Here is a 141,214-nt window from a genome sequence, read left to right on the forward strand (position 1 = left end):
ATTGCGTGGTTATTGCGGATGGGCTGAAGTTGAAGGGCTGGCGCGCTTGACAACTTACAGCGCTTATTTGGCACGGGCGAAACGGGTATACTCCATGATTGTTTGCTAGAAGGCTACACCAAATATGCGTAATTCTTCATGTGTCAATGACGTCGTCTCCGGGTTCAATTGTGTCGGTGGTATATGGTTATCCGGGCATGTCGTGAGCTACGTTCCGAACCCTGTTTTTCTAGATAGCCACCATCAGAATGCCAGATTGTTGCGTGTCCAACAAGTGAGACATACATTAATCTAGATAACGACATTTACCTTAAAAAATTACGTAAGCCTTAAGTCCCATTCACTTTTCAAAGGGTTTAAACGAGAACTTGCGTCTAGTTCTTTTTAATGGAGCATGGGTATTTTGAAACTCTTTAAGGTAACATAATAACTAGGCACTTTTGTTTCTCATGAAAAGTCCTATAAAATGATTTATTTCTTGTCACTCAGTTCTCAAGAGTTCTCAATTGGGACTCATGTTCCCAAGAGGAAATGGGATTAAAGTATAGCAGGCTCTTTCTCTTATCCTTGTTTTCTAATATTATTTTTTGGTGACCTTTGGTTTGTTTTTATCAACTGAGCTTGGAACTTTTAAGATAAATAGTCAGGATATTCAACTATCCATCATTCCCATTTTAGAAAGAAAGATTTGTATTCATGTTGTCTCCATGAAACTATACATTCAATATCACTACTGCTTTGCGAAAAGGTTTGCTTAGAATGGAGAAGGACAGAACCATGGACAAAAGCAGATCTTCTGAAGTGAGTGAACAATTGTTGTTTAAGGCAAAAGAAGAGCTTGGTGAAACTGATAGTATTAGAGAAGAATCTGTGAATCTCATTAAGGAATGGATCCAAACCCATCACACTGACTACTCTCATTTAGGTAATTATTTTTGAATTGTTATTTTGTTGTGTTTTAAACAACCATTACTATTGAACTCAATGTAGATGATCAGTCAATACGATGGTTCCTTCGTGGCTGCAAATTTAATGTACAAAGAACAAAACAACGGATAGATAACTTTTTTCTGTTTCGGGCTCAAGTCACAGAATGGTATTCAGGTAGAGATCCACTTTCCCCAGAAATCCTAGATATTCTGAACCTTGGGTAAGTGTCTAACGGACTTCCTTACCACACATGCATTCTTTTAATATTTTGTACTAGGACTGTCTTGCCATTACCAGGACGTGATGATGATGGAAGAAAAGTGGTTATTATTCGTGCAACTATCCATGATGCTTATAAACATAAGCAAGATGATGTATTCAAAGTATGTATAATCAACTTGAATTGAAAAATCCATGAGCTAGTTTATGGATACTTACAAATCTCATAAACATTAGGTAATGAACATGATTATAGAATTAATGTGCCGTGACGATGAAGCTACGTCTATCACAGGAGTAGTTTGTGTCGTGGATTTGAAAGGTATTGGAAATTCAGAAGTTTCAGAAATCTATTTTGTTTACTTTATTTAAGAAAAATAATTGAAATATTTATTAAAGGTGTTGGAATGGGCCACGCAATGCAAATGACGCCTTCTGTGATTCGTAAAGCAGTCAATTCTTGGCAGGTATCGATTATCTGACGGTAAAAAAAATCATAAACTGGAAATAATATGATCATAAAAATTTAGGACGTCAATCCAATCCGTACGAAGGCAATGCACTACATTAACACTCCACTGAATGTTCATGTTGTAATGAATATTTTCAGAACATTCATGAAAGAAAAACTCAAACGCCGAGTAAAAACTTGCTGTAGATCTTTGCTTATTCCCAACAATATTGATGGTTTTTTCTTCTAGCTGCATTTACACAGAGGCGACAGTACGAAAGTGCTCACTTCACTCATTCCTTGCGACAATTTACCAATGGAATACGGAGGAAATGGACCCGCAATCGATTTCTTAATAAGTACGTATTCAGATTTTATTTGCCTGTATTTGGTTCTAATATATTTTAGTTTAATTTTTCAGATAAGTGGAAAGATCGTGCTATAGCAAACAGGGAGTGGTTTATGAACCCAGAAAAACATGGACCATTTTCTCCTTTTTGAGCTTTGGAAAATGTTGGACATTCGTTCTGAAGGAAAATGTATTTTTTCCCATATTTTCGTGAATTTCCATTTTTGTTCCTAAAGTTCATGCTATTGCATTGGACAAATAGTAAGATGCAATTATTGAACTGAGACAAACATATTTCTCCCTTCGTTTTTGTATTTCCAAAATGACTTCAACATTCGGTATATTTTCGTTTACGTTTCCTAATCATTTTTTTTTTACTCGAAATACGATATATACTTACGAAATTGGTTCTGTTGCACTGCATTTTTTTTTCAGGCTCACATTACACCGTTTTTCTGTTGCTGTTGATCGCGGCTCGTGAGAGCCGGACTGTTTTGTCACGGTAGTCTCAAATCTATACCTGTTGTTTAAGACATACAGAACGACCTACTAATCCTAATTGTGAATTAGAAGATTGTCGTACGATTTGGGCTAGAAAAAAGAGTCGTGTGCGTCGAACAATTAATTCAGCTTCGCAATACGCAACCAGGCGCCGTTAATTTAATTTGCTAAGTATAGAACTGGATGGGGTTTAAGCTGATGTAATTTTTAAAATACTTCTCCAAAAATGTACTGGTTGTAAGAGAACGGAATGCTACCAGTTAAAAAATTTTAAGGTATTGTTTGTGATGAATGGAAATAGCTAAAACTAATTGCCAACATAAAAAATGTCGCAAGCGCTTGCCGCTTCAACAGTCTTCACTTCCAATGGGCTACGGGCCCGTTCGAGTTGAATGAGGACCGCCCAAAGAGGGAGGGGTAGGCGATGTACCAACGGGATTGTTTTCACGAGTGCGGCAACGCAGCGAAGAATTTTAGTTAGTAGTGAAGTAAATATGGCGATACGATGGGTGTGTGTAACTCTCCTCTGCCTTGCAACTTGTCAATTGTGTATTAGTTCTTCTCAATTCCTTCCAAATTTGGGTGAGTGCCATACATAATCGTCCAAGGATCACAGTTTGCTCTTGACATCAATTTCTCGTCAATTTCCCTAAAACAATACTGGCTCATATCATCTGACATTCATTCGTTTGGGGAAGACGAAGGGCGATGGCCTAGCCGTTGTTTTTCTTCGGGATTCTTCCGATCCGGGAAATATTTAGTTTACCGCTCGTCGCCGGTGCCCTCCCTTTTCCCCTTTCTCGTACCGTTTGCCTGCTATTCGAAAAATCGTGTTTCGTTGCATTTTCGAGCATTCGGCAGCGGTTGGACTCATTGTTATTGCTCGTTGACGTCCCTCAAAGTCACGAGCTATGAGTCATAATACAAAAGTTACACACACTACACCTTGAGGGGGTTCCGCAATCGCCTTGCCTGGTCATTCAAACATAATTGTTGCCGCAGGAAGCAACTGCCTCACGAGTGGATTTCGTAGCACGACGCTAGCCTTCTATTTCGTTTCACCGTCGACGCTCTTACACACGGCGCCGGTGATATTGATTTCAAAGGCCATCTTTTTTTTGTTGTTTGTGTGTGTGTTGAAGGGGGAAAGTCATAGTTGCAAAATTGTGTATTTCTGCCACAGCAAATGGGATCGTTAACAATTCCCAGGAACGACATTGCGTTTTAAGCCATGACGAGTAAATGGCGCTCCTTGAGGTCATCGTTTTTGGGCTTAAGACCTCCCGCAGATGATTCCACCCGTCTTATGTATCAAGCTTCGGTGCATACATTGCCCAAAAACTCAAACGTCAGCTTGTTTCGCTTTTTATTTATACCTTAATATGAGATGGCAGGCATGCATGTTGGCTGATTCGTCGTAGAGTGGGACACAATGAGTTGTGCGTAGGAGTCGGCGGAGAAGGAAGTTAGAAAACCAACAGCAGGAACATCACAAAAAGCTGTGGAGTACGGGATTTAAAAAAAAAAAAGAGGGGTGGGCGAGGGACGGAGGCACGTCCGTGACGGGCAATTTCAGTCGATTGGGCGCCGCGCCAAGCTGGTTCTTTGCCCTCATTGGAACAAAATGTACACTGATACACTAAGAAATGGAACGAATTCCAGTTCTTCATGGAACGTTCCCAAAACTCGTTTTTCTCATAACAACTCTTCGGATCGTGTGTTTTTCTTTTTTTTTCTTATTTTTTTATTTTTTTTTTTTTGTTTTTATTGTTTTTTTTTAAATATTTATTTATTTATTTTTTTTTTTTTGGTCCTCTTTTCCCATTTTCTGGTTATTCTCTGTGTCAGCTGCTTCGGGTAATGACATTATCCTTGGGTTCAAAACCGGCAAACAGGCTCTTCCGCTTTCGAAACTAGACGAAACGTAGGGGAGGTGAACGAAGAGACGCAGGACGTGTATGGAAGTTGTTTTTATGGTTTTAAAAGATCTAATCTGCTGCGTGCCCGTGAAGAGTTGAAAGTAGTTACGTCGCAGCACAAAAATTTACTTTAGCAAAACAATGCGTCCCCACACTCGCTCATCCCTTTTTTGGTCGAACATCTGCCCAACGCTACCGGCCATTATAGAGAAGTGGGGTAACTAGAAGGTTTCATTTGTTCTATTCCCATAGTTTGTCATTAGTCTAGACAAAGTGTAATACAAAAAATAAATTTAAAAAATAAGGTAACAGTCAGGGTTTTCTTGAATTGTTGCAACGTTTAGCTATTACATGTTGTACTACCTTCAGCTCCTTACGCACAGCCACACGGTTTATGTCTGCAAGGCCTTCGTGAGCAGCTCGACAAGGACACTTTGTGGACACCTCAAACTGTTGCCAGTCTGTTAGAGGCCGAGTAATTCAAAAGCTGTAACGTGCACAGGATAGACATTGTTTCAGGAAACTTAAGCTTCAGGAGCGGGCAAGGGAACAGCTCGAGGGTAAATTGTAAGCTTTTTGTTTGCGTAATTCAAGACGGTGGTGAGTGAAAAGCAAGGACCCGTTTCCTTTCAATAAATTATAATGGTGGGTCGGAGTGTTCTCCCCTTCGCCTCTATTCTTCCTGAAAGAGACAGCCAGCACTCGTTCGAAATTTGTCGAAAGATAAAAGAGCATCAAGCCACACCAACAATCTATTGTGGTTTCCGGTCGTCTGTCGTTTAGAGGACGTTTACATGTGCGTGCCTGCGTGTCTTTTTTTAATGAACTGCACCATTTAGTTAAGCTTTTTTTTTTTTTGTTATTTGGGGGATGTCAATTCATTTCAGTTGTTTGTCGCATGAAAGTTGCAGTTAATCATTCTTTTGGGGGACTTTTTTTTCAGGACGAGCCGAGTCTCAGTTTGCACGGCACCGCACATTTCGGCCGTTCGTTTATCATGGCCGCGAAAAGCGGCAACTACAACACACACGGCGTGAGGTAAACGCCGGCCTATTTAAACTTCTTTTCACTTTTTTTCCCCCTAGATCGCTAACTTCATTTCATTTTTCTCACTTAGAACGGCCACGTCAACGATTTGTCAATCATCTATTCTTTGGATAATGATTCTTATATACTGGATCTTCGATTAAATAGGTCAGATTTCCCGGACGTATCCACAATGCAAGTGGTTTCAGATGTAGATTTGTTCATTTAATTCTTCTTGTCTTTCGTCGTCAACAGAGATCTGCTGCCTGATGGATACTTTGAAAAGTACCATCAGAACGGCGAGGAAATTACTCAACGGGCCAACGGCACGGCCAAAGAAGCCCATCTGTGCCAGTACCAAGGGCAGATTCGCCACGTTCCGCAGTCATGGGCGGCAGTGTCGACGTGTGCCGGATTAAGGTAAATACTCTCCGAACTCAATTTCCGGCCTGTTGATACAAGCTCCAGCACAAACAGTCCTCTTATTTGTTTACGTTCATTCGTCCTCCATCGAAAGACTTAAGGTCAATCTGAAGGACAGTTGAATCTGGGCATCTGCTTTTTGTGACCGTCGATGTACAATAATATTATGGATTCTTATAGTTGAATAGTTTGGATTATTTCAAAATTCATGATTTCGTGTCATTTTTCATTAACCACAGAGGTGTGATATTTGATGGCAAGGAGCTTCACTATGTGGAACCGCAGAGTGGTTCGTCGCTGGACGATGAACATATTTGGATGAAGCATTCTGATTTGACCGCCAACTTCTCCTGCGGTGAGTTCCTGTTCACATCTCGCTAATATGCATGTTCAATATATATTTGTCTCTTTCGTTTTAATGTAGGAACGCACTCCGCCTTGCCCCATTCTAGTCACAGCCATCCGAGGGTAAGTGAACAATTGCTAAGGTCATATCAGCGGCAGGACGTATTTTTGACGTTGTACATATCTTCTTAGGCGAGGCGACAAACAGATTTGCCTTCAGGCACACCTGCAGCCAGTGGCCCATTTAAAGCTAATAGCCGTTCCCGTTACGTCGAGCTAGTTCTTGTTGTCGACAATAAAAGCTATGAAAGTCAAGACAAAGATCTCAACCGAGTCTTTAGACGATGCAAAGATATTGCCAACATTGTCAACGCGGTAATTTTCAATTTGTCGAAGCCGATTGAAAGCATGATGCGTTCATATATTTCCTTACAGCTTTACGCGCCTCTCAACATCTTTGTGGCCTTGGTCGGTATCGTTGTCTGGTCGGAGAAGGACGAAATTCAAATTTCCGTTAAAGGAGATGAGACATTGACCAATTTTTTGCATTACCGACGCGTCCGGTTGGCGAAAGAGCACCCCAACGACAATGCCCAGCTGCTGACGTAAAGGCTTTTCCTTTTACTTTTGAGTTGCATTAGATTTCGTCGTTATTAATTTTTTTTTTTATTGGTGCAGTGGAGTACAATTTCAGGGCGGAGTAGTGGGCAAAGCTCTCAAGGGCCCGATGTGTACGTACGAATTCTCCGGTGGAGTGGCGATGGATCACAGTCCAACAGTCGGTCTAGTCGCCACGACGGTGGCTCACGAAATGGGTCACAATTTCGGCATGGAACACGACAACGACTCTCTGTGCCATTGTCCAGATGACAAATGCATCATGGCGGCGTCTTCTAGGTTTGCTTTCTAACAGTCCTAATAATCCTTCCCAAACAGTTTATATGAAACTAAACGATTAATGTTACTTGAATAATGTAGTGCGGTCAGTCCCACTCACTGGAGCTCTTGCAGTTTGGAAAATTTGGCATTGGCGTTTGAGCACGGAATGGATTATTGTTTGCGTAACAAACCAGTGAGGTTGTTCATTTATGCAATGGATAATGCATGAGAATGAAAGTGATACTGAAATTTCTACTTCTCTTTTGCAGCCTATTCAAAAGTCCAGAGTGTGGCAATATGTTTGTTGAAGACGGTGAAGAATGCGATTGCGGGCTTCCGGGACGATGTGACAATCCTTGCTGTAATCCCCATACATGCAAGTTACACGTCAACGCCACTTGTGCCACCGGTGATTGTTGTGACCTTGCTGTACGTAAAGTTTAGGCTGCCTCTTGCAAAGACATTTATTTTATGAGTTGTAATTGTTTCTTTTTTAGACGTGTCGCATGAAAAATGCAGGCTCCCCCTGCCGATCTTCTTTACAAGAATGCGATCTCCCAGAATTTTGCACAGGGAAGAGTGAATATTGCCCAGTGGATCTCCATAAGTTGGACGGCACCTCTTGCGGGCAAGATAAAGTATGCCTTCCGTAAATTGTTTCGATTCCCTTCCCATTTACTAATTTCTAAATTTCTTTTCTTTTCTGGCATAAAGGCTTACTGCTACGAAGGATCCTGTCGGAGCCATTCAGACCAATGTCGGCTTCTCTGGGGACCCTCGGGCAAAGGCTCCGACGCCAAGTGCTACGATCAGAACACGCACGGCAACAAGACGGGTAACTGCGGCTACCTCAAGTTCAACGACACCTTCACAAAATGTCGCGACGAGTACGTTCCTATTTTTAATGTGACATGACGCCATTACGGAAGTTTCTGATTTCTATCCTTTTCCTCCTAAATTTAGAAACATTCACTGCGGTTTGCTGCACTGTTCCCATTTGAACGAAAGGCTGGAATTCGGCATGGAGTCGGTTGCCGTCTTGTCTCATTCGTTTTTCAACGTTGACGGGAAAATTATTCCATGCCGAACGGCCAATGTCGATTTGGGTCTGCAAGATGTTGACCCCGGTCTGGTGCCCAATGGCGCCAAATGTGGGCAAAATAAGGTTTGTTTTTTGTGCCCGTGTGTTTCAAGAGCCATTAGGTATATCAGTTTGTCTGCCGACAGATGTGTGTTGATCAGCGCTGTGTTGCCGTTTCGTCAATCATAAAACCAGGATGCCCACAAAAATGCGGCCAGAACGGCGAGTGCAATAACTTAGGTAAATGCCACTGCAAAGTCGGATTTGATCCACCGTATTGCCAACATTTTGGGGCTGGAGGCAGTGAAGATGGAGGGCCAGCATCCGATCCCAATGGTAAGTGTAAACAAACTTACTTTATTAACATAACAGTAAAAATTTCATGTGTTTTTTATTTTTAATCGTTTAAAAATTCTATATACAGTGCGCAATGGCTTCGTGGTTGCCATGTTTATCATTTTCCTTGGCATCTTTCCCATCATGGCACTCGCATTCTGTTGCTGGTACTGCTGTCGTGAACGACAGCAAAGAACTCAACTTTGGGCCAAAATTATGGGCGGGCCAAAATTATCATTGCCGTACGTATTCATTTCTTCCATCGTGAGAAAAATCTGCGCATTCGTCCTCAATCTGTTTAGAACCAGAACTCCGCAACTGATATTTCGTACCCCGTCCGCATCGGTAGCCAATCGGCAATCAGTTAATGTAATATCAGTCGAAACAAATAACGCACATATTAGTCACGCTAAGCGCGCTGAGGAACAGTTTCAGAACGCTGATGATGCGTCGCACGGTGCCAAAGAAAAGAAAGTTAAAGAAAGGAAAAAAACGGATATCCATCTCGAAGTTATTACCGTCCAATCTTCCCTCAAAATGAAGGTGAAATCCTTTGGCGTCGCCTCCGAAAGGCTCATCACTGAGCACGTCGACATTTCCCCTATTAGTTCGCCTGAAATTCGAAGCGCTTCTTCTTCTCCGAAATTTTCCCGTCGGGCAAACGACTCCAATTCCTCCAAACGAGAACCAAAAAGGGACTTTCGGGATTGGGTTAAAAACCGAGTGCATATGAAATTCCCAAATTTCATGCGTAGTTTCAGTTGGGACGAAACAGTTCCTAAGGCTGACCCCCATTTAGAGGAAATCGCAGTTGCAGGAAGAGCAGATCCAGTTAAAACGACCCTTTCGCCACCCCAATTGTTGATCACACCTGCTAATGCCACACCTAATTCGCCGCCCGTCGTACAGAATCCCGCAGTTTCTGCCTCCTCCACTGAGAAGAGGGCACCACTCCTAGGTTCTCCCAAGCTTAGGCGCCCGCCGCTGCCTCCGCCATTGCCTCCGCCTATGCAGCCAAAACCGGGTTTCAATTGATTTGATGAAGCTCACTGCCAATATTCGTTACCAGTCTCACTATCCAATCGACTTAGCTCTTTATTCATATTCAAAGTGCTTCCTCTTTCTATCTTTATCGCGATCAATTTTCTAGACTGAAGCCTATAGCTAAACCCTCAAACTAGCTTACTATAATTCTAGGGATATATCATTGCAGGTTAGGAATTAAGTTTAGGGATACCCGCATTTGACGGATTGATTTATTTTTATTCGGCTTTTGTGCATATGTTAGCGATGTTGCAATGCTTCCAAAATTGCTTCCGTGACGTGCTTACGCTTTTTGTCGTATCCCGCTTATACAGAACGCGAGGAAGTCCCGATTTCACTCAGCCGCCGAGTAGCTCCAACAGTTCGACCACCTCAACGCCGTCTAGACGGATTCAATACCGAGGACGATTGTTTTGCCCAGTTAGTTGGTGGACGAATAAAATGTCAAGTAGACGGCTGCCTGCAGACGAACCTGCGGCTCGAAATAACACTGTCAAGATTGAAATCTCCCGACCAATGCCCATCCGCCCAAACAAGCTCGGGATTATTGGCAACGGATCAACGCCTTCCGTTACAACTGCGTCAGTTTCACGAGCGCCGCCCAACTCTATCGCCCAAAACCTTGTCGGCCAATACCATGGCGTTACTCTCTCTCCCCTAACTGAGAATGCAGACTCCAGCTTCGATAGTTTCGATAGTGCGGATTCAGCGGATGCCCCTAGTCGCAATCCAGCACCTGTCATCAACGGTGGCGTCCCGAAGAATGAACAAAACAAACCGACGGGGGTTGTTGCCGCCCGCGCCAGCTTCTTCTCCAATGGACCCGTCTCGAGCAGTATTACAACTGCTGCTCCCTCTCTCCCCGTCAGACCAGCTCCTGCTGCGCCCGTTTCGTCAAGCGCATCGCCACCTCCAAAGCCGGCCGTCAGTCTTCCACCCCGCAATCAGACATCTATAGCCCCGACATTGGGTCATACAGAAATCGTCATTTCAAAAACGATAGTTCCAGTCTCGACAAATGAATCTTTGGTTATAACGGTGGGCAAACCGGAACTGCCTCCCAAAGGTCGTCCACTCTCAATTCCAAACACGTCCAATGTCAAAGGCCCTAACCGGGTAGAACCTGTCCCATCTCAACCTGTCCCGGCCCCAGCTGCTGGATCTGCCCAACCAAACAACACATCAGCTTTACAAAAGGTGGCGTCGCTTTTCAAAACGAATCCTGCACAAGCAACTGTCAACAACGCGGAATCAATGCCGGATACCGCCAGCGTCTCCGAAAGTGAAGGCAGCACGTTGCCGCGCAACCAGAGCATAAAAGCAACAAAGATAAATCGTGAGAGTTTACGCGGCTTGGAGATCTCGAACCCAATCTTGCAGAGTACCATTGAAATGCCATCTAAAGTCGTTCCCGTTCGACCTGCTCCAGCTCCTCCGCCGTCATCCGCTCCATCACCTCCGCCACCAGCAGCTGTTCCTATCGTTTCGTCTCCAACTAGCCCAACTTCTAAATTAGGAATCAGTAGCACCTTGCCAAGGCTGCCAAAGTCCACCAAAGTCCATTTTGCCGACGATAATGAAAAGGCAGACAAAACTAATAATGTTAAACCGGTTCCAGTGGTAGAGCGTTCAGAAAGTATGCGTCTTCGAGGCGTTACCAGCCGCCCTAACATACCACAATTCGGCTCGATGAGAGCCAAGAGACCTTTGAGTATGCCTTTCGCTCGGCCGACCTCTCCTCCCCCCAAGCCACCGAATGCGAAATTCGCCACCAGTCCCATCATCGAAAACGACTATCCTTATGATGACTGTTCGGCGGTAAACAAGGCGGAAGAAGATGCTATTTACGCCAGCATTGAGGATATACCCAGAGATGGATCATCAGCGGATCGCGACGAAACAGGTAGCACAACGACCAGTAATTCGGAGGGCTTGTTATCCGAAATTGTTTGCGAATTGAAAAAAAAGAATTTAGACGACGTGTACTCGGTTGCTAAGAAAAACAAAACATCAGCAGCTTCTACTGTTACGGAATCTTCGCCTCCCATCGTTACTACAGCAGCCAAAACAACTGCAGCTCCACTACAAAAAAGTGCCCTTGCAAAATTCACGGCAACCAATAGCAACAGTACACCCTTGATAGCAAAGCCAACCACGGCACCTGTAGCAACAGTTCCAACCGAAGGCTATAAACCATTTTCATCAATAATAGGTGCTCGTGGTCGCTATTTGGGTCCAACTGCTGTGACAAGTACTGCTACTTCTGTCGCCGATACCACCGTTACTCGATCTATTAGCAGTGCTCCTTCACCTGTTACCACCGTTTCGGCAACGAAAACAACGGCGTCTATCCAGCCCGTCACTGCTGCTGTCAATAGCGCGAACTCACAGAAAGCCCCGCCATCGACCGTTAAACCAATAGTTCCCGTGACGACATCGACAGAATCGACTACTCGGAATAGCCACGTTCCTTTGCCACAGCAACCGCCTGTCGGTAAATTGCCATTATCTTCGAAAATTGCGAGCAACGTCGCTGAGCAATCGACCCGTGGGTCCGGCAAAACGGTATTGGAAAAACCAACATCCGTTACGAACGGCGCCGTTACCAGTAAACGACCCATGTCGCCAGATAGGGAGGCAAATGTCATCAAACCTGGAGTTCATCAACTTGCCAATGCTACGGCCAAATCAAAATTTACGAACCCGAAGACAAGTGCCGCGTCAAAGCAATCGGGGGCACCTGTCAAGAGTAGCGCCGGAAGCAGTGTTCCTAAGCCGACGAAGCCTTCTGTTACCGGTTCGACTTTTCGTTCTACCGCGAATAATAACACCGCGACTAACGTGAGCTCCAGCAGAGCAACGACGTCAACTAGCCCCAGTGTCAGTACTTCTAGTCCAGTTGGCGCTAGCATTGCATCCAGTGGAAAACATAACTCTTCAGCGTCTCATGTACAGACCATGCAGCAGAAATTCGATACATCCAATTCTATTACGGGGCCGGTCGTCAGCGCTAGCAGTAATAAAACCACTTCAGCTTTGTCCGCGAAAAGCAAATCTAATCCTAAGCGATGAACAAAAATTGGTCCAATGGTGCCGTAATTCGTTGATGTTTTCTTCTTTACAATTCTCTTTCGTATTTGTAACCATCTGACAGCCATGCCACTCATTATTCCATCAATCTTCCATTATCCTTTAGGCACTGTGTCACTTCTACAATAGAAGATGAATTAGAAGACATTGATAATGGACAAGATCAGTATTTTAAAAAAGGATATTGTACATATTATGTAAATTCTCTTTTCGGCAATCATGTTCACACTACACAGAAATAAAATACTGTTCGTTTACGTCTTATTCTGATACTGTTAAGTATAAAAATGGAAAAAATTTTCAATTCAATCAAAACCCTGCCAATCGGAAGCCTCGGACTCTTCATCAACCTCTGCCCCAATGCAGTGAATCCCATCTTTGAGCATCGGAGTACCTTGGCCCTTACCTAAACATTTTCAAAAATTATGTCAGCAATAGTATGTACTTTACCAGTTCCAGTTGTCATACTTTATAGAATAACATATTCTGTAACTGTATTAAAATTTGTACATGCTGTTAATATGCTTACCTAAGACTCTAGCCAAAAGTGTGATTTCAAGATGCACGTTGGAATCAGTAGAACATCTCAATTTGATCAGTTCTTTCATCAATTTTGGTTTTCCTGCCCTTAAAATTATGTGTAAATTGATTTTACTGCCTTCAGTTTCACAGCATTTGACACTACTATAGGTCTTTGCAGTGGAATCCTGAGAATTTTCAAAAGAGAAATATGTTTATTCTCAGTATGTTGTGTTCTCTTCTTGGCAAATGACAACAGAAATTTATGAAACAAATACCAACTATTTTTCTTGACAAACGAAAGAAAACAAGAAACGACTAAACCAAGTGTGAACCTACTTAAAAAGAAAAAAAAACTGCAAATTACATTTGAAAGCCATTGTGAGTTATCCTTGGTCAGGGGGTTGTCCAGTGAAATAACAATTTCATATGAATGGTTCAGCTTTAAAAATCCCAGGTGAGCTTGTAAACTCAACTGTGATAATTTCTGGATATTAATGGTGTTTTCTTTACCAAAATTACCAGTTTCCTCAATAAATTTAACATGATGTTGCTCTGAAACGAAGTTATAGTAATACAAACAAATACCTATAGGACACCAATTTACCTTCTTCAGTTCCAGCCATTTTTTATGTATTGTGACTTTGGTTAACAGTCATTAACTGGATAGGGAACTAAACAATGAGAAGAAACCAAAGCGATCCCTTTCTCACTAATACTGAGGGTTTCCGAAGCCAATGCAGCGATGTCAACAAGGTTTCGAAAACGACGTCCTAACATGCAAGTGATTTGTTGTTTACTAGTCTTGTAACCTGTACTTGTAGCCGTGTACCTCAGCCCCGTGTCCAGCGGGTAGGTATTTGTACGGGTAGAGCTTCTTACTTAAAAACTGGATGCCGTGGGTTTTAACGATTCTTCTTTTTTCCGACAGCGATTCTTTCACAACTCTATTCCTTTGAGCCCATGGCCAACCCGATTTCAACCAACTTTTTCGGAGAGTTTTCTCCATAGATGACGAGACTTTCGTGGCGATATCGGCCAAATTTTTTATACATCTTTTTATAATGGATATTGTGTTGTGGAAATGTGTATCATTTTGTAGAGGACATAACGATGATGGAGTACAACGTCAAACTCCCGTAATTATCGGCTGAATGATGACGAATGTGGAGCAATTGAGACGGCCGACTCCACTTTCGGCAGTTATTTTTCTTCATGGTAGATGGCGTTTTCGAGAAAAACTTATTTTAGTGCTCAAGAAATCTAAATCCTAGAAGAAAAACAAGGGTTGCTGGTAATACGCTACTATCAAGAGTTGCGCGGAACAGTATGTCGGCTCAGTTTTTTTTCTTGAACAAAAAATGTGCCAATTCATTGAACATTTTTAAGAAGAGCGCTATTTTTTCTCGTATTTCTGAGCAAAACAAATATGTTATTACTTTTGAATAATGTTTTGATACCTCTGTTTTTTTTCATTTCCATTTGGACGTGATGATATGCGGAATAGTGCGGAATCATTTTTCTACATTTCCATCACAAGCGCCGCAAAATCCTCTTTTCTGGGAAAGACAATTTAAGTTTCGTTATTTAAATTAAAACTAAACATGTTGAAGTGTATGTGTAAATAAGGAATACACCTAATTTTGATCAAAAGTAAAATATGAAATGACGAATTATGGATGAAAGTTTCAAAATCATACGAACGCATTCGTTGGTATGGCACAGAGTTCACGTTATGGTACAAAAGCGATGGCTACAGGAGGAAAATTTATCGTCTTTGCCCACATTGAGAATGGTTAAATACAGCAAAGCAAAATTCTGTCTAGCCGTATCGACGCTTGTCGCTCTTGGATGCCTTGTGGGTGTTGTTGTAATGGCAGTCACAAGGCCGCAATGCCCGTCCCTGATCGATCTTAAGTGTCCTACGACTGCGGATATCACCGGCCAACTACCAAGCTCAAGTGAAACAGTCTTTGAAGATCCAATTACTTCTTTGACCACGCCTGAAATTTACCAGGTTAAAACTAAGACAAAACAAGACATCATTACCGGACAAGCGCCGCATGGTAAAAGTGTACTTTTGCTAGATCCCGATATCGTCAACGTCGATGGCAACGTTCCGTCACTTGTAACTTCTGCCGCCGGCAATCCTGGTATGGCCGACATTTATAATTTGGACATGGAAAAGTATTCTACCGGCACTGGATCAGTTGCGCTTGACGATTCGCTCGACGAAATCAACAGGTTTATTTTGGACTTCATCAGAGCGGTGTCTGGAATCGGTGATGCAAACCTGGACGAATCATATAATCAAACCAAAAGCCTAACGCTGAAAATCGAAAGACAGGTGAGCAACGAAGAACAACCAATTCATGATTCTCTTCACTCTAAGACACTCAAGATTGTAATCGATAAGATTGTGACTGGAGTTGCTTCTTCAGATATCAACGGTTCGCGTAGCACAACTTTTAATGTCAACATCAAAAGGCAAGTCAGTGGACAAGGAGGATATCCAGATTCCACCGATTTGTCTGGCGGAGACGAACTGTCTGAGATATCCATCTTGAAGACTGTAAATGGAATAAGATTTGTGAACACTCCAGACCAAACTATCGATAACGAGGATGTCGTCGAACTGGACATCAACAAGGTAATGGACGAGATTGCATCTTCCGATGTTCTCGACGAACCAGACGACGTAAATTCGACGTACGCTGTCCATGTTGAGAGTCAGCTCGACGGGATTGGAAATTTTAATTCTACTGATTCATCTAGTTACGATCAAATCTCTGCCATAGACATAGAAAAGTCAGTAAACGGAATCGGCTTTGCGAACACTAACAACCAAGCTGGCGATGAGGGGGATGTCTTCTCACTCCACATCAACAATGTAATGGCAGAGCTTGCAGCTTTAGATGTTCTCAATGAATCTGATTCTGTGAATGCAATTTCTAAAATCAACCCCATGGATTTGTCTAATGGCGACGATATCACCGATACTAAAACCGAAAATACGGCGAATGGAATTGGATTTACCAAGAACTACGATCAAAGTATAAACGAGGCACAAGTTTTTGAACTCGACATCAGCAAGGAGGTGAAAGCATCTGCATTTTCGGATCTTACAGATGACCCTGTCAACGTAAAAGAAGCTGTAAAAGTTTACATCGAAAGTCATCTCCATGGACTTGGACTTTCCGATTCGATAAATTCAAATACTGGAAACCAAATTTCTGATGTAGCCAAGGAAAATACGCAGTTAAAACTTCAGAAGCAAACGGAGGGAATTGCATCTGCAAATCTCAGCGACGTCCCTAACCAGCCCAACAACTTTGGTACCATTACCCAAGAAAAAACAGGAATCGGCTTTTCCCACACCAGTAACGAGAACATTAACGACGTCAGCGACGTTAAACTTGACATTGGCAAGGTGATGGAGGGCGTCGCAGCTTCAGATATTTTCGACGACTATCGTTACCCTGTGAGGAAAGAAGTTGTTGGTGTAGCCTCTACCAGCAGCCGTGCCTCAAATGATGGAATGACTAAATACCCGAAGTTAAACATCCAGAAGCAGGCGGTGGCTATTGCGGCTGCAAATATCAAAACGGTTTTGAACAAGTCCAACAACTTTACCAGCGATGGAAAAGAAGTAACCGGAATCGGCTTTTCTAAACGCCAAAATAAACACTAACTTGCTTCTCTTGATCTAAAATACGTCCTTGTACTGGAAATTTCAAATAAAATGGTTTTAAAAAAAGTTGAAAATTTGTTTTGTAATTTCTTAAAATAATTTACGACACTGTAGGCATTGCATAGCTTATTATGATTGAAAACAAAGAAACAAAAAAGATTCGCGTTCGATTAAGAGATCCGTGCACGAGGGTTAGATTCTCCGGTTCAAGTCACGCGTCGCGTTGTCCCTACCGTCAAGTGGGTGCAAATGAAAATGGATTCTAGGCCATTGGCGATCATGTAACACCCTCTCCAACGCCTGAACATGTCATAGTAGAATGAGTAAATCCTAACAGCCAAAGAAAAATTAACACCATGACCATAGCAGCAATCGATTCCATAAGTATCCTATCATTTGTAATTGCACTTACAGACCTAACAGTCCATAGCTTTGTCGCCAATGAGTTTAGGTTGTAATAGTTATTATTCACAGGCTATGGCAAGCCCTACAAAGTTCAGATGAAATTCAGTGATCGGAAACTAGAGGTTTCCGCATACCGTAATCGTGAATGCGCTGTGCCATAATCATTGCTTTGAAACGGCAAGGTATGAGGCAGTGATAATATTATTTGACTGTAAAAGTAGCAAACGACCGGAAGAGTCGAAGACCTGAAACGCGCAAGGTTTCATGAAATAAAAAATCTGCTCTCGCGCAAAAATGAAAAAAAGCTTCTTTGTTTTGTTTGTGTTTTATTTTTTTTTCTTGTCGACCAGTTTTCCTTTTACCTTGTTTACCACTTTAGAATAGGGAAAAAATAAGTTACCGATCGGTTAGGTAGGTTACAATCAAAACTTACCGTTTTCCGCCATTTCACATTTTATTGAAAATTCTACGAATGTGCGCATTAACGACAGGTTTTTCTCAGTATGACTCGTCAGTAGCAATACATTTTCAAAACTGCATTAAGAAATCTGCATATTTGGGCTTATCCCAATGGCGTTAACGAAGGTTAGTTGCCACCAGTTGTTATAGCCAAGATTTCAATGCCATGGAAAGGGCGTCATAATGTAGCTTAGGTGCCACAATGTTGTTTTATTGTTTCTGAATGCATATGCCACAGCATCGTCACCAATGATTGAAAATTTTTAAAAAAATATTTAATATAAAATTTTACAAATTATAACTTAGAATAAAGAAAGCTTTATAAGCTTTAAATTACCAACACTTATTTTTAAATGACTTGAATTGAATTAATGTGAGTTAGAGATTAACGAACGTTCATTACGTTTAGTACGTCAGAATTCAAACCGTTACAGAACGTCAATCGCAGATACCACATGTATCACCTTACCGTCGCTAGATGGGACTATTTTACTTTATACATGACAAATAGGTGGTAATATATTTCCCGTACTTTTAGTCAGGTTAGGAGATATATAAACAAAAAATTACGTCTGCTTGTCTACGGTGGAGGTAACTAATCAGTTATGAGACATATGTAACTGAGAATAGGCGAACTGACATTTTGTTCTTTCCAGTTGCAAATTCGATCAGTTGTATTTTCCAGTATATATTATCTGCGAACTTCGTTGTGAACGTTCCATTTATTTTCGATATGAAAAATCTTCCGATCTGCCTCGTGATAGGAATTGATGGGAAAAAACCGGAAGATATTATTGAAGGTACGGTTAGAAACAACTTCTTTTGTAATTGTAGAAAGTTTGTTCATTATTTTTACTACTGTTCGGTTTTGACAGGCATAGTTGGTTATCTGCCTTCTGTTTGTGAAGATGGTAAAGGATTTTCCTTCTATCAATGGGATATAACCAATAAATATTACAATGCATCAATTCATTTGTGCCGAATGACCACAAAAACAGCTATTGATGAAGACTTTGCCGAAAACATAAATGCTTCAATAATCTTCTTTGACAGTGCTCAGGTATGAGCAAAACATATCACCAGACAATTTACAGATCACCAATAATGATTAAAATTTACTTTTATTTCTAGGAAGATGGATTGAAAAAAGCAGAAGAATGGATTCCATTTCTGAACGAATTTGATACTGGTGTTAACATACTTGTCTGTGAACAATGCTCTATTGAGGGAAATACGAAACATACCCCCAAAATTGTTGGTATGATACTAACAATGATGAATGTAATTTTTGAGTTGTGTTTTTCACACTATTGTGTACAGCTCAACAGTGGTGTATTCGTCATGGGTTTGAACTAGTGGAACTCAACCCTTTTGAAAAGCCTGATCCAGATGATGATTTTCCTGAAACACTAGGAATAGAAAGGATCATACAAGCTCTGCATGCACATTCATGGCCAAACTTGGAATTAAAAAGTGAGCATTTTAACTTCAAAAGATAGTGAGTGCAAATTCGGGATATTTTGAACCTTACAGGTGGCGACAAGAGCCGAATGAATCATTTGAGCCGTTTGTTGCTGAGCGAAGACTCGGAGCAACCGAATGACCACTCGTCATCGGAAAACAATCTGGAAAGAGACCTGATAGTTGATCGTCAAATTAGTGAAGGAATCGATTCCTTTGAGGAACTTTTTCAAGCAATGTCCTTAATGAAAAGTCAAGCCAGTAGTCTTCAAGGGGCTGAAAGGAAAGCATATGCTGAGAAAATGACCATGGCATTTTGGCAAGCGATTGAAGGAAGCCCAGACGAAATCGAAGGACTCGAATCATCGGCAGACGAGGAGTGAAAATGAAAACCCTTTCGTTCTTTTCTTTACTCCTGTTTGTTTGATTTTTCTTCTCGTTCATGTCATTCTTTTCCTAGCTATGCAATCTCAAAGGAAAATGGTAAATCCGAAGCTGCTTTTAAACTACTTGTGTTGGCTGGAGGGAATGTCGCGAGAAGGAATTCTGTGGAACCAATGGTAATTGTATTTAACTTTGTGAATATCATGTTATGGTTGGCGAGCGGTAAACCATTTGTGAGTGAAAAATGGAAAATTTCACGTTTTGAATTTCTTCATTTATCATACATGTTTAAAATAATCGTATAAAGCTCTATTATTCGCCCTCCTCCTTCTTCGTTTGACAAAATATTTACTTTAATGATTGACGAGAAATCAAGATCCATTGTAGGGCGTCACGACTCTCTTATTGTTGACCTGCTTAAATGCGTGTACGGTTGGGCGTAAACAATCAAGTTTACCAATATTTTACGAGTCTTATATGATTCTTGTCGCATGAATTTTTAGTTTTTAGCTTTTTTAGTCGCGGATAAAGCGAACTACATATACGCAAGTAATATGAAGAAAACGAGAGGAGTTTGGCTCAAAGGACCGAATTACACGATAGTAGTTGAGCATTCTTTACATTCCTTCCCATCTCATCTGTTATTCCCGTTTAGAAAGTTTTTTTTCTTTTCATGTTATCATTTTGCCTGCATAATTGTTTTTGCAATAGAAAAGTTTCAGACTTGTGAAATTTTAAACCATGATCAACACACTTTTATTTACGGCGATACTCTTTCGTTGAGCGTAAAAAGTTTCTTTCCTACCAAATGGATTTCATGTTCAAGAAAATTCTGTGGAGTTTTGTATTGTTGGGTATTTACTGGGGAAAATAAAACAATCGAATTCTTTTGACGGGCAGTCACGTTCCATTGGAGCTTGCCGGGTATTCACGGTAGGAGAGTCGCTTGAGTCATGTTGCGAAATACTTCTTAAAATGGAGCTCCGCTGTCTGTGGTGTTCCTATAAGGCCATAAAATTCTACCAGTGGGTATTTATTATAATTTTTGTAATTAATTTAAAACTAGAGTTCTACTGTCGGAGCGTTTCTAATGTCCCGGGAGTTCCACTAACAGGAGAGTTGTAATGGTAACGGAACTTTTGGTCGAATGCATTTTTAAAATTTCTAAATGTAGAGTTGTTGCCAATCCGTTGCTGTTGGCCTGCTCAGGTTGTGGTATTATAGACCTATCTCCGTGTAATTTAAATAACATGATGCGTAAGCTGAAAGAGTTTTATCCATTGTAAAAAGTAGAACAAGATTTTACTTTACTATGTTCAATGTGGAGAAACCAATGCGCACCAGTGAAGTTTAACCTCGTTACTCATATAATGCTTAATTTTGTTTAACCCTGCCCACATTCCTTGAATAATACAAATGAAAACAACGGAATGGTTAGCGTAAATCTAGCTTCAAACGTCTTCGGAAGCCGAATAAGCGAGCCTTGCTTTGATGAAGTTGTGTGTCGTGACTGTGATTGACTCTTTGACTGCTTGTTATCCTCCCTATTCTTGTAACATTTTCGATCAAAGATATAAGCTATAATACCATACCATCGCATGATATTTTAGAGAAGTACCCCAGCTTTCCACAAGAAAACGTTTACTGGAATGCTGATAAAACATCGAGTACAAGGGTATTTATAAAATTATGTTAAAGTTAAAAACGCATCTCTGTTCTAGCCTTATGCGTTATTGTCCATCTGCCTACGTTCTTCTTTGAACATTTCTATCGACATAAAAGGGATTATAATTACTCGGCCGATATAAAGAAACTACGAAGATGTATTTGGTTGAAAGATAGGATTAGCTGATGGAAGTAGAGAAACTCTTACATTCTTTCCGGTCTCATTTGCCATTCCATTCGGTAAGATTAATTTTTTTGTCTTGTTATTATCTTTATTTCTATTGGTAAAAGAAATGAAGATCTTTCAAAACACAAAATTAACGCGTCTTCCGAATCGTGCTAATCTCTTTTGATAGGCATAGTAAGTATCTTTTCTATCAAAAGAAGTTCAGTTTTCCTGGAAAATCTTTTATCGTTAATCCTGGAACAGAATAAACAATTTTAAGCTAGCATAGGTATATTGTGAATATTTTTAAAAAGTAAATTCCAGAAGTCTTTTTCCATCGTCCTAGAATGTGAAATCTCATTTCATTTCATTGCGTTTTGATCAGTTCTTTCTTTTTCCCTTTCTCTTTAAATCTCTTAATTTCGTTTATTTCTCCGTTCCGATTAAGATCAATGCAATAAAATGCTATTGTACAAGGCTCTGGGCTTGTGTACAGTTTTAGCGACCATGATAAGGAAATGCGAAATTAGAAAAAGAACAAACGGTCCTTTTAGCTATATAAATAACTAAGTGAAATGGAAGCGCGTGTTTGACGTGTCTCCTCTATTTGAAACGCGAAAAGGAGAGCAAAGGCAGTCTCAATTTGCACTCAGCTGCAGTTTAACCGGTAGTTTAGCCGACAAACAAGTCACTTGGTATCACTGTTTTGCCTTTTATGTAGCGAAGAGTTGGCAATCAACCATGTGTGACTCATTATTTCTTTTCGCACGAAAAAACAAGAAATTAAGCGTTTTATGCACGAAAATAAACATGAAAAAAATCTGACGTCATGGCCCATCTACGCACCAGCACCAAACGGGGCTACAACTATTTTTTTCATACGATTAACAAATCATGTGCTAACGTAAAAGATCTCTGATGATGAACTGGCATGTGCGAATAGTAGTTTACATATACTGTATTCCCTTTTATAACATTACGACTGAATCGCTCATTCCGGCCTTCTATGGACCCTGTCCGTGTGTTCCAGTTGCTTTACAATAAACTTCGTATCTGTTGTACAGTGAACTTTGTGCATTCGTCTTTTCTACTTCACATTGGCATCAGCTGTAAAACTAGTTTTTGCTTCACTTCGCTTTATTGACATCCTACCGGCTATCGTAATACAATCGAAAGCAATTTCTTAATTATTTTTTTTTTTATATTTCCGCATTTGCATCGTTTGATTAATTTCAACGAAGGAAAAAATAAATCCAATTTGATACTACCGCGGTTTTTTTATTTGCAAATAAAAACCGTGCTCGAGTTGATGCAATTCCGTACATTGAAGTAAACGGTACATGGATGTTTTTCACATCTTAAGGTAATGAAATGTTTCTAACGAACCCATTTGGTGTCTTTTTTTACAAGCTAGACTATAAATGTACTATATCGCCTCATTGAATGCGTTTTAAACTTTCTTTTAATCTCTTATATCCTTTGTCTGCTTCCGGTAGACGCATTGAGCACATATATACACACAACAGACCGATTGCTACTGAGCAGCCTACTTCGACCAGAATTATGCTGGCACGCCGGAATGGTGACGTTTCCATCATCGCACAGCTAAACATGGCGTCTAGTTTACTCAGGATAATGCTGTGCCATTTTTTTAAGATGTATAATTACGCAACACGTCAACATTTCGATGGAAGAGGTCTCGGAAAACCTTTTCATATTTCAAACAGAAGATAATTTCAGCGAGTCTCTCTTTGGGTAATTTAACGACTAAAAACTGATAATTGACAACGAGCTGTTTGATTTGTTTCATCAATACTGGTCCTAAATCCGTTTTGAAAAGTAGCGTAATGAGTCAATCGAAAGAACGGGCACCAGTAGATAGCGCTTGGAAGTAGAACTACCAAAATGAATTGTGCAGAGCGGTACATTCAGCTGCAGCACGTTCGTGCGGCGTTCCTCCTGTCTTCAGGCCGAAAGAACAATACCGCCCTTTCTACTTTCCCTTCATCCCCTTCGTAGCTGTCGCTCTCCCTTTATGTTCATTTGGTTTCTCTTGTTCTATTGTTCGAACTGAAACCCTTCTTCATCCCTATTTTCCTTTTATTGGGCTCGAAGACAACTGGATGCTTTGGTTTCCTCCTTCTCTTTTTTCCCTTTTCAAAGAAGTAAGAACAAATGACTTGCGTCTACTTTTATCGCCACATTTCAGGGATACCAGCTGTTTAAAATAAATTGAAACAATTTCGTATGTTAATAAAAAACGATCGCTCTGTAATGCGAGGACGTTTCGAAAGTGAAGATGATGTAAGGATTTCACTATTTACCAGTGGTCATTTTTTGGCATAATCTAACTCTCTAATTACATGTTACCTGTTTCTACGCAAAAGTTATACGTACACGGGGATACGTATGTGTAGATTCCATTACTTGTTGATTTGTACTTAGTGGCATAAGATAACAAAAAAAAATCGAACTGCATTACGAACATGGAGAATCATCGCATTGGATCATATGGCAAAACTTTTATACTGTGCACCGAAAAATACTAAAAAATTACGAATGTAAATTTCCTTTAATCTGCGAGACTAAGATGATGCCAAAATCAATATCGAGCGAAAAGGAAACAAAGAAACCAGTTTAAAAACAAGACTATATAGTAGCTATAGAATATAAAAGAATAAAATCAATGCATCGCGAAGCTAGACTAAATAAAAAACCAGAGCTCTACTTTTCGCAAAAAGCAATATTTCGCGTAGAAGTATACTTGTTCGCTGCTTCGAAAAAAACAACAACAATGTTTCCATACTGCGTTTCGTAGACTACATATTGCAGCTCTCACCTTTGTATTCGTCCCTATGGATACGTTCATTGAATATCATCATTCCAAACGGTTTCTTTTGGGCAACGTATGGGTGGGAATGTAAATCCAGCAATTTTATTATCGTCTGATTTGCATAAAATAGATGATCGTCTCAAATATCGATATGTTTTTGCGGGTTAAGGCACGCAAACCACGCGCTATTTCTTCTAAATTCATTATAAAAGAATTCGAAAAGCAATAAGCGTCGAGCGAAGGGACAATGGGCTTAATCTTCGAATATAAATACCGAGTGGGTGGCTGTATCACAGAACGAGCAAGCTGATAAAAAAAGGGATTCAGCTTTTCGCAACGTCATTAACATTTTACAAATTTCACGTAAAGTAATACTTCAAAAGATATACTCGTTTACTAACAAACGTGACTTTATTTGGGAGATTTATCTACACAGTAGTCATAACTCTAATCGTCGTTCTATTATTGGCCACCGTTTGTTCTAGCTTATTTATCTACGTCAACGCGGAAGTTGTGGCAGAGCAAACATATTAAGTGTTCCTTGTAGGAGTTCATGACAATTTAAGAAGCCATTTCGCAAAAGTGGGTAAATGCGGATGAAACATTGCAATGTTTTCCGGTTATTCTTTTATTTATGTACTTATATTTTTTTTTGTCTGCGCTGAGCCAGGTACTGTCTAATGTTTTATGTAATAGCTGACCCGTCCAACTGTTTTTTTTTGTCTATACTTCCATTTCGAGTCCTTACGTTATGTACTCAAAGCGTTGCTTTCTGTGTCGCGTTTGACTCATTATAGCGTAGAAAATGAGGAGGATGTATCAATGCATCAGCCTCGTCTGTTAACATGCCGTTCTTCTATAGCAACACAAGTTTTTTCCCCTATTTGTTGGGAATAAAGGCTTTTGATGTGAGGGTCACAGTTTCTTATACATACTTAGTGCTTCGGAGAGCTCGTTAGTAGGTAAGGAAGTATCTGCACGCTATACACGCAGAAGCTCATATTTTCTTCGTGTTCGTAGAAACACATCGAAGGCTGCAGTAGAGTTTGCAAAAAAAGAAAAATATATATATATAACTGAATGCTTGTGTTTTGCGTCAGTTGCACGCTGCAGTCTCAAGTGAAACATGCCATACATTAGAATATATAGAAGGCTACCAGCTTATTGATTATTGTGTGTTATATGCCGTGCACTACGCCATACTATCACTTTTTGTATCCTTTCGACATTTTCACTCACACTGCTAATGACGAAGATTTTTCCGTTGAAACAAAAAAAACTAGTAAGAAAAAACAAAACCAAACGAAACAATTTTTATTTTTTGTTGAAAATGCGGATCGTACCAAAGCTGAAATGCGATGAAAACTGTCTGCTTCGTGTCTGGTAAACATCATTTACGTGGGCCGTAGCTTTAGGGCCCGCTCTAGAACATACTTCCAATTAAATGTTTCCGATTGCTTCCTCGATCAACAGAAAATACGTATTTGCCAACCTCAAAAGTCTTTGTCATAATAATTCTAATTGGAACGTCATGCAAAATCATGATACGTTAGGTGAAGGACAAAAACAAAAGCTTCCAGTCAATCAAGAAAAATTCTGTCTACGTATCATCAAGTCACGCTATTATATTCAACATTGTTTTGAATTTGATAACAAATGATTAGACTCTTGCGTCATTCCAATTCCATACACTTCAAATCACAAGAAAAAGAGGACGTCATATGACGAAGAACATGGAAGCCTGTAATCCTGATTATCGGTAGAGGCAGTTCAACCAAACCTAATTGTCTTTTCTCGTGCTCAAGCAGTCTGTGATGAACTTCAATTAAAAACGACATCACATGAAGAGAAAATTCTCGAGAAAACCAATGTCTCGACATCCTTGCAGAAATCTTTCATGAAAATGTGTAGCCCTATCTACCATATATACAAGTTTTACACGTAGATGAACTGCAAATGAAAATGATTATACTCCTTCTATTATGACATTCATAAATACATAAGAAAGGTTCCTCCGAATAGCCGCTGAAGGAGAAATCAAAGAGTTGAAGGGCTGCGTGCACAAACTGATATCGTATGCATTATACGTATACTGTATGATTGCAAATATGGTGGAAAACGAGTGGACGCATGCAGGGAAGGTTTCCTACAGGAGCGTGCGGCGGAAATGTTGGCAGACGTGGTGAAGGGTGCCCGGCCGGGTAGAAAAGACCTATCCCCTATGTTGCAGCTGTCAGTATGGTTCAGACCATCGCCCTTAGTGCTGTGTGTGTTCGTCTGTGTCGTGCGCCCTCTTTGCTGAACGTCCTAGTGCAATGTCTCTGTAACAAGTTACCACTATATCAAAATCAACACTTTGACTTCAATTTGTTTGTCTAACCTGAAAACGGATGCGCGTAGTTCGTTATATGTGAATAATTCTTTTAAATCGCGACTACGTAATTGTTCTATAGTCTTCACGAACAAAAAAAAAAACAAACGTCTGTTTTTGGATTTAAATTGGTGGCAATTGAAAGTGTCGTTTTGAAACCTACAACCATACCTTTACCCTTTTTTTTTCTTTAAACGAAGTGAGTTGATACGCCGACCTAGGCTTAATTGATTACTACATTTTCATCGTTTCACATAAAACTAGAGTGTGTGTACAACTACTGTAGGTTCTCAAAGTTTTCATATTAGTTGCATCAGATTAATTGCCTAGGCAACGGATCCACTCTTTTCGTATCGTTTGAAAGGAGAGGGCACCTAGATAAAGTGGTGTCAACGAGTTGAAAACATTTTGAATCTGAATTTTTCAAACCACTCGAGAACACTCGTAACACGTAATGTGTAACACTTAATATTAAATGTATGGAAGAAAAAAAAACACTAAGGGTTTTATTCCAAACGTTTTTACAACAACAAAGGTTAGATAAATTAACAGTTGTATTGCGCAGTCCTCAGAAACTTCTCACTCCTGTGATTTTCCTAATGAATATTTATTCGAATGGATTCAGACATTCGAATGAAAGACTTTAGTCCAGTTTGTCTTATATCACCTTATTATTATTATGATTATTCTACTGTATCAGCTAGCGGTGCCAACAGTGTCACGATAGGGCTAATGGATAGATACTTCAACTAGGCCCACGAGATTCCGATATGGTCACATGCCTAAGGAATCATAAATATTCAATTCCATTGATTTTCTCCCAAACACTACGTACTAAATGTATCTCTAACGCTGAATGGAATTTGGAAAACGAGGACCCAGGATATTTCACCGTTTAAAAGCCGATCGCTACCTTGACCTGCTTATTCGTTTTCCTTGTTTCCCCCCCCCCCCCCCCTGTTTTATGGTTTCCACCGTCATTCGGTAATGAAACGAAGAAAAAAGAAAATGTCACTCGAATAAAAATAAAAAGGTACTATTCGATTGACCTTGTTTTAATCGAAAATCAATTGTCACCCAAGCTGATAGTGGCTGGCACCAGATTTGAAGCTAACTGAATTGGCTAGCATTGTCGTGTGTTAGAGTTCCTCAAAGTTCTAAACATTCGCCATTCACCAGCCCATCTAAACGTTGGGGAAAAAGGCTCTCTAAAGTTGACGGTGAAGAGGGCCCGTTGACAAAAGGAAACAACACTGCACACTAGAATGCCCTCTTCGTGGAAATAAAAAATGATCAATACTACTCGTTACTTTCTTCTCCTATAAACGTTAAGAGAAGATTTATATTGTCATCACATTGAACGAAAGTCGTGGAACGATTGAGTATAAGGTTTCGGATTACGAGTCGCGATGTTTTTCTGTTTTTTTTTTCCCCTTTTACCCCACTGCATACAGTTCGCTATACTAGAAATGCGGTTCTTAGCAAGCCTACATATTGCATAGCTGTAGCGGAAGAACACGTCAGCGAAAAATTCCCTTCTTTTTTTTTCTGTCCAAAGAGTAAAGGATCCAATGACAGTAGGGTAGCACTGAGCGGCTTAGTCATCCCTCCCCCTCCATTCGGTAGCACTCGGACAAGCATCACAAGAGACAACTCCGATGAGGGGGGAGCTAGGTATATCCCACACATGATAGTACAGTGTTACTTTGGCTAGGCCTAGTTGGTATTGTCGTATTGCGCTGAACTGTGTATGGCACACAGTCGAGCGTTAATTGTTGCATTAGTTGTACTGTTAAGTTGGAAGTCATCATCCTGGCAGGGGACAAGACAAGCGAATACGGTATTTGAAACTTGACGTGTTTTAGGGACGGATAACCCCAAGTCACTTCATACGTGAGGCGGCAGTACCAGCCGTATACTCTTGGAACTTGATCTCGAAGCCAGGACGTGGGGACCTCATGACAATGTAATACTTGTTGTTGCTTTGCGCTTCGCATGTGAAAACCACAGGGTTATCACGAGGGGGAAACAAATTTTGTAATGACTAGACAATGTTGAAAATAGTGGACTCGACAGGATGTCGTTGACGTTCACGTAAATAGATAGAAACGCTTTTTGTTGACGTTTCGGAAATGAGTGCCTAACACATTGCTTTGGTGTGATCATTCGCAAATATTTGTTAGTCGTTCGTTATAGTTGTTGTCTAAATTATTCAAATGTCAGTTGATTTTTTCAGTCTCTTTAACTAAACAGACAGTTACCTGACAGAAACTAGACAGTATTTTTGTTTCGTTTTTAGCTTCATTGTGTTAGAAGCTTAATGACTGACAATTGGTTTCATTGCAGTGTTACAGACGTTGAGCGGATTCTACAATGTGTCCAAGGGTTAGGTGATTGCACCTGAGTAAAATGAACCTATTCGTCTTCAACTGCAAGCGATCGGACAGCATTCGTCCACAAAAATCCACTGTGTGAATAGCACTTTGTCCTAGCGTCTGCTAACTGTGAACTGGAACTTCAGTGAAAGGAGCCGATGTCGGCTAACATTAAACGCCTGGTTGTACACTATCGGTTGGACCCTCGACCGCCATCCAAAATGATACGACCAGCCACTCCAGTTTTCTTGTTATTTCTGTTGTGCCATTTCACCAGTCAATCATTTGTGAAGGCCTCTTCACAAATGTCAGCAGGTAAGCTTAATAAAGAATGAATTTCTGCTCTTTCGAGATGAATACATGTAAAAAGCGTTCTCGACAGACGCGTTTGTGCCTCCTACGCAAGAGTTGCATATTTAACTAAAGCAAAACAGTTCTAGCCGCACAGGGTGACTTCGTTTTTCAAATACAGCGCTGCACACAATGAATTTTTTAGTGCCCTTGCAATCTAAAGTGATGTGCACGATATTCGTTTACTATTACGTGACGCTCGACTGGAAAAGGCATCAATTCTGTTCTTGGATGAACTATTTTTGGCGCTGTTTTGCACGTCATAACGTCAGAGTCTTCTGTTGGTGCGCGCAGTATTTACAATGAAAAGAACACGAAAAATCGACTTGTATGTGTGCATACTGACTTCTTATTAAACCATGTTGTTTTTTTCTACAAAATTATCGCATTAAAACACGTTACTCGAGCATCGCCATAAAAAAAAAGAAATATGACAATCGTATCCGGTCTTATCACCTGCGTTTCCACGTTTTCACCCATTTTTTCTTGTTAAATTTCTTTCTTGTGCACTTCAAAGTACTAGACAAGGTTATCGTACTGGCAAGCAAAAGCTACTATTTTTTTCAGAAAAAAACAAAATATAATAACGTAACCAATTAAAATGGTGGCCGAGGCGCTCGATGCGTGTTGCAGACCGTTAAATCAAGCTGTCCCTTTGAGTACGTGTCCCACGATTCTAGTCATTCTTCTCCGTCCCTCTGCGACTTGATTCGATACGCTCTTTCTTTGAAAGACTACCGAGTTTTATGAGTTACCGCGTTAGATCACCCTTACGAGTATGAGGAAACAAAAACTTTCTTTCTTTCTTGCTTTTCACTTTACTTTTTTCTCTTTTTAATAATAAAATGGATCCCATAAAGAGAGAAAAAAAAGGGGGTTTACGGAGCGTTTTTCAACGTCACTCGTAATTACACGTATACTACCACGTTGTTATTTCATGTTCTGCATCGATAGTATACAACATTGAAGTTTGGGAACTTTCAGGTCGTATTTTATCTATGAGTATCAGCGTTCGTAGAGTACTACAGTCATTTGGTAAGCAGAGAGAACTTTAGCTTGTTTAGCAGTAAACCTTTATACAACGCTTCAAGTTTTCGTCTCGGGAAGTCACTGTGCCATTGCAGATGTTTAACAAATTAATTGATAATGAAACATTTACAGAATACTATATATACTGGAGTAATATGATTTGCTAACAGTCATCTGACGCTATACTTTGTTCATTATCCAATTAAGTATGTCAGATTGCGCTAAAATTCCAATGGTTTCTTACAAAACAATTGCTCAAATCGTACACATTGCCATTAATAAAAAAATAATAATTCTAAAACAATCCAAGTAGTCATTAACCTCCCCTTCGTTGAGGAAGCAGTTCATTGTTTGTCATCGAGTCATTTTAGTGGCTTGGAAACAACATTCTTTCAACGCAGCCTGAAGGGGTATGACGTAATATAATCCGTCATGTCCGATTGGGACGTTGCCCGTCCAGACTGTATATAAGATCATTACTGTATAGATAGGATGCAGGTTCCTGGCTCCAACATGCCCCATCGTTCGCGTTATTAATCAAGTTATAGTTGGCTTGATGTCTTTATTCAAGAGCTACGGCTATGTACTTTCTGATGAGGAGAGGGTTGGCTCGAACCGCAGAGACCTAATATATGGCCAAACGAAACCCGAGCTGCTGATGTTTTATTGTTTGGTTTGATTACATCACATGACTAAAAAATTGCTTGATAGATTCTATTAGTGCATCACATACGACCTGTCTTCCCATCATGTTCTAGTGTTTCTACATTTAGGTTTCTCCGACATTCTAACACGCAACTCTATTAACGAAACAGGAAAATGTTACGGCATAACAATGCGGCATTGTCTCAGAAAAGAAAGTGGAAGCATCACATGGTTGCCTGCAGATAGACGAACGTTAAAACCCTATGAGGGAGTCACTTGCGTATTAAAATCGATGTAGAATCGATAAACTTATTAGCACAAAGTGAAAACTCGAGCTACGATCAAATTAGTTGGTATATTGTTTTATCAAGCTGCCCTTGCATCGTCCTTTCAACGTATGTGAAAGAGCAATGCAAAATGTACGACATTTTTCATTCGTTCATTATTATATATGTATTTGTTATTATTTCCATCATTACATTATTTCGCCAGTTGGGGATGCGTGCCTAGAATTAATAGTTACAGCAGTCGTTTAAACAATTTACATTTAACTGCTAGAACCGAGTTGCTCAGCAACTTCGCAGAACACGATAAATCATTAATTTAATAGACGACGCATAGTTCAGTATTCTGTCCACTTTGCGATGAAATGGCGTAATTTTGCAGCATTCGTCTTCGCGAGAAATTGGGCCCTAGCATGATGGTATATTTACTTTTTACGTTAGTGGTCCAGCTGAGTTTCATTCTGTGTCAAACGAATAAATCAACGAGAGGGATACTGCCCAACAGACCACATCTAATAGCCCCCCCCCCCCTCCCGCCTTTCCTTCGTCCAGTGCAAGCTGTTCACTTTGCTATTTATGGGCCATGGCGTGGCTGCTGTCTCCTTCACGCAATAAATGCTTCACATTATAAATATCTTTCAACTTAAATACCCGAAGGAAGCCAGCAAACATTCCGTCTTACTATTTCTTTATTTACCACTTGCTAATCACGAATTACGGCCAACTTTATTGCAGTCCATTCTCAACAAAATTCCAATGGATTTAAGCCGAGGCATGGCCGTTATTGTCTTCGCTCCGACTTTTTTGGCTCAGCATTCTAACAACGTAAACGTTTCCCGTTTATTCCGTTTAAACGAACAAATTTTCAATGATTTACTTGTCTACTACAAGAGCGTAGTTCAGGTCATATCTTTAAATCATAAAAAACAGACCAGCTCAATAAAGAGGCGTTTGATTGAAAAGTTCATGTTACTAAAGTGTAAAATTAATTCATAAGACACAGCTGATAATTAATGAGATGGTACTTGTCTGTATCGCAGCTAGCTGTAAACATTCCAGCATTTAGCACATCAGCAGTTCAACGGATAGCATTATGCAAGGACGTCGGTGTCATCACGGGGTATTTTTGTTTTGTTTTTGTTTGTTTTCTGCTTTTACTGGGAAAAGAAGAAACAAAACCTGTAAGGTTTCTAAACCTAAGTAGGAAACACGGGGATGACTGAAAAGTTAAAATAAACAAAGCAAAAAAAAAAAAAATCTGTTGATGACTTTCAAACGACGGCAGAGCAATTAACTCCCCGTAAGTCTCTCCGACAACATAAAAACGCCCTTTGAGGTCTTTTCTTTAATACATTAGCAGAATGACTGAGGTTCCCTATAGAAACGGGAGAAATCTCAACAACGGGGGGAGAAAAGCAAGAGTTGGGTATCATTAGAGAGCTAAGCTAGAAGCATCTACATAAATATAGAAACTCGTCCAAGAAAATGAAAAGTGAGCTCCGCAGTCTGGTGTTCCACTTTTATCACGCCCAGATGATGCCTTTACTTTTAAACTGTTTCCAGAATTTGTATGATGTACTACACATTGTTTCTACTAGGGAAACAACAGATTGACTCGTATGCCTCCAAAGAAAGTGGGAGTCGCTTAGCTGGACATGACGTTCGACTGATTGGCTTTACTAAACTCCCATATTCAATATATTTCTTCTTTTACAAGAATCGAAACTTTTTATATTAGCAAAGAACGAACGATGGGCTCGCAGTGAAATACTGGATCGTCAAAACCATCGGCAGGCAGCATTTTATTTTGTACAAGCAAAACAAAGAGCCCTCCAAAGAAACAATCAAAAACCTATCGGAGAGAAGTCAAGCGAACGAAACACGCACGGACCCGCTCCGCAGAGTTAGTCTCATTCGGATTACCACCCGCTTTCCTTTCTCTCCGACGAGATCAATGAAGCGTATCGCACTGCAAAATCTGTAATTCTCTCTTAAAATCTGCCACTCAACCAACCTGTTGAAAACATACTGCGTATCCATACATCCATTACATTCTACGCTCGTCTTTTCAAATTCATTGCACTACAATAATCATTTGCGTCGTTACACGATTCAAGATATAAGAAAAAGTTAAAAACAAATAAATTATTCATCGTCTTTCGTTCTGAATGACAGTGTTCCTCTTAGGGTTTTTTTTTTGTCCCCGGCTAAATATTCATACAAGAGCGGCTATTAAAGCGTTGCTTGTTAGGGAACACGGACTGAAATAGATACGTGGGATGGTAGCTGCTAATACGTAAGTTCCTAGTTGACTGAATAACGACGACATCGTAGGCAATCCTTTTGAGTACCGTGACCTATAGCCAGCGTACGAAGAATAGAAGAAGGAATGCTGCCGATCGCATTAGTTTGACGTTAAACATTTCTGAGACTTTAAGACCGAGACGAGACTTGCTGCCAGGTTTCTCTCTCCCCCCTGTAAAGTCTTAGTGAAGTTTCATAAATTAGGAGTAGACCCAAATTCTGCCCGAGCTTACACCGCCTCCAACTGAGATGCGCACCTTGTCTCTACACAATAGCAGCCAAACACGCGGCGGCGCATCATAGTTTTAAAGCTTTCGTGCCAGCGTCAAACAACGCGTACCTACTTAATATACAAAAACATCCTTTGTTTTCTCTATTTTCTTGTTTCTTTTTCGTGCCTTTCTGCCCGGAATATTGGAATATTTACAACTCAAATTCCTTGCAAAATATTCCACCTGTCTTGAATGCTTAATGTGGCATTTTTTCGAAATAATATCCTCGTGTCAAAGAAAAAGAGTCAGTGTCGAATAACCCCGACATGTACTCCCTGAAAAGGAAAAAAAAAGTCCTCCCCATTTGGCAATTCGCTTTTTTTATTACCTTTTTTCATGACTCGGATCTAACAAGGACCACGGTCGGGGTCATAATACGATTCACAAAACTATAAAAAAAAAGGACTTCTTCCAGAGAAAAGTGAAGACTATTGCCCCATTTTAATATAATCGTTCTCGACATAGACTAATGCACATTGCAGGACTCGCTACCTCCCGTGGGCCGACTACCAATAGGTCGACAAACGGCCGACAAAAAGGTTCGCTAAATAGTTCTGACGTTCCTTTCGTTTCCGAAAGTCTGTTGTTTTATATTTTGCTTTCCTTTAACTTGCCGAGACAGGCTTTCAGAACTTTTAGAAGCGTAACGACAGTAGGCCGCCCACGTCATCTCACCTCCAGTCCGCAGCTGTAAACGCCAGCGCCGTTCGCCGTTTGAAAGCCTGCTTGCTAACAAATCCTTTGCGAAAAGTTGTGGCCGGTATTGTGTTCGACGGGCACAGCAATCTTTTTTCATTAGACGACCATTGTTTGGTGGAAACGCTGTCGCGTGCGTCCCAAGTCGCTGCTCACAAATAGCAATACACCCGTTTCACAAACCAAATGCTTCTTCGTGTCCGACACATTTCTCGATTTGCTCGGCGTCGTTTTCGAAGACGAATTGACTGGATAAGTCAGAAGTAAAGCATCGTCCGTTTTGCTATTCAACCGATACGAAGAGCACAACTTTCGCGTCTACAAACAGCAGTCGCAGTTCTCCTAAAGCCGGGAATTCGTATTTTATCGATCGTGGAAAACGCTAGGATATATAGCTGGATAACACCGCCAACCGACTGATTTATCCTTGTGGGGCTGAAATTCACTTTAAAATATATATATATATATACAAGCTGCATACCCATTTGCTCGGTGCGCACCGTTTACTTCACGCTAGGCACGATTGCTAAAGGAATTCATTTTGATTACGGAAGCATTTGCCGCCCTATTTCGCGCCGCATACTTGCAATTTATTTGACGCTGTGAGAGCGTCGGTCGAGTATACACACACCCGGAGTCCCGCTTTTCGCCCCAAAACAATCGACAAGCGCAAGAATGAACGTTTCTCTGCTACTCCAAACTTTCGACAGCATTAATTAGAGTGAGAACGAGAGGACTTTGCTGGCTATACTTTGATATAGGCAGCCCGCCGGTCAGAGCCGTTGTGCTAGTCCATGGATTTCCGATAAATCGCCTTCGGTTGTGCGACGGGGTAAAATGAAGGGAGGGAAAAAAAAAACTCAACGAAAATTCGTATTTTGCAGACAACAACGTAGATATACCAACAATACAGGCTATGGCAATATATCTCGCGCATCGATACGACATAGAAAAGACATGGTGTTTTGTACCTTACATGTATATACGACTCTAAGATGTGTATAGAAGCAGTGAAGCGTGAAGGGTAAAAGAAAAAAAAAAAAAAAGATCCCCCCTTCAGTGCGTGATGGTTTTCAACTGCTGAAAAACGAAAGACATGGGACTAGTGGAAAACTTTTAGAAGGAAGTGGGTACGAGAAGCCAGACATGGCGACTAGGGAAAATGAGGTTTACTGTGAATGCTTAATGGATAATCGAAGAGCAACGATTCATTGCGTTTTCCCACACCGACGGCCCTTTCTGGAAATAAGAAAAAAAAAACTCAGCAGGAAGAAAAAAAAAAAAGGAAAATGACGTGACTGACTTCCATCAACGCAGCACGATTGCACGTCGCACTTCCTACCCACTCCAAGCCCGTTATTTTATTTTTTATTTATATATTTATTTTTTCCCCGTTTTGATTTTTACCCTTTGCTCCTGAAGCGCGCGTCCCTCACTTTGATTGCTCTCTTCAAATTGCTTTTGATTAAATTACCGCAAACTGGGGAAGTTGTTCAAGCTCCTCATTTGTTCGGCTTTCTCGACGGCCTGTTTCCTCCATGTTATCTTTCCCGTTCAACCAGGTTAATGCAAGCATAACGAAGGGCCCGGCATTCTAACGATTAAGCACTTGATTCCCGATTGATGTTGATCAACCTTCCTTCTAATATTTGTTCGAGTGCTAAAAAATAGTCACGTTTGATGATTTTCTCCTTTAAAACTGACATTGACGGCACGTCCTTCCCATAAAACGGGTACCGACTCAATTGTTTTTACAGCTGTTGTTTTATTGTCAAGTGTTATATAATTTCGCGCGAATGATCTACTTCAATGCGCCCAATGTTGTTGTTGCAAAAACGTGGCGCAAGGATGGCCCAAGTAAATGAAATCTGTTCAAATGACCGTGTCAGATTGGCGGAATTTCCTAAACACACAGCGAACACAACGGGCCCTCAAATGTTGGCTCGTTCGGAGCACGCATGTCCAAACCCCAAATCAAGTCTCTAGATAGTCGTACTCATTTCACTGTCTGTTTTAACGATGACTCAGCTTTAGGATGAAAAAAAAAAAATAGAGGAGAGAAAGAAAAAACACAGCACGTTATAGTAATAAGGTACACTGAAGAGTCGTTTGGCGTATCAGCAGGGGATTCACGCCGGCCGAGTTGAAACATGTGTAGCCATGTGAAGCACGGTGGGGTCCATGTGTGTGTGTGTGTGAACTGACAGCAAAGATAACAAGCTCGACGTCAATAGCTGAAGAACGACTCTAGAAAAAAACAACAAAAAATTCAAGTCAATACGAGAAGAAAAGAAAAAAAAATCCCAGCCTGTAATGTAAGGAAAATAGTCATTACCGAAGCAGTTGGGAACATTTCGTTATTTTATTCACGTTGAATTCTAGGCCAATTCTCATTTGTAAGTCCTTTGCTTGAAAACAGCAGCTGACGCCAGATCTTGCCAATAATTTTTTGCGTGTATTTTTTGTTTGTTGGGATCGTACGCTGAATCGTTAAGGTGTGAAAGCCGTTGACACATTGACTTGCTTTAACGTTCCTTTTACCCATCGGGATTTGCTACCCGCCAACATAAGATCGCGAGTGGCAAGTACGCGACTGCATACAACTCCCAGTTGTTTTCTTTCCATTTGTTATGTTGCTTTTCCCAAGTATTCCCTTATATCCTCCGTCGACATCATTTGTTTATTTATGTTCGTTGCGTGTTCGTGGAAACTCAACAACACGAACGGCTAATGCACCAGCCATTCCCCAACGGTCTTCCCTGATATTTCAAAAACGAATAAAATATGTAGAATCGAATGGCTTAGCTATTTAACCTCCTTTATTCTCGTCTTTGCTGCAATTATATGGCCGACATGGTGGTTGACTATAATCAATTGATGACGACAAAAAAAAATGTGATTTTTACAAGCATTTTGAAGTGGAGCGAGTAGGCAAAATGCACGCCATGAAATTATAGCGAAAACATAATATCAATTTTTTTTTGTTTTATCACAGCGTAAAGTGGATCAGCGGTTGCCAAGCCTATCGTTCGTCTAATGGTGATTTCGAATTCAATTTATCACATCACGTACTAAAAAAAAAAAATCTAATGCCACAACTCATTGGGATTAAATACGCGACGTCGCTAGTCTGTGGGTTGAAATGTAATCGTTTTATTTTTCCGATAAGTGCAGCGAAAGAAACGTAAAACGATTGCAACTTATTTCGTTTGGAAGAGAGCAGAAGGTGTTCCAACTTTGTCGCTCATTTCAGAATAGTAATGACCTTCTCTTCCGACTTATTTTGCCTGGGCGTAAAGTGAAAATAATTGGAGACAAAAGGGCGACACTTGTTCTCAACTACGTCTAACCTTTTCCTGCGAGTTTACCCCGTTAAGTCGTTGTTAGCGACGTAAACCTCGCGGATCCCGAGCGCGCTCGACCGCATCAGCCGGCAACGCGAAAAGCCCAGTTCAATTCAAAAAATGGCAAATGTTTCATGGAAAAGGAAAGGGTAGGCAGCAACGAACGAGGCGATAACAAAATAAAAGAAATAACATCACACACGACAAAATGGGACGGCGTGTAACCATGTATATTATGTATAACGAGCAGAGGAGATGTAACACAGATCAAAATGCGGTTGTCAGCCGGCGTACAGCCGCCATCTCTTTCTCGCTGCCTTTCAATCCCGCGGGGCGGCAGTAGTCTTCTTTTTCCCCTCTCCGTCTTAAAAATCGTGAAATGACATTAGAGAACGAGGGAGATGAGCGAATAAAGATATTTCCATAGGCGACAAAATTTGAGTCGAGCAATGTCGCCAAAGGGAAATTGGGCATTTTTCACTGCGTTGCTCCTTCTCTCTCTCTCTCTCCTCTCTCTCTTCTTGCATGATGCTACTTTCCAAGCAGACATAACTGCGTTCAGCACACAGAGGTTCGAATAAATGTGCGCAAGGACTGAGCACAAAACTGAGCTCCATATCTGTCTTCTTTTTTTCTTTCCTCCTTTATTCTTCCTTCCCCTTATTTTATTTTTTGTTTGTTTTTGTCTTTTTTTCTTGTTATCGTGTTGGCTTTAATCCCATACTTCGTTATATGGCGGGTGAAATAGACGGGGTCCCCGCCAATGATTCAATGCCGTATATAAACCATCGGACCTATACTGCTTCAACAGCGTTGAACTGGGGCTCTCTGTCACGTTGCCGTATAGTGTGTGGGTCCTGTTGGGAGTGTTTGGCAATTCGAAAAGGGGGGGGGGGAGACGAAGCCAACAGGCCCACATATATATATATATAATGAATGAAAGTGCTGTTGATGACATCCCATTTATATAAATATGCCAGCAAAATGGAGACGAGCGAGAAAGGAAAGAGGAAGATGGACGACGGAATATCGTTGTTGGATTATGTGACTAAAGCGGGCGGGTAGAAGGGTGTGGTTGGCCGCACACACACACACACACACAAAGAGGGTGAAAAAGGAAGGAGGGAGGCTCTATTTGGTCAGCCTGGTTTCATAGTGCGGTTGGGCGATTGTTGTGTTCTAAAAACTCGATGGCATTCTGAGTCATGGGGCTTTATGTATTGGCCTATAAAAACGGACCTTCGGTGGCAACACAGCAGGCCCCCTCTCCTATTACATAAGCGGACAAGCGGCTCCAATTTGCGTCAATCGAATGCCACGCCACTAGTAAATGAAGTGGCGATGAAGCTCTTTACCCAAACGTCTAAGATAAACCCCAGGAAGAACACGCAGGGAGGGGGATATCTCGTTATACGAACGGCATTCCCCCCTTGGTTCTCTGCCCCACACAAATACAGATATCAAAATATGTCGTATACACAATCAGATGGCATTTACGATATTACTGTATCCAAATAGTCAGGGATGATTGGAGCAAAAATTCGTGGGTGCAACACCCACCATATAGTTGATGACTTCAGATATTTATCACCTCTTTTTATCACCACACTGGGCTACTTTAATTTTTGCGTTACTATTATCGATGTCCTGCGATTGGTATGCGTTTATTTACACCCGCAATTTGAAACGATAGGTGCGGTGGACGAGGGTCAAGAGCTCGCCATCGAGTCCGCTGAGAAACCTTATAACCTTGCAGTATTCAAAGCCATACATTTCCGTACGAGCTTAAGTTTGTTTTCCCTTTGATTTATTGGACGTATACAGATACCATAGACGAGAATAAGAGCACGGCTTGTCCCGTGGTTAAGACGTTCAAGGCTAGATTGATGGTCTGCATCTCTTTCATCCTATAGACGAATAGCGAAGCATATCTGTCTGAACCGCGCGCAAAATTTGCCAGCGACGCAATACAACGAAGGTTTTCCTTCCGCGTTTCCCAACGAACTCGGTGAATCGAATTTAACAAAAAAAAAAAAAACGCAATTGCAGTAATGCAGGAATAAATCGCTCTGTCCGGGCCATAAACTTCTGTTTATGTATTTTCGGACCGGAATTGAAAAAAACAGAAAAAAAAAAGACGTCATGTGAGAAAATTGCGAGGTTGCCGCACCTGTCTCTGTTGGAACTGCTAACTCCATTAGGCATTCGCATTCGCCCTTAAAAAAAACAAAAACGAAAATGCTAGGCGAAATGTGCGAAATGACGTCAATAAATTAAAAGCTTTATCATTTGTGCTATGTTTATTTCCTCCACTTCATCCGCCGATGAATTACTGACGCTCGCATAGATTTTCAAGGAGTTAGAAGGGCTCGATCGGACGTGCTGTACGCTCTGGCGGAGCGCTATAGATGTTGGCGCTATTCATTGGCGGTTACTCATGCCAATACGTCATGGTTGGATTTATTTGTAAGCCGCTAGCAAAGAAAGGAAAGAAAAACGCGCAGCATTCAAAGTTCTGGAAAAATGAAATTGGATTTCAAACGCAATGATAATGAAACACCATAGCAACCAATCGACGCGTGAGATCATTTTTAAGGCATTCGTTTCAAATGTCCTGAAAGCGATTTCGGAGTTTGCTCTTTCACGCATTTTAGTTGCGTCATTTCCTGCACAAGTTTCTCACGCACAGGGATTCAAATGGACTTAGTACGTTCATTAAGTCTTCAGGGTTGCAACGATCCTCATCTCTTTCATTTTCCTATTCGCAAAACAAAAACCGTTTGATTTTCGTGGCAGATTAGCGGTGAACGTAACTCGTGCAACATGCTGAAATGGCGCCCTACCCTCAATCATTATGCAGTTCTTGCGATAAGCGTAACACCATTTGTTTAAACAATGCGAGCATTAAACACATGCGGTTCGACATTAAAGAATTCGAACGGCGACGCGCCTGTTGATGCGTGGTAATTTTTCATTGGAGAGAGATGAAAGATTACCGTTTATTCTTTGATTCCACAGTTGGTAATAAGCATTATTTCATGTAAATGTAAAATCATTTGTTTCGCTAGATGATTACCAAAAGTATTTTCTTTTTTTTTTTTTTTTTTTTTTTTGGGGGGGGGGGTTCGATTGCAATCAAGAAACTTATAAGTGTGGATTTGCAAGTTTTAGCCGTTCGTTTTGAAGGTGATTTAAAGTTCGTTTCGAATCACTAAAACCGGAATAGACATATGTATAAGGACGTCTATACATCTTATCTTATCATCTGTTTTTGAAGCTCGCTTTCGCCATTTTTCTCTTGAAACACACAACATTCTGGCCTTTGTGATGCATGCGTTGTCACTCGCACAGACAGCTGATTGAATAACGAACCATCTAGTTCGTTTTGGAACAGACTAAGTCATTCGCTAACTATACTTGTCAATCCCTATTACTAGATTCGCGTCGAATGGATAAATAATGCGCTTTCCATTCTCCCTTTTGTTTTTCCTTTCCTTTCCTTTCCTTTTTTTTTTTTTTTTTAATATGTACACGACAGTTATTTACACACGTATTCTGGTTTACAGCTTGGGTGTAAATGGCAGCAGAGCTTGGGCAATTTTCCTCCGCCAGTCCAGCCCCTTCTCGCGTCTAGACGCGCCTTCTTGCTTTGACAACCAGACTCTATCACTCCTTCGTCCGTCTCCCTCCTTTTTTCTTTATTTTTATTTTATTTTATTTTTTTTGTTTTGTTTTCTTCTTCCCTTTTTTAAACAAAAAAATCGAAGAAAAAAGAAAACCAAGAAGCAAGAAATATATCTACGTATAAAGCAGTAGACGTAATAAGAGGACGAAAAAAAAAAGAGGAATAGTCAAGAACAGAATGGGCCAAAAAGTAAGAAGGAAGAGTGTCAAACCAGCTGGTACTAACTGTGTGTTTGTTGGATGGTGACGGGGCAGGTTGTGGTGACAGTACGGTTTGCATTTCTGTCTGTTTTTGGCTTCTTGTTTGTTTTCTATGCTGCACAGTCCGAAGAGAGAGTGACACATCGTCAACAACAGCCACGTCATTAAAAGTGCGTGTAACTCGGTGCACCACGGACTCTCGCAGGCAGCAAAGGCGAAAAAGGTTTCCAACAATTCACGCCGTTTTACCTCGGCCGTCTGCCGATATATTGCCACTCGGTTTGACATCCATCGATGTAACTTTCGCAAATATGGTGCTGTCTTCGTTTTTTTTTGCTGCCCCTTATTCAACTGCACGTTTACCTTTGGAGCGATAAAAAAAAATATATTATTATACACTAGGCTTTATTGTTATTTACGTGTTGGCCTGAGTCCATCGCAAACGCGTAACGTTGTGAACTACACCAAACTACATCTGGTGAAATCAATAGCCTTACAAAAAAAAAAAAAATAAATAAATAAAAAATGTTTACCGGGTTACCTTCCCGATGGATTGCAAAATGATTGTGGACAGAAAATATGCCAATCAATTCTTAGATTTTGTTGGTATCTGCGACATACGTGAGTCGCGGCATGATTTCACGCATGGCCTTTTTTGTCAATACTTTTACCGCTATTTCCTTGTTTCAGTTCTTTTTTTTTTTTCCCATTTGATTTCAACGTGGATTGAAGCGCCCAAGTCAAAGGCGGCCATAGAAAAGCCCTCTCTCTCTCTCTCTTTCTATAAGTCGTGTGTAATTGAAACGGCGGCATTATGTGTTTTGGTTCCTGCTGTCACACGATGTGTTATGAGAAAAAGCGGATAAAAAATAAAAAAAAAAAAAAAAAAAAAAAAAAAAAAAAAAGAAAGAAGGCTTTCCCTTTTTATTGCGGCTTGGCCTCAGAGGCCTACACACACGCCAACAGAAAATTCAATATAGGGAACGGAACGAATGCGTTGCGAAGAACGCAGAATTTTCTGCGTACGTGTTTCTGAATATACCATCTCCAAAAAAAAACGGAAGCTTATAACCATGGCTGGCGATGATCTTCATTCAGCAAAAACATATATAGACATTTCTGCTTCCCTGTCAACAATAGATTCTCCATTCCACTTAATAATATTTAGAAGCAAAAAAAAAAAAAAAAAAAAACGAAAAAATATAATTCTCGTTTGTTTGATGACAACAGGAACGACGAAGACGAGTGATTAGAAAGAGAAGAGGGCATGTGAAAGAAAAGCGATTGCCTGCTGCTCGTCGGGTAATGATGTGCTAAGATATGCATTCTCATATTTGCATATCACCTAAGCATGAAGCATTGATCGAGTATCGCGAAGGGGTGTGCTCGACTAATTGGCCGGCTTATTCAACGCCTCTCACTTTCCGAAATAGGCATCCCTTTTTTTTTTTTTTTTTTTTTTTTTTCTCAAGAAGAAGAGATGATTTGCACTCATCGTTGGACAAAGTTACGATGATGAGCTCTTCAATCGATTCGAAAGACGACATTTTCCCAAAACTATGGTCGCTGTCAAACGCTCGTCCCCGGCACACGGCCGCATTTCTTGCCTTCGCGCTATTTCTCACTAACGAAATCAAATTTTGCTCCGTGTTACGATCAGGTTGTAGACTGTTGTAAAGAAAGAAAAAAGAACACAGATGTGGGTGTCTGATCATCTGAACGAAATGCTTAGCTCTGCTTCCAGATGCGAATAAGACTGTGAATAAGGTGAATAGATACTTGAAGAGGCATCCTCCAAACGCCTAGTAAAAAGAACGCTCGGTAAAAGTGGGCAGGGAAAAAAAAAAAAAGGGAAAAACTTTTTCGTTCAATGCCCGTAATTACCGGAAGGATGTTGACACCAGGACGAAATAGCATTCCATCTGCAAAAGCAAATAAAAAAAAAAATGAAACAAGATTTTCTTTAGGAATTAAGACGCGCAATATTTTTGTGCATCGATCGTCACGCAGTGGTTCATTCAAATGGAAAGGCACAAAAACTTTTCGTACGAGACTTAAGAAATTTCAAGTCGCCCTGAAAAACGCGGACCAGCCGGATGTAGTACGGTTCAGTTTGTTTTCTTCTTCCTTCTTCCTTCTTTTTTTTTTTTTTTTTTTTTTTTTGCGTGGAAACTTGTGCGGGGAAAACACTCCGTCTTCCTCTCATGCGTTATTCTCACCAAATCTTATGCCGTGAAGCGACGATTCCGGTTCGTTACGAACACCACCGGCTGCAGAAAGAAAGTGAGCTCGTAACCTAATATTTCATGGCGCCCATTCGTATTCCCGACAGCAGTTGCATTTCTCCAGCATAGACTACACGTAGCGAGTTGATGGTCGATGTCTATGTGCTTTCCAGTAGGCCGCTGCGTCATGCGAATGCTATGGCTTGGGCTAGCAACAATTGATTACGTACATCTACTACAACGCTAGTTGGATTCCTCTCTTTCTTTATTCGAAAAATGCCGCATAATGATCGGCACGTTTAAAAAAAAAAAACCATGTATCGGTTAGATGCGGATTTTCTAATGCTCATCAAGTAGACGTTATACATTGCTGATGAAACAGCTTCAATCGAGAAAGACCCGCCGCTGGACGGAGCAAGTCTTAAACCAAAATCCCGATGAGATATTGCCAGCTATTATGAAACTGACTAGGAGATCAAAGGCACGTCTAGCAGATTGGTTTCTCGTTGCAGCCTCGCTCGTGCCTCTCCCATCTAAAAGCAGCTTTCTGATCAACCCGGATTTGCTCGGTGCAAGTGGCCGGGGCTAGTCGACTGATCACCAGATGAAAATGGGCTTATGTTCGTGTATCTACCGCATATTTTTGCGGCGACCCTAAGCCCAGTAATCATCGAAACGACCGACTTCTTTCCCCCGGGGCGGGTGGATGGCATGTTGCAAAAGAAAGCCAAACAGGTTCTAATTCACTGTTCTAATTACGTAAAGACGAGTGACGAGATGGCCCACGTGTACAGGTTGTTGATTGCGCTTGTTGTCCAACAGTTTCATTCCATTGCCGAACGGAACGTGACGCACGTAACCGAACGAACAGAGAGAGAGAGACGTGGATTAGGAAAAAAAAAAAAAAAAAAAAAACAATCTTCTCCGCGATAGCTGGAAAATCTTTATTAGAAATTAATGAATGCCATTCTTCGTCCCTTAGGTCATTGTTCAATCGGTGGTCTCTATTTCAAGGAATTGAAGTATCTGCAATTGCAATATCGCAGATCAAACGAACCGTCTGATAATTACTAATCTTTCGACGTAAGGAGAAATTCTAAAATCGTGGCACTAAGGCGGAACGAAATTCGTATTACTTGGGCGTATATTGCATAAGATTTTGTTTTTATTCTTTTGTTTACCGTATTACGTTGGCTTATGCTTTTGCCCCGCTGTTGAATGCGCGGCGATTCAAAACTGGATGCAAAAAGCCTTCAACGTTATGAGAGTTGTTCCCACAAGGCAAAACGATCCGGCCCTTTTCGACTCACTGGCCGCCATCAAGCCTTTTAGATTTATTTTTCTCCCAGCTGGAATAGCCTCCCATCCCCCCCCCCCCAAAAAAAAAAAAAAAAAAAAAAAAAAAAAAAAAAAAAAAAAATAGGGTCAACCATATAGCGTCGTGCTTGGTTTATTCTTTTATTGCTGAGCTTAGGTATTCACGACCAAGTTACAGGCCTAATATGTGACAAAAGAGTATAGGTACTAGGAACTCGACCGATGTGCTGGAACAAGAAAAAAAAAAAAAAAAAATGCCCGGCTCGATGTGGGGGCATGCACAGTTATACACGTTACTGCAATCTAAGCGTACTCGCTTGCTATTTCGTTTGGCTTCACCCGAGCGCTGAGATGTAAAAGCTGCACACATTCATGTTGGTCGCACATTTCATGGCTGTTTGATGGTCAGCTCTAAAAAAGTGCGTATCGCCACAGTGACTGCTCTTTCCGCGTCCACGTTTTCTCATTAAGGAATGCTTGTTGTAACGAATTTCCACTAATCTGCAAGCAACTCATTACGATACGCCCTGGCAGCTTGCAATTTGATATTCGCTGCTTTCATCTAACAGCCAAATTCTGCTTTATGAATGCTTTGATCTGCAGATCAATAATAGCTGGAAAGATTGAGAATTATTCCTTCATCATGATACTTATGCAGCACGTTCTATATTGTTTCTCGTTTTTCGTTTCTTTCGCCGTTCGCAGATTCCAGTCGCAACAATTTGGAACCGCTTCCCCACCAGCAAAGCAAAGCTTCGCCGGCCTCTGCTAATTTAAAACGTGGTTCGGCCTCTTCTGACCTTGACGACGGCCTGACGTCATCGTCGGCAGTGGGTACCCATTCGGCGCGATTCGTTACGTCTAACGGCACGCTTATCACAGCGCAGCGCGGTTCAACGGCAAGCCTACCGTGTGAAGTTGTCAGCCTCGGTGATGGCGTGGTAAGTTTAGATAATGAAAAAAATTTAATGTTCAACTGCATCTTCGAAGGCGTGCCTAGCAAGTGGGTCGTTGCCAGACTGTTACCCCCTGTACAGTATGCCATACGATGGTTTTTCATTAGTTGTTTCAGCTTATGTTTAAATATTAGCTTTTCATTTGCTTTCATTTGTTTCGTTTCAACTTGATGAAATTGTGCTACCTTATTTAGATACGTTTCGCCATTGCGTACATGTTCGTGACTAAAGTCCAGTTGAGTTTAACAGTATTCATGACTTGCGCAGAATACAGCGTTGGGATTAAAAAATTGAAATCTCTAGATTTAAGTGTTCGTCCGAAGTCCAGCGCTTCTTATAAATAAGACGATGCAATCTTCATGACGAGATATGAAAAATGCAAATGCAACTGTCGACTGAGATCCCGTTCGCTATTTTCGTGGCTACTGAGTTGTAGCAGATAACATTCGTATCACTGAACTTTGATGAATGCAAAATTATTAAAGGAAATTAACGATACATACACTCATCCGCATTTCGAAACTTTCATTTCCCGTCAACGCCATTAAGAAAAAAACAAAAAAACTCAAATTTTAAAAAATGATAACCTGGTGCTTTTTTATATCTATTATGCGCTCTCCTTCTTGTTATTATTTTAGCAAAGTTTCCTGTTTGATACCACTATTTTTTTTTTTTTTTCTCTTCTTATTCGGTGCCTACGTGCCTTACCGACCTGATGAATTTCCTGTCTGAAGATCAGATTGGCCTGACGTCAAAGCCGGCACGAAACGAGTGCTTTCTCTCCCTCTCGCTCTCTCTGTGTCCCACGCTTCTGCGTGTATTTGTATCTGTCGGGGTGGCATCATCAATGCGACTCATCCACTCTTCTGTCTTGTCGGCGTTTCCCGCTCGATGATTTTTTTGCCCTTATTTGAAAACGCCAAATAGATATAGGAGGACGTGTCATAGAAAAACGCTGCGGCGTGCAGCCGTATATACGCTAGACATCCGCCGGAGTTATATCATCTTTCCCGTTGCTTGGTTTTCTGCTGGCAACGTCGACTCGCAACTTCGTGCATCCAGACTTGATAACAAAAACTAGAAAAAAAAAAAAAAAAAAAAAAAGAAATAAATAAAAAATCGCTCTTGAGACGGTTTTTCTTTTTTTTTTTTTTTTGCCATCTTTTATTTAGAGCTAGTGACAAGTGAGGAAATGGGAGAAGAAGAAACGGCAAGAGAGATATCAAAGAGTGAGTGAGAAATGGTGTTCCGGAATGAAACAAAGCTAGGAGCGGGTTTTTTCCTTTTCTTTTTTTAACTACTAGTCTGCCACTTTGTACTACCCTCCGCATCCCCCATGTGGGTGTTTATACATGCCAGTTTAATATAAAAGATAAAAGATAGAAAGAAAAATCGTCGATAGAAACTCGATGAAACTGAGAGATGTCGGAACGTCGTCTTTTTCATTTTATTATTATTTTCGTTTTTTCTTTTTTTTTTGGGGGGGGGCGTTGTCGCTATAGAAACAGAGTAAAAACGGGCATCGGGAATGCATCTCAGATGGGAAGAAAAAAAAAAAAGTCGACTAGACAGGAAAGACCGGCAGTGAATGCGAGTCATCAGAAAATCGACCATAACAGAAAACCAGCTGTACTACTATTCAGCAACAGCCGCAGAACGCGACGCTTTTCGCCAATCGTGACTCACAAAAAAAAAAAAAAAAAAAAAAAAAAATAGATTTCTCTCCCCCTTCCCCCCCCCACCCCCTTCCGATATAGACTCATTAGACATCCTATGTATTTGACAGAACATCTTTCATCGAAGCAGATCGATATGGTTCCACACAATATTAGGCGTCAGCTGTGGCCCTTTCTCTTTTCTTTACGATTCAGTATTGCGTCATAGACGCATCGTCGTACCCTTACGCTACATTTAGTTTTTTCAGGTATCGCCTAATTCAAATTTCTAGCCATTTCAGAGCTAAACAAAACTTGTAACAAGGCAATCGAGCCGCTAACTTGTACCCTTATCAGACACAAGTTGTTGTTTTTTTTTTCAAGGTGATTCTATAAAAAAAAACGCTGTTTTTTTTTTTTTTTTTTTTTTTTAGTTTTCAAATCGGAAAAAAAAGTTATTCACGGACATTTGTATTCATCGTGTCAACTCCATCATTGATCAAAAATCGTGCGATGACGTACGGATCGTGAAAGGAGAAGAGCGCCAACTTTGAAGAGAGAATAGGAGACACGATGCCATTAATAAAGTCAACACTGGGAAAAGAACTAAACTAAAGAAAATCTAACAATAAAAAACAAAACAACAACAAAAAAAAAAAAAAACACTGAAAGAAATCGAAGGTGGAAAGAACAGAGTCTAGTGAATGTGTCCGATTGCCCAGGCTGCTGCAGCGAATTTTGTTTTTGTTTTCTTTTCGCATGTTGTTATGCTTTTTTGGATGCTGCCTCCTCCCGTATTCTAATTCTTGAATTTGTATGGATTTATTCAAGATCAAGTTCAATGCAAAGAAGGAAAGAAAAAGTTTTCACAAGTACCATTATCTTTGTATCTTTTTTTTTATGCATGCTTTATTTCCCTTCTAACGCATACTTGAAAAAGTTCATATTGCTTGCCTGCTGTTGCCTGTCCTATGCATATCGACGTTTTAGTTACACACTGACCGCACCCATCGCAAGCTTTGTTTTTTTTTTTTTGTTTTTTTTACACAACTAGAAGACAAGTTTTAACTTCGTTGAAATATCGATGTCTAGCAGTTGAGGTGTCCGTGCATCGATACTCTACAGCTCTTGGGAGCCTCCTTGAATTGCAGGCCATTTATAGACAATGTCGATCGGCGCACGCTGCGCTGTTGACACACACACACACACACACACTATACACACACACACACTTTTTGTGTGTTTTCATCCTTTTTTTCCGTATGGATCTAGCCGAGATGTTTGACTTTTGATCGCGACTCATTTAACAAAAGCTCGCTCTTTTTTTACTGTTATCGCATGACTTACTGATGTGTATGTAGTTGCAGAACATGATCGAGGTGTCCTATTCTTTTCGAAGACAAGCCGGAAGATTTATGTTTCATTCGCAAAAGGGCAACGAACATTTTTTTTTTTTTTGAATGCTTCGCCAGCCGTTATACGTAGAAAGCTCGCTGGAGCTGACGCTATTCAACTTTTTGTTGACGTCATATAGCTCGTTTTAAACAATTGAATATGTGTCGGAAAGAAGTGCACTATTTAGTTTGCAAAATGTCCCACTCTGTTGCTAGTGCCGAGTGCGCTAAACACAAGTTCGCACGCTCGTTATTCTACATTATGCGACGAGTTATTCTTCCAGTTGGCCTAACGTGTAAACAGCGGGGGGGGGGGGGGGGGTTCATTAAAAACTAAAAAAAAAAAAATAATAATAATAACCCAAAGGGTTGGCAGCAACAGCACAATTTCATTCCTTTTTGTGCATTATGTAATGCTCAGAGATTTGCATTGTTTTTTAAATGGGATTAACAACCCAGCAAAACAACACGATTCGACAGGTTACTCATTATTTAGACCATTGAAAGAAAGTCTTACTCTGTAGCACTTTAAAATGTAGGCAACTTTGAGGCTGGAATAAGTTAGCAAGTCGTTGTAACTACATTGAAACAGAATGCGATCGATATGGGTTCGTAGTAACTCGACTACGGACTAAGGCAAACACGGCTCGCTTAGAGATCAATGTGCGCTATGGGAAGTTGCTGTTTCCGCTTTATCTCAACCTGCTTCTCATCCGATCCTCCTCGGCTACCCCCTCTCTTTTCATACCTCATGCTTTGTCGCGGACTCATCGGCGTGTAAGGAAGCCAAGAGGACGAGCCAAAATGAGAAGACCGAGCCTATAATAGATGGGCTAACTGCGAGTGCGGCAAGTGCAGTGTCTGTAAAGCCTGCGCGTGGGCGGCAGCAAGCAGATTAGTTACGCCGTTCAACCGTTTCCAAAACTCTCTTCTTCTAACAGTTTCAAATGAAATTCAGTCCGCAGCTCAGCCGGCTGATATGGACTACCATTTTTTTTTTTTTTTTTTTTTTTTGCTCTTTACACCCAAGCTGGCTTCCTCTCAGCTACCAACAGCAAGCTATATAGAGAACGTTTTCGAGCTTTGCGAGTCCACGTAACATTAAGTAATGGCAGCCTCCTCGTTGCCCTCTATCTGATGCGCTTCGCCAGCCTGAGCTAAAGCGAAAGGGGGGGGCCTGAACGAACCATTCATTGCGATCCAATCTTCTGGTCTTTTGGGCACATCAACCAACCAACAAAGTGGAGGCTATATACAAACAAACGGCAGTCTTTCTACGGATATATACAATATAAGATTGTACATTCCTATTTTCTTGCTCTATTTTTTATTTATTTATTTATTTATTTATTTTTTTTTGCTGTTCGCGTCGAGTGTGAAGTACGATATTCTCACTGTGTCTTACATGTAGTTTCCCACTATTTCAGTTTGCAAGATTTTTTTTTTTTTTTTCTTCTTCTTCTTCTTTTTATTCGCATGAAAACATTGCTGTGATGACATACTGCGATGACCTGCTGGCGAAAGATGATAGTGAAAAAGAAGGAAACGCCCGCAGCAACACGGGCCGTCTATCAGGTCTGGATGCGTGGTGTTGCACAATAAAGCTGGGCCAGCCGGAATACTGGATAGTAATCCCCACGCGCACGTTCCCGTTCGCGTTCCTTCCCATCCAAATCGATCGGCTAACCGAATTTTTTTTTTTTTTTTTTTTCTTGCATTTATTCTAACGCTGGCCCGTCGTACAGCTGCCGGTTAGACATCGAAACGCACTCCTACATTGTGCCTATATAGACGTAAAAAAAAAAAAAAAAAAAAAAAAAAGGAAAGGGAAAACCTCACGGACAGTCTATCGGTTTCAAAGTATCACAATGAAGCGTGTCGAATATCAACAGTTTATATCCCGAAGCTGCTGGGTGTGTGGTCTGTTGGTCATCACGCCCAAACTGTTTGCTGCTCCAGAGCCTTTTGCTGTCCGGGTGCTAATATATACCAACATACAGAGTTACAGCCCTCCCTCTCGAAAACCATATTGGATTAGAGCAAGCGCCCCCCCATATATTCCACGATGCAACGCCAACACGTCCACCAAGAAAATTGAATAAAGGGCTACGCAATTTTCGTTGACTTTTCAATTTTCACTAAAGCCGCAATGGGTTAAAATTTGTTATTAAATTTTTTATATATTTATTTTTTTTTTTTTCCTTTCCCCGGAAAGCCTTTTTGACTTGCACGATAGATCTAATCTATACAAGAGTGTCATGCAACTCGACTTCACTCTTTCTCGGAGCGCTTCAAGTGTCTTATCTCGTCGTGTGATGAGACATTTGAAGTACTTGACAATGACTTTGAGAATTGCCAAAAGTCCTCCCAAATTTTCGCCGCAGTCAGTTCGATGAGAAAGGCACTAATGTACAAGCGTGTGTCTGTTGTTAGCCCGACGTTGCAATGCACGGCTTTTCAAGACGAAAGGGAACACGACCCGCCGGGCTCATCTGTCGACACGTAACCAGAAGCAAAATGCAGCTATAGAAAAAATATGTTTTGACTCCGAGTTGTATACAATTTTTAGCGCCCCTGATGGATGATGTTCGCAGAAATTCTATATTTTTCACATATACAGTATATTTATAGTTTTTTTTTTTTTTTTTATCCCGACGTATTGTGCTTAGCAGCCAATGCGTGAAGGCCTGCAAGTCAATATATAACGTTGAACTGCACAGTCCACGAGAAAAAAGGTAGATGCACGTACAGTATAGGGAGCTGGTTGGTAGATAGTGGCTCTGCTGCTAGCTTTTTGATGGATAGTCCCGTTACACAAGCGGAAACGGTGCGCCACTTGCGCGCGTCTAGAACGGCCGCCAATAGACGTCAAAACAGGCCGTATAGTGTGCGTCGTATAAGTGACCTTATATACACCTCACGTAGAGTCCCGCGTACCATCCAACAAACCAAACATCTATAATAAAAAGCCGCGCGATAGTGCTTTCGTGAACATTAAGCCACCTCTTCCTGCAGTACATCGGGGGACAGCAGACTGAATGATGAACTCACCAAATGGCAGTAGCGTGACTCACGAAGAAAAAAATATATATATATATATACAGTATATCTGCCATGGGCGTCAAACTGCTGGCGGCTGTCGAAAAAGCTTCAAACGCATGTCTCTTTTTCATTGATAATGGCCTTGTTAGGAATGACACACAGCCCGCCTCTCACCTATTGTCGTCCACTGTGAAAGACCTTGATTGACGACCAAAAATAGTACGCGTTAAAAGCACAGAAATAACTCGGTTAATTTTTTTTTTTAAATTGTCTACTTTTTTTTTTTTTTTTTTTTTGAATAAAAAAAGAGAGAATAATGTGGTGGATAGCAACGGCCTTTTGTTTAATTTCTATGACGTGATTTACATACATAGGGAACGCGTGCGAAGAATAGTGTGACGGCATGCACGGAACGCAAGTCAAGAGTTCCCCGAACTTAATTTGATCGTGTTTTGTTAGAACCTCCGCTTGTTCGCGTATTATCAGAGAAAATGCAATTGCGTTTGGGTTGTGATGACGCCGTGCTTTGCGATTGACGTTGCCAAGGCACCCGAAATGCCACGACCATAGCTGATTTTTTTTTTTTTCTTTTTTTCCGTAATGCGTCAACTTAGCGATGGCTAAACTCATTCAAAACTAATCGACTTTCGGGGATGTTGACATTCACCCGCAAAGTTGCAAAAACAGACACAGTAATACGCGATGAATTGCGTCATAGAAAGAAGACGAAACAGTTCCCCTCTTTGCACGCGGCCCAGCGACCACCACCTCAACATTTTTAAATTTTTCCGCTTTGTTTGGTTTCCAACTTGACGGAGTCCGTTCCTCTGCTGCTATTCCGCATCCGCGGATAATCCCTCGTGTGTGTTGCGGCACAGTTGCATCTTTATTACACGACATATTTTTTCTTTTTTTTTTTCATTGAAATCACGTGTGGTCTACATTCTTATTAAGAAAGGGGCTTCGAGATGTGACCCTTTCAAGTCACGTACATCTACCGTCTCATCCTTTCTGATAAATCACTCACGCGAAATGGCCGCTTTCCCAGGTTTGGACTTAGCTGTCTCTCTCCGTAGTGCATATACTATAGTTTCGTTTGGCATTGAAAAAAGTTATTTTCCGTACGAGGGACGACTCCTCTTTACTTCCTTCTTTTCATTTCGACCGTTTTCCTTTTTCCGGTCTTTCTTACAAAAGACCATAGCTAAACTTGTAAAGTTGAAAACTGGCTATACTGCCCCGCGTTTTACAAGCCCTTTTTTTTTTTTTTTTTTTTTTTTTTTTTTTTTTGTTTTTCGATTTCCTGTTTTCTTTTTCTTTTTTCCCTTCTTCTCTTTTGTAGCAAAAAAAAAAAAAAACAGACTTATACGATACATCTCTAATGAAATTGCCCGCCAATTCTTTTTTGCCATTGTTCCCGTGGACTGGACAGCAAAGGAGCTATCGATCTACATTTAAGTCGGGTTGCACGCGTGCACGTTGCATCACCGGGCCCGGACGCCTCTGTTGTGTGTGCGCTGACCATCGAGAAGTCAATCAATCTGGCCAGGAAAGGAGGGCGGGTTGGCGGGATAGGAGGCTTCTTTTTTTTTTTTTAAATTCTTCTTCATTTGAGCCACTTGGCCTGATCTCTATCTAGTTTATGTCGACCCGGGCTCGCCAAAGATCCACTTCATCTATATATGTCGGCAGAGAGAAAGGGAGAGACAGAGAATTGGCGGATACATGGGCCGGCAGCCCATCGCATCCACCGTAGCCCCCTTGATTGCATTCTTTCGGTTTAACGACGAGTTATCCTTCAACATGGTACGCTGCGTTTTACGCTGCCTACCCAAACGGCCGGCTTCGAAACGGGTTGGTTCGCAAACTCTTCCCAGTTTTACTTAAGCTACGTGAAGATTAGAATGTTGTTGGCATTGTTTCATCCGTTCAACAGTTGTGGAATGAAAATAATTAGGTACATTTTGGTGTCCACGTTAGAAAACGTGATTGCCTTTAGGTATTTAAAAAATCTTCATAAAACATTCCTTGCGAGCTTTTTGCCTTTTTTTTTTTTTTTTTTCTGTGCCCGCTTGTTTTATTTGGTTTTTTCCGATAGGAACGGCGAATTCTTGGAAGCAGATACTTAAAAAAATTCCTTGAAAAAGAGGGAAAAGAAAAATAAATAAATATATTATGGTGACTATAACCCTGTTATTGCCACTGAGAAATGTAAAAAATGGGGAAGTGTATACACGAAATAAAACAGACACACACAAAAAAAAAAAAAAAGGTTTCGGTTCCCCTCGAGTCAATTTCTCTGGCGTCTTGGAAATTGTCTTATCGAATGTAAGTCAGGTGGGGGAGGGTGGGGGGATTCATTTCGATACCCCATTGCCATCTTATTAAATGCCGCCAAATAGATTATTATAATCACATGCCAAGGGGCTGGTACAAGTCAGTGGGTGCTATAGAACGAGCCCGCACGTCTAGTCCCTTACTATGCGTCTAGCTCTTGCTGCCGCCCGGCCCAATACACTTTGGAGGTAGATAAAATATTCCAATATGCCGTTCCGCCAGCATCCCAACTCATGCTAGCATCTGATCTTAGTTGCCATTGAATTACGACCGTCACTTTATAGCACATCAGGAGTCCTAGAGGCGGATCGATAGCGTGACGGATTCCTGCCAGCAGATCGCGCCTCTCCAAGAAAAGACTTGCAGCCGCGTTTTTTTTTTTTTTTTTTGTTTTTTTTTAATATTTTTTTTTATTGATTTGATTTTTCTGTGTGTGTGTATGCGCGCGCGTGTCTCTATGTCTGTTGGCTATTCACTTGTTTTATTTTGTGCAAGATGAAGAAGAAGAAGAAGAAGAGAAAAAAAAAAAAAAAAATGCTTTAGACCATAGGGGACCATAGGGGGAGGTGGGGGGAGAGTGTGGGCTAGAAGGTGGAGGGATGAAACTGCGATACTGTTGGCGTGCGCTCTGATCGATCTGTGGCAAAGTAAATCGAATTCAGTGACCGCTCTCGACGCCCATCGGCCACCGCGCTGAAACCTCCCTCCCTGGAGAGCGTTCTCTGTCCAGCACCACGGGGCGGCTGTATTTCACGCTCTCTTCAGGAAAAAAAAAAAAAAAAAAAAAAAGGGTGGAACAAAAAAAAAAAAAAAAATGTGTACCGTATAGGAATATACTCTCCATATCGTTGAAGCAAACGGAGAGACTGTGCGAGATAGATAGGCGATGCAGTCCCCCACACAACGACGCTAGTTAAGAGTTAAGACCAATATTGAAATTTTTCTTAAGTGCCAGATAGAAATAATAAATTTTTCTATTTCTTCCGTCTCACTCCGTAGCAGCTTACGCATCAGTTCGTTCCGCGTGCATGACTTACTGTTTTCTTTTTTTGTTGTTGTTGTTGTTGTTGGTTGGTTAACGTAACGACCGAAAATACATATAAATATACGTATATACAGTATATATATATGAAACGTTCGAAATGGGTGATGGCGCTATCTGTCATGCAAATTTGTTGTGTTTGTATCTCCCGCAGTGTTGGCAGCACGCGTCCCTTTTTTTTATTTGTTCTATCCGAAACTGAACGGGGCGGAAACATGGAAGAATAAGTTAGAAACAACGGCTTCAATGCTGATGAAGAATCGAGGCACAAGCGAGTGATGCACGTGTCCGCTAAATCAATAGCGCTTCGTTAAAAGATGAACGATGAAGATTTTTTTGTTGCACCGCGGCAAGATGCGACACGATGTATTAGTGAATCTATAATGACTATAGGTCAAAGGGGTTTCTTGCGGTTTACAAAACGAGTAGCGCTTAAAGCTTGTCGAACGCAAACATCAACAACAAAAAAATCATTAAGGACACCTGGTACAAACGCACCTACACGTGCAATTCATTTTTTTTTTTTTTTTTCCTTTCTTTTATTTTTTTTTTTAGCCGTGGAGAAACTGAAACGGCAAAGATTGCCGTGACGATGGTTACATGTTCGTAGTCTTCGAGCTCACTCATGCATAATGTATAGAAAACAAGGAGTGAATAGGGGCCTGCATAGGATAATAAATACAAGGGATTATATGCGTCCTGTCGATTTGAATTTCAAACAGATTTAGCAGGCAAAGAGTAGTCATCGCACACCTCTTGCATTTCATGTCGTACTTTTCGCGTTTCTATACGTCATCCCAACTTGAAAACCATCTGATAAACAGTTAAGGATTTGCACGAGGTATACCAAAGGTCGACGTGACCTATTGCGCTGCATTAAAAAAGACGCGACATTCGCCTTCTTTTCTCCGACTCTTTTCAACGGCGATCTCAATTTGGCCCTTTGCTGTTTTGCGAAAAACAAACCAATGGCATTTTCAAATCTGCGCATCGCTTCGCGGAAAAAAAAAAAAAAAAAAAAAAAACACTTCAAAATTGCTTACCTTTTGTGACTTGTGATTGATTAAAAGACTTTGATCGATCACTTGGGGGCTGTCCTGCTGTATGCAAATGACCATTTTGCTTCGTATGTATTTTCATGTAGCTACACAGGTGTTGTGTGTCTACCTACCTCAGTTAATTTATTTAACGTGTAGCGACAGGTACAACGCCGATGGCGTGAGGGGACTAGAAGTGTATTTAAGAAAGGAAACGTCTATGGTGAAGTGATAAACAGAATATTAATGGTTTTCTTTTTTTTTTTTTCTCTCTCTTTCTTTTTCTTCCTTATTGTCCCTTTTGTGTTGTATTCTTTTATTGTAGGTGACGTGGTTTCGAAGGAAAGACTTCCATCTGCTGACAGTGGGACACGCCGTGTACTCGAGCGACGAACGGTTCCATGTGCAAGGACCAATGCGATCTACTCAGGTGACGAGTTGAAATCATTTCAAAAGTAGAACGTTCTTTTTACCGTGTCTAAAGCGTTGCGACACCTGGCCTCTTCCCTAGCGTCTTTTTGCACCCGGTTATTCTTTCCATTTTCGACGTTCGAATCAATATCTCTCGATTCTATCTTCTTCTTCTTCCTTTTTTTTTTTTTTTTTTTTTTTTTTTTCTTCCCTATTTTCATCTTTTTTCTTTTATATCTAATTCCGCTTTCCTTTTATTCAATTTTTTCATTTTTGTCTTCTCCTGAGTTCTCTATCTATTCAGCCTCTAGTGCCTATATAAAAACAAGATGTCGGCATCCGTAACGAAAGGGCGTTCGGCTAAAAGTTTTTCTTTTTTTTTTTTTAAGCCAATCTCTAAGATTTACATATAGTCGTTCCAAATGAAACGTCGGCTTCTCTCCCCCCCCCCCTCCTTTTTGTGTATGTGTGTTAAACGGGACTTGAAAATGTAGGAGAAGAGCCTAAGGTCGCCAGTTGGAAAACTCGTCTAGAGGACAGTGAATGGGGGCAATCATATTTTTATTGAATGCGATTCAAATAATCGATCGAAGAGGGCGCGATGGAAAAGAGAGGACATTTGTTAACGCACATCTATCGACGCTTTGCCATAAGGTTTCAATATATAACGCGAATGTATTACGCCTGATTTATAATGTCCATTTTGAAAGAATGGAAAAGAGAATTCCTGGAACGCTGGCGAGGAGTGAATGTAAGGTCCATAGCTGCATTTTTCTGTTCCAGCACTCTCCGATCTAGAACCTACTCCTAATGTTTATTTTGTCAAGATGCAATACTCAGGTAATGGTTCAAGTGCATACAACATTCCAGTAAAAATTCCATTTGCCATGTTTCTTACTCTACTCGGACGAGCCATTTTCTTTCAATAAAATATCGATTTCTAAGAAGATAAGTAGATGAAAGCATTCTGCACTTAAACTTGGCATGTGTACAACGCCCCAAACACCCCCCCCCCCCTCCCACCCATACCGATCCCCTGCATATATTTTTTATTTTTCTGGCCGTTAAACTTCATGTCAGATTTCTTAGCCAGCAAGTACCTCCACTTTTATAATTAGAAATCAGAAAGGTGGAGAGGGGAGCATTCCGAGTAGTCACCGATGGCTGTATGAACGACTCAAGATTTTCGTGAAGATGTTCCTCAATAACCGCACGCACTTGCCGTTCGGTTATCGTTTCTATAGTTCGCCCCAGCCTGCATCGTCAAAATAATTAGTTAGGTGGCACGCACCACCGCACAGGTATTTTGATTCGCAATTTCACTTGGCGCACTGCATGGGCACACACACGCACATTGGAAATGGAACGAGGGTTGCATCAGGGCACGGACACACGGGGCAGGGGAGGTCGTCCCCTCGATGTACGCACTTGGAGCACAATCTGCGCGCTGGAAGGACTCCGGAGGAACAGCAGTTTGGGATAGCAAAAAAAAAAAAAATGCCTTCGCGTACACGAATGTACTCGCTAGACAATTTACGTTTGAAGTCTAACGAACCGACGCAAATGTCACTCTCCCCGCCGATGACTTATACCGTACGACCCGTGTATTTGAAAGGACACAGACAGATCGAATATTGAAGAGCCTCTGTGAGTCTACGCGACTTAATTGTAAGGAAATGGCGCGACGGCAAGAGCCTATACTTGAACGGCAAATCAAAGATATCGGTAAGGTATCTAGAACGAAAATTTCATGTTTTCTTTTCTTTTTTTTTTTTTCTGAAGCATCCTTCCCTTTTGCGCTTGTCTTACATAAGAAAAACTTTTCTTTTTCGCCATACGTACAGACGGTTTCGATAGAAACACGCAACCTGTCAACACGAAGCCTATATACATTCACAATATAAATAATGCACATTTTCATTCGTCGAACCGTAAGAAGACCTACAATACAGATAAGAAGAGATAAAACATTTCAAATCAAAATCCGTCTCTATCCATCCAGTTCCGTTGTTGAACTGAGTGATTTTTTACAGCAGGAAAGAGAGGAACGTACTAGTCAAAAGACAGGGTGACAGGACAGGGGAAAAAGAAAAAGAGCTGACATTCGACTTTTGAATGTTTGATTGATTGGCTGGAGTAGGAAAAAAAAAAAAAAAACGCGAATAAACCAAACACTGCTACCCTGTCTGCTCAGATAGAGTATAGCTACATATATTTTATTTAAAAAAACTGCTAGCCATAACAGAACTATTCTTTGAAATATTCATGTCGGCCGCCCACGTTTGCCGACGTGTGCCCAGCCCTACTCCGTCGTCACATCAAAGGCAGTGGGACGAACAACCAATGGAAGGGGACAACATCTTCTTGTACATTCTCTCGCTTCCCTATCCGTTTGGCTCGTTTTCGTCCCTCTTTTTCTTCCTTTTTTCTACAGTCCGGGCCGATCTCTCCGACAATAGATTCCTTCTTAGCAGATGATTTTCTATGGATTCCACCGTTCCGCTTTTCAGCACGTCTAGTCAGCAACGCTACTCAGTGTCTGCAACTCGAGGCTAGAAAATATACAGCAGCATCCAGCTGCATTGAGATATATATATATATATATATATATACAGTATATAGATATATACTGAATAGACATGTTTACATAGTGGTGGTAGGGCACACTTTGTGAACGACGGCCATGTGTCGAATGCGAAACGAATGAATGATGTACTAGAAAGAGAGCGACAGAAGAAAATACACGAGCTATGTAAGGGTGGGTCGATGGAGGCGGGAGGTCGCGGTAAAGAAGGGAGAGGCAAAGGTTTTAAGAAAACGTGACGGTTGATGCGGCAGACGCGTCCAAGTAGCACGAGACGACAGCGGCTGAAACAAATGGTGTGGGAGGTGGTAGCAGGATGTTGAATTGCACCATTTTTATTTATTTTTCTCTTTCTTTGGTTTTTATTTTATTTCTCTCTTTTCTCTGTCTCTTTTTTTTTTTAAATGTCCCGTGTCCGTGTCAATAAAGAATTTTTTTTTTTTTTTTTTTTCTTTTGAGGTACCGGTATAAAGGGAAAAATAATAACGAACGTTAAGAACATGGCCAGCTGTTTCCATTGGGGAAATAAGACGAGTGACATTGTTTTGTTTTGTTTTTTTTTTTCGTCTCGCTTGGGCCTAACGTTTTTTTTTTTTATTGCCGAAATCTTCAGCGTCTCGCTTGCTCAGTGAATCTAGAAAAAGATCTTTAAACACAAAAAGAAATGAAAAAAAAAACAAAACAAAACAAAACAAAAATAGAATGATCCGTTCGGTTGTGTTCAACTTGACGCCCACCATCTTATTATGCATTCGGCACGTTTAAAAATAACCCGATATCTAGATAAATCTATTGTGATATCTTTTACATCTCTCTATCGAAAGAATGGGATAAAAAAAACAAAAAAACATACAGTACATCCAAGAATACACGTATCACAGCAAGAACGTCCTTGTGCGATTGGCTGGGAAGCCTTTCATCGACTTTTTTCTGTTCCCCTTGTAAAGGTATTCCAATTATTCAAATTCCTTTGCAACAAATTCGCGATTCTCTACTTTGGCTCCGTACTTTGTTGACAAGCTGTTAAAAAAAAAAAAAAAAAAAAAACTCGAATAAGGCAGCCGCACTTTGTTATCTAGCGCTGCCGAGCAACATCCATTTTGTTTCTTTCGTCGCCAGTTGTTCTTCATGTCGAACGTTCCTCGTTTCCGCTCGATTTTGCTTTCTCCCCTTCGCTGTGCGGTCGTGTTGTCTTTATAATCCCTCCCCTCCAAATTCTATCATCACTCATCAGACGAAAAAAAAAAAATAATAATAAAACGGAAGCGCCCCTATTCAAACCGAAACGAAAGAAAAGGGTCTACTGGCTATTTGCGTGAAGACGATCCAACTCTTTTGAATGCTCACTATGAGTTACCTCAGATACACACATTTTATTTATTTTATTTATTTATATTTTTTTTTTTTGCGAACGCCCGTTAGCTGAGTCTTAGGTCTACTTCCTAATCCGCTTTCTTCTTCTTCTTTTTCCTTTTTTTTCATGATGGATTCTGTTTGTTTTTTTTTTCCCCTTTTTTGCCCACGTCCGTGCGCGATTGCTGCTTTCACCGCTGGATGTTGGCTGTGCCTGTGCTGCGTCGATCCGGCCCGTATATTCCCAGACTCAAGATTGGGCACTGCAGATCCGCTTCGTCCAGGAGCGCGACGCCGGATTGTACGAATGCCAGCTGTCGACTCATCCACCCAGCAGCCTCTTCGTCGAGCTCGTCGTCGTCGGTGAGTTCGTTCCTCCTTTATTTTTCTCTGTCTATACTCTTCTAGCTTATTCCTCATCGCCCTATTCTTCTAACGGGCTGTACACCCCGATCCTTGGGACGATTTCGACTATTTTGTGTGTTTGTTTTGTATTTTTTATTTGGCTCTCTGCTGTCGAATGCTGGCCAAAAAAAGAGGTTTTTTTTTTTTTGTTGTAGAAATCGAGGCTGCGAAAAAAAAAAAAGAAAATGAAGACAAAAGGGAAAGGTGAAGGAAGACAAAGTAAGTCGGAAAGTTTTGCGCGCGGTAACACACGTCCGTTGACCTACAGGCCCGGAAAACATGAAAAAGACGGTCTTAACTGCTGCCGAGAGCTAATTAACGTCTCTGATGAAATGGAAAGATTGAGCTGCTCTTCTTCTTCTTCTTCTTTCCTGTTTGACTAATTGATCCAACACCATGGGAATTGTAGGCGAACGCGTATGCACGAGCCATTACGATGGATGTTATAGGGCGGAGAATGAAAAAAAAAAAAAAAAAAAAAAAATGGGAAAAGTTTTGCGAGGAACCTTCTTGATGGCCACGTCCGGCGTTGCCCCATCAGTCTGAATCAAATGGAGTGGATGAGAATCAGGCTTCTATCCTTACACTGTATCTCATTATAACTTTTTTTTTTTTTTTTTTTTTTAGTTCATTTAACCAAATGAGGAACAAGGAAAAAAAAATAAATTAAGACTGGCATGTTTCTTGTTTTTAGTTTTTCTAATGGAATCGACTAAAAGGGCGGAATCTTTCATGACGTAACGAGTAATTCTAACAGGTAACGCTAAGTGCCTCCTGTTTGTATCCGCGCTGTTGTTTGGGAATTCTATTCCGGCAAGGTCGAGTGTTTCAATCGCATCCTCACGCACTCGATCTCAACGAACGCAACGCCAAAAGGAAACAAAAAAAACAAAAAAACAAAAAAAAAACGGCAACTGGAAGAATGTTCACGCTCGCGAACGCCTACGTTCTTCGCATTTATTTGTGGGCGAAAATAGTTCGAAGAAGTAGAGCTCTGGGGGCGCTCTCTTTCCAAGTACGAAGCGTGGAAGGCAAACAACTTCTCTTTTTCAATCGGCTATTTTTCGGTCACTCTCTCATTGCTCTATTCTTGTTCCGTTATGGGTCGATCGATCGATAGAACGAAAGGGCAATGTATACGTAATCAAATGGAGCAATGCCTAACTTTCTACTCGCGTTTCTATACTGTCCTTTTCGGTTGTTGTTTCTTTTCATTTTCTCAGTCGATTCTCATTTGATTGCGCGGTAAAACACAACCACGATTCGGCAGTCACGCATTTCAAGATGCACTGCATCGCCATTTTATTTATCTATACTTACTTGGTTTGGCAAATTCGATTTGCATCCGAAACGGGCGGGCACCGGTATCAATGCATAAACTTTGCGCAGGGCAATTGGGTAGCATTTCACATAGAAATTAGCCTACCGGTAAAACAGGACATCGGAGGCCCTTCGAAACTTAGGGACAAATGAAAAAAGCGACTCGACTTGAATGAGAAAGGAACGATATCGAATGACGAGCTCGCAGAAAATGTTTCCATGGCTATCAATCGATATTGACCGACGCGAGCAAGAAAAAAAAAAAAAAATAAATAAAATAAAATAAAAACTTTTCATGAATGTAAACTGAATCGTTTCGGGTTGCAATGGAAACCCATTCGATACAAATTTTGTGACGGTGTTTGCTGTTTCCTCCCCCCTTTGACGGCAGCAAAATGGCCGCCTTGGCCATTATATGCGCCCTGCGCTAAACCAATAGATTTTTTTTTGGCTCTGTAACGATTGCAATGGCCGACGTAACATCAAGGGTAACGGTTTCGTTCGACTGACGTCATCATCTGGCGTTATCAGTTAATGTCATGTTGATCTTGTCATTGCTACGTCCCCTCCCTCCATTTTTTGTTTTCACATTTTATGTTTCGATAATACATTTGTGTTGGCAGCGCGACGGAGCTCGTCCCTCGTGTAGACGAAATAAGGCAATGACATCTGTGGTGAATGAAACTGTCCTTTATTTTTTTTTTTTTCTCTCAATGCAACAGAGGCCCATGCCGAGATCGACGGCGGACCGGAGAAATACGTCAAGAGCGGTAGCACGTTGAAGCTGACGTGCCACCTGAGACAGAGCAGTGTGACTCCCGATTTCGTCTTCTGGTATCAAGACGAACGTATGATCAACTACGAAGGGGCAGCCGGCGTCAAAGTCATCAGTGACGCAGCATCCAGCACACTCATCATCGAACGAGCTCAGAGCGTCCACTCGGGCAACTACTCGTGCGTCCCCTACAATGTCAACCCGTCGTCCGTCATCGTTCACATCCTCAATGGTATAAATCCGTTTGAAATGCTCGCAATTCCTCTTTCTGCCTCTCTTTCACTTCCCTCTCTCTCCCTCTCTCTCTCTCTCTCTCTCTCTCTCTCTGTATTTCTTCGTATTTCAGCACGTCCGTTACGACCCACTCTACTTCACTAACCACTCCAATTTCCGACTTCTTCGGCTTGTCTCCTGATTCTCCTCCTCGCCTACCTTATTCCGTCTCGTTACTCCACTCAGCATGTACTTGGTATTTCCTTTTTTTTTTTTTACCTGTTTTTTTTCCAACCTACCTCTTCTTGATGGATTGCTTCAAGATACCAACATCGTCGACATTCGCTAACGACATTCAACGATATTGAAGTCTTCTTTCTTCGCTTCAATATTCTTTTCAAATCAAGGCCTAATGACGATGTCGGGGATAGAAGTAAAAAAAAAAAAAAAAAAAAGAAAACATTCTCTTCAGATCTATAATCCTGATGTACACATCAGTGCTGTACAAATCTACGTTAAAGCATGCCCGCGAGGGGATATAGCCTATTCATAGCGGTTATTGGTCGTTCGGTCAAATACTCGGCCACAGAATAAGAATAGCTGATGGCATTAGGACGAAAAGAGGCAGGCCAAAATGCGGCAACAGTATACACCGCTGGTTGAACGGCTTAGTGGGGGCAAACACATAAAAGATTTTTAGCCAGGTTGTCGTTAATACATTTATTGCTGCCTTTTTAACTATTAGGGCTTCCACCCGTCCAAGAAAAGCAGGTGCATTTTATGAAATGAATTTTCAAAGAAAAACGCCATCTTCGTTTATCTACCCCCATCTGGTTAGAGATTTCGTGTGTGCAAAGTACAGCTATTTTTAAACGTCAAACTCGTTTGCGACGCACTTACTACGCCATTGGATGGCGGTCGCCTTTGCGTAGCTTTTAGTCGTTCGTTATCTTTACGTTTATCTGCATTTAATTTTTGCTGTTAAAAAATATCCCATACGGATCAATTATTGCCGATTACAGCACGAAACCATTAACCAAGAAATGGATTTTGACTCATAATAATTTTGTTTGATATCATTCCTTACGGTTACGTGTGTTTAAGTGTATTGATTTTTCGGTGCTTCGGCAAATGTCGGTGCAATCAGGGAATAATAAATGGAGCCAGGTCTGAGTGTGCAGTTCAACGTGTAGATGTCAACTAGTTTTGCCCGATCTCCTTCAACACAATTACGCAGCGTAAAAAGAGAAAAATGGGTTCAGTACGCCAATTATGATGATGTATTTTGATCTCACGTTTCCACGGCTCCCGAAGTATTGTGCGATGGCGTTAGACTTTCGGCTAATGCCTCCTCTCGCACACGCCAATTGGAAAGCATTTCTATATAGTTGGCTCGTTAAACAGCTTCAACGATCAGCAGCAGCGCAAGGCAGTTTGTCATCCCCCGAAAAGTAGAATCCTCGGTATAATTCACTGACATTATTCTTTCCGGAAAAAGGCGAGAAACTCTACACTATATATCTAGACTACGCAGCATTTCAATTAGGATGTTGAAGAAGGCGAGAGCGTTTGCATACAGATAAAGTTGGACCATAAAAACTCGAACTTTTTTTTTTTTTGCTGCAGCCGCTCAGTCGTCAAGTACCATAATCTAACGTCTGCTCTTTAAGAGACAGATGAGTATGTAAAAAACAACAAAAAAAAACAAAAAAAAACAAAATGCGAGTCATCTTCCGGCGTTAGGCAGTACGGCCATAATGGAGTGTTAAGGAAACGAATGCAAAAAACTAAGGAAAAAAAAAAAACAAAAAAACAAAACATGATTTATTCGCCTACATGTACGTACGTTGACGCCAAATTTAAAGGGCGAACGCGAGGAGGCATCATCTTTAATCTTCCTCGTTTCTGCGAAAATGGAACACACCAAGCGTGAACTTGTTCTCGGCTCGTGAGAAGCTTGTCGGTGTTAGAGAAACCTTTTCCTCGTCAAATAAAAAGAAGGTCCATGTTCGTTCACTCCGTCCCGTAATCGAATTTGTCCAAGACCTGCCAGTTGCGACCAGACCGTTTTCTTATAGCGTCGCGAACGTATGCGTACCGTTGTAGATAACAGGGTGAAAAAAACAAAAACAAAGCAAGAGAAATCGCGAGAACTATAGGGCAAAAGGCAGGCGACATCTGCATCAGTTCATCAATATATTCTTCTGAAAGGTCAGGGGGATTTCTTTTTGGCGATAAAAGGAAACGTTATAAGCGGACAACTTGCGACGAAGGAAATGAAAGCAAAAGAAAAGGAAATCATCCGCAAGAAAAATGAAAACAGTAACCAAGGGATAGAATGATTTATTTTTTTTTTTTTTTTTGATATCGCTGCATTTCTTGCGACGTCGACATTGCGACATGTTTTACTGTGTGCGACTATAGTCCCCACGTCCCACACGCTTTCTATCGCGATGTCAGCGTTGACGGGAGTGCGAAAAGTCATCTGACGGACGTTATTCTCCTTCGTTCTTGTCCTGTAACCAATGGCTTCCACTCCACGACCTCAAAATGAATACGTTTTTTTTTTCGATGATATTACATAATACAACTCTTTGTTGTAACTATGTCCTATTACAGGGAAGTAGGCAAGGCTTCAAAAATTATTTTTGAAAAAAAAAATAAAAAATAGAAAATGTCAATCTTAGGTAAATCACAAGATACAATTAAAAGAAATGAATTAGACTAAGACAACGCAGATTAAATTGATCTCAATTTTCTTAATATGTCGTCCTCGCAAAATATCACATCGTGAGAGCAAATGGAAACAATTAAAAATGAAAGGGGGGACGACAGTTTGTTGTCCCTGAAATTGGGAAGCGAGGGGGGGGGGGAGAGGGGAATTCTTCATTACGTCGCTAGACACAGCAATGTAGCGCATGTAGCCTAGACCGCTACCGTCATGTGTACAAGTCTCCATACGTTATATATAAATATAGTGCCCAACTGTTTAATATCTAGCCTCGCTTTGAGGGGAGGGACAAAGGAAGAAGAAAATAACAAAAAAAAAAAAAAAAAAGAAGCTTTCCATGACAACGGTCGTGATAGTGCGGGAGGGGAAAAGTCGCCTAACGTGCATGATCCTATGCAACTCTTGCCTCTTTCCACTCCCTATATGTCCGGTCAGCGACATCACAGCGGTCCCAAAACGTCGTTTATATATCATAGTGCCACGCTCGCCCGTTTTTGATGACAGCCTACACGCAGATGAAATTACGCCATTCAATTACTATTGGACGGAAACGAATGTACCAACAGCCGACTCCTTTTCAAATGAAAACCCCAGGAGAGAAGGGGGAGGGAGGGAAATACATCCGGACATTGAATGTGCCAACGCATCGAGCCCTTTGTTTCAAATCAATTTTCGGCTAGGCTAAGGGTCATTTTAATTATTTTATATACCGAATAACATCTGGGGAGGGAAATGTCGAAAACAAGCGAACCGTCTGAACGCTACCCAATGGCTTTTATCGATTGGCGAAAGCTGCATTTACGTGACCGATTCCTCCGACATCCGGCAAAGTGTTTCACGGTATTTCTAGCTAAACGAAAAGAAAAAAAAAAAAAAAAAAAGAAAAAAAAAAATCCAACTGAGATTCACGGCCCAATATAACGTTATAAATACGAGCCAAACATGTCGAGTAATAAGGTGAAGAACTCCAGTTGGGAAGGGTTTTGAACGGTCATTTTCGTGACTTGAGGCAAAAACGGTGGGGGGGGGGGGGGGGGGGGGGGGGGGGGGGGCTAAATGCGCCGATTCGATGTCGTTCGCCATATAGTATATTATACGTATAGCTATCATATAAAACCACCATGGTACGTTACCGGATGCGTTTCTTGCAAGAGTACTGCCTCGCTCTTCGTGTAACTTTATCGCTTACTGTTGCTCGTTACTGCTAACTCCGACCAAAAACTTGGTATATAACGAAGCTCGCTACCGGCTCCGCTACTTTTCTCAATTGTCTGTATAGTATCTTTCTTTTGTTTGCTTCGTTTCCTTTTTTCTCTTTCTCTCTCTTAAAATAAAATAAAGTAAAGAAAGACTTTTGTTTGGAATGTAGCGTTCACGATGCTCGTGCCAACCCTCGCACTGATGATGTCTTGGCTATGGCCTCCTCATCCATTTATCCCCTCGACCCATTTCCAACACCATTCCATCGTCATTCACTTTGCCCCTCTTGCAAACTAGGCGAGAGTAAAAAAAAATATATATTTCTGAAAGATGTCTGACACTAATAGAAGTCGTGAAAAAAAAAAAAAAAAAATCGGACGTCCACTGCTGGACCATATATGCAGGCCGTTTAGTGAAATTGAATCTATCGAGAAGCGATCGATCATCGTCCGGATGGATATGCATAGTTGTGAAACTATAGTGCCCGGGTTATGCATCTATATAGCGTGCCATTGTATTCGAGTTCAATTCAACGTTTGACTGATCTTTTGGCTGTCAGAGTTATATGAAGATTTATGACATATTCAGGCTGTATTAACGCCAATTGATTTTCATAGGGGAGAAGCCGGCGGCAATGCAGCACAGCAGTGCGGCCCTTCACTGGTATTCCGTGTCCGTCATTTTCATCGTCGAATGTGTTTTCCTGAAGCTGAACGGCGTCGCTGGATCGCTGCAAGAGTGGCTGTGACCATCGTGGCTCATCTAACGCAAACCGTAGAAAGCAATTGACGATTCAACTATGAAAGATGGGGGGCAGCGAGTAACAAATCCGACAGAATAAAAACGACAAAAAGGAAGAGAATGGCAATAGATTTACTAATGTACACGAAATATATGTGCTGTAGATTGAAGAGGCACATGCTGGGAAAACAAGGGGGCAGAAAAAGAAGTAAACGACAGCCATGTTAAGGTGAAGAGCACTCCAAAAGATAAATAGGCAAAATGGATGTGCATCAGTTGTTCTTCAACTCGTATTGTATTCAAATTCAAGATTCCATATACAATATATAACAGGCCCGCCATATCTGTTCAAAGTGTTGATGAGGCGTGTATTCTTTCTCTTGTATAACACTGAGTTCTCTATATATATGATATTTCTCTCATTCACTATCCCTGTCATTCGTTAAGTAATACTATAAACGTATAACTATTAAAGAAAGATGGCAATTGTTTTTTTTTTTCTCTTTTTTTGTTTTCACTTGCAGAAAAACAGCAATATTTGCTTTGTTGCTGATATATTCGAATTGTTTTACATCCGTTTTTTTTTTACAACTCATTTCTGATTCCCCCGCCCCACTAGAACACGGACAGAGAAAACGATATATTGATGAAAGGTGAAACAAACAATGACTCCATTACCAGATGTTTGACCATGTTAATATTACAATGTGTTTCCGTTCACGATTCTTATGGCGTTATAAATATATACAATTCGTCATGTCCCCCTTCCCCCCCTCTTTTTACCTCCCTCCCTCATTCCGCCCCACCTTTGCTTTTACAATTGAGGGAGAGAAAGGGGGGGGGGGGAAGCAGCAGCAGCATTACTGCCGCGTACGCACCTACATACTGTACGTGAAATACATACCAACTCAAACGCATATTATGCTAGAGTCCATAAATCACTTGCGTTAATAAAGTGTCAACCCGTGCAGGCAGAGAGAGCGATTACCATGGATACCGGCATGTAACGCTGTTGTGTTATTAAAATGTTGGCGACGGCATGTTCAAACAACGGCATTGAGCCTATTTTATATTGGTGAACAGAAATACATCCCATCCCTTTGAAATTCCTGTATTGGCTCTTTGGTCTTTGTCGTATAACACCCCCCCCCCCACTCCCCGAATCACCTTTCCGTTGTATAACATCCACATTTTTGTTTATCCCGATCCTTATAACACCGCCACTCAGCAAGTGGAGCACTGTAGCCAAAATATTCTTTCCTTTGCCTCGCAATCCTACAAAGTAACAAACGATAAGAAACAAGAAAGACTAAAAGATTAACCCACAAATTAACCATCAGTTGATTAGTTTCTGTAAATAGACCTTGATTATTTCATGTACCTTTAACTTGTTTCTTCATTTCTTTCGACAACACAGAGCCATTTCCTATCAAAGTAACAGTGTCTGTTGGAGGTTTGAAATGGCCATGTTTTATTTGTCCCTCCCAAAACTGCGTGGGAACGTTAACGGATTCCTGATGAAAAATTGAAAATAAATCATCCTAGCTGATACGTACGACAAGTTGTGCCTAACCCCTCGCACACACTGTGCATATAGGCCTTTGGGGACGGACGATACTGATGATGGCTACATGATTGCGAAGCGTGTCGCCGATCCAATTACCTCTGAGAGCAGTGAGCAATCGCCAGCTGACCGTTGACACGAACACGCTTGCCGATATGCTTTCTAACAAGAGTGAAATCCTTTTAATCAGCAGCCGATCCAGTTGCTGGTAGGCAGGCATACGTTCGGTGATGGGCTGGTAGTGAATCGAATCGTCTGGTGTACAGTTGTCACTTTAGCCGCAATTGGCCATTTTCTTTTCGTTGTTACGTTCACTATCCCAACGGAACAACTTGAGTTTAATTTTTATTTTCCTGATCAAATCACAAAAAAAAAAAAAAATAAATAAAATAAGCGCCAGAAAATGCGCATTCGAGCGTGTGCTATTGGCAATCGAACATGGCGAACAGAACGACGTGTAGAAGCGAAAAAGGAGCAACAGCGGGTCGGTGGAACTACATATACACAACGATGGTATATAGAATCTATGGGGCGTGATGGCTAATCACAATCCCGCGTGACAGGTGGCGTTCAATCCAAACGAACGTTCGCTTGGATGATGACGATGATGATGTCGCTATCGCAGCTGACGACTTGATGACTACCACGTCTTGTGTGTGTCTGGAACACTATTTCATTGGCTGCTCAGGCGATAGATGAAGCCCGGCCAGCACGTCGCCCACGCATCGCAAAAAATAAAAAAGACTGATCGAGTTGTCAGGCGGTCAATATATCAGCAAATCCCATTGGCCACCTAACCCACTTGCTTGTTGCTGGATATCTTCCAGCTAAATCCCAGCGCCATCAATCATTCGAAATCCATCACGTGTGTACGACACATAGCGACACCGTACACCTTTAATCTACCCGATTCTTTCCGTTGCGAGTCGCTCTTTCTATATTGTTTTAGCGCTTATCTTTTCGTTGTTTTTCTTTCCTTTTCGACAAACAGTGCACCTTTAAAAAGGAAAAAAAACAAACAAAAAAACTACGTAGCCTTGAGCTCGATTGACTGCCACTATGTAGGATTGACTGACGGCGATTAAGTAGATCGTGCCAGTAAAGTGGAACGAGCTGCAATCGGGGTTATTTGTAAACACGAGTTAATTCATTCGCATTAGACTGATGAACGAACAGGGAAAATAAAAAAAAAAACCTGCTAAACGATAAACATCCGTTCCCGATCGCGCATCCTACGATCTGATTCGTTCAAATTGATGGGCAAACAAAATACGATCAAAGTCCACTTCGGATGTTATGCAGGGCCGCGTTGTGTCGTCCGTCTGATTGGTGTTGCATCATTTACTTCCATTACATTCTCTGGCCGAGTGAGTCAATGAAGCCTTTTGTTATTCCCTGTAAACACAGAAGAAGTTTGAAAAACGAACGAAGAAAAAAAAAAAAAAAAAAAAAAAATGGGGTCACATTGTCGTTCAATTATTTCACGGTTGTCGTACATTTTCTTGCATCGCTGGATGCGCGTTCTTTTACGGTTCGACTCTGATACGACATACGAGAACTTACGTGTCGCCTAGTGACTAGGTGCGTCCTGGTCGGCACACAACAACGTGACGGCGAATCAGTCTTTGCTGTTCGCGTCTTGCATGGCATGTTTTTCTATAATACAAGACTCAATAAGATGTTTGATGTTGGCTACGTTGCTGTCAACCCTATTCCCACTAGCGTTTCATTTCCCCCTGCTCTTTTCTGTACCTAGACGTATAGGGAAGAGAGCTGACCAGTCAGCTGACAAATTGAATTCGTCTGGCGATCTTTTTTTCCCCCTCGTTTTATTCAGTTAATTTCTTGCCTGCAAACGATGCAGTGCCATGCACCGATTTATTACAAACCAGAACGAACAGAGAAAACGATAGAAATGGGACACACTTCGATAACAAACGTGTAGAGGGAAGGTGGGCCGCAGTGGAAATACACATGGATGGTATAGAATCTTCGACGTCAGCGACCATAGATGGGTAGACGGACGTCAGAGGGTGGCAGAAAAAGCGTGCTCTGCGTGCTCTGTGGCTAAAAAGAAAAAGAAAAAAAAAAAAAAAAAGGAGTAGGGGGTGTGTGAGAAAGAGAAAAGGAGAAGGAGAACAAATCAAGCCAATCTGTCAGAAATCCTGGATAATGATGCAACCCGAAAGAACCCCACACCCTTGACGCGATACACACCAGAGCCGGTGACGTTAACCACCAAGTTTCCGATTGAAGAAGATAATGATCCGCTTCTCTCATTGTTCTTGCTAGCGTCTCCGGCACTAGCTATATAACCATCACCATAGCGCATTTGTTCCATTTCGAAAACAAAAAAACACGAAAGAAAAAGAAGAAAGAATATAAAAAGAAAAAATTGAAATAATAATAAAAAAAAAGCAAAATGAAGAAAAAAAGACAAAAAATAAATGGAAAACAAAAAATCTATCCAACAAAGAATGTTGCGTTATGTGTGTATGTATACAAGCGTAGCCAGTGGGTGGGAAATCAATAAAATCTATTGCCCACAGACCTACAGTATATAGGCACGAACATGCAGTCCTTGCTGTATAGTCTATACGTGCATGGATATAAATAAACAAGTGGAGCGAGAGGGATCAAAAGAAAAAGAGCGGCAGGGCGCCAATTAAAGCGAGACGGAGAGAAAAGAGGGAACGACTAAGAAGATGAAGAAGAAACACGGAACTAGTCGTTAGCTGAGCGCCAACGAAATTTGTGGTGGCCAACGCTTGCTGATTTAAGCCAAGAAAGAAAAACCAAAAGAAAAACAAAAACAAAAAACTAAACAAAAAAAGATAGAAGACCCATTCCCGGCCAACGTTGTGGCAACACTGTATAATGCCGTCCAAAGTCAAATGCTTCCTGGAGCGCGAACAGACTCAATGTTGCGCGATCGATATCCGCAAATAATGAGCCATTTTTTTTTCCTCCCCTTTTTTCCTTGTCATCGCACCTAATAATTTCAGCAAAAATCTCATCTCTCGGATGTCACGCCATCGTTCCCCAACCCCCGCTCAAAAAAAAAAAAAAAAAAAAATTTGAATGCGCAACATTTGTATGTCCAAGACGCATACACACTTGTAAAGTCACTCGGTGCACATTGAATGCGCAAACCGAATTTTTGTCCCTTTTTTTTTCTCTCTCCTCTCTGTTCGACAGCTACCCAGTGATCATTAGCGAACGAAGAAAAGAAAGATAAAAAAAACAAACATATCCCCAAGATCAGCATCAGCGTTAGATGGAATCCTCCCGAAAAAGAAAAAAAGAACAGGCGTCGTCGTAACATAAAACACTGTATCAAGGGAAAAGCAAATAAGAAATGTCGTACGTAGACAACATAATAATTGTCTTGAAAGAAAAAAACAAACAATAAAAGAGAATCTATTTCTTGTTTTCGGTCAATTCAAAAAGAAAAGAAAAAACAATAACAACTACAACCAAAACCCTCCAGAGAGGTTGTAATCAGGTCCCGGAATGGACCTATTGGGACACGGATGACTGGAGAAGACAAATTGCTGTGCTGCTTGGTTGCATATCGTGCTGCTGTTGGGAAAAAAAGTATAAAATAAAATACATAAAAAATAAAAAAAAAAATAAATGCGAGTTTGTTCTTCATTCCGCCCTCTTCACCAACAATGTCCCGTTTGCACCCCAACGGTCTCTTTGCCTCCAAATCCCAACACTTGATTCTTTAACATTATACAGCCAAATAAAAATTGTGTTTTCTAGTAGGGAATGAAAGAGCCGGAAGGAAAGTTCGGGCGATTGCTTTCATATCACGCTCACATGACGTCGTTGTTGAGGGCTGACAATATCAGCGAGATTCGATCTAGTTCATGGCTTCATTACACGCAGAACTGCAGTTTGTGATCGAGGCAAGACTATACAATAATGCCGCTAGTGCCGGACAATCCGGAAGAAAAAAAAAAGAAAAGAATACGGAACAGATTGAGATCAATTGGATGCAATTTCCAGGCAAAGGCGTATGAATAAAGAATTGTAATTGAATCAGCTGGCAGATAGACATGGCGCGTGTGGACGAAATGGATGCATCACAATACACGACAAGCTATAACTTTGTGTTCGTGGCGTAAACGACAACTGGCTGCAGAATCTGCCAAGCCACGTGGGTGTAGGCCTACAGATGATATGGTGACGTGTGGAATATCGCCGGTGTCTGCAAAGAGCTAAACACGTTACGTGATACAATATTGCATGAATGCTGCAGTATCCAATTTCGCTTTTGTTTTTTGCACTTAGGCAGTTTTCTTTCTAAAGTGCCCCGAAACACAGCGAAACGAACGATCGGAGAACAAAGTTGAATGCAAAGTATTAAAATGAAAAAAAGAGGATTGCGTATAGATGTGAATAGCAAAAATAGAACACTTGTTTTTGGACCCGTCCAACCATTTGCGTGGGATGAAAAGGAATGATGGCGGTCGTGTTACTACTGTAGCGTCTGACAATAGTTTGTTAGAGCGTCTTTGAACCTCCGTTTCGATTGTAGTATTGATAAATGTATCACTTCATCCATTGCTGGTCATTAAAAACATATCAGACTTTGGTGAGCGTCATAATTCTTTCGCTCATTAATACCATCCAATCTTATGTCAGTTTGTTGATATATGGAGAAAGTATGTTCAAGGAAGCTTTACATTTTTTTTTTTTTTTTCTTAAAACATATTATCCTCCCACAAGTTCTTAATCCATTTCTTATAGAGAATGCGTTACGTTGCCATTGTTTTGTTGTTTTATTCCTGAAAAAAAGAAGTTGTGTATTGCGCGGTTGCATGGCACAGAAATGCCTTTGGCCAACTGTCTGACTTCGAAGACACGCTCTGAACAACGCACAATAGTCTACCTAAAGGTTGTTTCTTGTAGCTCAAGTTTGAATGTCCAGCAACTTTTCTTTTTCCTTTTTCAAGGTTTGCATTTCTTTAATTGACTTTGTGCACTTTCTTATGGTTTTCGGTTCGACTTGCTTTTTTTTTTGTTGTTGGTTCAAAAAAAAAGAAAATGGGCAGATCGCATCTTTGAGCCCCAACAACATTTTGTCGTTCTGTAAAAAGAAAACTGGAATAATTCATATTACTGCAGTACATCTGAAAAGCCTTTGAACAAAAGAGAGAACGAAAAAGTTTTCTTGCCTCTAAACTATATACGCCTGAAGACAAAGTTTGCGCCACCACTGAAAGCATCACCCCCCCCCCCCCCCCTCAAAAAAAAAGGTAGAAGCCATCTTGCGTATTTTGCTTAGAATCGACTTAAGCTCAATAGAATGGAACGCATTTCATTTCCATCACGTCTTTGTCAATGACGTACAAGTCATAAGTTGCTCCACATCACTCGCAGTGAAGCGTCTCAAAATGTGACCCCCCCCCCCCAACTGCAATTAATGACAAAGAAGGAAAATCCGTGAATACATTCCGTTTCTTATCAGAGATATCTGTGTATGCTATACCGGTTCGACACTACGTCATTTAAACGCTGACGGGCCTATAGTGACTGTTTTCATTTTCTATTCCTAGCTCTCCTTGTACGCTCTCTTGTCAATAGAAATCTGAAAAGAAAGTTTTCAATGGCACCATCACAAAAGTATATGAAGAGAGCCGAAAGAATCTCGACCATGAAAGACGTATTGCTCAGGGCACAAGCCGCACGGCACACAGTGCCAACATGAAAAAGAGAGAGAGGCTGAAAAAGAGGGGGGAAGAAAAATAATAATAACAAAAAAAAAAAAAAAGGGGTAGATGGAAACGCGCAGAAAAGGTCTCGCGATGTCGACTGGACGAAGAGAACACAAAACTAATGGATCTATCCTGCATATATAAAAAAAAAAAAAAAAATACGAGGGATAGAAGTGCATGGACGTGAAATGTGAAGGAAACAGCTGAGTCTGACGTGTCGCTCCCGCAGCTGCTCCTGTGTGGACAGATAGCCGGATTTACAAAGCGGACAACAACAACAACATAAAATAAAGAATTCTTTCAGATTTTATTTTATTTTTATTTTATTTTACTTCGCTTGTGTGGCTCTTCGGCTGGCTATGAAAGCCGAAGGACACCGATGCACAAGCCGGGGGGTGGTTGTTAAGTTTTTTGTTCAATCCGATTATAGGCTGCTCTGTGCGGCTATGCTGCCGTGTCACGTACAACTTACACGTATAGCTCCTTCCGAAAAGTGGTCCGAAAACAAGCGCGAAGAATCAGCGCAAGCGCCCTACACATCAGCTCCGTTTCTCCCTCCCGTCTTGGAAATGAGAAACCCTACGCTGCAAGATGTTTTCAAATGTATATCTCGAATGCTCTTTGCATCACGCAGCTGACAACAACACACGTAGAGCTACTCAATTTTCAGTCTTTCCGAGGAAACGGCAATGTCTCCGTGATCGACAGATACTTACCATATTTTTTTTTTTTCTCTATGCTTTGAGGGCACTTTTAAACGTTTGACTGGCGAGTGGTTTTATCTGCGAGCAAATTTCAGTAATTGAAACCTAAAAAAAAAAACTATCATGCACAATTGCCAATGAAGGACATGGCAAGATAACCAAAGTAGGGGTTCATAAAAGAAAGAACAAAAAATACACGTGAATTCTTCAACTTCCATCAGGATCTATAGAGAAAAGATGAAGTGGAAGGTCAGAGGATTCTTTGATCAAATTTCAAACGCTATAACTTTGCGTGATTTCTTAGAAGTCTCTTTTTTTTTCTTTCCCTCTTAACTTGTTGTTTTGCCTTTTGTCCCAAATAGCCAAGCTCGTTATCCGTGACTCACGCACTTCAACCTACCTTTCTTCTTCGCTATTGATAACCAGTCAGCTCCCATACTACTCCCGAACCGGGTTTCCTCGTGCGTGCCTACTTAGTCGAATATTCCATGTTTTTGATGATTCCTCCCATTCCAGTAAAAATGACTAGAATCGCATGGAATACAGCCCTTTGCTTAACAGAAACTTTGCTGAACAAAAGCAGCTCGAAACAAAAAGATCTCCATGAATAACTTGAATAAGTTGTCGGACGAGCTTTCATCCTCGTTCTTGTACAGTAAGTCTTTCATTTGCGCCCGACCACCAGGTCGTCCTGATCTCCTGAGCCGGTCTTGTTTCCTGTTCTTCATCCAACTGTATCTCTTTAACCGACCAAATGAAATTCATCGATCGTCTGCAGTTTACCGTTGCATTATATGTATATTACGAATGAATTTCAAATGCATAAATTTTTCTTGTTTTTTTTTACTCTCTATGAATGGGAAGTTTCACACATACGCCAAACGCTGTCTTTCTAATTGCAATATGTTTCTTTTGTAGTTTTGAAATATTAAACACGAACCTGTGGTTCGAATGTGCTTGCATTATATCTTTTTTTCCTTTTGCTACATACTTTGTCATATTCTGAGAGTTACGCACCGAGAAAACGATTAATGTTTGAAATGCAATTTAAAGAGTATCACGAATTTCAGTCTTACTTTTCGAGCCTGCAATCAAATCTAGCAGGTACATTATACCTTCTCCCACTTTGCGGGATTTGTAGAGGCCACAGAGACCCAAATACAGACGGTCGTGGTGTAGAGGATTTGCAGAATGAAACCATTAACATAAAAGAACGCAGCGCATCTTATTCCTTTTTTTATTATTTAGGTATGTCTGGCTATGAAACCCCAACGAGCATAGTTTGTTCTTGTTTATGCGCAGATTGTACGTTAATTTGCGTACAGTTGAAATTCTTTTGAAAGCCAAAAAGGAACAAGTTGAAGGCTCTTCTAGATGTACAATTGAATTTTTAACCGAAATGTGTCCTCTTTCCTGCCCAAATCCTCCTATTCCGTCAGACCAACCATGAAGTAAACGGGATGCATCACAGTAAAGGAAAAATTTGTTCTGGTCAAGATATTCTTTTATTTTATTTGGTTGACCGGATATTAACTTTGACTGGTACGACATTAGTAGAGGGATGCCGAAAGGGGAAAACAAACGAAATGTTTAATGGCAACACAGCTGAAACAAAGATGGGAAAAAAAAAGGAAAAGAAAAAGGAAAAAGAAATGTATGGTTGTAGGAGGAGAACAAATAGATTTGCGAGACAATGTTACAGAGAAGGCTGTGATCAAAGGACCCACTATTGGATAGTAGTTGCCTAAAAAGACTCGTCTCCAAATCTAGAAATGCATCACTTGCGTATTTGTTCACAATCACATACTCTATACGGAATCCCCTTCTTTTCTTTTGCTCCTTCTGCGCCTCAGCACTACCTAAAATAAAATTTTCTACCGAGACTGCAGACAATCCACCATTCAACTTTTAGAAATACCGTAGAATACACTCGTATGATCTTATCTAAAGTGAAAGAAAAGGCCACTTTCATTAATAACCGTGGATAGTCAAATCGATCTTTACTTTTCTTATTCCTTACTTTATATGGTATGCGAACCTATGAGTTCAACTATCTGTACAACGTGAAAAAAACATTTCTGCGCATCAGTATTAATAATAATAATAAGAATAATAAGAACAAGTATAAGTAATCCTGAAACGAATAATGTCGGTTTAACTCAGCCAGCCGGCTGTGAGCCGTAGACGAGGTAGACAACTTAATGTCTCATACGGAATAATGAAACGCATTGGAAACAAAACTTCGAAGATTATCAACTGCAACGTAATTAATTTTTCTGTTTTCTGTGAACCTATTTACAAAAATAACGTATCCTATGATGTAGAAGCAACTTTTAATTTTTAAGCCCCGTTGCGGCTTTCCTTCGCAACAACAAAACTGTTGATGGAGTTCGACTAAGGTTTTTCCCTATTTTTAATACTGAATTGATATTGACGCACAAGTGCAACGAAGCCAGAAAAAGTGAAACTAACAACCATGAAAAATAAATGATATAAAATAACGGGAGATGTAGTGTAACTAAATGGAACGAGCTTCCATGTCAGGTAGACAAATCAGTAGACGTTATGCAGAAGATATAAAAAACATCAAGAAAAACATATTGACGCGCAAACGGAGGAAATGTAAAAAAATTATAAATTAAGAAACCCTTGAAGACTAGACCACTCAGTAGAATTGCATCTGAAAATAAAATAAGTGTAACGAAGCACTTCGTTTCGTTGAGTGTTGGAAGCAAAAAAATAATAAAAATGCAATGATGATCAAAATGGTTATGGTGTGTAATGAAAAACCGGAACACACAGGCTCGTTTAGTCTTTTCACACACCTCTGATTTCTTTTTGTAGCATTCCGGGAAGGCAGGTGGTCCCGTGAAAAACGTTTACCAATATTCGTTACAAACAAAAGTATTCAGGTTGATGTTCAGATTTAAACTCCACCATGTGTAAGTAAAACCATTTGTGTTGTTTTCCCTCTAACCACGAATATCGATCTCTTTCATGAGCATATTTCCGAGCGTAAGAATGATGGCGTTTCAATTGTAACGAATCGAACTTCGCAGTTGTTTTTCTTGCGTGCGGGAACCCAAGCATACGCTTCTCTCCCTCTCTGCAGAAGGGGATTCTCAATCGTTTCGGCTTGTCCGACTTCTTGGAAGTGAACAGAGAGAGATAGGCACTCTAACCTAGGACGGCTTGTTGACCCGCAATTCACAGGGGAGAAAACGCTTGGGACGTGGGAACAATCAATTAGAATTGGCGGTGCCTGCGCATGAGGAAGTAACGTGTCGGGTACTAGAAAATTGTGATGCATTCTTGGTAGCCTACATTGGGTTTTGGCGTTGTCCTTAACTGAATTTTCATTGCGTTTTCCTCTGTACAAGACACTGTCAGTGATATTTTTTTCAGCAACAACTAGAGCCTATTTCGTATAGTAGACATGGTCCAGCCTATTGCCGAGTGCAAATAAATAAAATCGTGGTTAGATTAAAACTATACACAAACTGAGTGTTCTACAGAAAAACTTGAGAAAAAGAAAAGGAAAAAAGTAAACTGTAAATGTACAATGGGGTGAAAAAAGGTGACTGTTTTTTCAAGTCTGGATAAAAAAAAGCAATATGACAACTTTGTAACTTTAACCCGAGAGCTAATACTACGAAGACACAAGTTCAGCTTTTTTTTTATGTCGGTTATTCTATAGTGGACTGTTGATATGACTCACATATCTAATGGTTCGCATTCTCTAAGCAGAGCGGTATCAAATCCTCTGTAGGTTTTGCTCTATCCACGTAGTTTGCTTGCACTCTGCCAACTCGTTGCCTACTGTTTGCATTGGACTTGGTGGAGAGCTGGAACTGCGACAAACAGAACTGGATAGCCCTTTTAGTGGGGTCAAGTTACTTGTCATCGGACATGGATAAAGTATAAAACGAACTCAATATTGAAGAACGCACACAGACATTAACCCTATTGTTAAAGTTGCCATTTTTTTAAATTGAATGCATGAATTTTCCTATTCAAATAGCACGAGTGTTTTCTCGTCACACGGTGTTTAGCATCACGCACATGGCTAATGAACGGTCGAAGTAACAATAAGAACGTCAATTTTCAACTGCTTAACTTCCGATTAATTTATTCTAGTAGGGATTCGACAAAACGATTGAAATTGGAAAATGACGCTTAAAAAGCATACGTACGTGTAGCATTATCGCACTCGTCTCGGCAAGCTCCATCTCCCCGGCGAAAGCGGCTCACCGAAATGAGGATCTTAAAACAGGGCAGATCGGTCGAATGAGTTTTATTCTTTTGTACGAAAAGCGAGCGAAAGAAGGCAAAGAAATAAAGCGAACTCTTTGACGTTTGTGGGGGTGGGGAGGGATAGACTGTTGAAAATGAGACGCTTCATGATTGCGATGGATTTGATTCAAGAGAGCGCGTCACTAAAAGAAATAAGAGGGGTTCGGGTATAAAGACCAGAACATGAACAGAAAAAAGGAGGGGAAAAGCTAAAGAGGGGAGGAAAAGAGCTACCGGTATCGAATAAAAAACGTGTAGAAAAAAAAAGTCTGAGGGAGAGCGAAAAGCGGATCGTGGCTTTTTACTCTTACCGAAGAGGCGTTTCTTCCCAATGCCGTCCAACCCCCAATATGCTGTCGTAGTCAGGGGGATGTATATCTTTATACTTATATATTATTATACGTGTATATGTATATATATATATATATATATGACGTAGGCTGTATGGCCTGCATAATACACGGGCTCGATCGGCCTGATCTCGGTGACTCGGGCACGTACCCACACAGCATTCGCAGACAAAAGAAGAGCTCCATAAAAATCGGGAGGACAATGCGACAACCTTCCCCTACCCCATTCCCCTTCTTTTGCTGACCTACCGTCTGTCTTATTTGTCTACATCTTTTAGCATTCGGCAAATGAGCATATATACACAACCCGGAGAAACATCGACTCTTTTTGGCAGCGGTGAGTGTTGTCAAACAGGGTGGATGTTGCCCTCGTTCCATTTCATCCCACCTCTTCCTCCCTGTGCTTTTTTTCTCCTTTTTAACAACTCGTAAGATCAACGGAGGAGAAAAAGATTGAAAATGCCTGACTGAAATCGATGTGACTTCAATCAACTCAATTGACTGAAAATTTTTATTTTGGCCCCCTTTCGTTGAACTCAACTTATCAGTTTTCCCTCCCGTCTTTTGAATATATAAATGTATATGAAAAAAAAAGGACCCATCACACTAACTTAAAATCAGAATGAGAAATTGAACGAGACGGAGATGAAAAGCGTTGCGTCTAGTGCTCAGGGTAATTCGAAACAACTCTTTTGTAAATCCTTTAACAGATTTACGCAAAACTTTACTAAGGCATCAGAGAATAGAGCCTGGAAAATATTGGAACGAGCAAAAAACAAAAAAACAAAAAATACAAAAATACGGAAGAATAGATTAGTGAAGCGGATGACACATCATCAATCGATAAGACTCTCTTTTCAAAAGCCATACGGAGGAGAACGGAAAGAGGGGCGACCCGGCGTCGTTCCAACAAAAAAAAAACGTAAACGATCTCCCTTATTTCTAACTCCTTACTTAACAAAAGAGAGGGAGAAGAAGTGGATGACATCAACACTCTCTTTTCTTGGTCTTCCGGTCCTCCTGCTTGTGTCGTCGGCCACATTAGGTTGTATACCGAAAGACAACAAATGCGTTTGTTTGGCAGGGCGGGCGACGATGATACAAATTCGCCACGCTCCGCTCCCGAGGGCTATCCCGTGAGATCAGCTCCAGCGTTCGTTTCTTCTATGTCACGCTCCCCCAACGCACACACAGCGAGATCTTTGTCGAGTTTCAAGACTTCTTTTCTATTCTTTCTACCGATTTATTTAATTTTTGACACACCCTCCCTTCTTTCGCAGAACATATTAATCTAGAAAAGTGGATACACGAAAATTACGCATTGCAAGACGGAACCCAATTTGCCGCTTGCATGCTCCGTCGACAGTCAACAACATTGGCAACACTTTTTAGCACCATTTTTACACATACTTGTGAAATAGCTAAGGAAAGAACGTTTTCTTTTTAAATTCATGGTGAACAGTTGCCAAAACAACTGAACATGTGTCATCTTTACGTAACGAGATCGATACGCTGCAGGAGGCACAAGTCTCAACAATGAGCGATGGTACTACCGCTTTTGGGTAAATATCTTTGACGTTCTTCTAGGAAAAACAAACCCTAACGATCGACGGTCCCATCGATCATCTTCGATCCGTTTTCTTTTAAATAAAGAACAAAAAAAAAAAATACAAAAAGCCGCAAATAGACGAGTAAAGCCATGCTGTGTGAGGATTACGTATAAATAACACGTGAAAGATATTATCTATAGATTTTGTATTACACCTCTTTTTCACCTTTGACATATCACCTAATGACACGCACAAACCAAACTCGGATGTGATAGCCGTCACGCTTCATCAGTGGGTTGGTTGAAGAGCCCAGCTTAAAAGGCGTAGCTTACAATCTCTTGCGCGCGAAATAAAGAGCCGTCGGCAGGTTCAACAGGTAACGCGGCAGTCCGCTCGTCAACTGTAACAGATGCCCGGCTTCAAATAGACGATTGTGATCGACCAGCTGTCGAGCGACGTCTTGTACCCGAGACGCTGGCTGCGGCGAGGATAGAAGTCTCTCACATAACGGTGCATAAAGTGGGGTGCCAGCCAACCGCCCCATCAGTCCTTGGTCGAGAATAAGATCTAGAATCTCCTGATCGTAATCCTCCTCGTTTAACTAAACAAAAACGAAATAAAACATGAAAAAAAAAGACTAAAACATATAGAAAATACGTCAAAAACCACAGCATAATTGGACTTATGATGAGCTGGATGGTATTTGGCTTTCAATGCTATTCATTAGAGTTCATTCATTATAACAACAATGGCAGGCGAAATAGTGTTCGCTGTGGCATTGTCCGGTAAAGAAAGTTTTAGCCTACTCACTGGCAAACGTAAACAATGCGATTTCAAAAAGCTACGGGTAAGACGCCGAGTATTCAGATTTCACGAACATGAAAACTAATAGCGAATCTTAGGTAAGAATGGCGTTCGGCTGTCAATTTAATCCTCTTCAGTCTAGTACGTGCGAGCAACGTATTCATTTCTTCACGTGGTAGGTGTAGAACAGGAGAGTGGGAGAAAGCAAGAGAGAGAGCGGGTGGGAGAGAAAGGAGGGTGGTCTTTGTCAAAATCGCTACTACTCCACGCTAAGAAGAGGACATCTCCCAAACAACATGAGATACCGGATTGTAACACAACGAGCCAAGAAAGATGAGAAGAAGGACTTGGGAAAGAACAGACGATCGTTTCACAGGGGGATTTCCGTCCTTGGTTTAGAAAAAAAAAAAAATAAAACTAAAACAAAACAAAATACAAAAAAAACAAAACAAACATAACATACCCCTGGTGAACTACGCTCTCATTTTACGGTAAAGGAACACGGCAAAGAGTTACGTAAAAAAAAAAAAAAGAAAGATAAAGACAAAGGCAGACAAAAAAAAAAAAATGGAAGAAAAGAAACATTTTACATCCATTATGAGATGATGTTTGGTAGTTTGGAATTTGGATACCTTTCGTTCTCCGGAAATGCCACCCATTCCCTACTCTTGTCTCACTGTCGAGTGAGGGGAGAAAACGGAAAAAAAAATATTTGCGGCCACGAAATGGAGCGGCCGGAGGGGTTGTACTTTGTTAGATCAGATTTCATACTAACGGTGGGCAGCGGGATGGCCTTCGCATGGCAGTCCAACTTTCCGGGGAACGAGCACACAAATTGCTTGTTTAACGCGTTTGCCTTTTGTTTAGCTAGATGCGCTTAGGGAGTATCGTGACTAAAGCTCCCCTCTGCCTCCTGGCCTTCGTCTCATTCGCAAACAACGCACACTTTAATTAAACGAAAAGTGTTATCCAAGAAATGTAAAAAAAAAATAATGAAATTATCGTCTAATTCGATATGAGTTACTTTTGAATTCGACATACCGAACCATCTGAATATTGGCCAATTAGAATGCTTACGTCAGCCTACGACTTAAAATGTCACATTTTTTTTTTCTACATCATTTTTCATAGGTTCATGCCAATGTGTAATACCTCAGTTTCGCTGACACAACGTATGGCATCATCCAGCAAAAACGGCAGAGACGACCGTAGCGCAACGTGAAGACGGAAGCGGATGGACGTGAAGGCACCCACTGAAGGCAAACTGCTTACTGTCTGGTAAATGACGCGGATGCACTATAATGAAGACAGGATAGGGAATTGGGTTATAAATATATACATACACAATAGTAGATAAAACAAAAATAAAACAAGGAGGAACTAAACAATACAAGGAATGACAGCTCACTTACTTGGTCTGACAAGGGTGGCTTTTGTTCCAAGGCAAGTTTAAGTGTATCCAGCACAGACGCATCAGCCAGAGAGGACGCCATTTTGGTAATCGCAATCCAGAGTATGACCCATGGAGTGCAATTTGGATCGCTAGATAAAATTTGTTGCAATTACAATAAAGTGAGGCAATGATCAAAATAATACATTAAAAAAAGAAAACAGCAAAACGAAGTATGTGTCTATATAGAAAAAATTCTAGATTATCAGTCCATTCGGCTTCTTACATGCCGATAAAAACGGCAGAAAAACATGGCATGAACGAATCGAGCCATCCATTAAGTAACCCAATGAATCAAAGTCAATTTGAATATCAATGCACCTTTCAGATTCAAATGGCGGCCAGAAATGGAGCAATTTAGCAAGCGACGTCAACTGATTTATGTTGTGACTCATCTCCAAGAGGCGATCAAAGAGGGTTCGACGACGGCTGGCGCTCTTCAAATCGTCTTCTTCTAGGGTCTGGATAATATTCTTGGACTCGGCCATACCGTGTTCGTTAGATGACCAGGACTGTTGGATCAACGCCAAAGTGCGGAGCCACTGCACACGGCTTCCAGTTTCGGACAGGCCGATGAAGTCAGCCGGAAGTGTTTTCAACATCAACATCAATTGGAGACGGCTCTGGACGTCAATCGTGTCATCGTCGTAAAACTGGCTCATCATTTCGCCAATATCCGATCGGCTAAAGAGACCAGCCCCGTCATGGGCGTCAAGAACTTCGGCCACCTGATTTAACAAATGTAAGAGCACCTGCATTGCATCTTTACCATCCAATTCATGTTCGCTCTTGTCCGTTTCGGCAGGCAAGCGAAGGTAGTTTAGCGTGAGTCGAATGGCATCAATAAGAACATCTTCCGGAGTCGAGCTGAAATCCGGAGGGAAAATGCCGACGAGTAAACGAACAACGGACAATGGTTGCCTCTCCACCAGCATGCGTAACAGCAGTCGATGAAGGGCCATTTCTTCTGGCCGACTCTTTTCAAACTCCCTCCAGAATTGACTTCCTGCTGACGAGACTACTTCCGTACGGATCTCAGCGTATGCCTCACTCCTCAAACGTTCCAAGTGCTCCACCCACTTTTCAATGCGCGCCTGATACGTTTCAAAGGCTTGGCTGGCGTCAGGGTTTGTTTTGCTTCTGCCACGCTCTTTAGCCATCTTCACGCAGCGCCGGCAAATGTCTGCTCGGACGTCAAGCGTCAGTGCGTCCAAGGATCGCTCGGAGAAGCAAAGCTCACCGACAAGATTTAAAAACTCTTCGGCGTCCAGCTTGTTGATGTGCGTTTTACAACTTTCCAGTCGTTGGAGCCAATCGGACACGGCAAGTGTTTTGCCTTCGTCCGCCAACGCAAAGAAATATTTGCGCGTCCAAATCGAATGAACGGTGGCCTGACTCACGTGCGGCGATAGCTCTTTAACCGAACGCGATATCAGTTGAGCTAGTTTGGCCAGTTTGCCCACGTTTTCCGCAGTGGCGGCTTTTTCAATTTCTTGCGCAAAACCTTGGGCTGAGCGCGTCAACTTCTTGACATCCACATCCTTGATGGATTCCAATTTACGCAGAATTTGAATGTACACGGGAGCATGTGGCGTGATGCATTCAGCCGTCGATGGATTCGAATTAAGTAATTGGAAAAAGAGGAGAAGGCGGTCATGATCTCGACCTGAAATACTCGGATAGATAACGTCGACCATCTTCGAACCAAACGACTGGACATCGCTGAACAAGATGTCGCGCATGCGGTGCTCATCCATGTATTTGACGATGTGACCGGGTGTAATCTTGTCTTCGGCAAACAGGGCCGTCAGATGAGAAAATGTCACTTCCCAAGCCGAGACATCGTAATGCGCTGCCAAACGGACAGCTGCTGAATAGACGGCCGGATCAGTCGTGATGGCCAGACCCACGATCGTATCTCGCTTATAGGTATCGTCCGTTGTAAATCGGTTAATATCGACTCCTCCGTCCAATCGGCGTAGTTGCTGAGCTTCAGAAACATCGGCCAGAAGACTTAGAGCTCGTCTGAGGAAGTCACGACAAACGGCCTGCTCCTTTGACAGGCCCTTCTCGGAGATGGACAGGCAATGATGGATCAAGCATCGAGGACGTAGTGCGATAACATTTTGTCCGCCATCAGCTGAAGGTCCATGCGAAGAAAGAGCCACCATTCGCAGGGAGAAATAATAGGCGGCCATCTGCAGAGTGATCTCTGTGCTAGGTAAACGCGTTAGCGGCTCCCATGCTTCTTCCACCTCTAGGTCTAAAAGATGTCCGATGGCCAGCAGGCAATCAGAAGGGAAAAGCGATTCAGCTAATTTTGCCAGTACATCGCCCCTTGAACGATTTCTCGCATAAGGCTCTTTCAAGCTGTCCAGCACCAGCATCCGCCAGGACCACATGAGCAGATCGAGTTCACTACTGACCAATTCGGGCATGGAAAAAAGTCGATAAGAGGCGCTCAGGCGACTTTCGTGAAGGCCAATCCCGTTGTTGCACCAGACGTCCCAATAGAACACGGGCAAGCCCCAACGGGTGCATTCTTTATTATCTTCTAATGTACTAGCCATACGCGTTCGCTGGGTCTCATTTTCCGGTTGACGATGTTCTTTCCGCTTCAAGCTGCTCCTGACGACATTGACTAGCTGCCTTGTGGTGTCAGCCGTTGTCAGTAACACCTGCTGCGGCATAGTTCCAGCGCTAACCGTCGTCAATGGATTCTGATGTTTCTTGGCAACGTCCTGTCGATATGCTTCGACTGACTTGGGATACAATCGTGCTAATAGATTCTCGTCGCCATCCTCGTAATTCATATACATCTTGATTTGTTTGCTACACTCTTCTTCGAGTTTAGTGTGTTCCAAATGCCACTGCAACTGGAGAAGTTCCTCGATAGATTCAGGTGGACAATAGGTTAAAGAGTAGGAGACGAGTTCTAGCTTCATACTCAAGTTGGTCAATTCCTCCAGCTTGGCAAGCCGACTGCATACTTTCCAGCCGACCGGACGGTTCGCCAGGCGAAGTTTGCAGCACATTTGACCAGCTACGTCCAAATCTTGTTTCATCAATGCCGTTTCGGCTATCCGAACGTAAATTTGCCCTTCTAGTTCTTTACGGCAATCTTCGTTGTCCGTGAATGAGCCATTATCACAAGCTCGAAGAAGATGCCCGAGTCGTAGGAGGCGGGAAGAATTCTTGTAGGCTTTATTGGCCTGTTTCAAAACTTGATCGATGAGAAGAAGACGGTTGCGTGACAGCCTTATTTTCAGTGGTGGCATGTCCAATCCGAATTCGTACAGGAGATGAATAGCGCTGATTAAATCCTGCCAAAGCAAAAATAAAAAAAGAAAAGAAAGGAAATTAAAAAAAAAAAAAAAAAAAAAAAAAAAAGACGATGAGAAATACTTATAATTTTTTCTCGTCTTTTTTTTTTTTGCAAAACACGGTTTATCGTATTATACCTTTTCTTCTTGTATCCTTTTGTCATCAATCGTTATTAAACCAAGACAATAGCTCGCCAATTCTAAGCCCGGATCTGACAGATTTTCGGAAGAATTGAAATACTCTTCAGCAGCTTGGAGAATTAATTCTTTGCTTCGTTCAAATGGAACTTTCGATGGACTTCCACTCTGTGATTGGTGGGAATCGGCGTTTGGGTTAAGTTCCAGCATTAAACCGGCAGAAGTGATACTCTCTTTCTTGGCCGAGGAGAGCAAGCTACCCACCAGAGTTTCATAACATAACTGTGGGCTTATTCGGCGGAAAACTTTGCGTTGCAATTCCAACATGTCTTCCAACAATTCTTTCCACCTGTTCTCGGTCTGTGTCTCGCCCTTCCTCAACGCCGACCTGGTTAGGCGGACGAAAAGTTGTTCAAGCTGCTCCTCATCATTCTGCTTTGCCGATATCGTAGTAGGCGTGATGGCCACATCGTAGTTCTCGAGAATGTCAGCAGCCTCTAAGTGAGATTGGAGCTGGTCCAGCTGATCGTGTAACTGAGATAACAACTGATCCTTTTTGGAGTCACTTGGTCTTTCAGGTAAACAATCGTAAATCTTCATGGCCACTTCAAGCTGGTCCGTTTTCTGGCACGCGTATACACATTCCAGAGCCAAAGATATCAAAAATTTAGCGTCGCCAATGATGGGACTACTATGATCCGCTTTAGAATTGGTGCATATCTGCAGAGCCCAGTCTAAATTTTCTTGACTTCTGACAACGAGTAAGGACCGTAATAGTTGGTTAATACGGCCAGGGTGTAGAGTATCCAGCCGGCGTAAGTACGGCATCAACCAACGGTGTAGTTTCGGCAAAAAAGAATCGGCGTCACAGCCATCCATGATGAGTTGACAAACGCTCAGCTCACTCATGGCATTAAGCTTTTCCAGGGTGACATTCTCGCACTGGAGATCGTAAACAAGTGTCTCAAGCGTCAATAACTGATGATGGATGTGTTCTAAATGAGGCACATTCCGTTCTAGGCCAAGCTTAATCAAATCCAACGCATTTTCAACCAACATGCTTTAAAATATGCAAAATTTTCATTAAAAATTTTATAATCCTCAATATTACTTCATATCATTTTACCATTGCTTCTCGATGTCAGCAGCTCGTGTGCGGTACCATGAACTCACAATGTTCATGGTGAGTTCTACTCCTGGGGAGCGGAAGCGTGTGAATTCTTTGGCCTCCTCGCTGTAAAATAACTCCACAGCTTCCATTTCGAGAACGCGATCCGCATCGACAGCAATACGGGCAGCTGGGGATTCACACCAATCGGATTTGCGTAGCTCTTGCTGCTCCCACAGGAAAACTTCTCCACCTACATCGCATTCGGGTAAGACTGAACGGTATTCAAACGGAGGGATCGTTTCCGGGAAGCAAGAGCAAACGGCCAAACGGTGGGGTAGAGTTTGTGGTCCGATAAAGGTGAACATGACAGCGACAGCCTGCCATTCCCCTTGTCGAGCAAAATCCGCTGTAGATTCTAATGCAGTCTGGGATCGAAAACCTTCGAAAAACGTTGGGTCGTATCGCTGGCCGGCAACATGAGGACCACCCAGAATAGTCTCATAAATGGACAATCGATCTAAAAACTGCAACAGGCGACGTCGGGTAGAAATTAGCATTTTTTGCTGCACCGTCAAATTATCGAAGTCGATCTGTTCCAACCATCGTCTGTTTTGCTCTTCTTCTTTGCGCTGGATCTCAGCTTCCGTTTCTTGGAACTCGAACGGAATCGAAATGGCTTCGTTACGGCCTCCTCCATCCACATCGGCGACCACGCCCAAATCCGTGTTTTTTAAGCCGTAGAGTAAGAGCTCGCGAGCAGCATCTATATCGGTAGGGACTCGCTCTAGACATTCACGGAGTACCCAATTCCGTTTAGTCACTTTGCTAAGATAATCGTGGATAGCAGCAATCGTGGCCGGTGCGTTCCTCCATTGCCGTTGATAAACTAGATCACAGTCTAAGCTATAAGCTCGAGCAAGAGCCAAGGCTTCCCCATATTCTGCAATGGGAAAAGTACACATGGGCTAGTTCGTAGAGACTAATTTGTTATGGAATTCGGAAACCAACCTTCGGCGTCTAATTTCCACAAGTAGAGCTCATCTGGAGTTGTTTTTTTGAAACCCAAAAGACGATATGTTCTAGTTAAGAGCTTCGGTCGTTTCCTGGGTGGCCGAAAGCGTTCACTGTCCGTAGCCCTAAGAACAATGACAAAGTTTACATGAGTGTTCTGATGGCAACAGCTATGCTACGGATACCAAAAGAGGAGCGAGCGTACGGCTCTTTGGGCCATAAATGTTTTGTCTTCATCCTCGCTGGGCTCGTCGTCTTCATTGTCGTGGCACGCAGCCGCTGCATTCATATCATCAGTTGTCGGTTGAAGTCGCTTGCGCCGAACTTTCGTCTCACACTCAAGACCCAAAAAGGTACTGTCGAATGCTGGGCTAACCCGTGGACAACCTTCGAAAAATTCGGCCGAAGAGCCTAATTTATTACGGAGGTCAGACACAGCGCATACGGAAACAGCTCCCGAGCAACGGGCTAAGATAAGGGAATCTTTTGACCACCAATTGATATCAATGGGATGAAACTTGTACGGATTTTGGAAAGTGGGACTGCGTACACGACGATGGGCCGGAAGCTGAAGAACCCCAGGGTTCATTTCATCGAAGCCGGGTTGTCGATCAAGCGGCCAGAAATGTTGACATTTTAATGAAGGAAGTGACCAGACTGACACCGCGCCAGAAAAGTGAATTGCAGCCAAAGATGAACCGTCCATTGAGATACTCAATTTGACTATGGTATTCTCGTAGTGCTTCTTTTGGAACGGCTGGAGCCACTGATTCGATAACTGTTTGGTAACATCTGGCGTCTCAGAGTAAAAAGGGGGTTCATCAATCAACCTCCAGGATGTGAGCGCAAATGTTGAGCCAGGAACTCCCCGTTTTTTCCCCGAATCATTAGGATCGTAAGATGTGACTGTTGGGGAAGCCAAAACCAACAGGTTGCGCGATTGGTCTGCACAACAAGCAGTTGTGCCGTATGGTAGATGCGAAGCAAACGAAAACGTGTGACTTTCCTGAAAGCCTTGGGTAGGTGAAACTAGAAAAGCCCTTAATTGACCATAATGATCTAAACATAGGAGTTCATAAGACCAATGGGCATTTTTGGTTCTAGTATCCACAAATGCTAATCCTGCCAATGCACTTGTTGGCACGTCGTTTGAAGAGTTGTTCAACATAGTCCCTTTTGGGGCAGGAATGACAAACAGTTGAGTCGCCAGCAAATCATAAACTTCAACTGATCCAGAGCTATGTGCTATAGCCAGGAGTGTACCATCAGGGCTCCATTCTAATTTTCTCCATTGTTGGAACGGATCCTTGGCAACATGGACTTTTCCAATTGGAACTGCATAGTGGTCTCGGGAAGTTCTTATTTCCAAGGCATTATCCTGGAGAATTGCAACTGTTTTACCATTGGACCCAACTGCAAATAACCATGACAATTGCTGGTTTATCCAGCTGTAAAATTTCAAAGTGCAAAAAAGAAATCAAATTTAGAAACAGAGGATTCATAACCATAACTTATACTTACTTTGAAACATAATAACCACCATGACTCTTCCTTAAATACCTGCTGATGTTTTTCCAACTCCAATAAGGCTCTTCAATTCCTTTAGTCTATGAAAGTAATAAACAAAAGCGGTATTTTTAAACAATACTTTTGGTAATAATAAACCTACAGGTACATCTTGTTCCTGAGACCATTCTGATAAAACCAGCAGCTCATAGAGGATGCTCTCCTCTATACTTCCTGTGATGTCACTCATCTGTTAGTATTGGAAACTACAATTGATAGCAGAAATATTTGGGCTGACTAAGTTTTATCATCAGTCCAGCACCATTTACACGACAGCTTCGACATTTATCACCATTTCCTTGGCTTGAAATTCGATTTGATTTTAATTTTTGAGCCACACACTAGCAGTCGACTAAATACGTCATCGATCTTTGAGGCCATCTATCTATAGTTCTGTAAACTAGGACAAATGGGAGGCCGTTTTTTGTGTGCTTATTATCTCATTTCATACTAAATAGCCACCTTCATCAATTTCGGCGCCATTTTGCCCTGGGGTAGTCCCGTGTTTTCTTCTTTTGGTGGCTGTGCAGTGTGCCTAAATAAGAAAAGTGAAGGCTATGCCAGATCCAAAATTTTAAATGAAGGTTTTTCGGCTAGCTTTTTTTGAGGGTAATAATTGGAGAAGTAAAAGTTATTATTTTACCTTTAATATACAGTCGCCACTAGAAGAATTGAATCCCCCCTTCCAATTTTGTTGTTTTAACACACGTAGGATAAGGTCTACGCTGTCTCGCGCCGGATTTTTTTTCGTATCGAAATATTGCACGCAAAATTATCGGGGTTTTTGCATTCGAAAGATAAAGTAATGCTCTTTATCTCAAATTTTTTCATGTAAAATCCGCTCAGGATTCTATGAAATAAATCATAGACATAAAATATTGGATCATCCCTAAAACAGCACGCAAGGAGTGTCCCTACCCGCAGCTTAGCCTTAGGATATGGGGGTGCCAAAAAAAAATTCACCTGATTTTTTTACCTATTTGTCCCACCTTTGCCAACCCATATAAAAAGCTAAGCGGTTCGTTTGGCTTGCCATACCATGGGATGTCTCTCTAAAACGATAATTCGATGATGGAATCATGTGGAAAGAAACGATTCTACTGCTTGTACGTTTTATTGTTCACCACGTAACAATACTTTTATTCAAGTTCAACAAAACACGAAATAAAAAAAAAAAACAAATAAACGGAGTTATGGTCAAGTCATGGACCATAAAAAGCGGAATGGCGGTCACAATCTTGTTTCTTACAAGTGTGATATTACAGAAACTATTTGATGTTTTATTCAAGGGAACTGATAACACCACAACCATTAAAATAAAACCATTACCAGAGTTGTACGTCCTAATTTTGGAGGTATCAAAGCAATGGAAAGAAAATTGTGGAAAAAAATGGCTTCCAATTTTCGATTGCACAACAATAGTTAATTTAGATAATGCGAATAAGGCCGCCTTTAAAATGACCGGTGACACGGAATGTTCACAAATAAAATCCTGTCTAAGACTTGCGTTTGCGCAACTTGGAATAATAGTTTTCGCGATTCAGATCAATACACGAGAAAATATGATTAACGTTATCTCAGACTTGCCAATTCGACATAGTGTGTGGCCTGTGCATAAGTCATACAAAAATAACAATCAGTAGTTTTTGAGAATGTAAAGAGCGCAACATTTTTCTACGCTCTTGCCTTTGCGAATTCAACCACATCTGCCTCAGAGTCTGAATCCATTTCTCCTTCTCCATCGCTGTCTTCCATTGCTAGTTTTTCGAATCCACCACGTATGGGGTCACGGTGTCCAAGCAAGCTACCCAAATCTAGTTTGGCCGTCCTTTTGTTCTCCGCACAACAACCTTTGTGGTAAAAATTCAGTATAAATTTCATTACAGCCTACAGGTAACTAAGGATGTCGGCAAAGAAACATATGAAACTACTCCTTCAACAAACATTCATTAAAAAACTAAATCTATCCAATCTTAGAATACAAGTGTGCTATGAAACGAACAATGTTAAACTGTTTTTACCTCGCTGTCTCAATCTTATGATGGCAAAGACGATGATAAGTATGAGTAACGGAACCGCCAGGATGGCAATTATGATTACAGAAGTTGAAAAGGACGAGACGTCTAGATCTATCATATGTTCGTTCGAAGATGATTTTAATGCGGGAGCATGGTCAGCCACCATCCCATTGATGCTATTTGGTGGTGATGTAACGTCTTTGTCTGTGATGAATCCCCAGGGTTGTCGGTTACATAATTTTAATTTAAGTTAATTGATTCTAATTCAAGCTAACCAACCTTGTTTTATCAACTTGAGAACTCTATAGGGAGATATGTCGGCAATGTAGATAGAAGAACCATTGGCGCCAAGGGCTAGTGCATGTGGCGTGCCCAAGTGCGTGTCGATTTTGCTTCCAAACAATGAAACAATTTCTCCCGATCCCTTGACATCGATGACAAATCCTTGAGCAGGGACGGTTTTCCCATTAGAAGAAGAGGGCCCATTGACGGCATACATGTTACCATCTTAAACCCAGGCGAAATTCAAATGAGAATCTGTTGTGAACAACACTGGTTTGGTTTTCGTACCCTTGTAGGCGACGGCGTATAGGGTACTTCTAAATTCCGGAAATTTTAAAACCATTTGTAGTCGACCGTCCGTAATCGAGAAACATTGAATCCGGCCATTTTCTCGATCCGCAACACAAATCATATCTCTTTCAGGCACCAACGTTAGCGAATGGGGAACATTCATGGGACTCGTTGTCACTGTTAATAATTTTCATACACGTTATTAGAAAAAAGAACAAGCTAAATTTATTAACTAAACACTTGCCTGCCTTCCATTCAGAAATCTTCATTCCTGCCTTGGTGTACTTGATAATTCTCGAGTTGCAATAGCCATCAGCAACGAAGAATTCCCCACTGGGTAATACAGCTACAGAAGTTGGTTTACAAAAATCTCCTTCTCCCGATCCAGGTTCTAATTTTTTGCCAAGTTCTAGTAATATCTGAAAAACATTCAAGCCATACACCCTTTGTCATTCCTTGCCTGCATGGTGAGAGCAAAATAACTTACTTGTAAACTATCTGTGCCTTTTCTCAATGGAGTTAGTTTGAAGACTTGATGAGCACCAACGTCTGTGACCCACAAACAATCTTCTTGATCGATGGTCAAGCCGTGCGGGAGATAAAACCTAATAAGACCATAGTGATAAATATCAGGCTGCAGTAATTTGATGAATGCTAAGGTCTCACATTTTTTGACCACCTTTGTTGATTACTTGGCTGTCGTTGGGATCAAATAAGATTAGGGTAGCGTCTTCAATTGGGCCGATGCTTGAATCAGCCAAACGGTTGTCGAACCCAAAAGTGTTGAAACCCCAGGCTCTAATTTTTTTTTTTTGGAAAAAAAAGGCTCATTAAGTGTTTTGTGCAATTTTTTCACTACAGCCAGTTTAAATTCTGGTCGCAGCATTTGTTAGCTTTTGTCTGCATAATTGCCCTACCTGTTCGACCTATGAAATACGACTACATTGCCTTTCGAGTCGATGGCGACGGCTGACGGTTGACTTTGAATGGTAGACAACCATTTTGGGTCTGCAACGTATTTGTCTGGATACGTTTTGAGTTGGATTGTTTCCTGAATACCCAAAATTGTGTGCGCGAGAAAACAAATGTTTATACACGTATCTTGAAAAAGAAAAATCACAATCTTACAGGCTTTAAAGTAGTTCTCATTTCAAGATGGTTTTGCGTCATGTCCACGACTTGTTTGTTATAAAGTTCGTCTTGGGTAGGAATTAGAGAGCCAGGTTTTCGATGGACTACATGATTCAGCATGTAATCGGTTTGGGCTTTTTTCTCTGGCTCCGGGATCGATTTACGCGGATCATCTGTAGTTCCAAAAACGTTGTTGTATTCCAGTTGTTCCTATTGCAAAATGGTATAGGTGAGAATTGTACAGACTGCTAACATGCCCTATATAACACTACCAGATTAATTGACATTTTGTCAGAAATTACTACAGTTCCATTTTCTTGAATATGACTACCATGAAGAGCATGTTCTTCAAGCAGAGGATTGGGAGGCAGAGGTTCATCGGAGTTGATTGGAAACAAGGAAGGTTTCTGGTTACACTGTTCTGTGCAAATCTGGTATGACGTTCCCCTTCTAGCGTCGGTGTAATACATCAAGTATAAATTGCACATTTCGTCGCCAGCGGTCGAGCCTACGTTGCAACAATATTTAACAAATCGCAATAAGCTAATGTAAATAAACACAGAAGTACGCTTACCCATATACGTCGTTGTGTTTTTGTTGGTGGAATTGTAGGTGCATCTCGCTGCAATTATATCACCCGATTCCAAGTCGAATACACGGGGCATGCCATAAAATGCTTGTGGCCATTGCGGGTTTCCTCGTGCAAGTTCCTCTACCTGCCCGCTCTAGAGGAACAAAATATATCGTAAAGTGAAATCCTTAATAGTATAGAGACGTCAGGCGCTACGGCGAGAATCCGAGTAGGAACAAGAAACGTATTTGCAAAAATCTTGCTTTGAAAAAAAATACTACCTCTTTTCCTAGCTTGTAGCCTGTAATGACACGTCCCAAGGCGTGTGCGTGTGTTCGGTAGGCAAATAAATGAATGGGTGCCGGAACGCTAACTTTGCAACAGGCATCAGCATGAACCTCTATTTGGTAGAGTAAACAATATTAAAATCTTTTTATAGTCGGTCTAATTTTAAAATCTTACTTGGCATAAATGGTGGAATAATTGCTCCTCCAATTAGTAAAAATATACCTGCAATATATTTTTGCCTGTGAGAAATTAAGATTAACATACAGAGAAAAGTAGGCATTAAAAATAATAGTGATAATTCATACTCTTCACTTGTCACATCAATATCCATTCCACTGTAGTCTTTTTCTCCAGGCGGCAAAGGGTGTGCATAATGGATTTGAAGCACCAGATATTTGACTGAAGAATCCTGCCCTCCAAAACGAAATCCAACTGAAGGTGGCAAACTAGTTGGTGGGGCATTTTTTGCCCAGGCAAACATAATACTTGAATGTCCTCTACACACACCATGATGCCCACAGTCCCTGTACAAAAATTTTGAGTGTCAATTATTCAGACAGTTCAATGTTTATTTTACCAATAGATTTCTTTTGATGGGACATCTCCACAACCATAAAGAAGCATATGGTGAGCTCTGTCTGCACTTCCTTCAATTTTGAATTGAGTTATATATAATTGTTCATCCCTTGCATCAAATGCTGAGCACAAGTAATCATCATTCTGCACAAATTCAACAAAATTTCAGAATTCCATTTGGATTGTTTGTTAGAAAAAGCTTACCTTCTGAGGAATTATCCCTGGCATTCGCAACTTAATATTTTTGCCACCAACTGTGTTTGGTTCTCCTTTAGGCAGTTCTCGAATTTGTGCATTGCAAGCACAGAATACCACGACCAAGATCAATATCTTCCCCATCTTCCTCAAAGCTATTATCGCCAAGGTTGAAACTGAACCTAGTGACTTACTCACGAGACGCGCACTAGCAGCCTACGTGTCAAAATAACGTTGGCAAATCTGCAACCCTCAAGCAAGCCCAAAAATTAATAGCTTTTAACTCACACACCAGTTATTCGGGTAACACGTCATAAGCCGCTTATTTAGTAACCTTGCTCTACACAGCCTCCACAACTTCAGTTGAGCGCATAATATTTTTTTTCTTTTCCCTTTCTATATTTGACCGTGTAGCAATGGTGTTCCCACTACACGATAGGTGGCACTGACAACCTTAGCGCTATTCACGCAAGGCCTTCATAATAACATTTTTCTCGCAGGATGAAAATACCGTATTTACAAGAGTGCTCTTTGAATTTCCGCATTTTCGAAAAATATTCACGCGTTTTGGAATTCAAGGAAGCTAAGCAACGTGCATTTAGCAGACTGGTGGCACTTCGAATGCGAATAGCCTTTAATGTACTACTGCTAAGTTCCTTGGGAAGCGTTTGCGTACCTGAATTGGCAGATTTCTGGGAAGACGGATTCGGCATCGCGCTGTTATTTGAATACCACTGCACATTCTTTGGTTCCATCCCCCATAAAAATGTTCAGATTGGGAAAAAGATCGTACGATATCGATTTAAAGAGTAGGTAATCTACTTTTGATATCATGCAGGTAATTCATCGCTGTAACACAGGCACGTGAACATTTAGCTGACCTTATTGATGTCGAATAACGAAAACAGCGAACATGACATTTTGGGGCGCCGTCATGCTCTGTAAGACCAAACGGAATAGCGATCCGATGTTTTTATCACTAGAAATGTTCCAGTTTTCATTTTCTTCGCAGATTGAGATTTTGCTACAGCACTGTGTGCTTGACTGCCATCGCCCAACATTTCTAGGAGAAAAATTTAAAAAATAAATAAATAAATGAAAAAGAAAAGAAAACTTTAGACAGAAGCTGGTTAGGGGATGTTCCATCCGAGTTTATCAGTTCACCGGAGAGGAAGTAAAGTTCATCAATATTCGTTGACTTGCTCTAGATAAAAAAGCGAGCAGAGCATATCAACATCCGCCCCATCAGCGTCTGGTCCAGGCATTGCCATGGTGGTCACTGATGATGGGGATCAGCCAGATCGAGCGCGAGGGCTGGGGTCTCGTTCATCAATCCTTTTTTTCCATTCGCACGCCTTGATGTGTCGAGGGTGAAAATGTGGAACTTTGCACCTAACAAAATCAAAATAAACAACAATAATAAAATTAATCGTCAGCCAACCAACGAGTATGTAATGCATACTTGTATGTCAAATAGTGCGCCTCCGAAAGTGCGAGAAATAAAAAAAAAAACAATAACAAAACAAAATTTAAAAAAAAAATTAATAAAATAAAAAAAGAAAAAAAAAAAAAAAAACGAGAAAAAAGGGGTATCATGGACCGGATATTTGGCATATGGCCTTTCGATTCACCCCGCTGGCCGAAATCGAGATGGCAATGATCGAACTATGACCCAGCCGCTACTAAGCAGATTACTCTTTCCTTTTTTTTTAAATTTTAATACATAGTCGCATGTGAACAAATTTCGCCTTAATATGATGTCATCAGTGACATATTGAATTAGCTCGTCATCCCCAATTTCAGTTCCTACTTGTGGTTCAATGGTCCAGGAGCTTCCTGTAGTACCATTCTGGATGCAAAAAGTCACACACACGTCCGTGTGCCTAGTATACTGATGAATAACTTACCTTTTATCGATTCCATAGTCTGTGCCGTACTTTCGTGGTAGGTGTGTGGGCAGGCAGTCTGATTCGTTGATGCCTGTTGAAACTTGCAAAAATGTCTCTCGACTCGAGTGCAATGATCTGACTACGATAAACATCGAACGCTCCCTTTTTTCAAAAAATATATATCACTGCTATAGTACTATAGCTTTTATGCATTTTGACGACCCCAATCATCTCTCATCATCTGCCAGTGACATCACTTCCCTTTCTCCCCTCCACTTAAAAACGAGTCGCCAAAGACGAGACGCGTAGGAATAACACCATAGAGAAAAAAGTTTCACAGCAACCCACTGATCAGCAAAGGGGAAAGAATAAAGAGCCACTGACAGCAATTTGTGTGACGGGTTCTAATATAACCAACACGTCACGCGAGTGCTGTTGCTTGTCACCAAGAAGTGGAAGAATAACGATGACGAATAGCTTGTGAAAATGCCGAACATTCAAATATCGTTATTCAGCACATATCCCGGCTGTTGGATTGATTTGAATGATCTCGCTTTCCTTATACAATTGACAAACTTTTATTTTTCACTATGTACTGCTAAAACCTAAATCATCCTTCAGTCGTGAAATTTTAGGATTTGGGTGCAAAGGACGGACCAAGTTATACAGTTATGTAAACGGAACGCATTTGTTGCGTCTAGCCAACTGATTGCTTGTTTGCCTATCTAGAAAAAACGTGAATTTATCCACGCATTGATTAAATCCTACAATATAGGTGTTGAGCAACATTTAGAGGTTTTGTTCTGCTTGCATTTTCTTTCGTAGGCCAATTTCTTATTTAACGTCTGAATTTTTAGCACTTTTTCGTTATCTCGCTTTGCCATTAGTGGTTAAAACACTTCCTGTTCATGGTCATATCAGAAGTAAGTCTTCACCACCAACTTATCATGGGATTGCCGATTGCGCTGTATTCAGCCATTAAAGAACCAGTTGACTCGAACTCGACGTAGCTAGTTTATCTTGCCCATTTAATGTTTATACTTTCTCAGTCTTTCGAAATTTATCGTCGGGGCTTTCCGTCACGTACAATTACAGCGGGTTACAGGTTTGGTGGCGTTTATTTTCCGATGCAAGCGCAATGTAGCGCTTGACGTTGGCACTGATTGTCGCTTACACCACCTCATAGTTTCGGTTGTACTACGTTGTTTAATAAACAATAGCCACAGTGTTCACTGACCAAAGAAAAACTCGAATCGATTTCTTTTATGGACTAGAGAAATGCCGCATTTACCTTTTCCATGATTGCATTTGATTTTATTTAGAAAAACCCGTGAACCCAGTTACGAGCTTTCTTCGGAAAATGTTTCAAATTTTGATGAGACGTGGAACAAAGGGGATGTCAAACGCTGGTTCCTGCTTTTAACCATAAAGTAAGAGATCGACGAACAACGTACAGTTTGAAGAGATCGCTGGTCGACAAATCGTCACGTCGTGTATAACAACGTCTGTTTGTGCCATTGTGGAGAAGGGGCTGTACCATCTCCAAGTGATTGTTCCATTTTGCTCTACTAGTTACTAACTAAAAATTGTAACTGTCTGTTTTGTATAATTCTGGCGCACAAGTGATCGTTCGTTGTATTGTATCAGTGATGGTAGTCTCGTGCCATAAATGACTCCCTTTTATCCGTTTCAAATCAATGGGATTGTAGTAAATTCAACAGTTCTTCACCCACCACATTTGCCAATGACATGAATGGCTGTGGTCCGATCCTGATACCTACCCTCTCAAATAAACTAGTGCTATGATAAAATATCCCAAGTGTATCATCACATTTTGTAATTGTTATCGTTTTCCTTTTACCTACCATAAAATTGGTGGTCTGGTATAGCAGCGCAAGTCTTAAGCCTAGTCTCAACAACTGATTCAGTACAATGTTATTTTAGTCTACAGCCACAGTGATGTCGAGTTCTTTTAAACGCGATGCGATTAAAGCATCGATGTTGGAGACCAATGGAGCGAGGCTAATCGGACGCACCCCTCGGTCCTCTTTATTCCCCTTCTCGTTCAGGACTCTAGATCATACCTTAATAGCCTCTGCTGTACTCCCTCAGTCCTTTACCCATTGCATCCCAGTTCGCCCTCCTCCCCCCCCCCCCCACCCTTCCTTTTCTTTTCACTTCGGCTTGCACGCACGTACCAGCGTTCGCCGTTGTACAGAACATATCGACACACACACACACACACACACATCACACACAAGACGCTGTTTGAATGAAGGATAGGCTTCCTTCATTTCTTCTTCTTCTTTTTTTCTTTTTAACCACCAAGGCATTCGACTTCCTCCTGGATCCCGTTTTCGCTTGCCCAGTCCCGATCGATGAGCCGCAGTCCAAGGCTTTCACCAATCAGATTCCCACGTTACAGCCGACAAGTTAAATTCTTTCTTTCTTTTTTTTTTTTTTAGCTTTTACCTAGTTGCCAATCCATGAGCATCAATAGATTCTCATAAGTAGAAACACGTGAAAATGTAACACAATCTTCACGCGTATTTCATAGCCATCTGGCTAAAAAAGTCAGTTTATATCCGTTTATGTACGTCAAAGTTCAAACGACATCGTAGTTACATGTACACATGCAGGAAAGAACATAAGATTTTCTAGTGGAAACAGTACTGGAAAGGTGGGCGTCACCGAGACGGAGTCCGAGGCAAGGAACAGGGGGAGACAAATAATGGGGTAGACGCGATATCAATTTGATGTGCGATGGGAGTCAAGAGTGGCGTTGTCCATGTCGGCGCGGTGGCCATCTGATATCCCCAGCCTATCGATATAGATGAAGTTGAACTTGTCATAAAAAAAAATAAAAATAAAAATAAAATGAAGGATAGAAAAAGAAATAGGGCTATATCTAGCGTAGAGGCACTTGTTCCCGAAAGTTCGCCCCCAAACCCTCTTTTTTCGAGTTCGGTGCTGAGCGTATAAGGTATATAGCCTAATATGCCGGTCGGTGGTGTCGAGGACCGGTAAGGAATATAAAAAAAATCCTTCCTCTCGTTTCGTTCTCTTTCTCTTTTCGTCCTTATGGTCGAATCAGATGTGATGGCAAAGAGACAACGAGAGAGAGAGAGAGAAGGAACAAGGAAAGATGGGGACTAGAGCTACTGGGTGCTGTTGTCGAAGGGAATAACAAACGGAATCGACGGAATAAGAAAAAAATAAGACGAGTGTCGAGTGTGGGACGTAAAAAATAAAAGAAACGAGAGACAGAGACACGAGAGAGAATGAAAAGAAAAAAAAAAAGAGAGAGAAGGGGGTGTGGGATAGTAGGAAACACCGGGTCTATCACATCAACGACTACGGATCTATATAAACCCTATATAGACGACCGATCTATTCAATCTACCCTCATACTTTCCCGATTTCTTTTTGTCTCCGTGTGTTACAGGCTGTGGACTGCCGTTCATCCATTTTTTTTTTTTTCTCTTTTCGTCCTCCCCCCCCCCACCCTTCTCCTGTAGATAGGTCTATTCTATATAGTGTGTGTCCTCTTAAGAGCTACTGGCATTCACACCCTCCCCGTGTTGTTAGTCTGACCCCGGGTTGACCTGTCCGCCCGCCCTAGGGTGCCCGAGAAACTGGACGCCCGCCTTATAGTTTTTTGCTCCGTTTCGAATTCACGCGCGCTTGGGGAAATTCATCGCCAATGAAAACAAGTATAAACATCAACAAAGCAAATACAATGGTGCGTACTGGGCAGAGAGTCAAACAATTCAACCGACGTGTTCCATAATACACTACTGTACCTCAAATCAATGTCTGAGAACTAAACAGCAGGGAAAAGGAGAAAAAAAAAATAAAAACCGGTGCAGAGCGAATGACAAAAGCCGGACATGAAATAATCAATCGTTCGCGTGTGGCGTCCGTGATGAAATCAAACGAATAGACAAAGAACAAAGAAGGTATTGGAATGACGAAGAGACGAGTTAAAGGGTGAAAAGTTTTGCGACGAACAAAAGAAATCAGAAAAGTATCGTCTGACGTAACCGCAAATTTCAGCGCGATGTCGACCGAAAGGAGATGCGGCTTTTTGACACAAAAGCGAGATGTTGTAACGCCGACGGGCCGATTGCTTCTTCATTAGCTTATTGCCACCTCCATCGTCACCTCACAATGGTCCTCACATGGAAGTCGCTTGTTGTCTGGAGCTCTCAACTCATCAAATTCTTTGCTTTTTTGCGCTCTTCGGGTGTCCCTCTCCATTCAATGGAAGAAGCGCAGCGCCATGTAATGTCTATATACGACAGCCCGTCAAGTCTCTTCAAACTCCTCGTAGCATTGTGTTTTTGTCCCACCACCCTTTCCCCCTCCCGTTTCTTTTCTTAGCAAACAAACAATAATATCGACAACGGCGAAGACCCTGCTCACACCACCAATAAGAAAATTTTATAAGGAAAAAAAAAAAAAAGAAATTTCAATCGTACACTACTCGAACAGTTATTCAATGGCCAAAACCGGGGGTTGTGTCTATACAACGGGTTGGCCATATCTACATAGTATCGCCGTTTCCTGATTTCTTTTTTTTTTTTTTTTCCTTCTTCATCTCCAACTTCCATTGATACTCGGCATCGGTGGCTGCTCCATCGTTTTTTATCGCGCTATCGTATTGAAATTTTCAAGGGGGGGGGATTGATGATGAAGATCGGCTCACTTGTATACGTCGTGTTGCGTCCACGTATATATCCAATACCTTCGTTCCCTCTTCCCTCCTTCTCGCAGACGCAAAGTGGACGCCTTTTATATTGCGTATTGAATTTAGCGCTGAAATATATTGGAAACAGATAAAACAAAAGAAGGCAGACGTAATGTAATATCTTCCGATCTATTGTTTCCTACTATGTCACTGCCTCGTTTCGTAACTGAACATGTGGAAACATAAGAGCTGTAATTTTTAATGTATCCATGTGCGCGATGGTATGCGAAACGCTTTTGTTTTGAATGAAATTGAAACAATTTTGCGTATACGGATCGGGATATTTATAGTCGCGAAAAAAACAAACTATTGTGTACTCGCGTCTTGTGACTCCAGCGATGATGTCACATTGTCCCTCTTTGGTTCCGTCTTTTCCTCTTGTCTATTTATCGATTATTATTCTTGCGTTCTAAGTTGTTGTTGTTGTTGTTGGGACGCGCCTGCTGTTTGTCTTTTCCCGTTAATAATGGAAGCAAAAGGAAAAAAAAAAAAAAAAGAAAGAAATTCCAACACGGGTTTCGAGTTCCTCTCCAACCCGACCTTTTTTTTTTTTTTTTTTCTCTGTCCCTCTTGTATTTATTACGTTAGGGGACATATTTATTTTGCGTTCTACTGGTTTCAGTTCGAAACGAAGCGGCAGGCAGGGTGGACGAGATGCTGGTTACCGTTGCCAAATGACAAAGAGAGAGACACACAGACACACACACACACACACACACACACCAAAAAAGAGAGTCCAAACAACTCGAAAAGAGACGAAGACGTTTCAACCCCATCCCTCGTGCTCCGCTTCACAGTGCTGCGGTCGGTGCCATTGACGTCAGTGAGAGTTTCATAAATAGAGTTCTCTCGGCTAAGAGTGAGAGAGAGCTCTTTCTTTTTGACTTGCCTGTCCTCGGTCGGCCCTTCCGCCTTTCCTCTTTCTTGTTTTTTTTTCGTTGTCCACTAAACTTTACCGAGCTCTTGTTCTAGCCCCGAGTGGGGAATTGGCATCGCACTGACTTCAATACGTAATAGCCTCCTCCCACCCACACCCACCTACGTCCACCCTCGATCGACGCACCTTCTTTTCCAAAAGCCCGCCCCAGCCAACATACACATAGCGGTGCTACTTCCCAATTTGAAAAGTCTCAGGTCCACGTCTATATAGTCCCATTGACGACTTGGGCCGATAGGTTAGGTCGATCATTTTGGCCTATGGCTCCCAAGTGATCCACATCCCTTCCTCTTTCACCGTTTGTGTATATATATAGACATATATGCTGTATAGCTTATGCACATGTGAACCATTCCACGAGGAAGACAAATGCATCTCGACTCTCCTCTGCCCAGCCAAACAAACACTAAAGTTTTGCGCGTGCATCTTGTCCTTGGTTCTTTGGCGTTTTTCCCTCCCGCTGTTCACCTTTCTCTATCGACCCCTCATTTGCTGCAGGTGGCCGTGCCCCGCTCGAAAATCAACAGGAAAACTCGAAAACAGCACATTAACGTCGCTGCTATTCTTACGCAATCGAGAAATTTTGAATTTGCGTGAGATGTTCTTTTCGCCACGCAACGCAATTGATCCATTAATTCGTTCTTACGTCAATGAAATTGTTTAAAATCCACGAGTAATTGAACGTGTATCTACTAAAACAATACCAAACTGATATGATTTCCCCCTTTTTCTCTTTCACCAACGCAATCATTTAAGGACCTCGACAATAATACGAGTGAGATGGATGCTGGCCACGGAGAGGAGGCGCGTCCAGCGCATTTTGACGCGAATGACTAATGGCTTTCTCGTCAAACCAACAATACGATCATGGCCCAGGATTAGTCGGCATGGGAAAAGAATGCAGCTAGCCATCAAAGCTCGACCAGTTTGGCTCGGCCGGACGTTATAGTTGCGCCGTAAGTCGACTGGCAGCCGGCCAACAGTTTCCCCCCTCATCTGCAGCAGCTACTCGCGCTTCCCCGCTCGCTCAAACGTCCATCTCTCCTTCGCCCTGTTATAATTTTGGGCAAATTACTTTCTTCGGGCCAAGGCCGCGCAAGAGAAACTCAAGCGTGCCTTTCACGGAAGCCAGTGCAGGAAGACGGACGAGAGAGGAGAAAAAGAAGAGCGAGATAAGAACGACGGGCAGCATGTTTTGGCAAACCTTTCACGCTCATTAAGGTAGCAATGGAAGCCTCCCTTGTTAGCCTATTCGTGGGCGAAGAGTAAGAGAATAGACAGCAGAGGGTGACAAGCAAAATGAAGAGGGGTTGGGGAGCGGACTTTTGTTTTTTAAATATCCGTTGCGGCCTAGCTTGGTGAAAACGGGCAGGCTTATACCGTCAGCCAGGTCCATTTTCTTTGACGCGAAGCACCAACTACTAGCGCCCATCACTCGTTTTCTTTCCTTAATTTACGGCACTACTTTCTCATTGACAAAGTTGGCATGGCGCTCTTCCACGTGGATGCGCTCATTTTTTTTCCCCTCTTCTTTCCCCATGTCCTGGTCAAACTAGAGTTCGCTATCATACAGAGTCGATACAAAACGGAGCACGTCAAAAGTCCAGCATTGTTGCTGGACTCTATACTTGATTATACTAGCAAGCCGTTTGGTTTTTCAACAGCTAATGAGCTTCGAGCGAATCCAACGAGGAACAGATGATTCATTACTGCACAAAGGAGAGGAAAATGCAAATTTAATTAAGTTAAAAAGATGTGAAAGAAAAAAAAAATAATAATAATAACAAAAAACAAAACAAGAAAAAAAGAAAACACAGATGATCTGTGTCACTCGAATCCCTCCTTGGTTTGCACTTTAGATTGATATGATGCCTGATTTTTATTCACGTTGTGTCGAATTTCGTTGTGATAGTTACGGTTCAATTCTAAGCGTCACATTATAGCGCCGTGCCGGACGCCCGGACATTCGCTGCTATTATCTTTTCTCGAACAACCTGCGATGCTCTCCGCAAAGTAAATTTTCTTTCCAGCAACTCAGTCCGTGAAACAAAATGGACTAACGTACCACTTAGATTTTGAACACATCAACTACGAAATGATTACATTAATTGTCGATATGTTATAGCTAAAAACGAAGCTCATGTGAACGAGTTACGTAACAGGATGGCACCGTATTTTGTTCACGGTTTGCACGCAACTCCTCGCAATGGCAGCCGCAAGTTTCTTAATGAAATGGGTAATAGGGTGATGGCGGGTAGTTAGTAGCATTTACAGCGTCCTTCAAATCACAACATTTGCATTGGGTCTTTGTGGAGAAGATGCCGCACGCGCGGAATAAAAAAAAAAAAAAAAAGGGGAGAAATAAGACGAAACCCTAATATTTAAATATTCTTCTCTAAGATCCACTATCATGGACACATACTGTGTACAGTGCACGACAGTACGTGTCATGTTGACCTTACAATGACTGTTTGCCGTTGTGCAGCACCAAAAGCTGTAACCTAATAACACCAACTCGCCAATCGAAATGAAACACCTTGTTATCTGTCTTGTTCTGGTCGTTTTTGCTCTTATCGCGGCCAATGTGTCAATAACGGGAAGGGTCAACATTTTTTTGCAACAACAAAACTACGAGTCAAAGATGGGATTTCTGCAAAAAAGAAGAAAAACTTGTTCATCCCGTTGCACTGGATCACTGTAAAAGTACCAGAGCAGCTCAGCTGCAGATGTAGGATAAGGGTGTCCGATCAATCCGAGTTATCTCACAAAACACTCTTTGTTGCTTTTGCATTATGTTTCATCACCTGGATCTCTCGTTCGCGCTCATATCGATTGGAACCTCATCTCGGCAAAACCTGAAAACAAATAGCCAAACAAAATTGATCGTGTTATATACGACAACTTCGCAAAATGGCATGTGCGAATTTTTTACGATCACATCGTAATTTCCTATCATAATATCAATTACAAAGAGCGACATCGTATAGTCCTGTGCATCACAAAGGCTGCATTAATACGCCGAATGCGGGGTGGTGGACGCGGTCAGCTGTAAGCACAGTTTCCGATCGTCTGTTGAAATGATTTAGTTTCAAAACATACATAATAACATCAACTGTAAAGATTGAGGGCATTGGATAATGCAGTACACAACTACATGCGATATGGAAGTATCGTGTACAAGAATTTTGAAACCCCGCCCAGCAGGTGGATATCGAGCGCTTGCGCGCTGACGATTGGCATCGGGATTGGCCGGAGCGGGCAAAAGGCACAACATCACATGGTCTTACACACACACATACACATTCACACACACACTCAGATATACTGAAGAGACTAACACACATGGACGTTGCGAGAGAGAGAGAGAGGGTATAGTGTGTCCGAAAGGGTTTCCTGTTCATGATTTCACCCTCCCGCCCCAACGTTTCCATCGTAACTCCCGTCATGTCCGCCCGCTTCCTATCTGGTTCACGAGCAAGTTGGACGGAGGGATGGCCTCTTGTACCAAAAAGGGGTGGCCGTATATGAGGAAAGTGGGAGGTAGGTTTGTGGGGATCGGGAATCGTGAGGAAAACACATGCGCCGTCCCGATGCTATATGGCCGTCATATATCCATACAGATAGACGGACTGGGATTCAGCTTATGAACGCGGGCTGACACACCACCATCGAACGTGTGTATCTAATGTAGAGAGAGAGAGAGAGAGAGAGAGAGAGGAGGGTGCGCGTAGAAGCGATGACGATATAGCAACACATACTGGACGAGGGCGGGAGTTAGTGCGGCAGGAGCAGTTTCGGGTGACTCTTTTCGGTGGGTGGCGGTAGTCCAGTGGTTTGTGTGTGTGTGTCTCTGCATGTCAGGAGCGGAAGAACAAAACGAGAGCAAGTCACCGAGGCTGGAGCCAGTTGCCCAGCGTTGATGATGTGAGCGCCCGGCAGCGTAGAGACCTTCATTCAAGATCCGTCACAAGCTCTCGCCGCACATTGTCGAAGCTTTTTTTTTTTTTTTTCCTCCCATTTCTTTTTCTTTCTTTTGTCTATCTGTTTTTACCTCTTCTTTGATTATCGTTTCATCTTTCCATTCACCTACTTTTAAAACTCGGCGTCAACTCGGTTTTTCTTTTTTTTTTTTTCTCTGTTGCCCACCTTCGGTTGTAGAGCTACCCGTTTCTCTAACTGCCGCCAAATTTCGGCGGAACGGGAACATTGCCAACGAAAACGAAAAAAAAACAAACTCTTTTTGTGGTCAGGGCGGACAGAATTGACGACGTCCTCGACACAACAGTCGTCCGGCTCATTGGCGTTTTGCGAGTTGGCCGCCCCTCTGCCGAATATCTCGTTGTCGTGAAAAAGATTTTCTCTTCCCATCGCAATGTCGACGTGAATTGTGAATCGTTGGTGATCTAATCTCCAGCCAAATCCCCGTTTCACAACTGAAATCACTTCAATTTTTTTTTTTTAACAGAGTGTTTTGTGTTTTTACGCTTTCCGGCTCGTTGGTGCCGCGAATCATTTCTTCCTTTTTTTTTCGTACTGTGAGAGCCGGTGGAAGAACGGAAAGCAACCAGTAGGTTTTGGCCCGTCGGATTTCATCGCCATTCGTTTGCGAGTGACATAGTCATGGAGGCCTCGGCCCAAGACGAGTACGTCAGCGACTTTGATTTAGAACATTTGGAAGAAGTGGTGAAGCGTGAGATGCTCGAACAGAGGCGTAACGCAGACGCTGCCTACGCGCTTCACTATCAGAACCTGCAGCCACCGGTACAGCCTCAGCCTCAATCGTCTCAACCACAGCAACAACAACAGCAATCGTCTCCAGGTGTGGCCCAGCCGCAGCAAGGGCACGTTGTGTCCCACCATTCGGCAGCGTCGGGACCCACCAGCCAACAACCTTCCGCCCCTTTGAAGCATCAGCTTCAGGTAGGCATTTCTGTTTCAATTTCAATACATACCTTGTTGTGCATCCGCTGGATTGGATAATAACAATGAGAAATGAAAAAAAAAAGGAATGTTAGTGTTAGTTGCGGGATCAATCAAGAATATGTTTATCGCTGAGTCAACTTTGACACTAAAGTTTGCGAGTGACTTACAACCTAATAGATCGCATGGCCGAGAAAACGAAATTGACCTCAGTTGTATAAACAAACCGATGAAACAAAGCGATAATGAGGATGACGTTTTCGCAATACAAGGAGCAATTGATGGATAGCTGTCTTGATAAAGGATTATTATTTCCTCTCATAATCTTAACCCAATTAGATTACATTTTATCTACGCAATGGCTTATAGATGGGTATATATATATCAGTGCTCGACGTATCGATTTCATTGCAAATACACGTCCTCGTGATGGTTATCCGTTATTGATTATCCACATTGTAACTAAAAAATAAAAAAAAAAATGATCAGGCACCGGCTACACCGCCGGATACCCCACCGGGCCAACCTTGTAGCATTATGTCACCGGCATCTCCCTTCCAACATCAACAGCAGCAGCAACAACATGGCCATCACTCTCAACACTCACACGTTCAACAGCAACAACAGCAGCAACAGATCCAACAACAACAACAACAACAACAGCAAGCACAAGCTACGGCAACCGTCTCAGCCGCTGCTGTCCTGCCGATAGGCCCAGGCTTGGAAGTGATCCAGCACAAAGGTATATCAGCAGATCATTTAGCTCTGGGCATGCCAGTTTATCTTTGGAAACTTGTTATTCACTAAAAACCTTGCCATGTCAGCAGGAATGAGTGGAGGCACCGACGAGTTTCTATGGGTGACGGCGTCGATGCGTTACGGGAACGCGGTGCCGCCGCTCCAGATCCATCAGGAACCGCTGGATTTGCGGCCGCAGGGATCCGAGTCACCACTGGACGATCCTCACGCCGCTTGGGCGCACCACGCCAGCATGCAGCACCAACAGCAACACCATCAACTGCAACAGCAGCAACAACATCAACAACAGCCACCGGCGCAACATCTACTGGGACGTCGAGATTCTTATTCGGAGGGTTCGCTCGCTCTGCATCTTCCCGGCTGCCATCCGAGCCAACATCACCATCACCAGGTGGGGATTGAACCTTATAGACCCTATATGTTCTAGTCGTTTTCTGTTAGGTGAAGTAGGTAATTTATACAAGGAAGGGGTTGGAGAGGTCAAAGAAGAAGATGGCAGACTCATTTTGGTGATGTGAAACTATACTGAGGAATGGTGGCAATGTTCTGCTGCGTGAGGAACATGTTCGATGGTGTTGAGCTTTGGCCATGATCGCCGTATTTGCTCACTTGCTCAGCTTTACCCTCCCCGGTGTCAGAATCCTTGAACTTTCTCAGTGATAGGGAATACACTGGATCTCTCTTCTTCTCCTGATCACTCAATGCCAGTTAGACTTTGCGCCTCTACATTGTCCTTGGGAAAAAAAAAAACTATTGACCGTCATGCTTATTCCTTTATCCTTTTTTTACATTCACGCACACATTGCACGCTGACATAGCGTTTGTTTGTTTGTTCGCTATTTTGCTTTCTTTCTTTTGTTTCTCTTTGACTTGTTACTGTTCGGTGATGGCGGTTTTGTTTCATTATCACCGGTTTCTACTTCAACACCACTCACGTCGCACCTCTCGTTCACACGCTGCCAATCCCGCAATGCCATCCAATAGCAGTGGAAAATGGTCGGCGAATTCAAACCACTTTATCGATTAATTGATTGATTCATTTCGTTTTGCTGACTTAGCTAGTACAAGAGAAACAAATGGCATCTTTCGTTTTACTAATTATTCAATTGAAATGCTTGCAATAAACGGCTGATAGGTACCACGTGGCTGTGGCTCGAGTTCTTCGAGCGCCAGTTCGACGTCCGGTTCGGAAATTGGTGGTCCCAGCAGCAATGGCGGCATGATGGTAGGCCTTGGTCCAAACTCGGGAGGCGGCGGTAGCTTGCATCACGGACATCATCATCATCACCACCATCACGGAGGGGGTAACGACCTACTGGACGACGACCAGCTCATTTCGCTCTCAGTCCGCGAACTCAACAAGAAGCTCAACGGCTTCCCGCGCGAAGAGGTCGTCCGGCTGAAGCAAAAGAGGCGGACGCTCAAGAACCGCGGCTACGCCCAAAACTGCCGTTCCAAACGCATGCAGCAACGCCACGAGCTGGAAAGCGCCAACACGGCCCTCAAGGTAATTCTTACGATTGCAACGTCTAAATGGCCGCGACTGGCACGTGTATTTACACCATCGCAATCATTTAGGTTGTTTTTTTTTTCGTAGACATTGTTATCCATCGCCTAATACTCAATTAGCTCTTTCTTAACGGCGTAATCAAATGCTATCTAACAGCTTACTGTACGACTATTCATAGCCAGAATTGCGCGTAGTTTGACCGAAAACGGTCGTCTCAATTTAAATCTTACATCGAAAGTTTCTTAGCCAGATGACTTGGTAACACAAATCGCAGCCACAAAGTCAGAAAGAATTCAAACGTAGAGAGATCTTGTTGCTTTTCAACCGAAACGTCGTTGCCAAACGTGAATCGTTGCCTATTTGCACCCCGATTTCGAGCTGTGATTGTTGAAAGAAGAAAAGGAACATTTCAGCTGTATAGACACACACACACACACACGCATGAATACTATTCCAAAAAAGGAAAAGAAAAAAATCAAGTGGAACGAAGCTGGATAACTTTGTTGGGGGGATCGGGTTCAACAGTTTGACGAAAATCATTGAACGTCACAATAAAGGAATGGAAAGAAATGCGAACGAGGGCGACGGCGATCGGGTTCAGATGGCAGCGGACCGCGTCACGTTAGTATACCAGTTAATCACGAGGCAGTGCATTGTACACACACATCACAATAGCCACTGATGCTACACACTGGCTGCTGAACGCTGCAAGTCAACACAGCGTCCAACTGATATCCCCTCCAAAAGAAAACGAGAGGCGAGTCGTCGTCGACCCTGATGTCGGAATACGTCCAGCTGTCGTGGTGTGACCGCAACGAGTCAAATTAGACCGAAAAAAAAAATTCACTTGTCTGCTCCAAGAATTTTGAGTTTATCGCAAACCTTTTTTTCCCTCTAATTCTAATCTCATTCTAGTCTCGTCTTTCAATATTTATCGAAATGAATTTGCTAACCAAGATTTTAGCGACATTTCGTTTAAAAAGAAATTATGAGTGGCCGGCGCTGATCGCGTGTTTAAGGCTGTGTTAGCGACGGTAGAGCGTGAGAACTGGGCCGATCGGAGGCGCGACATGGAAGCGATCCGGTCGCTACGACGACAGGCGTTATAGGGATCGCCTATTTCCGTTTGGCTTCTACCGAATAGTAGCAACAGACCGACACTTTGATGCCGTCTCGTTTCATTTCGGCCCGTCATCTCAGCCGCGTTTCCATGCGCTTCTTCAATTACTTTGTTTCTGTCCGTTTCCTTGCTCTCTTTCTCTCTCTACGATTTGCACGTTGAGTGCACGTTTCTGTCATTGCGTATCATCACAAAGCGAATGTAAGGGATGCGGCCGCAAACAAAAACGAGGGCCAGAGTTCATTCCACTTTGAATTTCAATGGCTGTTCCTAGCCGTGTCAATTAGGTATGAGATTTCTTGTAGGGGAAAGTGATGGATCACAATGGTAGATCGCACGGCTCGAATGGTGAACACCACCGTTTCCATTATCTTCTTACCGTATTTTTTTCATCTGTTGTTTTTGTCTGATTTTTCATTTCTCGATTGGATATCCGTGCGTTTGATCCACCCAGGCCGAGATTCAACGAATGCGCTTAGAGCTGAGCCGAGTGGCGCAGGAGCGGGACAGCTACAAGCAGAAATGCGACGCCATCCATCGTCTCAACCAGCAACAGCAGCACAGTCACTCACATCAAGCGCAACAGCAGCAGCCCAAGGGCGGCAGTAATCGAACCTCTGGCTCCCAAATCAACGACGGTCCAACCAATTACTACCTGTAAAACGAGGCAAAGAAAAAACAAAAAAAAAAAAAAAAAACAGACAAAAAAAAAACAACAAAAAATAAAAACAAAAACAAAAACAATACAAAATCGCCAGACGATTTAATTGGGTTTATCCTGCTTCTACCTTTCATTTTATACATAATTGATGCGGTGCGTGTACATATTACATTACGTACAGATATGAAGTAATGACAGTTGTGGTTTTTGATCCCACTGCAGACTATTTGCACAGATCGAAATCCACTTCACAAGAACCTTAAATAATCTGATGTTCTTCATCGACCCCTCCTTTTTATCACCTGCCCTGTTTTTGATCCTACCTCTTTTACCTGTTATCTCATGGCTTGGTTCTCATCGTCATTTCTTATCTATTATACGCATACTATAGATTGCGGACCCCTACGCCCCAATTCGCTACATCGCAATCATTTCATTCATTGTTGCTGTCAATGATGGTTTAGTTGTTTCAGTGGTCTGATATGATTCGAAAAAATGTTGCCTAAACGATTGTGCGTGTATGTCCCTTTCGCTCAGCATTTTGTATCTATTAAGATTTTTTGTCGCTTCCTCTATGGCCTGAAAATAGAGGAACCATCGCCTATCATATGTGTAGAAGCCCTTTAGTTTGTCTCTATAAGTGCGACGCAATTAAAACTCATCCAATAAGGCTAACGTATCGGGAGCTGTTTAACCGACGAAATTCATTATATATCGTGTCCTTTTTTTTAAACTTCCCCCCAATTTTATCTCGCTTTTATTTTGTGTTTCTTCTTTTACGGGAAGCTGGCGGGGAGAGGGATATTTTGATTCGGTTTTTATTTGCGCTTTACACGACGACGTGAAGTCATACCAAAGTGCGTACCCTTTTTCGCAGCTCTGAATTAGACCTTGATACCGACAGCACTACTGTGCCCTCATTCTTCTTTTTTTCTTTTCATTTTTCTTTTTCCATTTTTTTTTTCTTTTTTTCTTCCTTTTTTTTTTTGTATGTGTGTGTCCGGGTTTGGTTATTGAAGCTAATCAGGTATTCCGAGTCGGTCTTCTTCTTGTCCGTGCGAGGTCAGCAGCTCGTTGTCGAAACTCTTCCTTGCGCCATACACGGCTGGGATCCGTTTTGCTGTTACTCTGCCGGCCTGGCTGTCACAGCCAACAAGGGGGCGAGCAAGTCAGGCGAGACGGTCAGGGAGGCGAACGGATGGCGAGAAAGAAGAAGGGGGAGAGAGGAGAACGAGAACGGGGAGAAAAAGATACAGTGGTTCTCTTTCGAGCTCGTTGCGCATTGAAAACAAGAAAATGAAGTCAATTGTGTCAATTTCTTCGTCGACCAGAAATCATGGCCGGTTCGCTTCTTGGCCATCGCACAGCACACATTGGTTTTGCTCTGTACCAATACCGATGACGCGTGAACCTACAACACGATGGTCTGAATCTCAAATCGTGTTCACTCTCTCTCTCTCTCTCTTTTTCTTGCGCTACTCGCCATCTTCTTTGAGCATGTGACACACGCACCTGTTATTGCTCCCCATTTCCCACACAAACCTTCCATAGATCCCAATCATGATTTTTCTTTCCCTCCTTCTTTCTGATTGATTCTTTCTACATTTTCCCGGTTTTCTTTTTTTTTTATATTCCTTACTTCCTATATTTGTTTCTTTGTTGTCCAAACGTCACCTTCTTGAACGTCAACATTGTGAAAGCCGGACACATATTTGTTATTTTTTCTCACCCTTTCCTTTTCTTCTTCATTTTCTGTGATAGTTTGATTCGATTCTCTTATGCTTCGTTTCGATCCGCTTGTATACTCGCCACAATTTACACGTTGACATCATATTGACTCTTTATTCTATGCCGTATATACTGTAACGTGATTTTGCAATGTCTGGTTATCCATTTCAGGCTGCTTTTTTTGATCCCGATGGATTGTTGAATCAATCGAAGAGTGGGCAAACTCGAGTAGGAGCGATGGGTGCTTTTCAAAGTTATATGGGGTGAATGCAAAAAAAAAAAAAAAAAAAAACTATGCTGTTACCATTATTAGCTTTCGATTCTGTTGATCGGCTTCATATAACATCACCTCCCAACCCACACACTAATCCGTTGTTGTTGAAACATTCCACTATAAGCCCATACAATTAAGCGTGTAGGCCTACAATAGCGACGCTGCGGTAGCTACACTTAGGGGGGGAAAAAAAGCGGATCGATGCAATCAATCCCGTTGTATCATATGTTGAACAGTTGCATGAAGTCGTAATTCAGAAAGAAGAAAATATTGAAAAAAAAATGAAGAAAGGGTGGATCGTTATTGATCCTTGTTTCACGTAGCCTCTCATATATTACGAGTCCTTCTGGGTAAGTCTATTTACGTGCGATTAATTGAAGCTTTTTTTTTTTAATCCAATTGTAATTCTCCACTGAAAATTATCGAAAAGACGAACTATGGGCTTGTTATGTAAACTCACGTCATTGCTGTTTGGTCTCGTTTGAAAAGAATATGCCGGCTGTCCTTCATTCATTGATTTCTTTTGAATTGACTTTTTTTTTTTTTTTTTTTTTTCTTTCCTAATCGCAATAGTCGGCAGTGGAGAAGCCATTCAAAGGCCTCCTTCTTTCTGTTGATTGTCTGTATATGATGTGATTTTTTAAACTCTTTTCATCTTTCCCAATCTGCCCATCGAATCACAAAAACCGTTACGTGTATTTCCTTCCACCTAGTAGCCTATCGTGTTTCCCCCTTTGTTGGCCCTCTCGTGTGCTGGTGACTATTGCTATGATGAATGGTGATGCTTATGTTCATTAAATAGCGATGGTGACAAATACTCTAAAGTTCAATAAAGAAAACTGTTGACCTCCGTTTAAACTTGAATTGCTTCCTGACAAACGAATCTCAGTTCTCTGTACGCCCTTGCTGATATTTTAGCAAACGATTCAACCAATTTTGAAAAACGATTGATTTACTCGGACTACTTTTACTCTTGCTAGTCTCCTACATTGGACTAGACACAGCTACATGTTTCCTACCTACACGTTGCGCTGTGGGTTTATCTTTCCGCTATCTGAGACTTGCAAAGCGTCCACAGTCGTACAATGGGCTAAAGGATGGGGACGAGGTTACTAAGGTAGAAAATCTCCTGACCGAGAATCCGTGAAGCAGACGGAGAGGAGGAAAGAAAAAAAAAAGTACGCTGGGTAACAACGATCAACAATCCCATGATCATCAAGAGCTGAACCGTGTTCGTTCTATATGCATATACCGTAGCAGCGTACGCGCACCGTCACATTTACGGTTGCATTGTATGCAGCGGAGAGGATGTCAGCCAAAGTTCGGCAGACAACAAGAAGACCGGAGGGCACGGAAGGGGGATGGGGGGGAGATGGCCAGGGGAGAACAGCGTCGGGACGTAAAGAGATCGTCGCGATTGGCCACGGAGATCAATCTATAAAAAGGAATTCGTGATGATTGATGAAAGAAAACGAAGGGAAATGACGAAGCACGAGACACGAAGAGAGAGAGAGAGAGACGGAGAAACATTATTTTTGCGACGATATATAGTGGCGTTTCGAGAAGGAAGAAAACCCGGTGAGGCCGTGAGCACTGCCCGCGCGATGGGCAAGCGCAGATAAGCTCGTTATAATTATCTTTTATCGGCATTGGGGGCTTAAACCCCTTTTTCTCTATTGTGTCCGTCCCGCAGTCTTCCTCTCTCTCTTTTTTGCCTTATCTTCTCTCGTGTTCTTCTTTCTCTGTATAGTTTTTTTTTTTCTTTTTTTTTTTTTTTTTTACTCTCAACGCAACCAACACACACACCAGTTTGTATACGTAATTAATTGCAGTCGAACAATGTCCGCGGAACCGAAGCCGATCGATAACACGGGAACATTTGTGGCCAGTCACGACCGGCCCGTTGTCGTTTCAGCGCAACTGCCATCGGATGCCGTGCCGTCTTTACGACTCATTTCACTCGGCGATTTTTTTTTTTTTTAGTTTCATTTCTCAGTCTCCATCCTATATATAGCCGTCTTCGTTTTCTTCTTCTCGCCTAATCCACGAAAAGTCGTAGCCAAACATCTTCGACATCTCCAGGCCTTCCTAATTAAGGGAGGGCCAAAGAAATTGTTGTCAAAACCTATGATTACAATCGAATGTGGCTACCCATTCGAATGCCAGTTCTGACTCCCCGGATCGAATGAAAAGTACAATGTCCGACGCATAGTAAATGAGAGTCCAAAAGAGAAATCGCCCTGAAAAATAATAAATAATAGAATGTGCTGCTAGTTTGTCGGGATTCGAAACTGCGGGGGGAATTGGCCAGATGGCGGCCGGTGTCGCCTTTCCCTATACGCCGCGCTCTCATTCATCTCGAAGCTTACCATGTCGTCGAATTACACGGTTTCAACATTCGACCAACAACTGCGGGTCCCGCTCCGCTTCACGTTGTTTTCTGCTATGGCGCGTCAATCAGCTTCGCCATAACTCAAGGGTCTCAACTCTCACGAAAACAAACAAAAACAACAATAACGGTAAGTGAATGATCGAGGAGTTCACTCTCCATTGAAACGAATCTACAGCGAAATGCAGTCTGATGAACAATGACAAAACCACCAATGTCTAAGCTGATAATAGTACACATAACTTACATAATTTCGATAAGAGACATGGGCATTATAGTTGAACCTGCAATGCGGGAGAAAGAAGAGGAGAGCCACTTGGGGTGTTGGATGAAGTGGAAAATAAGAAGCGAACGGTTCAATACACTCGCAACGTGCTGCTCTCTTGTTGTTGTTCAGGTTTCCTTTTGGAATTCCAACTAGCGACCACAGTAGTAGCTAAAACAGCAACCAAGAGATCCGATTGCTGTTCCTGCTTCGCTCTTGCTCGCTGGCTTTTAACCCTTGCTACATAGCTGCAACTCTACTGCTTGCATCTCTAAATCTCACTTTCCTTCTTACTCCTGCTGGCTGCTGCTGATCAACTCAACAGATTGATCCAACCATCAATGCTACCCGAATTTCAGGTTTTGCTTGCGAGTGTTGTCATATACGAGCTGCTTGGCTCATCGTAACATGCTCAACGAGAAGCGAAGAAACAAAACATGAACAAAAAAGATTAAAGGAATTAAAATATGAAAAATCAATGCAGACGTTAAAACGAAAAACATTTAAATTCGTATTCAATAGTCCTATTGCTTGTCCATAACACAACTCGTAACAGCAGCAACACAGGATATTGTTCAATAAGTGCAGTCGCTAGAGGACCTATCGCACCGCAGCTAACTAATTATGTTTGCAACTCAGAATTTATTACCAAAATTCTTTTATTTAATGTGTAAAGCTCTCCCATTTTCACGAATTTGGGTTTCACGGTGAATTGCTTATTAACATTTACACTAGCAAGGTATGATGAAAAAGTTGGTTGCGCCCAACGTGGGGCTCGAACCCACGACCCTGAGATTAAGAGTCTCATGCTCTACCGACTGAGCTAGCCGGGCTTGCTAAGTAAAAAGAGCATTTTCTAGTGGCTACCCTAGGTTCTTGGACGAACCATTTCTTTCGGAGCCTTAGGCGAAAACGTCACAGCAAAAGACAGATTCGCCTAAAGGGAATTTTACACAAAATTTTATCGCTACTAACTTGTCATTCAAGTTTTATCGAAAATTTAGAATGAACTAAGAAATGATCAACAGTGATGCGATGTTTGAAACGCAAGCAAATGGAAAACAAACCAATGAGGGGCGCCTGATGGAATTGAAACCAAATTAGATCGTATTCCTTACTACTTCCTTTGAACAAAAAAAAAACAAGGAATAGCATAATACTAGACTGTTCAAATTAAAACCAAGGGTAGGGATGTAAGTTAAATCTAATAATTTTTACCACCAAAGCCAGCCAAAATGCCAATGCAAAGGCGAGACTGGTGAACAGCTGAATAGATCCACGACTGAGTGCATTCAAACGATGACAAATGACCGGATTAGCGAAATGCCGCTGGCCGTAGCAGCCATTGTACATCTTGTACACATGTCACTATTTTTCACGCGCCTTACACGACCGTGTTAACTAGAATTGCTGGATCCTAATCAGTACAAAGACAATCACACATAATACCAGAGTTTCACAGCGCTCGCTCTTGTAACGGTGACACACACGGTCTGCGTGATGGATCTTTCTTCATGTCGCAGTTTCTGAGCCCTACGTGACTGCCCAGCGATCTATACACACCCGCCCGCTATATTCTCATTGTTGATTTAATTAGCTTCTGTCATTTAGTCTTCGCAGATATCTCCAACTGGAGCGAACCCAAATAATCCATCACTCATAACTCAGCAATCGTAACGCTAGTTAGATGTTATACGGCGTAACCGTGTCACTCAAAGCGCATAACCTCCGCAAACTAACATGACCCACGGAGTCATGGACGTAAAAAGAAAAGAATATAAATTCGAATTTCACCACCAGAACACCTGAATTTTAACCGGGTTACGTTTATGCAAAAATAAAACGTGCTTGGCAACAAGTAGTGATATCTTGTAGGACATGCAATTTATTTGTGCACGAACAGCGTCATAACGCCAATGGACATTTAGAGAAGCATATCGTTGTTGGCGGCAATCGGCAATGACACGAACAGGAGTACGAAACAATGGCAACTATTCAATAAAAGCCACCCGTAAAATGAAAAAATAAAAATAAATAAACGAAGGAAAACTCATCAAATCATATCGTATCAAAAGCCGGGGCTGCGAGAAAGAGGTAGATGAGGGAATAGGCAGCCTTACGTAAGAGAGTTAGAAAAGAAGAGGGGTTACGAATGGCTAACAAATCGGAAATGGGCAGACGGAACGATGGTCGTACACACAAAACCTCCGGCCATAAACTGCGAGATGAATACCCCCACTCGTCGGGATGAGCCCAATCTGCGGGCCATTTCATTTCCATATCCAGCATTGATTCTATGCAACATATAAACATACATACATACACCGACTGGGCCGCCGACACAACATTCCGTCTACTACGGCGCGGTGGTACGTAATATACGACATATAGTATTTATATATGTACCGCATCTTTATGGATACACAGAATGAAAGTATAAGGATGCGTGTAGTCCTTTTTTTTTTTTCTTTCCCTTTGCGTCGTCTTTTCCCATCTTTCGACGCATCATTCTTCATTTTTTTGTGACCTGTCTTGACTATATTTATATACACTATACCTCCCCCCCCACTGTCTTTTTTGTTTTCCCTACTGTTGTGCGTATCCAAGTCAGACTACGAGTATTGTATGTTTAGTAAAGCGTCTGCTGCCTGCCTTGTAGTCAGGAACAATCGCTCACCCTCGATTGAAAACCGCCGGAGCAATCTCATTAGCCGTTAAAAAAAAGGGGGGTCACAAAGGAGAGAGAAGACGATCAGATATGTCACTACAGTACAGCGTTTAGTATTATATAGCCGACAATATAGAACGTAACAGCGTCTTTCATCAAAAATGAGAGGCCCGTGTGTTTCCTATACACATCAACGGAGAGCACGGGATGGAAAAGGACGACGTGACTCCATATGTCATTGTGTAAAAGCTTTTGCATGACCATAACTACAACTATAACTGTACAGCCTCGCTATTTCTATTTTCTCTCTTTCTCTCTCTCTCTCTCTCTCTCTCGGCATTTACATATACAGTATAATCTAATATTCAAAACAGCTTTCTGTTTACGACTGTATAGTGATGTACACAATCTACGGAACGAAGGAGAAGGAAAATGAATTGCCTTTGACTTGCTCCGGATCATAAAACTTCTTCAGTGCCAGTTCACCACCATGAGAAAACTGAGATTCGACCAAGCTCTCCCTGCGCTGATATTATTAATATTAGCCGGGCTTTCTTTATTTTCTTTACTTTATTTGTTTGGTTTCCTCTTCGCTGGTATTATAACACACCCATGTCCTGAGTTGTTGAGCTTTACTCGTGTGAACGAGGAATTTGGAAAAAAATGGACGTTAAATTTGGAAAAAAAAAATGCAGAATAAAACTAAAAATAAGGGATGTAATCCTTATTTGCCCATAATCCTCTATTTTCGACGATACACGGTTTTTTCCTTCGTCTCATCCCTTGTCCGCTTCCTTTTTTTTTTTTTTCTTCTTCTGGAAGCTGGACGCCATGGATGTGAGAGCGTCAGCGCGCCGGTTGCCGAGATCGTTACGCTCGATGCTGCCGGACACTATTGAAGGCTATTACAGTCACTTATTGAATCTTCACCCCCCTCTCTCCTCTTTATTCCCTATATAGATAGACCTACAACAGATCCATCAATATTATATATATACTATGGCCTTGTATGGGTGTGTGTATGTGTGTGTGTGTGTTTTTTTTCTAGCCTTCTATAGGGGAGGTTGTACTTATTGATGCAACTGTAGAAATACAAGTGTTGGATAAAAAAAATGAAATAAAATCCACGAAAAAAAAAATGTGCTATACGACACCGTAACGCGGCCGATGCTGTTTTGATTACGTTCTCCCATTTTATGATGCCAGTCTTCCATAATGCGGCGTGAAGACTCTAAGTAAGAAAAAGACCACGATTTCGGGCTTTCTCTTTCTGACTTGTTTCCTATTTACGACGCTATGCGCTGGAAAACCCCAACACAACAACAAGGCACACACGAATACAACAAAAAAATTAGTTCTGGAGATGAATGCGATTTTACAAAAAGTCCAAAGTGGATGAATGCACCATTACGGCCTCATATATTATCCTGTTGGGATGCTGCAAACAAGTAGCCATCCACTGCATTGCGCCTGCTTTTTTTGTTCCCCACTGTCTCTTTGCTTACATCACATGTCCATAAAGATTAGCGCTGCATACAATTCTACCTATATAGTATATAGAGCCTTACATAACTGACTTGTTTCATCAACATCTCCATATATTCGGTGGCCATATGCGCGATGATATAGCGCCAAAGTGAGACGCACCTATAACCGTGGCTATACACAGGCCGGCACGTGATATTTGCTCATATTATTTTTGTTTTTTATTTGCGTTAGCACGTAAGGCTATATGCTGTTCGACGAATCGAATCGGAATCAAAAGAAGAAGAAGAAGAAGAAGAAAAAGGGGAAAAAGGTTTCGGCCGGCGGCTGGATGATGGAGCGCTCGGACGATATTTGCAGGGCATTGAAGTTTCCTTTCTTTACCACATCACGTTTCATTACGTATTCAAAGAGGGTGTGTGCAGTCTTTTGTACGTTTCGTCTTTCCCTCTTTTTCGAATCACGAAATCGTATGTATTATTTGGGAGGTGGGGGGAGACAGGGGTTAGGCGAGAGAAGAAAAGAGTGGCCGTTTTGATTGAAGTCTCTGTAGTTCTTCAATGGCTACTGTCTACAAGTAGGGGGGTCTACTATACTCCTCTGCTCTCTCCATTCAGTGCAGTAGCTGGCCATTGCTTTAAAAAAAAAAAAAAATTTTCTTTCTCCGTCCTTCTCTGTTGACCACTTGCTTCATATGAATCATGATGTAAAAAATTAAGTCAAGTAGCGAAAAAAAAAAAGAACGCTAAAATTTGGAAGGTCTATGATGCAAAGAAACTTTGTTGTTTGAATGAGTTTCCCAATGAAACGAGGTGTCAAGTGCAAACGTTGGAGTATGCAGCCAAAGTGCCCGGAGGATTCTTCTGCTCTCTCATTCTCTTCCACCTCTCATACGCCTGTACTAGTCTACCACCATGTGTTGTGTGAGTCTCTCGTATTTCCTGACGAGGCGATTCCTGCAACCGGGTGAACAAGCCAATTTTTTTTTTACCCTCCCCGTGCAACAATGGAATACCACAATAAGAAAGAAAAAGAGAAAAAATGATGAGCGTAACGACGTATGAGGAGGGATAGAAGAGCAGCAACAATATTCTCTTCACATTCACTCGTACAAAAATGTCATAAAACAAAAGAGCATCTCTCATTCTCTTGCTCAAAGCGAAGAAGCCAGAGATTTTTTTTTTTCTTTTTAGTGTACGTGGCGTCCCGGCGCGCGTGTCAGGTCATCTAGGTCGGTCTGCATCCTCACTTTAGCCGCAGCAAACAACAGCCGTATAAAATGAAAAATGACATAAGAAGTAAAGCAGCTATCGAACATTTTGGTGGTAGCGGGTGTCCATTCTTGGCCTTTTTTTCTATCCTTTCAGTTAACGGTCCGTTACTCACCGTTGTTCTAATAACACAAGTGGTATGTTGAGGCACCATTGTTTCCTCCACGTCCTCATCGCCCTGCACGGAAATAAAAAAAAAAAAATAAGGGAAGAAAAAAAAAAGAGCGAACATTCCTTTTGTTAAGATTACCCCAGCTCTTATTTTTTTGAAAGTTGATATGGGAAAATTTATTTGTATATTTAAAAAAAAATGGCCTCCCTATTCGGTGCATAAGTGGCAAGCAGCGCGTGTTCGTTCCCGGTGTTCCCGGTATGTGTAGATACCCCTTTGCGACCCTTCTTAATTCACATTTAATGCCGAATCCCGTTAGGTCCTGATAATGTCATCACCTAACTTTCTCAAAATCAAAGCTAAATGACCAGTATCCTCCAGAAAAAAGAGGCACCCCTCTGGTCACCGAAAATAAAATAATATATTATTAGCGCTAGATGGCATTTTTTATTTTGCAACTTATAAACAAAAAAAAGCATGCGTTTTTTTTGTTTGTTTGTTTTGACGGCAAAATTCGAGAAGGTTGCCGATTTCCGAATTTTTCTTTATTTTGCTTCGAGCAAAATACAGAAAACGGAAGATTTGAGAAGTCTGGAGAAAGGCACACATTGTCTGAATCAATAACCTTTTCCCCACCCTTTTTTTTCTCAAATTTTCCGTGGTCATATTTTTTGCCCGCAGCAAATATTAGAAAACTTATTGGCCATAGGCGATTTCGGAGACAGAAAATATCATTTAGTTTTTTTTATCTTCAATAAATCTAAATTAGAATTCGACAGAAAGTTATTAAAAAGACTTTAGAACTTTAAAAAAGACTTGTTAAGTTAAACAAACTGGCGAACGGAATTACATTTAGTATTTCATTCACCAGCCATTATCATCAATTCATAACTGAATTCTTTTTGTCATCGATAGATTTGAACTTTGATTGGATGGAAAACTCCTGTTGAATTTTCATTTCGATTCATTGACAAAAAACTAAAATAATATTTTCTGTATTCTAAAATCGCCTTTGGCCAATAAGTTTTCCTAATATTTGCTGCGGGCAAAAATGCGACAATGGAAAATTTAGAAAAAAAAGTGAGATGGGGGGGAAAGGTTACGATTTAGACAATGTCTGCCTTTCTCCAGCCTTCTCAAATTTTCCGTCTTCTATATTTTGCTCGCAGCAAATAAAAAACTTCGGAAATTTCGGCAACCGTCTGGAATTTTGCAGTCAAAACAAACAAACAACTAAAAAATACATGCTTTTTTTGTGTATAAGCTTCAAAAAAAATGCCATCTAGTGCTAATGAAATATTTTAAAATTTTTGGCGACCGAGGGGGTGCCTCTTTTTTGTGGAGTGGATACTGACCACCGAATTACAGCCAACTGAATTTCCGTGAAAGATGAACGATGACTTCAAAAATTACTGGCTATTTCCAAATATCCTCACAGTCAATGGAAACAACATTTTCAATCGTTTGTCTAACTACAGCGATCAAATTACGACTGAATAAGTGATAAAAACGAAACACAAATGAAATTCACTGAACTCTCCAAAATGGAGTGGCATTTATGGCATTCGCTAATGGTATACGGTCGATGATACCAAGTTTTAATCACAGCCAACGTTATAATATCTCAGAAAAACGAAAATGCCTCGAAAAGAGCGAATCACGAGAATGGATTGCAATTTTTATTAATTATAATTAAGCTTTTGATACAGTCAATAGAAACGATCATAGAGAAGACACTCGTCGCCGTCGATCGGATTATCACGACACAGATTCATTTTTTTTTCTGACACAACTCCGCTTTATACATTTAGAAGCAGTATTGATTATATAGGCAATAGGCTAAACGACTTCTGTATGACATGCTGCGTGCTGTGTATAGAAACAACATAATCCCTCCCCACTACGAGCTCCTTGTTGAAACGGAAGGAACGAGAAGCCCGAAAGATGAGGGAAGGATCTGAAAGGGGAAAGGGGTTCAGCTGGGCAGCCAATCAATTCTTATGGCTTGTATTCTATTGGTCGTCTGTACGAGTAAGATTGTGCAAATAAATACAGAATGTGAGCAACGCGAGAAACGACTCGCAAAAACATTATTGATGTAATACATGCAGGAATTCACAGGATGGTATGGCAAGAAACAATAGATTAACGTTGTTTCTTCTGGAGCATTTGGGACCCGATCTTCAAAACAGTGTCTACTGAATTAGATCACCGTGTTGATTGCGTTCATTGGAAGTGCTTCCAAAGCAAGCCAGTACATCATTTTATTGTAAACGAACAAGTTGTTCGATACGTTTGACATGATCAAATGCAATCGAATGCTAGTCCGTTAATCGTCTATTCCTCGTTTTTCAGTCTTTTCACTATCCTGTGCTATGGTAATTGCCATCATCATTCTCCTTTGATCAAAAAAAAAAAATAAGCTAGCGGTAGATTATTGAAATTCAATCTGTTTGGCTTTTCCTACCGTTATTACTCATATAGTTTTTCTGGCGCCAAAAGATGTTGGAAATAATCTCAAATAAAAAGAAAAAAAAACTTGATTTGGCTTCATCATCATTCATAAAACGTTTTGTACAAAATAACACTGAAGAAAAAACCTCTAAATAAAAAAAAAATTAATCCATAATTAAAAACAAACATTTTGACTGGGGTGGATTTAACTGAAAGATCTCCATAGCGCACATGTGTAAAACGGTCTTTTGGGAGCCGCAATAATGAGGTGCTAGTGTTGAAGGAGTCTTTGACCTAATGAGAATTCGGAATCCATTAGTGAGGCTCTGTGGACAGAACCTATACAACTCTACAACCACGGTGTTATAATGCCCATAAGCTGGTGGTCGTAGTGCAGCCGTTGTAAGCGGTTTATTACTACTCGGGTAACACGGGATGAAGCAACACAGCGCCGCTTTCGTTCTATTCTACCCTACTGTCTGTGTAAGAATCTCCTACGTGCTGGTTCGCTAGCAAGTCACAGACTTACAAACTGGATCACTGATCCAGCTGGCTGTTCTTGAACGCATCAAAAAGGGAAGCCAATAATTGAATTGAATGGTTTCCTCGACGAAATCAAAGACTTGAAATTACGTCAATTTTCACCAATCGAACTAATTTAGGGATCCATGATTCTCTCTTCGTCTGTGTTTTTGCGTTTCGTTGTGTGTGATGGCAATAGCTGTGTTCGATGTTCAACCATCCTTTTTATTTTTTACAACCCTAGCCGCCCTCGCGCTTCGCATTGCCTGAACCAAGTGACGGATTTCTTTCTCTCTGTCTGTCAATATGGCTCACTTGACGGTTTCACGCGCGTTAAACACATTGACATGATTTGGTATGGGCGGGATGACAAAAGAATTTCGGGTGTAAGAACGAGAAGATCATGACACGGCACGCGAAGCTAATGAACGTCGGTGCTAATGCTCATACTAGTCAAGCGAGGCAAATAGCCCAGTTCTTTTTTTTTCTATTATTTTTCTCCCGATTTCAAACGATTATTAATGCTGCATGTCTTTTTTTCTTTTCCTTTTTCATCTTCTTTTTTAAGCATTCATTTTGTACGATTGAAATGCTGGCGTGGCTTACGCAGCTGATGGGTAACTGCACATCGGGAAATTGAGGTGAGATGATTGGTTTGGAAGTCATCCTCAAGCAATCCGCCAAGTAAAAAGAAAAAGGACGGTGCAAGAAGAGAGAGAGGCTGAGGGCTGTTCATCCGAGCGTGACTGATCGATGGCGACGGCGTTCAGCCGAACGCTAATGAATTGCCGCCTTTTTATCCAGCCTCCCTTTTTTTTTTTCTTTTTCTTTTACTCCTCGTCAATCCATGTAGCCAGCTTACTCGCAATGAAGCAGCGCTGCTTTGTCGGTGCTCTGCCTCCTTTCTTTGCCCTCTTGGCCTGCTGCTGCTGTATCCCATCTGGCAAATCCGCTTTTCACCGCAGACTTTCGCGCCGTATAGCCGAATCGGGTCGCCTGCATAGGCTTTAAGCTTTATTAGTGCGTTCTGTGATCAAATGCGATATTGATTAAGAATCTTGCAGTCAATCGCCGGGTTACAATAAATACGCGTCTATTCACTCATGTGCCCCCATCAGCGAAGAACGCTTACGCCCGACCGTGTTTCGGATTTTTTCTTAATTTTTTGTTCTTTCTTTCTTCGTGAAAATGTAAAAATTCCGAGTTTGTGTTCTTCCCATATGGGCACCTTGCTAGCCATTCAGTCGTAGGCCGTAAGACGCCATATGTGTTGCATGAATCGGATCCTTTTCTCTTCAAATACTACACGTATATTTTTGTAGCTATTGCTTATTAATCTAAGTAGACATACATTACACAAAAAAGAAAGTGATTTTATTATGATAAAGTCTTGGCAGTGTGGTCAGATGGCTCTGTGTATTAAACCCTATTTCTTTTTCGGGTCGAGATGGCCTGATATAATGCCAACTAAGTACCATTAGTTTTTAACTCGTACATTTTCGTCTCAAATCAATGCAGTACAATTTTCATGCTTAATGTCAAGCCACACAGGGGGACAAATTTTAATGAGAGAAAAGCCTAAAGATAGACTGATTGCATGAAGTCATGAACCGACATTGTGCCGGAGAAACAGACGAACACACAGGGAATGAAAAAAAAAAGGCGCCATGCTGATGAGACGAGTATGACATGTCGGTAACTACGGCTGCTAAAGGTATCCATCGGCCGTAAAGAAGAAGAACAAGGAAAATAATAATAAAATGAAAAAAAGAGGACGCGCTCGGTTGTGAGAGAAAGAAATGAACGCGAAGGGTGGATGAAAAAGATGTCGCTGGATGTTTTGATGCGGATTGATTTGGTGTGTATGGGCAATTGCCTTGTGAAGAGACCCAAGAGAAAAAAAAAGGAGGGGGACGCGGCAAAAGGTGGAAGGCTTTGGGTGGGGAGAAAATGGCGCCGCCGAGAATCTTCAAAGGTCTTTCAAAGGACTGAGAGATATTGACGCTTGAAAGACTTTGATAGGCGCAGATCTGTTTGATGACCGCAAAAAACTTCAGTTCGTCTTTAAACGTCGCCAGTCTCCTGCAGCAGCCAGCCGCCCGCTTCTTGGCTGCCTCCCTCTTTCATGGTTGAAATAAAAAAAAAAAATATGTTTCAAGGATTCATGTCAACGCCTATAAAGTCCTCTTTATTACCATATCTCGTACACTATAAAATACTGAAAAAAGAAAAAAAAAATCTATTTCTATTCTTGTACAACAAATAGCTTTTAAGTTGTAAGAGAAATCGGATTACACACGTTTCTTAACAAGCTACACCTGAACATAACGCCTTTACTATTCGATACTATTATTGTACACGCAACAACGTGCATGGACGAACGCGCTTCGACGCCCGTTTAAGCCATTTTGTTCATGCTGACACGTAAATAAAGAAAACAATAATGATGAAATAAGAATAAATAGAAAACACGAATTTTGACCACAACGATTAAAACACATATGTGCGGCTAAAATCCAGAAGTTTTTTACAGCTGATAATTTATCACCAAATAAAATAGTCACGATAAATGATGACAGAATTGATGCACCGCCTTCTTTGCTCAAAGTAAGCAGAGTAGCTCTAGTAGAACGTATGAACGATGTGGCATAGATACTAGACTCAATTCCTTGTTGAATCATAGACATTTATTATTACAGCCTCCCCCTGTCGACTGAGACATTCATTGAAGGCAGGCGAAAGAAGAAATAGAATCTCGCGTACGTAGATTATTAAAAAAAAAACAACTTGTCAATCCGCTCCAAAACGTTGGTTTAATGCTGATTTCCTGATCGTTTCATTGTGATTTCGTCTCGCCATGATTCCCCCACTTTCCTGTGCGAATGAAAGAGATTTTCAATTTCCGGTGTAAAACGTCTCCGCGTCCGGTTTCCGAGTCGATTCCGAGCACCCTGGATAGTTGAAACAGCCAGAGGAATATGGCATTGGAAGTTGATGGAAAGAAATAAAAACTAAAAAAAAAAAAGCAAATAAAAAGGAGACAATCGTGTTGAACCGAAGATCAAACCGGACAGGCAAGAGATCGGTATCACATACAGAGGAAAGCAGAAAACGCGTCTCGGCTCACGTACTGCGTGTTTTCTTATGCTAATTCAAATCTACCCTACCTCGCCCTCTCTCAATGTCTCCGGCCAAAGGATGCATGCATTGACTTGTTTGCTAGCGAATCCTGCAACCAGCCCCTTCTTCCCTTCTCAGTGCATTTACAAGTACATATTGAATATATTGAATTGTATTTGATTCTGATTTCTTGGCTACTTCCTTTTTTCAATAGGATAAAATAAATAAGTCATGTTGGAAACATCAATGGAAATGTCACCGGACAGTACAATCTCTGTGGGCCTGTGATTGTCTCCTGTGTTGACTCTCAAGTCTACTGACCGTTGCTCAAATCTCCGTTTGCTCCTCCGCGTACCTAGTTTCTTTCATATGGATGCAAATCAACATTCTGATGTTAAAAATACTGACACTTGACTTCACTTGACTAGATGTGATTGAAATTTTTATTTCTGCATAACCCCCTTTTGTCTGCCCTACGAGAAAACTAATCGTAGATTAAATTTTTATGTAAGGCGTACTGCTGGGTTAAGTTACACGTTGGTGAATTTTCGGTTCATTACAAATAGTTGGGGTGGGGCTGTTGCTTGTTGTCTGCTAAGTCAGACATTCAAGTTACTTTCACGGCTTGAGCAAAAGTACAGCCAATGAACCTCGAATTAACTCCCAGAAGGAGGTGGGAAAAGTACGAAAAACAAGCGAAGATAGAATCCTATAGCAGCATGGCGAATACCGTTTTATTGTTTAACGTATCGACTTATATCGTCCATGTCTTTGTGAAAGTTGCCCTCACTTTAAACAACGAATACCGATGGTTTGAAAAAAAAAAATCGACTTCGGCAACAAATGAAAATTACAAGGCCAGACCATCTTGTGGGGAGGGTAACGCTTTAGGTTGAAGCTATATTTCCAATCGGCTACTATCTAGCAAAGGTTTTTGAAATATGACTTGCAAGGGGATTCAGGAAGCAGTTTTGTTCCTACTCCATTGCTAATCATTCAACATTGGCCAGCCCTAGAAAAAAAAAATAGCTTTTAACATGTGTGGTGGGATGGATAGTGAAAAAGCTTTTAGTCCACGACTCGCGGTAATGATAATAGTCTGTGTTACAGCATTTCGACATGAGATAGATGTCTAAAATATTAAACGAAGTACTGTCTTATAAGCCAGTTAAGTATTATTGCGGGAAATTTGGTTTGAATTATGAGCAGGATTAACCGGATTCAGACTGACGATTCTGATTTTAGGCTCATTATATTTAAATTTGTTGTTATTGAGATTTTGAAATTCTTTATAAAAAGCTAAAATGAGAAAGTAAGCATTGCTGTAGCTTGTATCCCGTTTAATCGCTTGACAACCCCGGTTGTAAGGTGTTGACTTTGAGCTTGTGCCAGTTGCTTTCCCTGTTACTTAACACTGCCCACCGTAGTGCCCCTCCGCTTTCACTCCACCGTCTTCGTTCTCGGCTCCTATCTCGGTTTCTTTGATCATGTTGAGAGTATCTAAAACTTAAAAAAGGGCTACATTCTGATCGCTATGTCAAGGTCAAAGATATCCTTAAGTTATCGTTTTCCTGTCAGTATACGCCCTAATAGTGCCCTGCAAAAAAATATTTGCACTTCATTCTATGTCGAAAACGTACTGCTCTTTGAACAATCTGACGTTTGGCACGTGTTCAATTATTCATTCAATGTGCTGCTTGTTTCCTTTGTTTACTAAATTTGGAATAACGTTAAAGATACGCTAGGTGGCTTGGAAATGGGCCAAAGCATGGCTGATGAAAACGAGCTTTCAGACACCTACGTTCAACGATTTGACCATTGCCACATTTAAAAACACATTCAGCCTTTGCTTTACTACTGAAAAAGCAGTACATAAATTAAAGAGTGTTAATTTACTTTGGTTTTTTTCTGCTGTTAACAGTATCAATTACACAATCGACATTTACAAACTTGAATGGTTTCATGACGTTATTGGAGACAAACGTAACACATTTTTTAAATGCTTTGTTTTCCTTACCTAAAACATTTTTCACCAACATCCTATTCATCTTGACTACCATCAGGCTCGACGGTTTCATGCCCAAAACGGGGGGTCTGAACGGATGAATACGAATGTATTCCTACAGGGCTTATATATGTAAAATAACACCTGAAAGTGGCTACAAAAGACTTCGATATGTTCACTAGACCACAATGCGTTTAATAACGAATTTTAGTAAAAAGAACAAAAAAAAAAAACAAAACAAACAAACAAACAAAACAACTTAGGTAACGGTGAAGTGCAATGTGTTATAACAATATAGACTGCTAAATTATAAGTGCTTACACGGCATAGGATTGTTTAGCAATACGGGAATCGATTCTCCCTATTACTCAAGTATCAAAAACGATTGGCTCATTAACTGGTCCAGTAAGTGATGCATTATAGCAATGGCAACAAATCAAGAATCTTTAAAATATTAGGCCAGCGAATCCACCTTACATTACAAGGCATGGGTACCCTTCTGCTCGCACTACATTTTAGGCAAAAATATTTACGGTGAACTGATAAACACAGTACGCAGCACACTGGAAGGCAACTGAGGAAATACCATTCCCCTTTAAACAAGAAATTAGGCTTGGGCAGCATGCTCGTTATAAAACGTTAAGGTGGCGCAAATAAAAATTCCTGTTATTTCGCTCATTCCCTATGACTATTGCTATTGCTCCCATCGTTACTTGAACGTTATCGCTCTAATCCATTGGTCAACGGCAGTGCCTAGCCGAGCTATTTCCAGACGTGTTACTGACTACGCAACGTGCATTCGCATTGCCTCTCCAGAGGGGCGGAGTTACAGTCTTTTCTTTTAAATCAAGATGAAATGATTAGGCTGGCAGAGACAGTCAGCAAATTAAGCAAGCTCGTGTCTGAGCAGTACAAATCATATTATTTCCGGTCATATCATAGCTTCGTAGGATAGGCAGTTTATGAGTCATCTAGCGGACAGACAAAGAATTTTGAGATCCTGGGGTTTGTTTAGATAAAACATATTCTACAGTAACTGTCAGTGTATGTCTTGGTCGTGTTGATATAAGACTGGGACCGATTTGTAATCCTTTTGACTTTCGTACAAGTACGAAGTGTAGCCTTGAGTGTCTGTAGGTCCAAGTATATCACTTCCCTATTGACATAGGCAGTTTTTTGTTATCTCAACTTTGGGTTGAGACTTTAGATAGTCACTTTTTTTTCCGATTTATAAAGTGCAGTCTTAATCGGATGCTTAGCGGATGATTGTTGTCACCGCTGGTCTCTATAACCAATAAGTGACCTAAGAGAAGTGGATTTGTGCGTTTTTGAAAGAAAAGTTCTTTCACATCTCATAAAAAATGGGCCAATGTGTAAGCCAAGAACCCACATTTCCCCATCGTCAGGCGATCTTGGCACCAACCTGCAAGGCTTCAGTGTCTGATACCAGCCACGACAACCATTCTCATGCTGAATTTAGGTACAATATTTCCAGTACTTGCTTACATCATGCATTTTTTATGCTCTATTTATTGTTGCAGTGATTCAACTGTGCAGGAAAATTCCAATGTGGATGACTTAATAAAGTTGGACACCACATCAGATTATTATGAGGGTGTAACAAGAAAGCACCCAGTAAGAAAAAGCATAGGGAAAGGTAGTATAGCAAGCTTTTTGCCCAAGGTTAAAGGATCTTCAATTCGCTCAAAGGCAGAAAAAGATAGTCACTTAAGCGCCGCCTTCAACATGTCTTTCAACAAATTTGAAGTAATTTTTTTTAATAAGTCAAGTATATAAATGTAACAAAGGATTAAAGTTAATGAAAATTATTTATTTATTATTATTATATATTTTTTTATAATTAAAAATTTTTGTTAAAGGTAGTCAGGCTTGATGTTAATGCAGCTACTGAAGAAGAATTAATGACACTGACCGGTATCACGAGGAATGTAGCGCACACAATAATTGAGCACAGAAATGTCATTGGGGCATTTAAAAAGGTGGAAGATCTGGCTCTGGTAACAGGAGTTGGTGCGGCCAAGTTACAAACAATCAAGCCAGAAATCTGCATTGGCAAAAAAGTCCCAAGGTGGTATTTATTTACCCTCGTTCATGCATTTCAAATCGTGTAACTTCTATTTTGCGAGTTGTTCAGTTCGACAGCATCGATTACTACTGGAAATCCTTCAATAAATAGTCTGAACGGAAATGCAGAAACGATTTCAACCGCTTCGTCACCAAAACCTGATCGACAACGACGTCGACGCCGAGACCCGGTTAACATCAACACCGCATCCATCTTCCAGCTCATGACAGTTGAGGGCGTAACACAAGAACTGGCGGCACACCTAGTCCATTATCGGGAAAAAAAAGTAGGTTGCATCTAACAAGCCAGACGAAAGCTACGTCCGCCTAACCGGTTTAGTAGTTTTTTTTTCATCGTTTTTCCTTTAACGGTTGCGGCAGTGTTTGGATTTTCGGCGTCAGTTGTTTGTAAGGAAGAGTGCAATGCACTGCATCCGTATTCTTATTTTTTAAAAAGACGAGTGCAAAGGAAAAGAGGCGCTGAAAACTGTCGAATGCATACATTTTTTAAACTTTTTATATCTTAATGTTTCGAATCATTTTTAAGGGACCATTTAAAACGCTGTACGATTTGCGAAAAGTGACCGGTTTTAATACGCGGCTGATATCTGCTTTGGGGCCCTACTTAACATTAGAAAACAATCCTATTGATACTCCTGATAGCCAGAAGATCCAGAATGGGCATTTACACAGTAAGTAATAAATTTTGTTCTCATTTGTTCAAGTTTGTTTGATTTATAATCGTTTCTAAGGCCACAGAAGAACTGCGTCGTTGCCATCTGGTCCCCTTCTAAACACAGGCGGATCAATCGGCCCGCCGAAATCACTCCTTTCCAATCCTTCACCAGTTTTTCCGTCTTTATCCCAATTCAGAAAAGTACTTGATGAAACACAAGGTGCCCTAGATCCCCAAGATGTCAACAGTGTTGCGCAACTGAGTAAGTGCTTTAAAGTGATTTGCTCTTCACGAGTTAAACGTTTTAAACCGTTAAGATGAAAAAAAAAAATTATGTTATATTTTTTCTTCGTCCTGTTGACCTAGATGGAGATGCCGTGGAACCATACGAAAACGGCTTACGCATCTTGAGCTGGAATTTAGATGGCCTTAGTGTGGAAAAGGCCCGTAATCCAGGTGTTATAAACGTAGTAGGCAACTTATTAATAAGGTATCACATCAAGGTAGCTGTTATTGAAGGTGTCGCAGATCCCCTTGGTCTTAAGGAGGTAAACTATGACGATTAGATACCATATTTGCTATAATATACATATTCTCTGTTTATTTTCAGCTATGTGAAAACATAAACAAACTAGAAGAGTTGTCAACTGAACCTTTTTTGTGCACATTAACTGGCGGAAGCGTTGGCTATCTGCACCGTGTGGCCTTACAAGTTAATGACACACCAACGTGTACTCCTCTACCAATTCGTTTGGCTACAGTCGAGTACTTCAATCTCGTACTCGCCCTAGTCACCTGCTCGCTTGCGAACGTCGCAGATAATCAATCGACAACTGTGGTTCCCCAGTTAGTCAAGTCTGTAATGGATCTTACGCGTACCGAGCGCGTTCTTTTCATGGTGGATCTTCATCATACAAATCAGCTGCTTTGTAGATCCATAGAATTCAAAGGAATCGTTAAATGATCTCTGATGCTATTCTCTTTACATTTCAGACATAGAAGAGTTCCAAGATCTAGGCTATCGACCTTTAGTGACGAAAGGAGAGTCAACCTGTTATACACAGAAAACCGTAAATGCTACAAATGAGATTTACAGTAATGTTCTAGTCAGCCGTTATTCTCAAAAAGGCCTTACTGGTAAATTCTGCTGCCGTAATTTCTGTAGAGGGTCTGCGTTACCTGTCATTTTCCTTTACCCAGGGTCGTTTGGAGTTATCCGAGAAGGCTTAAATCATATACTAATACCGAACGGATGGAGTTGGAATGGCCCTGTGTCGCTGTTTTGTCCTATTTGGGTCGAGTTCAAAGGAGGTGAGGAAGGCGACTAAATTCGTTGCGGATATTTTTTACATAACCGATGAAAGGAAGTTGGAGGCGTCCCACTCAGTTATTTACCTAAGTTTTTTTTTTATTTATTTTTGAAATTTTAACTCGTCTGGATGGCGCTTGAGACATACTCGCCTAAACACCCCTCTTCCTATTTCTTAGCTCATTTTGGGAAAAAGTGCCTTCCCTAACCGGAGGGCGTATGCGTGCAATTTTTCTTCAGTACATTTTATATTTTTCATTTGACACAAGTGATTTAATTCGATGACACAAATTTCGAAGTAACCTGATACATCTGTTATTTTTCATGATACATTTGACTAACAGTATTGAAATTTAGAAATTATTTGATTTTGCTTTCGTGTTCAAGAAATTCGTCAAAATTCGACATGTAGCCGGTGCATATACACAGATAATCAAAGACTAGTAGAAGCTGTTGCTTCCTTTTTTTTCTTCATTTTGGTGGTCATGGCAAATTTTGGGCTTGCATTTGCTTGACTACTTTTGTTCATTTGCGATCTGAAACGAAAAAAGGTTTTAGGGAAAAATTAATGTGGCAATAATATATGTTCTACATAGCATATTTGATATTACATTTGAACCAGATTTGCAACTATTTCCCTGTAATTCTCAAGGTGGTTTGATAAAAATCCATCTGGTGAAAAGCGTGCTCTTTCATATAAGTCACAAAGTAAATGTATAGTTTTTGGCTGGCAGCCTTTTAATATTCCTGGAAGTTGAGCCATTAGAAATGGTCTGAGATTTTCATTGGGCATTCTGCATGCTTTAGGATCTGCGGTTTGAAGCTGGATTTCTACACATCCAAATGAATGGTCTGTTATTGGAAACTTAAATAATACAACAAGATAATGTAACTTTTGCGGATACCTAAAATTTTTAGATCATCCATAGCTTGCATGCGACAGAGTGTTTCCAGATTATGGGTATCTGCAGAACTAGCTTCAGAAACCAGCTTGGGTTCATGTTTAATTCTTCCAACTAGATCAAGTCTTCGTTCAATTTCTTTTCTCAGCCACTAAGTTTTAAAGGATAAAATATTTATTACTGAAACAAGCTTGTTAGAAATACATTTTACCCTGGGTGCAGAGTGCCCGATTGGAACATGTGGGCCTCTTCTCGACCGCAAAGCAAATCGCATTATTTGACGCTTAGCGAAAATAAACAACAATACCAAAACAAGAGCTCCCAGAGCAATAAATATCACTATTGTAGCCCCTGAGAAATCAGCACTGATCATCTTGTTATTTCAACAACATTAAAATATTTTAAAACAAGTAGATTGCTGCTATTGTGTTGGCTTTAGTATGTTTGTTCGGTAAAGTTTAAAGCACAATTATATTCTCTCACTCTTTAATGGTATGTTCAGAACTTGCGCGTGAAATCGTACACTGTTATGGAAATGTCAAACACACAGTTCGTTTGGGAGTTTCATCCGTTAGATGTCGTATATATGGCAACCCGTTTTACCATCCGCCCCCCCCCCCCCTTAAAAAAACTTGGCCTTTTTTTTAGCCATTTACCGCCAGACATGTAGTTCATAGACTAGTGCACACTTCACGCATCTATGCTATAGCCTATCTTTGATTTACAGTGAAATTATGGTTGATTAGTAATGTACCCACCCAAAACCTAATGTTTTTCTCGAACTGCCCCGCTCAATTTGCGGTTTTATGTTGTTATAGTAAAGTAATAAATTAACGTAAAAAATAGTGTAAATATCGCTTTCGTAAACTAGAATAGTAGGGAAAACAATAAGCTTTCTAATATCCGCAGAGAAAGGCAAACAAAAAAAACCCCGAAAACGAGGGTTGCAGTGGCTGCCCTAACATTTAAAAAAATGCACTCTGTGGCTGAATTTCATTAATTATCTAAAAATATTTTTTAGTGTAGGAATGGCAGAAAAGGTACAAAAAATGCGTCGCTTCCTCTACCTAAACACATTTTTTTTTTACTAAACATGCCCTGATCCAAATACTTAAGAAATATTTGGAAACTAAGGTTCTTCCTTACGAGCCCATGTCAAATTCATCACTTTGTGTTAAGTTCCTCCCATGGGGGTGGGGGAGTTACGCCGAGCATTGTTTCATTCCATAACTGTATCACGGCGCTACTCTCATACGGCAGCGGCAAGCAGCTGATCGTACTTATTGATAAATCCTTCGCCTCATCGATCTGTAGAGGAAAAAAAACTAAACGTGCAATAATTACATTCTGATTTAAACCTATTATTTTCTTCCAGGGATACATGTTTTCATTTTATCAAATAGACTATTTCTGGAGATCGCAGAATGCCTTCGCATGAAAACCTGCTAAACCAACTTATCCTAGACAAAATTAAGCTCATTCTAGGTCGATTTTTATTGTTGGTGGCTAATGTTCCGAGTTGAAAATTCAATGAAACGGAAGCAGTGAGCACGCTCCGCGAAACATCGTGTTTAAATTCGGTTAAGATCTTGTATCAGCCGGACACAAGTGTACATTTAGCAGCTGCTTTGGCATTCACCATTCTTAGGATTGACTTAAGAGAACTTCCCGGCCCGCATTCATAAGTCATAGGATAATATTGATCGGGATTCCTTTCATAAAGAATATGCATTGTTTGTTCCCAACACACCGGTTTGATTATTTGTTGCGGAAGGAGCTTAAAAATGTGCTCCGCGTTCCGATAGCGCTTTCCATCAACGTTGGAATGAACTGCAATAATTGGTTGTTGAATTGGGATCTTCTTCAGAGCTTTGCTGAGAACATTGGCCACTGGCTCCATTAGATTCGTGTGGAAAGCTCCGCTAACTGGCAGCCGTTTCAACCGTCGCAATTCGTACCTGGCTGCGTTTTTTTCGATAAAATCCAGCGCCTGAGAAAAATCAATTAAAAATAAATGAAGAATCATTATGAAATAAAAGCAATAAAACATACGAATTCTGTTATGGCTGCTGTTTTCCTTAATTTTCTCGTTCAACTATCTTTTGACTGTGCATGGTCGAACAATAAACGACTTACGCAAAAAAAAAAAAGATTGTTTTACCTTGTGAGACATATTTAAAAAAATATGAACTTTCCTCAATACAGGCAACAACAATCATCCAATACATAGTAAATGAGAGGACGCACGAGATATGTCGAATCACAGCCATAACATTGAATATTTCGAAGATTAACTTTGAAAGGTAAATGTTACAATAAGCACCAAATACCTCTATATTTCCAGCAATGACTTTGCATTCAGGATACAAGTAGTTGGCGACTTTGCATTCAATATTTTCCAATCCTAACACTTCACAGTGTCTTCTTGCCTCTGCACAAGCAGTATTCACCTTTGAGTTGGGTCCAAAAAACACAGTCATCATGCCAGATTTTGTCATATCTGAGGCAAACTGCATTGCTTCTGCTCGTAATTTGACTAGTCTTACAGCTAAGGAAATGTTTCAGATTTACTCATATGCCTTTTAGATTGAACATTAAATATAATACCATTTTCAAATGTTATGGCCTTTGAAAAAACCAGGGCTGTTATTTCACCAATACTGAAACCAGCGGTAGCAATGCAAGAATTAATTGCTTCTGGATTTGTAGCTTTGAGTTTCTCAACACATGCAAGTGAAGAAACAAGCTAAAATGTGAACAATAAATATGTGAGATATAATATTGTGGTACCACAAATTTTAGGTAAGACCGGGAATAATAATAACTTACGATGGCTGGTTGGCAGAAAACTGTTTTGTTCAAAGTTTCTTTAGGGCCATCCAAACAGAGGGACAATAAATTATAGCCAAGTACTGAGCTAGCTAAGTCATACATTTGTTTGACAAGTGGGTACTGTAGTAACTCTTTCCCCATGCCAACAAATTGTGTACCTTCAGAGGGTTGGAGTATGATTATTTGAAACACTTGGAACAGTTATAGGAAAATATTACCTTGACCAGGAAACAGTATAATAGAAGTCTCTCTAGGATCACATCCAGGTCTCTTGGAATATTTGGCCTGGCTCTGTTTCCAGTTGCTGCCTTTAGGATATGGATCTGAATTCCAAACATCTTCCATTCTCTCTTTTGGCGCATTTGCTGGTGTTCCCTCCTTGAAAGAAGCTGCATTTTCTAATAGTTCTCTTGGGGATTCACGAATCATTTTAGGCGCACATTCAACAAGAGAAGGATACCGACCATTTGATTCGTTATTACGTTGTTTACTGTCATTCTTACTATTAGCAGGAGGCTGATCGGTTGGAAAATAACGTGACCCTCTTGCATATAAACGTTTAGGTTTAAGAAATTCCAAATATTTTCTGCTACCGCCACACACTAGCCGTTGTGGTAATAAACCGAAGCTTACGGTGAGAGCCATTGCTTGGTGCATAAATATTGGTTTGAATATCCTATTAAAGAACAATACGAATCTACCGGCAATTAAAAGCAAATCATCAATGAATGTGATTTGATAATTTGGTTTGATTTTTTTTGGACTTGCGGTACTTCTGCTTGTAAGGCACTGTTGCCTGCTTGAATATTGGGAGTTGCGCTTTATGTAGCGATGGGCATCGGCCCCGCGTCAATCGTATAGTTTTCCTAAACGGAGTTTACTTGGCTAGCCAAACCGGTATGGTCGCACTACAACGTTGTGGTTTCTCCTGGCCCACTTTTTACATGTCTATGCTGCAGATACGACCACAACATCTTGCCATCTTGTCCTTCAGTCTTTCACTTCATTTCATTAAAATGTATCCTATTTTGGTAGAAAAATGTCGGAAAGTGAGGCAGACTTAGGTGTTTTGACTCATAAAACTCCTTATACTTTAAGAACACCCACGATGAAAATCATGGGGGTTTGAAATCAATAGGTAGAATCTACTGCAACGAAA

The 141,214-nt window shown here is 41.3% G+C and overlaps 11 protein-coding genes and 1 non-coding gene across 13 annotated transcripts; 6 read left to right on the forward strand and 6 right to left on the reverse strand.

The window, feature by feature from the left end:
- The first annotated feature begins 402 nt into the window (after nt 1–402).
- LOC130686551 (retinol-binding protein pinta-like) lies at nt 403–2,356 on the forward strand. The gene is made up of 9 exons (XM_057509668.2): nt 403–418; nt 490–925; nt 991–1,150; nt 1,208–1,313; nt 1,387–1,471; nt 1,549–1,616; nt 1,680–1,790; nt 1,851–1,959; nt 2,022–2,356. The coding sequence occupies exons 2-9, from the start codon at nt 760–762 to the stop codon at nt 2,099–2,101; spliced, it is 885 nt and encodes a 294-aa protein (XP_057365651.1). The 5' UTR covers nt 403–418; nt 490–759; the 3' UTR covers nt 2,102–2,356.
- Nucleotides 2,357–2,809: 453 nt separating this feature from the next.
- Nucleotides 2,810–12,850, forward strand: LOC130686556 (mucin-2-like). Its single transcript, XM_057509672.2, has 17 exons — nt 2,810–3,032; nt 5,313–5,407; nt 5,487–5,563; nt 5,651–5,815; nt 6,058–6,173; nt 6,243–6,286; nt 6,356–6,538; nt 6,599–6,768; nt 6,842–7,060; nt 7,142–7,240; nt 7,312–7,471; nt 7,540–7,680; nt 7,757–7,929; nt 8,006–8,207; nt 8,270–8,459; nt 8,548–8,701; nt 9,818–12,850. Exons 1-17 carry the CDS (start codon nt 2,843–2,845, stop codon nt 12,573–12,575), a joined length of 5,136 nt encoding a protein of 1,711 aa, XP_057365655.1. The 5' UTR covers nt 2,810–2,842; the 3' UTR covers nt 12,576–12,850.
- LOC130686554 (adipose-secreted signaling protein-like) lies at nt 12,741–14,080 on the reverse strand. Its single transcript, XM_057509671.2, has 5 exons — nt 13,945–14,080; nt 13,720–13,885; nt 13,480–13,667; nt 13,123–13,300; nt 12,741–12,999 (listed from the first exon to the last, which is right to left on the reverse strand). The coding sequence occupies exons 2-5, from the start codon at nt 13,736–13,738 to the stop codon at nt 12,899–12,901; spliced, it is 486 nt and encodes a 161-aa protein (XP_057365654.1). The 5' UTR covers nt 13,739–13,885; nt 13,945–14,080; the 3' UTR covers nt 12,741–12,898.
- A 4,230-nt stretch (nt 14,081–18,310) lies between these two features.
- LOC130686552 (alpha- and gamma-adaptin-binding protein p34-like) lies at nt 18,311–19,809 on the forward strand. The gene is made up of 5 exons (XM_057509669.2): nt 18,311–18,467; nt 18,543–18,727; nt 18,799–18,925; nt 18,988–19,140; nt 19,201–19,809. Exons 1-5 carry the CDS (start codon nt 18,401–18,403, stop codon nt 19,509–19,511), a joined length of 843 nt encoding a protein of 280 aa, XP_057365652.1. The 5' UTR covers nt 18,311–18,400; the 3' UTR covers nt 19,512–19,809.
- Nucleotides 19,810–26,423: 6,614 nt separating this feature from the next.
- LOC130686549 (protein turtle-like) lies at nt 26,424–69,850 on the forward strand. Its single transcript, XM_057509666.2, has 7 exons — nt 26,424–26,746; nt 28,894–29,237; nt 45,980–46,215; nt 57,063–57,167; nt 61,334–61,448; nt 63,533–63,817; nt 68,347–69,850. Exons 2-7 carry the CDS (start codon nt 29,081–29,083, stop codon nt 68,475–68,477), a joined length of 1,029 nt encoding a protein of 342 aa, XP_057365649.1. The 5' UTR covers nt 26,424–26,746; nt 28,894–29,080; the 3' UTR covers nt 68,478–69,850.
- A 13,015-nt stretch (nt 69,851–82,865) lies between these two features.
- Nucleotides 82,866–92,381, reverse strand: LOC130686538 (NBAS subunit of NRZ tethering complex-like). The gene is made up of 10 exons (XM_057509653.2): nt 92,164–92,381; nt 92,016–92,101; nt 90,680–91,942; nt 90,492–90,619; nt 89,499–90,423; nt 88,373–89,432; nt 85,233–88,234; nt 84,874–85,003; nt 84,614–84,757; nt 82,866–83,258 (listed from the first exon to the last, which is right to left on the reverse strand). The coding sequence occupies exons 1-10, from the start codon at nt 92,248–92,250 to the stop codon at nt 82,986–82,988; spliced, it is 7,098 nt and encodes a 2,365-aa protein (XP_057365636.1). The 5' UTR covers nt 92,251–92,381; the 3' UTR covers nt 82,866–82,985.
- An 887-nt stretch (nt 92,382–93,268) lies between these two features.
- Nucleotides 93,269–97,720, reverse strand: LOC130686558 (peptidyl-glycine alpha-amidating monooxygenase B-like). Its single transcript, XM_057509674.2, has 16 exons — nt 97,422–97,720; nt 97,219–97,361; nt 96,947–97,165; nt 96,816–96,880; nt 96,635–96,753; nt 96,357–96,507; nt 96,055–96,290; nt 95,780–95,992; nt 95,569–95,702; nt 95,318–95,449; nt 95,139–95,256; nt 94,896–95,070; nt 94,649–94,828; nt 94,358–94,585; nt 94,082–94,282; nt 93,269–93,910 (listed from the first exon to the last, which is right to left on the reverse strand). Exons 1-16 carry the CDS (start codon nt 97,554–97,556, stop codon nt 93,735–93,737), a joined length of 2,625 nt encoding a protein of 874 aa, XP_057365657.1. The 5' UTR covers nt 97,557–97,720; the 3' UTR covers nt 93,269–93,734.
- An 11,340-nt stretch (nt 97,721–109,060) lies between these two features.
- LOC130686546 (transcription factor MafB-like) lies at nt 109,061–116,812 on the forward strand. 2 transcript variants are annotated; one of them, XM_057509662.2, is made up of 5 exons: nt 109,061–109,908; nt 110,398–110,650; nt 110,733–111,058; nt 111,803–112,174; nt 113,752–116,812. In XM_057509662.2, the coding sequence occupies exons 1-5, from the start codon at nt 109,609–109,611 to the stop codon at nt 113,956–113,958; spliced, it is 1,458 nt and encodes a 485-aa protein (XP_057365645.1). In that variant the 5' UTR covers nt 109,061–109,608; the 3' UTR covers nt 113,959–116,812. The 2 variants fall into 2 exon arrangements, with proteins under 2 accessions (XP_057365645.1, XP_059350081.1); XM_059494098.1 differs by having other exon boundaries at nt 110,736–111,058.
- Nucleotides 116,813–119,374: 2,562 nt separating this feature from the next.
- Trnak-cuu (transfer RNA lysine (anticodon CUU)) lies at nt 119,375–119,447 on the reverse strand. Its single transcript has one exon. It is a non-coding gene; the product is annotated as a tRNA-Lys (tRNA).
- Nucleotides 119,448–133,281: 13,834 nt separating this feature from the next.
- Nucleotides 133,282–136,764, forward strand: LOC130687088 (endonuclease/exonuclease/phosphatase family domain-containing protein 1-like). The gene is made up of 10 exons (XM_057510248.2): nt 133,282–133,731; nt 133,793–134,018; nt 134,132–134,340; nt 134,407–134,623; nt 134,884–135,028; nt 135,089–135,274; nt 135,379–135,560; nt 135,623–135,941; nt 136,006–136,149; nt 136,213–136,764. The coding sequence occupies exons 1-10, from the start codon at nt 133,613–133,615 to the stop codon at nt 136,338–136,340; spliced, it is 1,875 nt and encodes a 624-aa protein (XP_057366231.1). The 5' UTR covers nt 133,282–133,612; the 3' UTR covers nt 136,341–136,764.
- On the reverse strand, nt 136,613–137,724 carry LOC130687090 (protein C1orf43 homolog). Its single transcript, XM_057510250.1, has 4 exons — nt 137,435–137,724; nt 137,227–137,374; nt 136,933–137,152; nt 136,613–136,857 (listed from the first exon to the last, which is right to left on the reverse strand). The coding sequence occupies exons 1-4, from the start codon at nt 137,594–137,596 to the stop codon at nt 136,755–136,757; spliced, it is 633 nt and encodes a 210-aa protein (XP_057366233.1). The 5' UTR covers nt 137,597–137,724; the 3' UTR covers nt 136,613–136,754.
- Nucleotides 137,725–138,793: 1,069 nt separating this feature from the next.
- On the reverse strand, nt 138,794–140,829 carry LOC130687089 (probable malonyl-CoA-acyl carrier protein transacylase, mitochondrial). The gene is made up of 5 exons (XM_057510249.2): nt 140,274–140,829; nt 140,053–140,213; nt 139,831–139,969; nt 139,554–139,771; nt 138,794–139,213 (listed from the first exon to the last, which is right to left on the reverse strand). The coding sequence occupies exons 1-5, from the start codon at nt 140,710–140,712 to the stop codon at nt 138,818–138,820; spliced, it is 1,353 nt and encodes a 450-aa protein (XP_057366232.1). The 5' UTR covers nt 140,713–140,829; the 3' UTR covers nt 138,794–138,817.
- Between the last annotated feature and the right edge of the window lie 385 nt (nt 140,830–141,214).

Source organism: Daphnia carinata, chromosome 2, assembly GCF_022539665.2.
Source record: "Daphnia carinata strain CSIRO-1 chromosome 2, CSIRO_AGI_Dcar_HiC_V3, whole genome shotgun sequence".
NCBI classification, from domain to species: Eukaryota; Metazoa; Arthropoda; class Branchiopoda; order Diplostraca; family Daphniidae; genus Daphnia; species Daphnia carinata.

Excerpts from the sequence above, each read along its gene's own strand:
- LOC130686551 (XM_057509668.2), top strand. The coding sequence starts at position 760 with ATGGAGAAGGACAGAACCATGGACAAAAGCAGATCTTCTGAAGTGAGT. Across the intron at positions 1,472-1,548 it reads TTGTGTCGTGGATTTGAAAG|GTGTTGGAATGGGCCACGCA; the intron begins GTATTGGAAATT and ends TATTTATTAAAG. Across the intron at positions 1,617-1,679 it reads AAGCAGTCAATTCTTGGCAG|GACGTCAATCCAATCCGTAC; the intron begins GTATCGATTATC and ends ATAAAAATTTAG.
- LOC130686556 (XM_057509672.2), top strand. The coding sequence starts at position 2,843 with ATGAGGACCGCCCAAAGAGGGAGGGGTAGGCGATGTACCAACGGGATT. Across the intron at positions 5,564-5,650 it reads CTGGATCTTCGATTAAATAG|AGATCTGCTGCCTGATGGAT; the intron begins GTCAGATTTCCC and ends CGTCGTCAACAG. Across the intron at positions 8,208-8,269 it reads CCAAATGTGGGCAAAATAAG|ATGTGTGTTGATCAGCGCTG; the intron begins GTTTGTTTTTTG and ends GTCTGCCGACAG.
- LOC130686554 (XM_057509671.2), bottom strand. Across the intron at positions 13,301-13,479 it reads ACTCACAATGGCTTTCAAAT|GATTCCACTGCAAAGACCTA; the intron begins GTAATTTGCAGT and ends GAAAATTCTCAG. Across the intron at positions 13,000-13,122 it reads ACTTTTGGCTAGAGTCTTAG|GTAAGGGCCAAGGTACTCCG; the intron begins GTAAGCATATTA and ends GAAAATGTTTAG.
- LOC130686552 (XM_057509669.2), top strand. The coding sequence starts at position 18,401 with ATGAAAAATCTTCCGATCTGCCTCGTGATAGGAATTGATGGGAAAAAA. Across the intron at positions 18,468-18,542 it reads ACCGGAAGATATTATTGAAG|GCATAGTTGGTTATCTGCCT; the intron begins GTACGGTTAGAA and ends CGGTTTTGACAG. Across the intron at positions 18,728-18,798 it reads TCTTCTTTGACAGTGCTCAG|GAAGATGGATTGAAAAAAGC; the intron begins GTATGAGCAAAA and ends TTTTATTTCTAG.
- LOC130686549 (XM_057509666.2), top strand. The coding sequence starts at position 29,081 with ATGTCGGCTAACATTAAACGCCTGGTTGTACACTATCGGTTGGACCCT. Across the intron at positions 57,168-61,333 it reads GACCAATGCGATCTACTCAG|ACTCAAGATTGGGCACTGCA; the intron begins GTGACGAGTTGA and ends GTATATTCCCAG. Across the intron at positions 61,449-63,532 it reads CGTCGAGCTCGTCGTCGTCG|AGGCCCATGCCGAGATCGAC; the intron begins GTGAGTTCGTTC and ends TCAATGCAACAG.
- LOC130686538 (XM_057509653.2), bottom strand. The coding sequence starts at position 92,250 with ATGAGTGACATCACAGGAAGTATAGAGGAGAGCATCCTCTATGAGCTG. Across the intron at positions 90,424-90,491 it reads GTGGAAATTAGACGCCGAAG|AATATGGGGAAGCCTTGGCT; the intron begins GTTGGTTTCCGA and ends TTCCCATTGCAG. Across the intron at positions 83,259-84,613 it reads GTTGTGTCAGCGAAACTGAG|TTAAACGAGGAGGATTACGA; the intron begins GTATTACACATT and ends GTTTTTGTTTAG.
- LOC130686558 (XM_057509674.2), bottom strand. The coding sequence starts at position 97,556 with ATGGGGAAGATATTGATCTTGGTCGTGGTATTCTGTGCTTGCAATGCA. Across the intron at positions 97,362-97,421 it reads CAGGGATAATTCCTCAGAAG|AATGATGATTACTTGTGCTC; the intron begins GTAAGCTTTTTC and ends GAATTTGTGCAG. Across the intron at positions 96,881-96,946 it reads ATTGATGTGACAAGTGAAGA|GCAAAAATATATTGCAGGTA; the intron begins GTATGAATTATC and ends AATTTCTCACAG.
- LOC130686546 (XM_057509662.2), top strand. The coding sequence starts at position 109,609 with ATGGAGGCCTCGGCCCAAGACGAGTACGTCAGCGACTTTGATTTAGAA. Across the intron at positions 111,059-111,802 it reads GCCAACATCACCATCACCAG|GTACCACGTGGCTGTGGCTC; the intron begins GTGGGGATTGAA and ends AACGGCTGATAG. Across the intron at positions 112,175-113,751 it reads GCGCCAACACGGCCCTCAAG|GCCGAGATTCAACGAATGCG; the intron begins GTAATTCTTACG and ends TGATCCACCCAG.
- LOC130687088 (XM_057510248.2), top strand. The coding sequence starts at position 133,613 with ATGGGCCAATGTGTAAGCCAAGAACCCACATTTCCCCATCGTCAGGCG. Across the intron at positions 135,561-135,622 it reads ATCCCCTTGGTCTTAAGGAG|CTATGTGAAAACATAAACAA; the intron begins GTAAACTATGAC and ends GTTTATTTTCAG. Across the intron at positions 135,942-136,005 it reads TCATACAAATCAGCTGCTTT|ACATAGAAGAGTTCCAAGAT; the intron begins GTAGATCCATAG and ends TTTACATTTCAG.
- LOC130687090 (XM_057510250.1), bottom strand. The coding sequence starts at position 137,596 with ATGATCAGTGCTGATTTCTCAGGGGCTACAATAGTGATATTTATTGCT. Across the intron at positions 137,375-137,434 it reads TCGGGCACTCTGCACCCAGG|TGGCTGAGAAAAGAAATTGA; the intron begins GTAAAATGTATT and ends TTTAAAACTTAG. Across the intron at positions 136,858-136,932 it reads GTTGCAAATCTGGTTCAAAT|ATCGCAAATGAACAAAAGTA; the intron begins GTAATATCAAAT and ends TTTTCGTTTCAG.
- LOC130687089 (XM_057510249.2), bottom strand. The coding sequence starts at position 140,712 with ATGCACCAAGCAATGGCTCTCACCGTAAGCTTCGGTTTATTACCACAA. Across the intron at positions 139,970-140,052 it reads TTTTCTGCCAACCAGCCATC|CTTGTTTCTTCACTTGCATG; the intron begins GTAAGTTATTAT and ends TTCACATTTTAG. Across the intron at positions 139,772-139,830 it reads GGCCATAACATTTGAAAATG|CTGTAAGACTAGTCAAATTA; the intron begins GTATTATATTTA and ends ACATTTCCTTAG.